A 144,179-nucleotide genomic window follows, 5' to 3' on the forward strand; every position below is an offset into this window, starting at 1 on the left:
AATATGAAGTTTTAGTTGTTGCTGTCCTGCCTAAAACAGTGGCTTCAAGTAATTACATATACATTTTCCATCTAATTCTGTTAAGTTCAATGTAAAGGGTCAAATTTAATGTTAAGTTTTTCTATCATGTTGAGTTAATGTGTATAATTTGAATAACTAGATTTGTGATCTATTAATGCATTTGAAAAATATTAACTTTATGTGTAATACTAGAATAACAAACACATTACGTTTGTGTTCCCCTTATATGTAAAAACTGAAAACACACATAAGGTTTATGTATAAGTCTGCATTAGTTTCATTTAATGAGTGTAAGTTATTTAATTTATTCACATTGACTCAACACGGTAGAAAAAGAGTTGTGACACTTTACATTTGTATAATAATATTAATCACTGTTTTAGGCAAATGTTTTTAGCTTATAGCTTATGCTGATGTTTTTGCTCTTTTGTTTTATGTTATTTCTGTTTTAATTCTTGTTGTTGAACTTATGTCTTTCTGTTTTGTTTTTATGCTATAATGCCCTTATTTGCCTTTTTTTCTTTAAGGGCCACATAAAGAAAACTTTCCTATAATTTTAACCTGAAACTTGTAACAATTTGTACTGCTTCACTACTTGCTGTCCATGTTGTAATTACTGTAATATTATATATAGTTTTAAGTGGCAGCTTGTGTATCCTGGCCAAGTTGTTTGTGATCCTTTTTGGCATGTTATCTTTAACACACAATTGTGTTACCTTTCAGCACAACATGACACTGTGCATGTGGTTGAATTGACTGTTATGTATTAGTATTTATATTTTATTTTACTTCCTGTTACATGTATAGGGTTGCAACGGTATGAGATGTTTACAGTACGATAACCTTCTCAGAAAATATCACCGATCACAATATTACAAAGTTACAGTGACCCCTAAAGGAGTGAAAACAGAAGGGTTATAACACTTTGTTATGATTTCACAAAATATTATGTCCTGACAGAAATTAAACTTGATATAAACTTAAATATATATAGATATTTTTAATAGCACATATGGTAAAATAAAATTGCAAATACACAGGGTATCTGATAACCGTCAGTTTTCATTCCACGTTATACCTTCAAGCTGATATTATGTAGTCAAATTAGTCAAATTGTAAATGTATTTACTAGTTTTAATTTACCAGGCAAAAGCATTAAAACACTTTTATTTGCAGTGATGGGCGAAGAGGGGAAATTAGAAACAAGAGACTGTTCCTTTAATCAAAAGATATCTACAAGAATACTGTTTCCAAGAAAAAGACACAACAATGTCTATTTTTGGTCTTTAATAATAAAAAAAAGCTCCTCATTTCTCCCAGGGAAACATCCTTCTCTCCATCTTTGATCTGCTTTTAAATAGATGTTTTAAGTGTGTTTGACCACCAGGTGGCGTTCAGGTGCAAACCAGCACTTGAACAGACCAGAAAAGTTCTTGCAGCCATTCGTCAGCATTTACAAGGTTCTCTCCATCCGTCATTCTTTCCAACGAATGCCCTTTACTTTCAGTGTTTCTCTCAACTTTTTACATTTTCCTGCTCTCCTGTCGTCTCCCGGTGCCGCTGGCATGCTGCCAGTGCGTCTCAGCTCAGCCTGCAGGTTTCATAAGCTGCTTGGCACAGCTGTTCCTCCACATGTGTCTGCTTATGTCACTGTGATGCTGTGGATGTCAAGTCTCAAGTTGAAGGAAGACAATAAGGATAGTGTACGTCACAGTTGCTGACGCTAAACCTGATTCAAAATGTGACCAAATAAATGGAATATTCCACTAGACTACGAATAAAACTCATTCACAATAACGCCAATTGTCTCATTTCTGACTGCAGGACAATTATTTTGTTGTCATGCCTTTATAAGCATGTCTAAGGAGGAGTCTTAAACAACTTGGAGACAGACTTCATGTTCTGACGTTGAAGGATTGTTTGTGGAGATCTAAATGTAAGCTTCACTACCAAAAATGCAAACCCTGTAGAGACACAGAAGACATAATTTCCTTCTCCTGATACTAACTTGACACCACTCTGTCCTCTCCCACAGACATGCTTGGATGTTTCCTTGTAACCACAGGCCTCTCGCTGGACCGCCGGGTTCTGCTTCAGATTCTTGTTTTGGAATCGAAATGAGGTTACTTAATGCAGGACACCCCTTTTATAAGCATTTGGCCTGTTAAGAAAGAATGAGCCGCTGATTGGCGGATTTATTCCGACATTAGTTTGACTCCTCCTTTCTCCCAAAAGACCAGAAGGAATGAAAACACACAAAGCAGGGAGGAGGAAGCATTTCTGAGATACTGTGAAGATAATCGCTTGAACTCTTAAACTGTGATTGTTTTGTTTTGTATTAAACTGCTTTGAAAGTTGAAGATACAGAGCCAACAAAGATTGCCAGAATCACAAAATATGTCAGTGTGTTTGCCTAAAAGATACCAAATCTGACAGATGTTTGACCTCATCTGTCATAAACTTATTTTACAAGCAAGGCATCGGGGCAATTAAGTCTGCATTATTTCCAGCCTCAGAACATCAGTTTGCTTGTTAACCTTCAATATCAGTCTGAGCTGCGTTGTGTTGACATTGGCTTCAGCTCTTAAAGACAGGCTCAGAGTCAGCCTCGGTGGAGGAGACGTGCCTGTTTGTTTTCGACTTAGCTCTGCTACATTATCTACAGACTCCATCAGCTCTCGACATGCAGTAAGTGGCATGCAAAGGGACAAGCCTCCAAAGGTAGATGTGTTTCGGTTCATGCTGTTCCCAACTTCCCCTCACATCTCTCATGTCGGTGCAGAAGTCACGGCCTGAAAATAAAACCACCTCTGATTGGTGCTGTCGGACTGAATCCTCCGCTGTGTCAACTTCTCTCTAATTGATGTGGCGCTCCGCAAGTTCCTGTTTGTTCTTATTTTGGCAACATGGCTGGCATTAAGCTGTGGAGTTGTTGCACCGCAGTTCTCAGGCATCACATGTCAATCAAACAGCGTGGGCAGTGCTGTGATGTCTTATTATTTGGATTTTCAGCTAATGGGTTGCTGTGGGATGTATTCATTTATTTATTCCAATAAAAGCGCTGTCTCTGCTATAAAACAAGTCACTTTGGCAAGCAGAGCTGCAAAAGTAAAAGCTTTCATGGCACTCAGTGACTGCTGACATCAACTTGCACTGGGTGACCTGGTTATACAGCTTTTAACCTGCATTTCAATGTAAACTGATATTGTGTATTCCATGAGAAAACCAGGTTAGCCAGAAGTTTGGACTCTCTTCTGAGTTATACTTTACATCCATAGCTTACCTGTCATAAAGATCTAAAGAAGAACTAAAGGTATAATTTGTAGAATATAGTCAGAATGTGAAGGGAGCTCCAAAAACATAGGTATGTATATAACATAGCTATCCTTGACTGTAGCTAGATACAGTTAGCTCATGGCTCAGTTAGCCATGGAGCCACTGGCCCTAGAGTTTGTCTAGACCAGGACTTCGTATCCCAGAGGGAGTCTGATCCAATGTCCCAGGTCACATCAGTGTGTAAGAGCCAGAATATTTTCTCATCTTACCCAATGAATTGAGGAAAGACAAACCAAGACTTTGTTATTGAGTTTGAATTTATGTCGAGTTTGAATGAAGCGTGTTGATGATGAGTTAGCAAGGCAGGTAAGCTCGTCTTAGTTCAGTTATAGAGAGAAATTTGAATTCAGAAGGTGTACGGATGTGTTTTTCTGTTTAGTGAGGAGGAAGCAAATGTGAGTTTCAAATATCTTATGCTGATATTTGGCATATGTCTGCTAGCTGAAAATACGGGGGCTCTTGCCTCTTGCTGGTACAAAGTGGTATTACGAGACAGGACGGGCCGGGGCTAGCTGGTTAGCGTGCTAACTTCAGCAACTATTCTCTGCAACACAGTACATAGACGTCTCTGACATAACGTCAGTGCTGTAGTTTCTTCACATTGTGTTGACAATGTTGCTTAACTTTTTAAAATTAAAATTCAGGCCATATTTTACAAATTGCTCCGTTAAATACCTCATATGTGCAGGCCTACCATCACTGTTGACTTTATGGGCAAATAAACTTTTTCGGGATCCATCAAAATGTATGTTGTGAACAAAGAACAATAAGATAGAGGAGTAAAATGTTTGATGTAACAAACAGGTGGAGATACCATATTAAAAGTTTTGTTTTTGAGTTTTTGTTTTTGTTTTTTTGTTGTTGTTTTTAGATTTTTTGTGCCTGTCCTGTAAAACTACCCTCTGACATTCATACTAACCACATGTAACACATGCAGCTGTCAGAGAAGGTTGGAGGTGGGTCCCCGGGGCCATATGTTGGGGTCAGGAGAGCAGTGTAATGTGTTGGGCCGGGGCCAGAGTGAGAGTCAAACACGGCCCTGCTGCTGCTGCAGTCGCTCCTGGAGAAAGAAAGGCCTTTCAGTCAGAAGGACACACACAGACAGCTGCATGAGGGATGCATGATTGAGGTTTTTGTTGTTTTGTGAACACCCTGTTGCCCGCTGTACTGCAGTGCATCTGGGTGTGTTTTTTAGGCTTTTCCTTGTAAATGTTAAGTTCACAGGAAAGACAGTGAGTCACATTGGCCCTCTTTTGCATCACTGAGATTAAGCGTTGTTGTTTTGCAGAGCGCGTCCCAGCCAAGAGAACCAGTGTTTGTAAACTCATAGATAAAATAAAGATTTTAAAGAGCTATATAAAATCCCAGAAACAACTCAAGACAAAACCAGTGCTGAAAATCTTGTTTTTTGCCGATGTCCTCCAGGGTGTGTAACTACAAGGTGACATCATCGTTAGGTACGCAGGTGCAGCAGAGCACACAGCTGCCAACAGCCTGCTACAACCATCTGTGCTGCTGGGTGTGGTCACATCTACCTATCACATCTATCTATCTCTTTTTACATTTTGGACTAAATGCTTTGTAAAAAAATGTAATTAATTGAAGCATTTGAAGTTGTTGTCACCCTCCTATTACTCAAGGCCCGTGAGCCGGCCATGACAGAACATACAAAGAGTGAACAGCAGAGAAGTGATATATGCCATTTGAGTTTCAGCGGATGTTTTGGCGAAAACTTGAATAAATGTTGGCAAATCTCTTGGTTACGGTTAGGAAAAGATCATGCTTTGGCTTAAAATACCTGTTTTGGTCACCACAAGCATGGCTGGAGATGTCCCAAGTATTGGGGTGTTTGTTGCCACATGGCTGGAAATTGTCCCGAGGAGGTGCAATATGTAAGAAGTGGACACCTGTTGAACTCATACTCCAAACAAATAAGGGCAGTATATCACAAGAGTAGCTAACTGCTGCTAACCATATTCTGTTTATAACTGTAGCCACTGTTTAGCTCAATTAGCCGTGCAGCTAGCCGAAGAGTTGGCGTTTACACCGCTAGCACAGGACCTTGTCTGCTGAGAGAAAAAGGTTTTCAGACCAGGGGCTAGCTGGTTAGCATGCTAACTTCTGTAGACAATCCACCACACAATACATAGACGTCTTTGACATAATGCCAAAACTGTTATTTTTTTACATTCTGTTGATGTCTTACTGTCTTGAGCTGCAATCACCGGCTTGGCAGCCTTCTTGCTTTCCACGTTTTGATATGACAGTCAGGTCATAAACATGTAATGAGAACGTTATATGACACGTTTTGCAGAAACATCATTATGTTACATAGGGCGATGACATGTATAAATGTGAACATATCAAACGTTGACTGCAAGCATAATATCCTGGCAACTGGGCTGAGGATTTAGAGGCCTTACATATTTCTGAATTGCCACAGCTGCTCTTTGTCTGCTTCGTCGAGAACAAAATCCACTTACAGCACACACAGTTCATTTACAGCCAAAACACTTACAGCCACCTATCGAACCTGCTGGGAAGTAATTTGGCACTCAAAATACAGATTTTATCATTTTTAAAAGTCGGTGTGGGACTGGAATATGTCACGCCCGACGCCAGATGCAGCTGCACCCTGTTGAGTATTTCAGGAAGCAGGATTAGCAGTGATCTAGTTCATTATCCTGACGACTGACTAATTCCGATTAATCATGCACGTTGCTTGATAAATGCCTTGTAGCAGTATTGATGTCTCACCCTTCAGAATTTCTTCCAAGTAACTTTCAGTCACATCGTTTTGCAGTCTTTGAAAACAGCCCACTGATTGTGTGTTACCTGCAGACACATCTCTGGAAGAAATGTCAACTTTTCTTTAATAACACATAAAGAATAGAAAGAGATAACACAAAAAATATATTAGCAAGCTAATGAGACACCGTAAAGGCTTTAGGTTGTGTTGTGTTATTACTGTGAAAACCCTGGATACAGTAGCTTGAATGCCTCCCTGAACCATTAACGACATCTCCAAGCTACATTCCACTCACAGCAGGCAACTTATACCATGTAATTACATTATACATTAACTCTTTGTAGGATGGCTCCTACACACCAAACCCTACCATCAAGGAAACATGTGCATTGTTCAGCCCTAATGATGTCCCGATTTAATTGATCTCAGATTTTGAGTTAGCTTAGCTCTCTCCTCAGAGGTGTGCTGATTAACCTTCCTTTAAAAAGTCTCTGCAAGAAAACATGCTGACAATTCATTTTGGATTGTTCAATGGAAAGGTTTTTGGAAATATTTCCTTATTGGCTCTTTGAAGTTTTGTTGGAAGGTCTGCGATCCCACATTTCTTTGCATAAACAGACAAAATTAACCTCATACCTTCAGCTGTACAAAGCTTTAGTGTCTTTCGGGTCCTTGTTTTTTTTTTTTCAGCTCGCCTCGCCTTTTTTTTCTCCTCATGTTTCATTGTCTTATACTTCCTATTTATATGTTGATACTAACCTCTTGTCTCCTTTCAGGTCCTGCACTTCCTGCCTGTGTGTGTTTCCCCTACTGTGTGATTACCTGCCCCGCCCTAATGTGTTGCACCTGTGTCTAATCGTCACCTTCCCTCTGTGCCAGTTCCTCTTGCTCCTCAGTGACAGCATCCTAGCATTATCCGTGTGTTACTTTACTGGCGGGCCTTAGTTACCGACTGTTTCTGCCTTTTTTGAGCCTGCGTTTGCCTACTGATTTTTGTACCTCTGCCCTGTTTATAAACCCTCTGTGTACCAACCTGCTTTTCATTAATGGAATGATTGTTGAACTTTTTACCACCATGTCGAAGTCTTTACGTCAGTGTTTGATAGCTTTTTTAGCCTGCAGCATCTCTGTTTTGTTTATGTCTTTACGCAGAAAGGCACAAAGTTAGTGTAACTAGTAACTAGCTGGTGAACATGCAGTGCAGCATTAAGCAGCATTGGTTTTACTTTTGGGTGGACACACACACGACTCAGAATATATGATGACGATGCTCCATATCAGCTAATTGTTTAAATACAATTATTAGTTTGCTATATTTATTTAAAAGGTGATAATATGTCAGTGGGGTGTCTACAGTTTGTGTCTGCTGCCCCCAAGAGGAAGAAATTAGTAACTGCAGGTTCGATTAAAATGGCCATACTGTTAAAGTCAATAGTTAACATCTTCTTTGTTTAATTAGTACCAAAACACAAATGTGAAAACAACATGTAGTGGTTTTAGACTGTGTGGGAACTATTTCTTGGGCGGCTGCAGTGAGTTAATTGAGTCCAGCTACAAGATTCCAGGAAGCATGTCACTAACGATCTCCTAATTGCACAGAATGTATGGTCAAAGTTGAAGGTTTGTCTGTAAGCTGTGATGGATGTTTGGGTGATTATTTTACCATTTACTCATTTTCATTTTCTATACCAAAGAAGTGTTGCTGCTCGTGTCCACAGACCTTAGTGAAGAACTGTGTGAGCATCATGCGATCATTAGGCTACAGCTAGGAAAGATGGCCAATAAGATCCAAGTTGTTATAAACTGGAATTATCCTTAAAACAACAAAATCGAACTTCCTGGAAAAATATAGTCAATTGGAGAGTCTCATCATCCCCAGATCGTCAAATACTGACTCTTTGGGTTAGCTCGGGTCAGACGCCAATCCAAAGCATCAGTATTTGACGAGATGAGACCCTACAATTTTGTTGCTTTCAGGGGTCAAGATAAGGGTTCCCAACCCAACATCATAAATATCAAGAGTCATAATTAACCTCTAGTCCAGTTCAGCCTTGTGTGCTCCACTCTCTGTCTTGGTAACTGATAGTTTCTCGTGGATGATATGGTTTAGAGCAAAATTACGTAACTACAGCCTTTTGCCACTAAGACACTACACCAACTGATTTCTCCTGATTTTCTGATTGTTAGTCAATTAACCTGACACAACTCATTCCTCAGCTCGCCACAGACCCCCACTCGCGAGCTGCCTAGACGCCAGCTTGCCTCTAAAGTCACCGTGCGGCTTATTTGGTTTTGTGGCCTGACCAGCGGAGCAGATGATTCCTCGGGTCCAGCGCTGAGAGAGACGCAGACTCAAAACTCTCCTCCTCTGTGAGAAATGCACTGCGGTCACCCTGCTTTGTTACTCCCACTGGCTGGAACACTATTGTCATGGAAATCTCTGTTGTGTTTTGCTTGTGTGTGTGTGTGTGTGTGTGTGTGTGTGTGTGTGTGTGTGTGTGTGTGTGTGTGTGTGAGTGAGTGTAATACCCTGCAGTGGGGTGGGACAGACTACAGAGTGAGCCAAGAACAACACAGCGCTGGTTTAATATTGCCTCCCGCCCTCCTTTCATCCCTCCCTCCATTGCACCTCATCTCTCTCCCCTCCTTCGCCACCCGACCTCCATCCTTGCCAACCCCTCGTCCGTCCTAATGCCCTCTACAACAGTGAACAGAGGCCAAGAGTCTGGACTGGGCAGGAAATCACCAGGGTGGACCCAGTCATCCCTCCCTTGGAGCTGGGGGGTCATGCCTTCAGATCTGGTTTTCGTCCTGGCTCCGTCCAGCTGATTGGGTGGAGCACTCCCTCCGGGGCTTATTGTGTCACTACATGAAGCAGGGGAACGAATTGCATCAGTTTGAATGCACACATGTGTGAAAAATGCAAAACAGGTTTTGATTCCTTTCTTTTCTTTGGAGAATATGACAAATACTCCACACAGCGATGATGTTCTGCCTGTTGGCAGGCAGTTGTTTTTACAATTTGACAAAGGTTCGGTCCTTGTTATTTTTATAAGGCAGGTCTGTGATTAAGGCGAAAAGTTGTGCGAGTCCTCCCTGTTGATTTTGGAGAATGAAGGCACCAAACTGTAACATGACCAGAGGAAGTGTGGCCCTGAGGTGGTCCTGAAGGTGTATGTGCCGGGTGAGGGGGTGGTCAGATCAGGGCGGGACGGGGTTCAGCACACAGAGACGTGGTATGCAGGACCTGATGGGGAAGTTATTTTAAGGAAGAGCCCTTCTGGAAATTCACTCAGAGCTGTCTGCCACTGCTGCTTTTCATCACCAACGTTGTTATACGGGCCACCACATAACAATTTGAGTCATACAGTGGATGGAAAAGAACAGAGTTCTTCAATAACACTCAAAAGCACTTTGCAATGTGTGCAGCATGTCGATTTACCAAATAAAATGTGCTTCAAAGAGGCTATAATTGATATAATCTTCTACATTCCTTACACATGATGTACTTTGAAGTAGCCATAATTGATTTTTTTTGGCTATCACAACACGGATGAAGCTGACATGGACACATATTTGTATATCTTTAGTTGAGTTTCTGGCAAACTTACAAATGTAAGTCAGTCATTTCAACCCAATCACCAGTATAAATGTTAGTTAAGTACATTTCTGCTAAACAACAGATATGTTAAACTTTGTTTGTTTAGGTTCACTTTTTAATTTGTCCCTTGTGACAACATTGTGCTTATGCTCTGCTTGGTTTAGAAAAACACTTGGTTAGGTTTAGGAAAACATCGGTCGCCACAAACATAAGCTCGCTCTTTTTCACACCCATCCAGATCTCAGCCATTCTCTTCATCCACCCAATGAGCGCCACCAGTGTCTGGACTCCATCAGGGGAGTATCCTATGACATGCAATGCAATGACGTCACAACGGGGTTGAATCGCCAAAGATAATTCACCTCTCTCTTCTTAATTGTGCACATGTCAATAAATATGTCTCTGCTGATTTAAATCTAATAAGAAGGGAAAGATGTTATATAAGAAAAGGTCAAGCTTTTGAGTAAATAAACCAAATTTGAAGGAAAGAAGAGAAAGTGAAAGTGAGGGAAAAAATAAAACTGTTACTAGCTTAACTGTTAGCTGAAGAATGTTAAAAAAAAGTGGGTGGACAAAATGAGACATTACTGACTACATTGTCACCCATGTTTTCAACACTAGCAAACTGTTACCATATGTTCTTCAGATTCAGACTCGCAGCTGTTTTGACACATTAGTGCATCAAAGGAAACGTTGGGTCTTCAGTTCAGTTCGTCATTATGTGTATTAACACGACTGTAAGAACCACCAGGGACTCAGCCACCGGGAATGTGACTTGTTTACAAAGTGGGTGGATGTTTTCTCTGCTCTTCTCTGGAACATTCACTGGGATCGGTCTAATTGCTGGTAATATCTGTTCACAGTTTAGTCTCTAACCAGCCGGGAATGCTTGAGGGAGTGTGGGGAAGAAAGAATCACCGAGCTGCAGCCTATAGGGGAAAAACGTTGGCACGCCTCCACAGCCGAACAATCAGGGCAGAACTTCTTTTTTTTCTTATCTCCTTCCCCTTGCTCTGTGTTTGAGCTCTGACATTTGCACAGGGCGTGATGGAAGCAGATTAACCACGTCCGCACGTACACTTCTGCATTGTGGGTCACATTCTTACTCGCGCACTGTGTGATAATGTTATCTGGGACTGGTATTTTAAATTTCACCTTTGAAGTGTCATTGGCCTACTTATTAATCTGTCATGGAAATTACAAAGAGGCATTATGTAGTTCTGGGCTGGGTTTTCTTCAAGTTTCTGGGTGTAAATCCCGATAACATTAACCAATGGAATATTTGACGTCTTGTAACTTTTCCATCTTTTAAGAAGATGACCCCTAAATGAGCACAAAGCCTGATAGCTCTCAGATGCTCAAAATCAGGGCTCTGCATTTTTCTCTTTCATCATCAATAACAACACAAAAAGGAAGAGCGTCTCATGTAATGTTCGTGCCAAAGTCTTCCTTATGATGCATTTGGACCAACTGGCTGCCTGAAGGAAGCTGACTTGCCGTGTCTGACTTTGTGTTCAGTGATGGATGATTTTTCTTTGAGGGGATAAGCTTCCAACATTAAATATCCTCCATTTTAAAACTGAGTCACGCTCCTACTTTAACACCGCAGCTAGTTAAAGTAAAGCTCACTAAACATGAGTGATGTCGTACTGTATGAAATCATCTGAACCAAAACGTACTGTACATCAGGGAGTCGTGAATCACAGCAGTGCATGGACGTCTGTGTTGTTGGAATAAAAACCTTTTAATCACGCTTGGCTGTATACTTTCTACAGTCTGATGTTAGTTTTCCAGTGTTGACGTTTGCTCTGTCCATTTCACGGACAGATTAGACCGTCCCAGGGGCGATGGGGGCGGGTGGAGTTTGGTTTGAGACAGCCTGACCAAACTGGATGGCTGGGACTGTCATAATTATCACGGTCATTCCTGTGTCTGTTAAATACAAGCATTTTTCCTTTTCCTCCTAAATTGAAGGCGAATGTTCGAGATTTTATTGGCTTGTGCAACCAAAACATATCTGCAGGCGTTCACTGATCAATGACAGAGACCTGATGACTGCCTTTGGCAGGTTGCCTGAATCTTTGAATTTCGTAACTCTTTTTTTTTTTTGGCCTGTTTGAAAAGCAAAACATTCTTCCCACTTAGTGCTCGAATACGTTGCAGAACAAAACGTTACAAGTAAACAATCTCATGCTTTTCGTTACAGTTGTAAAAAGATTTGATACTGCAATAGCTTCTGCACAACATTGCTGTGTTTTTTCTGTCCACTTCCTGTCATTACTGATACTGCCTGTCCAACGGTATTGTGACCAACTTCCCTCTAAGCTGTAAGCACTGAACCTTCACAATGTCTGCAGAGCTGCAGGGCTAAAAAGTCAACCATAAAGTTCAAACGCTTTGCTGATTTCACAGTGAGTTATCCCCCGAACCCAAAAATGACTAACTCTGTGAGTGCATACAGGGAGATATTGGAACTGGGCCCATCGCTTGGATCCCACTGTAGACCTGTTTAACAGCAGATACTGAACAGGGACAGTTCACCCCGAAACCATACCCACCTACTTTATCATCGCACAGAAGGAAACGGGTATCTTATGATGGACGAGAGGCCCTTGCTCATGACAGCGGGGGATGTCAGCTGTAACATTAGCTAACAATGCTGGGCGAGCTAGCAATATTGGTTAGCCATAAACTCTTTTTGTCAAAAAAGTGCATGGTCACGCCAATGGTGCATATTCAGCTTCACTTCCATTCTATGCAAGCAAAGGGGATCTTTGGTGGTGAAGAAAAAATCAATTGTTAGCGTCACGTGGAGTTTCACATTGGGAAACTTTGACCAACGTAGTCGACCCCACAAACAGATTACAAACCAGCAAACTGACATCCTACACTGCCCACATTCAGCTACAGCAGGCGAAAGTCATTCGCCTGTATTCAAGTATGTGTGTTCGTGACACAATTCTGCACGGTGAAAAGATTGGTGGGTGTAGTCTGCTTGAAAGAAAATAGTTTGTACATGAAACTGCTCAAAACAAGGTCTCTGGATTATCTTGAGTAACCAGGTCATGGTTTAAGGACGGAGACATTTCTGTTCAGTTTATTAAATCCATTGTTTCGGCGCTTTGAGCTCCACAAGCTAAGTGCCATCTACTTCCATTATATTTGAGAGAAGACAGACAACCCTGCAGCAACAATCTAGATGGATCAATACTATCTCTGATTTTGAGGCGAACCGGCCGTTTATGTGAACCAGAGCCATTATTAATGTTGTGAGCTACACATGTGCTTTTCCTTCTATGACAAGCCAAAACTTCTGCTGTGTTGAAGGTCTGTTCTCCAGTCACGTGATCATCTCTGTCCTCCTGACAAGCTACTTAACACACACACCGCCCCAAAAACACTACCTCTCTACCAAATCATCCATTGTGCCACCATACCCATAGCAGTCCAGTCTTTGTACTTGTTTTCTTGCCGGCTAGACAATTAATGAGCTCTTCCTGTTATTGGCTGTCTGCTCCCTTTTTGAATGTATTTACTTTCACTGACTGCTTGCTTGTCAGCTGTTTCAGCCTTGAACCAGAACCAAGATACATAAGAGGGAAATTCTGGAAGTCGTCGACCTTGGTCACTGCAGATGATAAACTGCATAGCAAACAGTTAAATGTTACTTTAAGGAGCGTTCGGATAGAAGAAAAAACCTTTATTTGCATGAATTTGCCAGCTGGAGTTTGTGCTTTCAGTTTTATTTGCCACAAAAAGCCAGAGAACCAGCTGTGCAGACACTGGTTGTGGCTGGTTAGCAACGTGTGCAATGACTGACTGAGATTTGAGACAGTTCAAACTTAACTCCTTCGGATCACTCTCCATTTTCCTCGTCTCTATGTTCATTAGGCAGTGTCACCAAGCCCAAGGATTAGCCCAGGTGTTTCTGTAAACTTTAAAAGTCTCAACTTGCTTCAGTGTTGCACTTGTCACTGTTAACATTCACTCGTCTTTTTACCAAACTTGTACGTCATCACTGTGTCTTTATAGGTTACCAATTTTACATTTTAAAAGTAGTATAAAGGCTTTTTTGGCTCTAGAGGAAAGTGCAAATAATCTGATAAAGTTGCATTGTGGGTTTTGTAGGCGCTAGGTTTTGAAATGGAATTAAAAAAAGTATGTATTTCTGGTTCTGCTGTATCGATTTTGATCATTTGTTTTTAAACTGTTCATAATGAGTCCAACACTGTTTTAGGAGTGCAATGTTAGACCAGTGGAGTGATCTGCAAAACCTGGCTCCTACATTACCCATAACACAACTTAGCCAATGACTGACATTACTGGAGTCACTTTATCAGATTACATGCAGCTTCCTCTGGGAGCCACAACTTTTGCACATATGCAGTAGCACTCCCCAAGACCTGTAAACACACTTTGATGTGTACATTTGGTGGAGTTACCCTTTATATATACTTTTGACCCATTTTCAACAGAATTTGGATAAGGTGGTGGCTCACTCTCCATTAAGCTTGTGTGTAAGCTAGATAAGTAGAAGCACAAAAAGTGATTTGTGTCTGTATCTTTCAGAATTCATAAAAATAAAATGCCGGGATGCACAGTGTTGTTTACCTCACCTGTCACTGTGCAATAAACAGACACTCTGGCTGTGACTAATCAGTCGATAACAGCCACAGGGATTTCTCCATAACAGAGCTAATGAGCAAAATATCGTGACTTATAGTCACGCTGAACGGATAAGACTTTTAAAATGACCTTGTAAGCTACTTGTCTCTGTTGAGATAAAGTGGTCTTGTGTCTTTATGAGGCTCTTGGACACTGACAGGATTGAGTCTTGATGTGAAACAGAGGATGAACAGGATGCAAATACATCTTAAGTTGTCTACAGTGAAGTTCAATCATTGTCATGAAACTCATCTGAGAGTTTCCAATAAAACGGTAGGAACGCCAAGACAGAGAACAAATGTCGCTTATTAATGTACGAGAGGAAAAGATCTCAGAGAGGAGGCTTTTGGATTGGACAGTGAGATAATGGTTTTCTGCGGCTTTTGTTTCCCAAAGCAGGAATGTTGTTTACAGGGGTTGGACAGAGTCTCAGGAATGCAGACTGTGTTCTGAGGAAATGGCTGTTGTCTCTAGAGGGAACTTCTCTAGACCCAGACCCAGAGGGGAGAGGTGGACAGGGACGCAACTCCATGTGTAGAACAGGGAGCAACTATTCCTTTCACATGAGTGGATAATGTGATGATACAGTAATCATACCTGTTTACGCACGGCCAGAACACACTCAGTTTCCATTAGAGTATTTACGTCTGGGAATCGTTTGAGCTCGGTCTGACGTGCAAGCAATCTGTGAGATCATCCGGCTTATTTGAGAAAGGTTTGTGTTTATTTTCAAGTGAAGAACTGTCAATCGTGTGTTGCTCAGCCGACTTGATGTTGAGCACGTCTCGGTCAGAGTCCTCCGTGATGAGTTGTGTGACGGCTTTAACAGCTTCTGCGATAGAAACAAGTGGTTCTTGTTTCAACAGCGCTCGATGTCCTGTTGAGGATCCTGTCGACGTAGTTGGTGGATGGATGAGGAGGTGCTCTTTGCCCCTGCGTGTCATTCTTGGGGATCACACAGAATAAGAGGTGGTTAGAAAATATGTTGTTAATGAGCGTTTAATCTGAATTATCTGTAATCCAGCTGGTATAGAGAAGTATTCACACACAAAACTCTTGACGTTGGTGCCTTTTATTGAGCTATATTTAATCAGGATGCTTTAATTTCTTCCAGATTTAAAGTCTGGGTGGTTTTCTTGTGCTTTTTGTATCTCAGTAGCCGCTGAAACACACTTGCAGCAATCTTGAAATTATATTTTCAGCACTGTGACTTTGACATCTTGACTTTATTTGGAAAACTGCTCACTGAAGCATCTTTATTCGACTCATTTTACTCCAGCGTTGCTCGTTAGAAAAATGGTTAAAATGACCCATCATCTCCCTCTAGTTCTGTGTTTTATTCTCATCATATCTGTCATAAGTGAACAACCAGGGTCACAGGAGTATCATCTCAGTCCTGTGGCATTTTATGACATTTTACCGGCACCTTTCAAGCCTATACAGGATGTTTTTCACATTCAAAACATGAATTTTGGATTGAACATCACTTCGACAGTCACATTGGATCCTGCAACGCTTCATCACTTCAGCAGCTCATTAGATTGCAATCTCAGGCAGCTGTTCAGAGGCCTTCAGGTTGCAGGATGTGATTTTAAATTTCCACAGAAGTTGACAAGAAGCCCCACAAATGTCAAAACCACATCTTTAGTTCTTCTTCTGCTCCTATTTGTTGAAACCTTTTACTACATGAACCATTCCGACTCAGCACGATTGTACTTTGATATGCTTGTACCAAATCCAGTCCTCTTTGGATGAATTTTGGTAGGGAAGTCAAGCCCAAGACAGGTCCAGGTCTGCACTCTTTAAAGGTGCACTATGCAGTTTTGGGGAAGAGATTTTAATCAGAAGAGAAAGATCTTTATTGACTGTTCAGGAAGGCAGCTGCGAATCGACTGCAATGGCTGTAATGTAATTCTTTGGGGCAACTCTGACCATCGAAGTTACATCACCTAAAAGGGCCTGTTTTGCCACTGACAGGCTGAGGTTGGTATTTTAAGTCTTTGGCAACAACTCACCTCCCCGAAGATTTCGGAGCGAGCCTTCGAGCGAGAGTGAGGCTTTTGTTTCTTCAACGAAAGGGTACATTTCCCCAAACTTTAGGCAAGGATGAATCATTTAAACACCAAAATATCTAAACCTAGGGCCCAGGTTTAACAATAGGGGGATTCTCCTTTGAAGAATTTTGCATTGTAATAGGGAATTGACACTGACAACAGCTCTCTCAAGTCAAGCCAACTGGACTCAATCAGTCCAAAGACTGTAATAGGCGACACCAGTCAAACACAAGTCAACACAACCACAAGACCGCGTCATGTCCAAGATAAAAGACAAACTTTCTCCAGGCCGGACTCGAGTACTTCACCCCTGACACTTTGCCTCAGAAGTTCCAGTGGTAGACTGTTTTAATGAGCATGTAATGCTGGAAAAAACACTGTTGCCACTCATGCTCTCAAGTTGTAAACTTATTTTATGTGCATTTCACAAATGGAGATATTTTTTGTAAGGAGTCATTTTGCTCTCTGAAATACACCAAATACAGCAAGCGTGCCTTGAATAGAAATGCAGTTTTAAAGGACCAAAGGTGAAAGGTCGATGACAGGTTCATAAACACAGAAGTGTTCGGATTAGAACTACCGCCGCTGCAGTTTCCATGTGATGACACAGCAGTGCTGAGGCTATACTTAGTTAATTCTTAGTCTTACTCAATTAGAGGCTGTGGTCTGAATGTAACAGCAACAGCATAGTTTACAGGACTCGTATTTGTCTGATCTAAGCCGGAGCCTGTTTCTCTTTATTCCTCCAGCAGCCCCTGCAATTTCCACGGCTACCTCATATGCAACTCGCTCGCTATCTTAAGATCTTTGGATTTCACAATCTCTTCACTTCTGGAGAAACGAGTCCTCACCATGTGACGTCCTGAAAACGCTCTGCAGAGGCTTTACTCACACGAAACAATTGCATTACCTGTCCAGGCCTGTGGCAAGGAAAACATCCCATCATTTTAAAGCAAAACACACCCACACACACGTATACAGCCCAATTAGACATGTGTAAGTATGAGGATGAATGAATCACACGTTCTCCTCCCAGCTAAGTGTGAGAGATTGCAGTGTAGATAAAGTTTATTCTCACCACTTGAAATGCAATGAGACACACAAGGTGTCTGTCATCGCCAAAAACCAGTCAGAGGAGTTTGTCACACCCTGTATTGTGATACTACATTAACATGCGGGAACTGATGTGTGGTTTAGGACCATTAGCGGAAATAAAATGTGTTGCCGGCTCATGAATCTGCTAGATAAGTCCATAAAATGAGTTTCCTATCCATTTTCTGTGCAGCCGCTCCAAGTTGTACATCAGTCTGACTTCTTGGCTCTCCCGGTTTCTCATTTTGCCAAAGAATTGTTCATGCTGATTAATGCTGAGTGGACGATCCTGGGAGCAAACTGATGAGTCAGTATTGAAATGCTTGTTTTTTAATCCTGCAGCAGAGAGAAAATAAAATAGGTTTTTTGGATAAATCCTGTCCCCTGTTGACACCCTGCTCAGGCTGCTGTGACCTGATTAACTTCTCAGGAGACCCACTTGAAAAAAACAGCCAAACATTTTATGGGACTTTCCGGAAGAATGTGGAAGCATTTGGGGTCCAACCCACTGGAATGTCCTCTCTCGTAGCCAGGCGAAGTGTTAGAGGCCTGCCTGGCTTTGGATCGGTGCATCTGAGGTTTTTGGCATCTGTACAAGGTGTGTTGAAAAAAGTGTTAATACGAACCTGAGATCAAACACTGGCGCCGGTGGAGATGTGACCTTTAACCTCAGAGTGTTGGCCCTTTTAAAAACAAAGGGATACTGATTGTGTGTGTGAATCTGAGTTTTAATTAAACAAAGACCAAAAGCCACTTTTTTAAGAGCTCCGAGCAGTTTAACGGCACTGACACTGCTGAGGTGAATAGCCCCATTTCCAGAGCCCTCTCCGAAACATTTATTGTCCAAGCCTGTTTTCACTTGTAGGGCAGGCAACACAGAACATATGTTACAGGAGGCATGACTCCTATGTGGAATCCCTACCAGGTCGAAAAACGCCCTTCAGCCACCTGATGTGCACATTTCTGATGGGTCTGGGTAGTAAGATGCATCTGGAACCAGTCAGTCTGAAGTCTGGGTCACCCCTCCTCCCCCTTATCGATGTGTGAGTGGAGGGCGATACGACAGGGAGGTGAAGGAGGGCAGACAGAGAGACAGAAAGACAGACACAGGATTGGAAAGACAGAAAAGTGTAGTCAGGGCAGCCGACAGGAGGGCAACACCAGGTCAGTTGTTTCGGGCTCTGGGTCATTTTGAACCAAAAGGGCACTCTAACCCTGAAAACAATCTGCTGTGGGGGGCTTCGGAGATCACCTTGTTTTATTGAGATTGACTGACACCTAGCACATTTATTAGCTTTCCTTTTTGCTGGAAAGCATTTTGTAAGACTGTTGGCGAACCCCTGACTTTTTAGCTTGCACCATCAGCAGGTTAAACTAAACTACACACCTCAGCTTTGTGTTCAGCAAGAGGCTACCGCCATTCCGACATAATGCCATTCCGAAATTAGGCCCTAATTGTCGGAATGGCAAGACTTAAACCTTTTATGAAACATCCCATCATTCCGACATTTTTTGCCTCCTAAGGTCGGAATGGTGGTATTTATTTCTTCTTTAAATGTCTTGCCATTGACATGTCGGAATGGCGGTATGTTGGACTTTTGGGATGTCAGAATTTTGGGATGTCGGAATGCCAGCATGTAACCGTGTTCAGCGCTAATAGGCAAATGCTAGCATGCTACATGCTACACAGTAAACTAAGACAGCGAACAGCAGCGTTGGGAGTAACGCACTACAAAATGAATGCGGGAGTAATATAACACATGGTCATATTATAACAATTACTATGTCCAGTAACCTGTAACCACCTGTAAATAAGTGCTCATTGATGTTTTTTAAAGAATTTATTGACAACATGCCACTTTTGTCAGTGTGTCACCGTATAAAATATCCCCCGAAGAAGAATCATGTTGGTGAAATGCTGAAATAGCTGCGTACTTTGATTAACCACGATGAAACAAAATTACGTTTTAAACTGTTTCTTTCTTGCCATTTCTCTTTAAAGGGGTTCTGTGGAACTTTTGTGTTGATCCGGAAGCCGCTTGTTAGTTTACGTTAGCAGACTCCTTTTCTAAATGAACGTTAGCTACTGTTGCTCTCTGTTTGCAGAGCGGACGGAGGCTCTGAGATGAAGCACTCGAGACTTGGGACTGTTGCAGAAAATCCGACCTGAGTTCTTAGCAAGGAAATCCACAGTCCAGCAGCATTAAACAACTTAAACAAACAGTCCTCAGGCCGAGAGACGAGGCAGGTCTCATGCTTCATCTCATGTTACAATCGCACACTCACATAAGGCCAATAAAAGTGATTAATACATGTAAATTGCTACACATTGTTACATAGAGTCCCTTTAATTGAAAATGGGTTAGTTAACTCTTTCATTGGTTTCCTTCCCAAATTCCTTTCCCCTCAGTCTACTTGTTGTTTGTCATCTACAAATTAAACTATTAGCTGACAAGTCAAACACTGACTGGATTTAGGAAAACAAGACTGACACTGAAAACATCTGTATACTGTGAACTGTTTATCCCCCGAGGATCTTCACACAGGATGAAGAATGGCTGTTCTAGCTACGAACAAATATGACTCATGATGTGCTGAGAGACATGGTTCCCACCCCCCACCCCCCAACACCAACACACGTCTGTTTATAACAGTTTATCGATAAATATTAGCATTTTCTTTGCTTCACACAGTGACAAGTTAGCATTTTTCAGAAGTTTCTACATGAGTGCATAGTCACTGTAAACTAGTGGTTTCCAATATAGGGGTCTGGATCTCCAACGGGTCCCAATACACATTAGGGGTCACAACATGATTAAAGGAAAAAAGGAGAAAATCAGGTTTTTACGTTACACAAATCATGTTTTTTCCTTACATTTTTTCGGTTACATGCTGGCATTCCGACATCCCAAAAGTCTGACATACCGCCATTCCGACATGTCACCATTCCAACATACCACTATTCCAACATGCGAACGTCCCGGCATTCCGACAAAGTTTCACCATAATCCGCAACCCATAACCCTAACCCTAACCATAACCCTTTTAAAAGATGTGTCGGAATGGCAAGATATTTAAAAAAGTAATAAATACCACCATTCCGACCTTAGGAGGCAAAAAATGTCGGAATGATGGGATGTTTCATTAAAGGTTTAAGTGTTGCCATTCGTTGGTATGGCGTTATGTCGGAATGGCAGTTGCCTCCCCATTTTTTCTCATTTCTGTTTTTGTATTTTCCTTGTGAAGTCTACCTCTTCAGGCCTTCAGAAATCCTTCAAAGGAATCAGTTTGAGAGGGAAACAATAGGTCTTGATTGAGCTCGTGTCCAAACGAAAAGGCCACATAACCTGAATTAAATGGTCACAAAAATGTTACTATAGGGTCAAAAGTTAAGAAAGTATCCGGATAATCCCATGTGTTTCTGCATAAAAGTGAATAAGAAACACACATTGTGACTTCTGTTAAATCGCCAGGATAACTCTTGACGATTATAGATCGCTCATATGGGTAATTAAGTGAAAGGACAATAATTACCCCAATTGACTTGCAGTGCCAGGATTTCTCTCTCAAACTAAATCAATGGAGCCACAAATCTGCTTTGAAAGTTGGCTTTTGGCCCCGCTGTCACATTGGCCCCAGCAGCAGTCAGCGGGAGCAGGCGGAGGAGTAGGAGGAGGGATTACCAAACCCACCATGTGTGTTCATTCGACCATCTGTTGCCTTTGTTTCTCTCAGATGCTCGGGGAGGAGGACGCTGTAATCCTCTGCGCCGCTGAGGTCAAGTCCATGTCACTCAAGTCGTTCCAGGATCGAGACAACAATCCTGTCTGCTAAACCATGAAAGCGAAACAAAAAAAAATCAGGCATCACTTTGCTGCACATACAGACTTCATATTTCGAGGAAGCTTACTTACGAACGACTGAGAAATGTGAGATTTAAAACTTGGAAGCTTGGCATGTTTGAAAAAGTGGTGTGTGATTCATGTGTGCAGTCAAACTGCTACCGGGATGTAAACACATTTGCTGCTGTGCTCCGGAGCTCAGACTGATTTTTCATTAAGGGAAACAAATGAGGACTCGTGTCCTCTGAGGAATCCTGTCGAGGGGCTGGAGGGGCAGTTTTCCTCCCCAGACTAAGCAGACATGAAACTGCTCCTTTCCTTCACTCAGCATCTTGTTTCTTTTTTTTTTTTTTTTTTTTTTTCTTTTATAGACATCTGCTGGCACTTTGGGCCATAACGCTTTTACCATGTGCCTCTACGGCAGCACTGCAGACCTGAAAGAAATCCACGCTTTCCCCTTCAGACGAGCCAAGTGAGTTGCTTTGGAAGTTTCAAGCATGGAAATAAATGAAGAATGTGCTCAGTGATGTAAATGTGATTTGCAACATGACACTCGAGCGCGAGCGGACCAGTAGCAACAGGTACATTACAATGCGATAGCTGTAACGCCGTCTGCCTCCAGACATTTTCGTGATACAGCTTCCATTTTCACACCACGCTGGACAGGTTTCAATAGCTGTGCTTTTCTCCTGGAAAGAAGGTGGTTAGCTCATCCAGCCTTCAGCTGTGTCTGATGGAAAAAGCCGAGAAGACGGCAAAGTTGACCGGTTTTCATCTCCCTCACTTCCTCCCTCACACAAACTGGGGTCGCTTGCAGAGAAGTGCTCTGTTAGCATTACTTTGGCGATACCTCAACGTTTTGGAACTTTTTCCGAGGTGTCATTTTACAGCCATTGAGTCCTTTTCGCCCCGCTAATACTCTGTGGTGCACATCACTGAAGTGTGTAGCAGACAAGCTTAATTAGCCTGAAAATACCCCCCATTTTAAATTAGCTTTCATCACTGTGAACAGTGTGGTGATTTATCCTTCAAATTTCCTCTATCAGTCTTTGGTTTCTAAGTGAACTTGATGATGTCTCGTCCTGGCACATATCACAAAGGTGACATCATCTGGCCTCTCCAGTTGCATACCAAAACCTGAGAGGGCCTGAAACATTACCATCAGGCCCAGTCACTGGGTTCAATCTGAAACATCTGGATTTTCTTTTTAAAGATTTCAAATCATCAACTGCAACTGTACACTTTGCTCCTGGAGCAGTTGTGATCCTTTAGCATCACTATACATGTCAACACAGTGCTAACTGCCACTATAAAGGTACAGAATAGTAATGAGACACGTGTCGTCAGGGTTAAAACAGACCCATTCAAAAGGTTTACGGCAGCACTTCATTCATTTTAACAACAGAGCCGTTGATTTGAGCTTTCACATGAAATGTTTGCTTCCGAAACATCTGGAACGCATCGAAGAGAAACGCCTGGGTTTCGCTTTAACATATTGTTCTCGGCTATAGTTTGGCATTCATCAGCTGTCTCAAAGAATGAACTCAGCGGGAGAGCGTCACTCAGATCAGGAAACTTTCAATAAAATGTTCTTAGACTAAAAAAAAGCACTCTGTAGAGCAATTGTTTCTTGAAGGGTTTTCTTCAAATCCATTTGAAGAAGAGGTCTCAAAAGTAAAAAAAAATTATAATTTAACAATAATAAATATTTAAAAAAGACTAAGAGTCTACAGCCATGCGGCTCTATGAGTGTGATGGTTACATAGACACAGTGGTGAGCTAAATGCTAATGTCAGCATGCTAATATGTTGAAAGTATTTTGCCTGTTGCCATGCCTATTTTGCTAACTAGCACTTAACACAAATTGGTAACAGGTGATATGAAAGGGCCATAGTCAAAAGGCTCAGTCATTCACAAGCAAGGAGGAGGCTGTCATGGTTAGGGTTTCTGGACATTTCCTGTTTTATTTTGTAGATGACATCCTCATGTGTCATGTTTTCCAATTCCTGTTCCTTCCTTGCCCTTTTTCCTGCTCACCTGTGTTCCTGTGCTCCTCCCCTGCCTGCTTTTCCCTCCACACCTGGCCTGTATTGGCCTCATTAGCCTGTCCCTGTTCTCAGTGTTCCTCCAGCCTATCAGTTTCATCCGCTCATTCCCCTCATCTGTGTTTCTCCACCTCTCTCCACCCACACCTCATCCCCTCGTTAGTTTATTTTGTTTATAAGTCCGGTCATTAGTTTAGTCTTTGTCGAGTCGTCTGTTCTGTTAAACTGTTCCTGTGATTTATTTTGGAATAAAGTTCTGCATTGCTGTCTGCGGCCTCTTGCATTTGGGTTCAGCATGACAGAGGCAAGAAACACATGGTTGTATAAAAGATATAACGTCATGAGCTCGGGACCACTTCACTACACCGTCTTAAAAAAAGTTTACTTGCAATTGATTGCATTGTTTTGATTTAAGCTGACACGGTGCCCCGACCTTTTGGAGTCATGGTTGTAGAATCCATTCTCTTGGGACCTGAAATATCTGCAGCAAACTTCCCTGAAATAAATGTCTAGATACAAAACAAAACTGTCAACCTCTCTGGTGGCATTGGAGGAACAGACAGGCGACCACAAACCTCAGTAGGATTCATCTTGTGGGGGACAAGAATGTCTGTACAAAATGTGATGGCAACCCATCCAATCAGCACTGAGACAGACCAACGCCAGCTACAGTGTTACCATGGCTAAAAACGCAGTAAAATGTGCTTTCTGGTCAAAACATTTAGATAATAGACCTAACAGATTGCCTACTTCAACCCAGACCTTAAATCTGAACTGTTGTGTTCCAGTGAGACTTCTGGCAGCATGTCCACATTTTTCTGTCTCTTTTATTTTGTTATAACGTCACCGTGTCAGTATGTTTACACGTAAACGGACATTTCGATAACAGCTCCTGGCTGTGGCTGTTTTGGTTTTTTATTCAGGACAAACTGTTTGTATATGTCATCACATCCTGCTCACAAATATCCTGGAAATAGTCTGGAATATGGAAAAACACAGTAGGAATATGACAACAAAGGCTCATGGGATGACGTGGACACGTTTCAGTGTCCCAGTTTTTCATCAGTGTTTCCTTGGTAAATATTGTTTGTGTTTTTTTGTTCTTGAGTACAAATACCTGTACTTTCTACTCCTTACATTTTCAAAACAGGCTCGTTACTTTAGTTTTAATGCCTTCCTTTCCAACATCGCAAGACGACACCATGTAAAAGACTTTTTTTTAGACTTTTCTTATTTTAATCAATTGTTTGCTGCAATCAACTATCTTTCTGGAGTGTTTAGGAACAGCTCGGACAAATCCTTTTGATTACACCTTCAATAGTCTCTGAATTATATTAATATGACTTGAGCTTCAGTAAGTTTGCACATGAACGGCAGGTAGAAATGTCCTTCAGAGGGAGCTTTTGAGTACATTTCAGAGCCTGTACTTTCTTACCTCTACTTAAGTAAAGAAGTTGAATCAGTGCTTCTTTTTTACACAAGTATCTGCACTTTTACTTGAGTAAAGAATGTGTGTACTTTTGCCACCTCTGTCGAATAGTCTAGATTTAGTGTGCATGGAAAGAAACCCACAAGTCTGCCTCAGTATCAAATGCTACTTCAAACGATTGCTGATTGATATTCCAGTTATACAAATCCACAAAAAAGACAGTAAGCGATCACCATCATTACTTTTATTAAGATTTTTAAGTCCCCTTCCCTTAAATCAAGTGACAAATTACTTCCTGAAAATCACCATCCGTTACTTCAGGGACTGAAACTAAAGCATAGAGTTCCTGCAAACTCACCAGGTCACACATCCATGTTGGGTAACAGTCACTTGTGTGAAATGTCTGGTGTTTAACTTATCGTGCAGCTTTGGAACAAGAGAGGGAAGCGTCGTTATCAAACCTGATTGGAGGTTCTTTAACTGGTTTCTCTCTCTTTCTTTTGCACCTTGCATGTTTTTCTTTTGCCCCAAATCTGTCTTTGCCTTTGGTGTCCTTTGTGGAATGTGTCTTTACTTTTTTTTCCAAATGCTCTCTTCACATTTTCCTTAGAGTATAACAGATAAAAGTACAAAACCAGGGAGCACATTTCACTACAACCAAAGAGAGTAAAAAAAAAAAAAAAAGAGGAAGCCCAGTGGAAAACATCTGACTTCTTTGGTCTTGGAGAAAAGGCGATGAGTGCAAATGCTGACAGATTAAAAAAAAAATGCAAAAAAAGCAAAAAAAGGTTTGTTCAACATAAACAACAGCACATGCAGACAGTGAAGAGTTAAAGGCTGCAGATGTGGACTGAACAGTACCAGTAACTGACACTCACATCTGAGTCACGCACAAACACACAGGGACCATTTGTTTGAGAAACCTGCGCTCTGAATCAGCACTTCTGTGTTATCGCAGAACCATAACAAGGCTCCAACTTCAAATTCTGAAACTCGCAAACACCAGGCGGAGACGTCACAGCAACATTTTTCATTTTCACTTTTCATCCACACACAAACACGCCGCTGACAGATCAGACCCTCTTCCGTCAAAACAAAGAGAAAGAATCGCAGCTGACAAATGAACACTGGCAACTGCTCGAGGAGAAGCTCACAAAAACGTTCCCTGCATGTCTTGAGGTAATGCTTATAACTGCAAACGCAGACGTCACTCCACATAAACCTCGAGGGTTGACACGACGTTAAAAGATAGTCTCGCAGACCGCAGGTTGCCATGAAATTTCTCTCTTGTTAAACAGAATGAGTGACGTTACTGCAACACCCCTTTTTTAGTAACAAACACTCGACAGTCAGTCAAATCTCATTCAGTGTGGAGAAATGATTTCATTAAAAGTGAAAAACAAAGTATAAAACATGACACCGCACTGTGATCGCAGCTGGAATAAGAGCAATAAGGTACATGTATTATTATTCAAGGAACAGTTAAACATTTTGGGAAATATGCACATTCACTTTCCTGGCGAGCGTTAGATGAGAAGTTTGATATGACTCTCATGTCTGCAGGACAAATCTGGCTCTAGCTGCTTAGCTTAGCTTAGCCTACAGGGTAAAATAGCTAGTCTGGCTCTGTCAAAAGCTAGCAAAATTTACCTTACAGCACCTAGCACGTCCTATTTAGTTTGTTTAATCCATGCAAAAGCCGAAGTGTAACACCGTGTCCTAACTGCATGCAACACGAGCAACAAGAGTAGTACAGGAACATCTAAATATCACGGTGTAAAATGTGTGTTTTCTGATTAAAAACTTACAAACGTAGGACGATGGGCTATTTTAGTAAGCTCTCACATCTTTTACGTGAGCGGTTAAGCCTCCAATCTGATCTCCAGCGCACAGCTGATGTACGTGGTTTGTTTACTTGAACTAACAATGCATACTTAATACATTCAGTGTGGACGATGCTTGCGTGCAGTTGGAACACAGTCTAAGCATGACAAATATTGGTTTTACAGAATCAGAATCGAAAATACTTCATTGATCCCCACGCGGGAAATTGTGTACGTTACAGCGGGATCAATAAAGTTCTAACTCCGGGTGTTAGAGCCTGATTATTTCATGATTGGCCAGTGTCGTAAACCCTGTAAGAGCGTGAATTGATGTTTTTACACTTTGTTTTCTTTACAGTTTAAACAAATTAAAAATAACATGTTCAATTAGTGAGCATTAGACGAGCCAGATTTTATTTTAAAACCTTCACACAGAGGCAGGCTAGCTGTTTCTCCCTGTTTCCAGGCTTTATGCTAAGCTAAGCTAAACCATCTACTGGCTGTAGCTTCACATTAAACAAACAAACATGAGATTGGAGATAATATCATCATCTAACTCATGGCAAGAAAGTGAATGAGCAGATTTTAAATGTCAAACTCTATCTGTAAGTCGTTATGTGCACAGTAAAGAGAAAATCTGTACGATATAATGTGGTTTTATGCAGTAGATGTTGTTCTAAAACACTTGATATGAACCGCAAATTGAACAGTTTTTGACCCAAACTACATCAAACACAAAACTGTGGTGAGAGGTAGAGTTTGGTCTTGCGTCAACAAAATGATTTAATCTTAAAGTATTGAAGCAGTGAAATGCCATGTTGATGTTCTGCCTCACTAGACCACTGCTATGCAACTAGCTGACTAGATAAACCTGCTGCTACATGATAGGACTTCATTTCTTGTCTTCCACAGTGGAAAGGGGAATTGATCAGCGCAGTAGTCGACTCGTTCCACTCATTCACCCACACACACCAACACACTCTGACCCAATAGTGTATAAAAACATGTGCAAACTCGTTTCTAAATACAATTCATTCCAGAAAACACCAGCCACGCTACAGACAAACGGTCCATGTAAAAATATGTTCATTCCATCAGAATGCCTCAGATCCTTAAAAGGCACTTGCTGCATGAAGAAAGTAGGAAAATTACTTAAATCACTTAACTGAATTACTCGGTTTCAGTGAGTCTTCCACATGGTGCAAAGTTAAGACAGGCTTTTTGTGCGAAGAGACACCAGAGAAACTGATGTGAAACTTGAGGCAGTGAGCACCTGAGCAAGATGAGCACTCAACAAAGATGGTGGTGAAATTTCAATTCAGTATTCAGTGAGTTCAAAAAAATCCTAAAATGCTGCATTAAAGTATCTGGAATGTTTATCAGATGTTGGTAAAAAAAAAAACAACAACAAAAAACACAGAATATTTGGGGTTTTTCTCTCCGTGTTAGAAGCCACTTGAATCAGTCCCAGGAGGAGCCAAAGTGCATGATGATGGAGAGAAGGGGACAATTTCAAAACAGAACCCGTTTCATGGCGTGTTACACTAAAAGACAATCAACTATAGATCCACTATGAATTTGAAACCTATATTCTTATTTTAATGTTACACCTTAAATTATGTAAAATAAACAATATGCTGTGACATTGCCTATGTGATGTGTATTTCAGAAATTAAAAAGGTACAGTAGGTCTTTAAAAAGACAAAAAAACGTGACTTTGAATCCATCTAAACGAAAGACTGGCTTAGTACGTCTTTCCAGTAACTTCCACTTCACTTATCTGCAAGTCTTTTCAAACATGACTGAAACCAAACACTTAGATAACAGAGTCAAGACTTCTTTTCTTTCCCCTCTGTGTTTTTTGGCATCTTGAACAGGACAGCAGTTCTGTGTCTTTACAGACAGTCGTACATGCGCAGGGTGCGCTCCAGTTGCTGGACAACACGTTGGTAAAAGGCTATCTGCTCCTTGAGGTAGGCCTGCATCATGTCTTTGAAGTCCACCTCTCGCCGCTGATGGAAGTGGCTCATCTCTGCCTGGAGGGCGAACCCCACCGTCCGGCAGCGTTTCCTAATGCCGTCGGCCTCGTCCTGGTCCATCTTCCCTTCGTCACTCATCCGCTGGCTCTCCTTCACCTTGGCAAAGGCACCTGGGTTGAGATAGAAAGATATATAACTTTAAAAACAGAAGGCTGTTTAGAAGGCAAACAGAATACTATGGTCAGTTCACCCAAATGCCAAATAAAATAATTTACCTCTAATGGTGCATGGTCATGTAAACAGTTTCAGTTTTACTTGCCCAGTTTTAGAGATATCCATCTGTGATGAATATCTCAAACAGACATATTTTATCGCTTACACATAGTGGTGTCTAGTCATGCAGATAGCTTATGGTTTCACTTCTTAGATTTTGGTATGAGTATTCTCTCATAGGATTCCTGCAGCCCATCCTCACAACCTTTATTCACATTTACACCATTAATATAGCAGCGAAGCAGGAAGTCAAGCAGGGTAGTATAAAGAGCAACAACTCTGCATAGGGAGGTCAGGGATGGATTATCGGGTCATACAAGTGCAGGACACAGTCCAGGAGACAGCTTTTAGTCTCCACTGTTATTTAACTGAGGTTAGGTCTGTAAAAACGGCACATTGGTAACTTAAGAGTTATATAATACCAAACCAAAATGTTTCCTAAACCTAACCAAGTAGCTTTCTTGTCCAAACTCAATGAGAGTTAGACGACGAAGGCTCGCTGTCGCTGGTATGCTGCCAGGATCTGGCTGTTTTGGGAGTCAATGGCAATTGGCCTATTCAGTTGGCTTGGGCGATATCCAACATTTGCGATAGATGATCTTATCATCGCTCGAACTGCGCTGGGGGATAAACTCTGAGGTGAGACCGCAAATTGGTGGTGTTCCCCTGTTTAGTTAACACCTGCTAACAGCAAAGTCCACATGTAGCGTCACTCAAATCCTTTGGCTTGTTGTTAAAGGTACGTTAAAGCGTTGCATGCATGCATGCCACTACATCAGGCCAGTTAACCTGTAGTAACCTCCCAGAAACATAATGTACTTGCTGTTCTGGCTAATCCACTGAACCCACTGTCAACCTTCCTCATATTGGGACGAGTTTCTACTAAAATGGAGTAGCTAAGAAATCTGCTGAATGAATTAACACTGATTCCTGCTGCTGATTGCTGTTTAAATTATTCAAATGTCACTTTTAGACAACGACAACCACAAAATAGTTTCCAGGTATCCCCATTATATTGGGTTGAAGACAGACAGACTGGGTAAATGCAACCAAAACTATGTGAATAGCTAAATTTCATAAGAGGTAAGTGTTATATATTTAGTGGGACTGATCTTTTAATGTCACTATCAGCTTAATAATCACCATCTTTCAGTCAATGTAAAAACTCAAAGAGTAAGTCAGAAGTCACTGAGGGGCTGTAAAAATGTGTTTCTGATAAAAGGATAAAAATAAAACCCCAAAACAACAAAAAAGGTTTAATAAAAGTTAAATGCAGTCTCAGATTTTTATTGCTCTTTGGGTGGGTCTGTGTTGCTTACTTACTATACGTTGTGATATATGAAATGAACGGCTACAGCAATATGTCAGCAGCAGTAAAGACCAGCATCGTAACTTTTCCTTCAGAAATTAACGACTGCAAAGCTGAACACTTTATAGGTAAAGCAGGGAACAAACCACACAATTACTTTTTGTTTCACTGCATACCAAACGTCTAGTTTCAGATGATGCGGACAAGTTTCAACCACATTCACCCAGACTGCCATGACGTCACTTTCCGAGTAAAGAACATGGCAGCCTGATGGCATGTCGCCACGCTGCATTTCCCAGCAGATTAGTGCGTCTGCCTCGATCTCAAGCTGAGCTCGAAACTGGGAAGAAGATTGATCTTAGGCATTCGTCGTGCAGATAAAGTTGCTTGCAGGACTAGTTTGGACAAGCTCGCAAGTCGTTGTGTCTTTAAGGTGTCCAACGCAGCGTTCAGGTTTTATCCATTAACTCTATCTGTGAGTTCATGCCGCCCTGGATTTTGTATGGAATTCCTGGCAGAAGTCTGGGAAAGCATGAACAGCACTTCCAGTCTGTTCCAGCAAGGAGGCGTGTGGACTACAGTCTGTAGCACTGACCTACATTCATGTATTCTGTTTTCCACATGAGAGGAGAATGTGCATCACCAGATCTGTGGGACATAAAGGAACGCCACTCGTGCTTGTGTGTATGTGTGCGGAGCGGGGAAATAATGGGGGGTTGAATCAACATTTTTGGATCAGCTTAATGCAAAAATCTCATCACAAAGGAAGCTTTGATGTGCTCTTCCTCGCAGAGAAATCTCCTCCCTAAACTGATGCTATGTTATTCTATGACAACCGCAAAACACAAGCGACCAAAAGAAGAAAATGTGAAAGAATGAAAAACAGGAGTGTTTAGGTTTCCTTCTATTAGATCCCCTTTCAACATGCTCGACTCTGCTAATGCAAAATCTCATCAGAATGAAGTTAGATCTGCTCTCTAACGTGATGCAAACCATTCTGTTAAAAATGCAAAATACAAGAAAAACCGTAGCAGAATAAAAGGCAATGTTGTGTATGTATATGTCTGTTTTTCCACAGTTAAAGGCTCTATGATACAAGGCCAGCGGTGTGGAAAGTCACCAGATTTGTTTATCTTGCCCAACCAGACTGGCTACCTCATGTTTTATGGCTGTGGCCAAAGAAAGAACTGAACTATTTCACATGTGACAGCTTCATGGGTTTGTGCTGGGTAGATATTAGTACTCTGTAGGGGATTAAGAAGGGCTGGGAGGAGAGGGAGCAAGAAAAGAAAAAGGACAACATTGTACAGGGGAGGGGAAAATACAAATAAGGCTTTCTCACAGAGTTTCTGAAGCTTTCCCCAAGGTAAATTTCAGACTTTACAATCATGTTGGGGATTCTGCATGAAAACTGTTTTTTCTTATTATTTTTTTTAAAACATCCGCTTCTTATCCTGACAACAGACCTTATTCCCTTTTTCGCCTTTTTCCTCCAACGTCACTCTCAGGCTGGGAAACTGAAATGCTGGGATAATGTAATGTGGCTGTGTTCCAGGTTGCGAGTCGTATCGGCGTAAATAACTTCACAAATTGTTGTCATTTTACAGCTTCCAAATTGATCAGTAACTAAACAGATGATGGACAGTAAAAATCTGGAGGCACATTCGTCCGTATTTCAAGGTAAAACAACATGTGATGGCTCGTTAGCTGATGTTAGCATTCAGCAACTTCCTGACTAACATTACTGTTTAATTACATCATGTGTGTTTCACTTCCAGGTTTAGATAAATGTCTCCAATATGTGTGTTGATACTTATTAATTAATTAAGCCTTTTCCTAATCGTATCATATCAAAACACTGTCGTATCAGTACCGTATCAGCTGTTGTCTAATGGAAGTTAATTGGGTATAAAAACCTGTTGTTTTACCTTGAATTATGGTCCAACGTCCATCCAGATTAAACTATCCATTGTCTAGAATTATTTCTTATTACATCTGTTTATTTGAGTACTTGCCAGTTCCTAATGATATAATTAATCAAATGTGACCTTCACCTGCATTAGTGACAGAAAAATGGTGGGTGGATTAACCAATTAAAAACATGATTAATGCATTCAAGTCATTTTAAGTTTTTGCCAGAATCGAGCAGGACATAATGACAGTGCTAGCTTGCGTTAGTTACAGGCAACAGCCTCGTGCATATATATCCCGCTGTTAAAACAAGTCCATTTTTAAACGTAAGGTCTCCTGACAAGGCCTTTCTGTCTTAAGAGGGAAAAGAATCCAATGCTTTTGAAGACTTTTCCAGACCTGCAGTTACCCTGTCTTGCTTAATAAGTCGTACAGTATGAGTGTGTGCAACTGGGAGAAAAAGAATGAGGACGGTCAAGATTAACTCTGACCTCAACCCTCTGGCTGACTGAACTCAAGCATCTGCTAAATTCCTCATTCCCACAGGCCTCCCTGGGCGCAGGGTCACTGCAGGATGAATTCAGGAAGTGCAGCACTTCTTCTCTACATCTACATCAATCTTCTTCCATGAAATCTGAGAACGGAAGTCCCTCTTTAAGATTCGTACTTGTTTACAGCATGGGGTGCTTCTATTTATATAATACTGATGATGACATTTCCCTATTCCCCATGACTTAGGTCCTTTTTTGGCAGAGCCAGCATTATTTTTCTCCGCAGACTGCAGATTCTTTCAAGATCCAAACATTAGCACGCAGCATTTTTGAGACGAGTGGGTCTAATTTTAACTCATTCTCAGCTGGGGCCGACCACAGCTAATTAAATCAATCTTCCCGTTTATAGAAAGAGGCACGAACTGAAGTGGAGCCTCTTCAGTTGACGCCAGTTTCAGCTGTACCCTGCCATGTGTTTATAACCAATCAACATAACATAACATGGGCTGATAAGTGGTGCGCGAACGTCAACTGTTTGAAAAGAGATTTTACTGTAATGTTGTCAAATAACATTTCTGCAAACCACTGATATGTTGAGATAATAATCTAATACGTGTCATATCATGTTCACATTATTTGTTTATGAGCAGACTTTCATGTGGGGCGACGGAGGGGCTGCCAAGCCAGTGATATTTTGAAGGAGACTGCGGGACAATTTCCAGCCGCGGTGACAAAAAAATTATATTTTTGACTGGAATGACAAAACTGGACATCTTCAGCTGTGGTTGTGGCGACTAAATCGTTTTTTGATTGGAGACATATTACGCTAAATTTCAGGTTCATGGGAACTACAACAGGTTTACATGCTTTAGTGCTCAAAAAACACATTACTTTTCTCATACTGTCCAGTGCTGCAGCTCTGTATTCCTCCTCTGTCTGTAACGCTCAAGTCTGCTCTGATTGGTCAGCTCGCACACGTCTGAGCCAGCACCGCTAACAACAACAGAGCAGCTGCTCTAAATCAATTCTTACGTGCCAAACATGCCACTGGCGTTAATTATGCAAATGTGCGACTCTGTGGCGCAGTGTGATGTCGCAGATTCTGGGACTACTGACGAGGCGTTTCAGGAGCAGTGTTTTCTGTGGGAGAGAGGAGATTCTGTTTGTGCAGACTTAACTTTCAAAATCTTTCACATGCACAAGAACCAATAGCAAACACCAAAGGACAGGGAAAAAATGTAAAAGCATAATCTGATACTTTGAGCCAAAACCCAACTTGTCCAAACCCTAACCAAGTGGTTTGTGTATGTATACCTAACCAGGGCATAAACACAGTGTTGTCAGAAGATAAAATCAAAAACTTTACATTGGAAAACGTAAAGTTGCAACAAAAAGAAATGTAGGTTTCAACATATCTGTAGTTTGCAGATACGTACGTTGCCAGAATTTTTTCTGACGATTGGGTTGATGTGGCATGACATTCGTCGGATTCTCTAGTTAGCTGAAAAAATAGTTTAAATCAGAACAGACAAACACTGTTTATTTTCCTTACAATGCAATTAGCCTTTTAACTCCCTTTAGCTACAGTGATTATGTTCCTAAAACAAATTCATTAAGGACATGTTATTTGGGATGAACTGAATGACCCCATCATTACAAATCAGGACATACTCCTTCAAAAGTTGTACTTTCCCTTCAGAGGTTAAGTTTGATACAATCTTCAATTATGAAACACATTGCTTCACAATCCTCTCGAGGTGTAGGAGTTTGTGCTTGTGTGTGGGGGTGTGAGGAGAGAGACTGTATTGGGCTAATATGTGAAAGCATAGCCCCTAGTATGTAATGACTCCACTGCTGCAATGCAAACCACAAAACACACAACACCCACACTTTTCCTGTAAGACTTGGACTTGGGCTAAATTTCTCTTTTGCAAAGAAAAAGGAAAAAAATATCTGGCAGGTAACGGCCTGATGTTTTCCATTCCGAGATAATGGGCTATGGTTTGGTGAACAGAGTTAGTGAAGCAGCCATTACTTAATATTAGACTACAATTAAGTTAGAATACTGTAAATCTGAAAACCCTTAAACTGTTTTAATGTCCAAATACTGACAAGAAAGCGCAGTGTGGTCTTCCTTTCCAAATCTGCTTAATCAGAATGACTCATCAGTGCACTATAAAATAAACAAATCTGGGTATTTGGTCCAAAGACTTCAAACACAGGAAGAACTAACGTGACTGAGTAAGATTAGTGGATGTTATTCACAGTGAAAGACAAGTAAACAGAAACATTTTTCAACTGGGGACAAATGAGGCCTGTCACCACGAAACACTGAATCTTACTAAGGGAGTCTGCGTGTGTGTGACTGTGTGTGGAGGGGTTGACGTCTGTGTCAAGCACCACAGTGAACTGATGAGATGTTTGTTCTCGGTTGACCTTTCAAAAGTAATTACAACAAAAAAAGGACCAGAAAGTGGCACAAAATGTATATAAGCCTATGTGAAGTAGAACTTGCAGGGTTAATAGAGGCTTGGTTGGTGAGCTGTAACAAGTCAAATACATGCTATTGTTATTCAGACACAAAAGCTGGCTGGGCTCCTTCCCACAATGCAGTGACATTAGTTTTTGCAATGGTCTCATTGACAAAAAAAAAAGGATTTTGCTGGAGAATCTTGCCACTTTAAATGCTGCTATGAGCAGGCCTTTAGTCCATGATGACGAGACAGATCAAGATAAATAGCCTACTGATAGTAAGTCTTGATGGACGAGGGGAGGGGAGAAAAGGAAAGGAAAGGAACAACATGTGCTATGGAACTGAAAATAAAGAGGAAAAGGAGATTTGAGAAGAGAAGAGAAGAGAAGAGAAGAGAAGAGAAGAGAAGAGAGAGCTTAAAGAATGCATGACAGGGTCAAAAGGACTCTGCCATATCTGCCAGTGTTTAAAGTGGGTCTTAAAAGCCTTGAGGACACGCAAACATGAAAAAGCCCACTGCTGAGTAAGCTAACCGTAATAGTGTTTACAGCAGCATCGGATAAAACCCGACCTGGAGTTTATGTCCTGAGCTGGAATGTGCTGATTAAATATCCTTTGTCCATTTATTTTTATGGCAAAATTTTCACTCTGAAGAGGGGCAATGGCAGGCCGGAACAAATATTTCCCCGTTGGCACAGAATCAGTTAACAGAAACAGGCTCTGCTCGCTCGGTATTACTTCACTACTTTTTCTACCATGACTGTGACAGAAACAGACATGAAGCTTCGACCAGGTTCAAAGCTCGAACTGAAGCCGTGCAAAAATGTGTTCAACAGATGACGCTCTTTTAATAAGAATGAATCTGATATAAATTATGATATACTTTTACAACACCATCTGTGTTGTAAATCCACACATCTTGTCAGACATGCTCCAAAACAGATGTATTTGTTTATTAAAAGAGGATATACTCAGCACTGATCTTGAAGGGAAGTATTATGAATCACCACTTGATAGCCCTGTGTTTATCTCACAACATTCCTCTGCAAGGGGATTTAATTCACCCCTTTTCAGCTCAGGTTTCCTACTTTTTGTAAGAGAAAAGGGTGTTGTCAAAGTTGAATCGAAAGTTGGATTGGATGTGGACAGAAGAATTTGGGATTTCCAGCCACCATTTGGAACAAAATGTCTCGCTTTGTTATGAGTTGAGTGTTTTAAACTCAGCCAGCCTGACAAAGTTCAGACACTCAAAAAAATGTGTTATATCATCACACATCATTTAAAATAAATGACCAGCATGAACATTACTGTGACTCATAATTCCTTTGTATAGCATACTACTATTACTTTAAGCATTGTGAGACAAGAGCTGTGATGTATTGAAAGCCCTCCGGGTCTTGAGGCTTTCTGCTGCGTTTCTGACTGTGACATTAAAATTAATTTAGAACAGCTCCAGCTCTTTTGTTAAGGAACAGATGTATCATTTGCTCCGTGTGTTTGCTCTGTAATTTTTGTCTATTGCGAAGTGTTGCAATTGCCGGAGAGAGGCAGCGCGTATAAAAAATGCAAGATGTTCCTGCGATTAAAGACATTTGGCTGATCCGAATGTTAGTTGTCCTTGACGACACAATAAAGCAAAGTGGATATCTGACCTCGACTGACACATCCTTCCAAATGAAAGACTTTCCAATGCCCTGACTCTGACGATCGCTTGCTTGCACAACAACATCATGACACAAGAAAAAGACCAGAGAATGCACAGCGAACAATGCTCTCCTCTGAGGGATGGCATCTCTATGCCAACCACAAGCATCGTGTCAGCGTTACCACGACTACAGCTACATTGGCGGACACCCAGAGCCTTTGACAGTTGAAGCTTCGTTCATCTTAAAGAGAGAAAGAAGATTATGTCTTGGTTCAGGGTTACATTAGCTGTGCTGGAGATGGACGGAGCCAGAAAAGCCATCAATCTGTGAGCTAACTGGTGAATGTGATGCCAAAGGAGATGATCAAACGTGAACAAATACAGATGGCAATGACTTGTAGTTTCCATTTATTCATGATAATGCAAGGCACGCAGTAGGAGATTCAACCTCCAGAACCACTTTTGTTGTTAAAGGTCGACTGGAAGTGAGGCCTATCCTAGCTGGTACACCCTGGACAGATCGCCACAAGGCTAAAACATATAGAAAGAAACACATTCATATCTGCAGGCATCTTCAGGTTTTCCAGTAAACCCAATCTGCATTTTTTTTTGGGCCAGAGTGATCATGCAAACTGCAGACAGAAAGCTGCCAGCTGTCCCGGTCAACTCCAGCTGTGAGGCAATAATGCGACTAAGCAATCATGTCATTCTTAGCAGGCGTTCGGACTAAAAATAGCACTGCGTTTAAGCGGCATTAATGAATTTTTTGGCCACTTATTGGGCTGAAAAACACATTGGTCAAATACCAGCTTATGAAACTGTTGTAGCAAACATGTTAGCCAACAGCTGTCAATTCACATATCTAGCAGACAGAGAGAGCATCCTCCTTTGGAGTCATGTTTTAACTCTATCGTGGTTTCCATCAACTTCTAAGAAAGGCACTGAGTTTATCACCGTCTCTCTTTTTCAGGCAACCAATCATATCTTAGATCAGGCAGGACTCGTTCCCCGTCACCCCAGTAACCAAGAAAAAGGAGGAGGAGCTTGTTCTGACTGTCTTTCTATCCTGAGCTTTATCAGAAACTATCATTACAGAGACAGAAAAGTCTTGTTGGAGCAGATCTACCTTACACTGAATGTTGCTCGCAAGTGTTGTGCTTGTATCAACCCTACACGTGTAGTCAGCCCTCTGTTGCCATAGCATTCGCTAATGTCAATCAGCACCAACATGCAGCGATTTTTTTTGCCCTCACTGCACAAACAGCGCCAGAGAGAGACGCGATGTTTCCTATATGCCATCAATCAGCCTACCATTAAAAGATGGAGGCTACAGTTAGAGACCAATATCATAAGCACGCCTGTTACATTATTTAGTATAAACATGTCCACAATCAAGCAAATTGATGGCCCTGTAAATCTGTAAACCGGTTAATCAAATCTTTATGAATGTGATCCCAAAGATATGATTCACTACTGTCACTGTCGTTATAGCTGTGGTGTGGGCTCCACTTATCTACTTAACATTCTTGGTGAGGAGGGCCCTTTGGAGGGGTGTTGTAACTGAGGTCAGTCAGTGTTGGTATTAAGATGTGCCTCTTATATTTTGTCTTACTCAGGAGTGGGAGCGGAGTATAAAAAACTGAGGAGGGGTCTTTTCAATGTAAGCTAACGCCTCTCTTACCTAAAGCCTTTTCGGGTCCAGTGCCACTTAGACATAACATCTGTGGTTCTTTGCGAGGAGGAGGGAGGCGACGGTGGTAAAGACCAAGTTCTTGGAGACATCTGTAATCTCCTTCAGTGTGAAACTACAGTGCACTGGGCCAACGCAGACAGGAATGCAGAGGCGTGAGGATAGACAGTGTGTGCGAAGACGAGGGCCTAGCCTTTGTCAAGATTTATGAGAAAGCAAACAGGGGAGAGAAAACATTTGCTCTCCGTAGTCACCGCAGTCAGCCGATGGTACTGTAGCCGGCAAAATAACATGCAATCAACACTCAAAAGTGCCCTTACTGGGCCACTGCACGCTCCTGAAACCCAAGCCATGGTTTCGCAGATTGAGGTTAATCTACCAGCTGACAGTGTGATATTTCCTTGTGGGTTGTAACCAGTGAAAGGAATGTTCATCTGTAACATGTTTGTTAACTAAAACAAACACGCAATGAGCTCCCGATTAGCACTAAGAAAAATTAAACAACAGAGAACTGTTCAGACAAAACACACAAAAGACGTTCATGTGTGCACGCAGGCACAATCCCAAAACTCGATGCGAGACGACCCTCCCTTATCAGCGGGCATTTGGCTCACACGTTCTCTCAGAGCTGGCAACAAAATGTCTTTTCCTTCGAACTGATAAAGCCTGCATGTGTTTTTTTAGTGTGTTGCCATATGGAGGACAACTAACCTCTTGTCCAGATTAAAAGCCTGGCGTGCTGGAGACGTCCCAGGGGAGTAAGCTCATTCTCAAACTGAATAATGCCCTGCTCTGGTGTGGATCACAGAGGGTTTTATCCCACAATCAGTAATAACTGAAGGGGAAAAAGACAGCCCTCTTTTAAAGTTATCGAGATGTCAAAAAGGAGTCAAGATAAAAGGAAACAGCACAAGTCTGGTTCTTTTAATTCTGAAAAACGCACTGCAGATTCCCACAGCTCATTAGTCAGGACTTTTGCTTTGGTTTTAGGTCATTTAAAATCTTGTACTTAAAGCATTTATTCCACTGTGGCCCTCTACAGCCAACCCACAACTTCAAGATCAATTTAAGTGTTTCGGTTTGTCCACAAGAATTTAACAGAAACTGTTCCTGTACTTTCCACAACATGTCACTCTGGGGAAACAGGTGATGCTGAGCCAGAGTTCATTCAGAGCCAACGCCTCAGATATCATCTTACACAACATGTGATCAGATCAGATTGGACAGATACCCACACAGCGGGGCAGGTCGGTTTCCCTCCATTGTGCACCCTTTTGTGTTAATTCAAAGCTTCAACAGGTGGTTGTATCTAGGGCTGTAACGATTCATCGAGTTACTCGAGTTACTCGATTACAAAAATTGGTCGAGGCAAAAACTCTGCCTCGAAGCGTCGTTAAATTCCTATGACGCGCAGGGATCTTGAATGTTCCACACGGACCGTTGTTAATACTACTGCGTAAAGTGCCGTACACGGACACGGAGAGCCCTCTCCGTCGCCGGAGAGCCGGAGAGCCTCTCCGTACTCTCCGGGCGCGGAGTGTCCGGCACTCCGTCGCGGGGAAACGGAGACGGCAAGGGCTGTGATTGGTCCTCTAAACTCACGTCCTCACGCTGGTTCTCCAGCAGCCCGGGGGAGATTGCATTGCGTATCCGCCACCACGACGGAGAACTGCGAAGGCTCGAGATGACATGCCAGAGCAGAATCAGTTTGTGCGCGTTTAAAAAACCTAGATATGATATCTGCTTTACAGACAGTTGAGACCGACGTGACATGTTCTCTCTCTCTGTCTGTCTGTAAGTGTGTGTGCACGCGTGTTTGTTTACGTCGGTCCGGAGCTCCTCCCTTCGTAAAACAAAGCGGTGGAGAATTGTAGATGCGCGACGATGAAGAAATTATTAATTAAATGAACACGGTCCGGACCGGTTCTATAGGAAAAGTGACCTTAAATGACTTCTGTTGTGATTTGGTGCTGTGTATAACATAAAGTTATATATAACACAGCATGCGTGCACACACATAGGTTGCTAGGTTACCATAGCAAATAGGCCTATCCCAGAGATTATATATTATTTGTTAGTAGGTGGTTAGAAGGTGCAATCCCTTTTTGTAATGTTGTATAAGACAACACTAAGGCAAAATGGCCGTTACTATTTAAGTTTGTATTGATTCATAGTGTTACATGTTATACATGTTTTACAGTAAGTTGAAACTGTATTGTTATTTAATTGTTTGCACTTGCACTAAATGAGTAAATTGCAATAAAGTTTTGGAGCCAAATGTTGGAGTTGTAAGAAATACCTCTGTTATTTAAAGAAATAAAAGCCAAATGGTTGATCATTTTACAGCCACATCATTTTCGTCATGCATTATTTGTTTCGGTTGTTTAAAAATGCAAAAAATATATATATACGATTAATCGATTAATCGATCGATAAAGTGCTAGATTAATCGATTCCAAAAAGAATCGATAGCTACAGCCCTAGTTGTATCTCAGATCAGTGGTTGTCAGGTACAAAATCTACAGAACATGATATCTGCTTTACTCTCACGAATACCTGTTGCAGTAGGATCAATGCAATTTTCCAGTTTTACTCCTACCCCTCATTTTCGAGTGGTTGAAATCTTCCCCTGTGAGCTGGGACCCCCTTACGTCATCAATAGCCTTTACCTGAACAGATACAACCAGACATTTCCAATATGCCGTCTGCAGCTACAGTGATTTCTCTTGTGTTAGTCAATCATTGTATTATGACAAGGTCAGTGCTTCATTACCTGGCCACCAAAGGTGCTTTATAGGCTAACATCAGCAACCCGTGCTCCTACCCTGCCAGTCTGCACTGATGTTAGAGGAGCAATACCAAGTGCAGCATCTTTACAAACCTGTTTGTTATAAGACCTTAGACTGAACTGGTACACCAAATTTCACACCAAGATGTTGCACAAGACTCAGCTACTCCCATGAATGAGAGTGTAGCAGCACTACAGTCCATCAGGGCAACTGCAACACATTGTGTTTTCATTTGTCACATAACAAAACATAAGCCTGTGGAGTTGAACTAATGGGCTAACCCCAGGCTTCTGCTAACTAGCCACATGCTGCTGGTTGTCCTCACCTCAGCTTGAAGAGAACGTTATACAAATGCCAGTTCAGTTGGTTGGCAAAAAAAATGGTGATTGAAGCTCGTACACCGGACCTGCAAAACCGGAAACCTACCCAACCCTGTAATGTTAGCTAGCTAGCTAGTTATCTTCCAAGACACCAGCAAACTAGTAGTGAGTATTTGTTTATGCTTACTATAAAGAAATGGACCAAAATACATTGGAATGATAGAGAAACTAATAACCCTTAGTTTGGAGGTCATGTAGCCCTAACACTTGGTAATGAACATAGTAGTAGGGGCAAAGGGTGTATTGGGATTGGGCCTTAATGTTACTATGCATCCATAGATTACACATTTAATATTCAAGATCAAATTGATACCAGACCTGCATTGCTCACTTTATGATTATGCACAATAATTCAAAATATGTGCTACCCATTCAACAGGACACAGTACAATGAATTTGAGAGACCAGGATCACCAACAAACAAGTAATTGTATCCAGCAGTGGTCACATCTGCCTTTCACACAAAAGCCACAGAGGCCCTTTATTCTATAGAAATACAATGCGATTAACCCTTCAGATCAGGATTTTTATTCAAATGAGATCAAGGTCTAACGATGGGATTAGTTTGGCAGAGGTTCAAAGTACAGCAGTTAGAGGTCCAAGCTGTTGGACCAACTATAGATTTACTTTCTCCAATATATAAACTAGGACAGCTGTTTCCCAGACAATTCTGATCTAGGTGTCTTTCGAAGGATACAAGGGGGAAAGAGGATGAAAAGAAAAAGACAGATGTGAAGAGGAGAACGAAACGAGGTAAAGCTTTTGAGACGGACCGACTCGCTGATTGAACAACAACAGAGACAAATAGGGAAGAGGCTTAGAGATCTGTTGACTAAAACCCAAAACAGGAGAGAGAAAATGGGAAAAAGACATGTAGGGAGCACACCCTGACAGTTTTCTGACATAACCCACAACCTTTCTCCTTCCTCGATCCATTTTATCAAGGCCATATGCAGTTGCTGCCCAACACCACATCTCAAAGACAGTTAACATTCCTGCAGTTCACATGCTCACCAGGATCACAGTTGCAAAATAAAAAGACCTCAGTGAAGGGCAAAGTCAGGCAGGAAAAGAAGCAATGAGCAGATGAAGAGGAGGAGGACTGCACCGGAAAGGGTCGACCTCAGTTCTGTGTGTTCTGAGTGTTGCCACAGCTGTATCTGGTTCAGCAGAACACAAGTCACATCAAGGGGCGTTATCTGGACCGGCGGGGAAGACTCAGCAGAGGGAAAGGTTCTCTGCCTGAATAAAAACACTGCTGCACAACCTCCTCCTGTACAGTGTTTGTTGTTTTTTGGCTATGAAATTCTACTGCTTAAGTGGGTTTTGGTTACAGTTACCAAAATTATCCTATATACCTTGCCAGTGGTTACCTGGCAACCTGACAATGACAACAAGAGTTCAGGAAGTGCATGCAGCCTAAAAACAATGTACAATTCTTATAAAGCCATTGTGTGGGATAGGATTGGTGCATAAACTTGTGTACTCACTGATAACTGATCCAAATTTTAGATAGGATCAGAGGCGTTTCCAATACTTGTATCGGAATTAGAACAATCCCATATGTAACGTACTAAGTGAGCTTTAGAGGTGTTGCGAGGCAGAATTTGTTACCTTTGAACAGAGCCAGGCTCGCCGTTTCCCCCTGCTCCCAGTCATTGTGCTAAGCTAAGCTAACAGTCTCCTGGCCCCAGGTTCATATTTACCGTACAAACATGAAAGCGGTCTCAATCATCTCATCTAATTCATCTAAGGAAGCAAATAAAACGGACTACCCAAAATGTTGAACAGAAGAAAAACTTCTCAAAATTTAAATCTTGTTTAAACACAATCAGCTTTATAAAAACTGTGCCTGAATAAAATAACCTAAAACTTGCAAAAATATTATCTAAATGAGGAATAATTATACCACGATTTTCAATCCTCTTCACTGAAGACACTTTTAGGTCAGAACCAAACACAAAAGTTGGCCTCAGATTCTAACTTTTAAGCAAAACAAAGAATCTGATATAGTCCTGCTGTTGGCAAGAATATGAAAAGGCCAAAATAGAGTACAGCTGCAAAGATGAAAATATGTGGAGTAACACACTGCATGGTCACAAGTATTTTGACAGCATTTGCCAAAAGATAGCGATGGCTATTCAACTTAAGGTCAGCTGGAAACCCTCAGAAATATTAGATCATCCCTCTGAACATAATACATCATTTGGGCTGCACACGTTTGGCCTGTGCAAATATACCCGCTCGTCTGCTCTACGATAATTCTTTAAAGCTGACTCAGCAGCCTCCTAAAGTTTACGTGTTAGCCAATTGACCAGCAGTTAATTAAATTACATGTAACAGCCAGATATCTTGGCCTGACCTGACACCACCAGGGTTTAATACTGATATTCATTTTTGTTATTTGGGTGGACTGACCCTTTAATATCATTCAATCATTCAGATGGCTTTGTTTTTCTCATTCATTCCTGGGTGGAGTGACCACATGTAACTATATGAATTGTATCACAAATGACCTCTGTGATAATGATAACCAGCTGTTTGAAGGAGATGATAACTCTCTGGTAGCAGCCCAGACTCCAGTCTACTGATACAGTTATTTGTTTGAGAGCTTACACGCTGATATGACAGAGATCTGACTGTCCTGTAAAACTAGGTTTGAGCAGAATTAATATTTCACCGAGAGGTTTATGAAAATCAGCCATCACAAACACAACTGTGAAAGAGTATTCAAATCGGGAATGCTACCGTTGTAGGACAACGGTGTGCTTCATGATTTCAGGCCAATGAGGTTACTGATTAAACACCATTATGCTAATAACATGAGAGCTAAATAAGCCATTGACTGCAGTGGTGGCACAGTATTTTTCAACAAACATAAGTAGTGAGTCTCTGACATCAGCTGCTGCGAGCATCACTTGTCACTGTGGACATTCCTGCTGTCACTGACAACTATGAGTACTGATAACTGCAAACAAGCTGAACCACTTCTTACCACAGTAACTCCTTAAAGAAACATCACCTGACTCAGATATTAATGTGTGAGAGGCACGATAAGTAAAATAAGTATTCAAAAAGAAGCGATTAGGGACGGACCGATAACCTCCGGGCCGATTATTGGATCTAATATTCATCATTTTTCAGATTTCCAGTATCGGCCTGTTTATTGTCTGATTGCCAATTAAATTAAAGAATTTAAAAAAGGGCTACTTTGGCTCTGACGCAGTCATCTGTAGTCACCAGTCTACGTTCTCACTCAATGTCCCGCCCACAAAACAATCTGATTGGTAACATGTCACGAGTAATAGCCTACCAACACTAAGTAATCTAGATCTGAAGAGTAATTACAGTTATCAAAGTGGACTGCATGTATAATGTAGCAGAAAATGAAATTGTACCTACATTACTTGAGTAAATTAGTTACATTACACATTCTATATTTTGACATTAAGATCAGGTTTAAATAAAAAAAGGGATTTCAAGGGTTTCTACCGTACTCACTGTTTACTAAAAGCTGAGCTCTGAGAGGGCGGCCGAGGTCATATAACATATCACTAATTCTGACCGCCCGGACCAACTCAGGTGTCCTTGTCACATGATGGCTGTTGGTTGTAATATCACACCTCAACAAAACTGCTCCCTATTTGTCTCATCAAACTTTGAACAGAACCCAGAGGGATCTTAGGTGAACCACAACAAAAACACCCCATTTTAAACACAATGCTGAGATCACTACTCAGGTAAATAACTGGATAACTTTCTGTCTCCAGTGACAGTTATTGTAGACACACTTAACATAACATAACGTCAGTAATATCAAGAGCTTTTATTAAAGTAACATCTACTCTTAAAAAGGTAAGCTCTTTGATGCATACACAGTTTGGATTGTATATCCTTAGGAGATATTGACTATTACACTTCTGGTGTGATTTTCTACTGGGGTATGTGTTCTCTCCAACCCGCTGTAATGTTTTTACTTTATGCTTTATGTGACCAATCCAGGGTAACACCTAAGGATATTCAACTTACTGTCATAAAACGAAGAAAAGCAGTAACTCTTGATATTTAAAAAGCTAAAACAGTAGTACAGAACAGAATCTTTGGCCTTTTTGTTTGAAAAATAACTGAATAATCTAATCAGTATATACTGTAAACACCAGCAAGTGATGAATACATTATTACCCAAATACTTCTCTACCACCTTCTCTTCAAATACTTGTCTGCTCAGGTTGTCAAAGTCCATCTTTTTTATGACAGTATTTGTTTAAGTGGGACAGCGTAGTAGTACGTGGGTGTGTGCATCGGCAGGCAAACACTCTGACCTCATATTCATCCCAGACTGACACATTAAACAAACTATGTTTCACTCTTGGGTTCATATGGTGTTTCTGCATGTGTGTGTCTGTGATGAGGGGAGGGGAGAAGCTGGAGGCACAACCTGACCTAATCTGTCATCTAGAAGGAAATAAATAGCACAGACTGAGAAACAAAACGTGATCACAGGGTGTCAGTTTAGTTTGTTACCATTAGCAGACACTTTGTGTATTATTCTTCACTGTTACTGATGCTCTGGCAACACTTTCCCAGCGTAGCTGCTGCTGGCAACCGGAATTCCACTTGTTACAAAGGTATTATCCATGGTTCAGTATTTAGGTTCAATAACAATCAGCTAGAGGACACCTGCTCAACTTCACAGACTTCACAGGCTTATTACAGAAATGTATTAGGACGATTTTGATTTCAAACCAAAGCTGCATGTACTTGGTGATAATCTGCAACCTCCTTATTGCATCATGGTGGTTAGACAGGTTTTAATGAGGAAGGGAAGACACCAGGGATTCTGTCCTTTCGGGAGCAGCTTACCGAAATCAGTGAAGTAGCCTCTTATGAACAACCGGTAGGTGGGACAAATATATTGAAAAGTGCTGCTTGTAGTGTCGGCACAATAGTCTAATATGTCAACTGGAATGTATTTCTTAGAAATGTTGGCTTAATAAAGATTTGGAATCAAAGCTGAGTTTGAACACCGAGTTAAAACATGACTGAAGCTGCAGGAATAAAAATCAGATGGGAGGCTGCGGATACGTCCGAACATCTGTTTTGATTATGGATGCGATCATTATTAACATTCTTCACTATTACATTTGTAATTTCCCTTTAATAGAGTTTGCATGCGTGAGAAAATAAAATAAATCTCTCACATGTTGAAACGACTCATTGATGATTTTACCTTTCTGTAGATGAATAATGTCGGGGAAGTTGGCGAGCAGGCCTTGGTAGAGCGACAGCTTGTCCAGCATATGGAAGAGGTCATACTTAGGTTGCTCTGCGAACATCTCTCCAATGTTCTCGTAGGTGCGGCCTGTATGGGAGATGGCGTTGTTGAAGGTCTCTGAGCTGTGCGGAGGGTCCAGCATGAACGCCTGGCTGATGGACTGGAAGGCATTTCCCAGTCGCTGGAACTCCTTCCTGAACCCACCCAGGTGCTTACGCACCAGCTCCGAGGCAACATGTGTAAGCTGCATCACACTGTCATCCATCTTTTTAGCAAAGGCCTTGAAGGTGTCGATCCGCTCCTCTACATCCTGAAGGTCCTGGTGTTCGTTAGGGATCTGGAGGGTCAGCATGAAATGGGCACCCACCATCTCGTCCTTCTCCGCCCGCCTCTTGCCCAGCTTCCACTGCTTGTCGTCAGCACACATCAGGAAGTGCTCGAAGCCTTCATACTGGGAGAGGACTGGGTGACTGGTCATGTGGTTCATCCACAGGATCAGTCGCCTTTTGCGCTTCTCAATGAAGTCTTCCTCAAATCGCCCCGTGGCCTGCTTCTCAGGCAGGTGAGGCACGGAGATCACAGTGAACTTGTGCAGCAAACGGTTGTACAACCAGTCAAAGTGTTTGTAGCGCCTGTAGACAGGATGTGATGTGTGGCTCGGCATGACCCGGTACGAAATATACGTCTTGATGCCCTTGAACTTTGTCTGTTTTGTTGGGTCTTCAATAGAGCAGGAGAAAGGCCGTGGATTCTCCTTCCATCCGGGCCCCAAGGGACCCATGTCGATGGTGTACGACTCAGCTATCTTTGCCATCATGGGCACATCGCCCAACACAAATGCTTCGACCCCTGAGCGGACAAAGCTGGAAAATCTGTTCAAGTTCCTGCCCACCATACTGCCTTTCCTCGAGCTGGAGATGCTGTCCTGTCTCTCCATGTGTGGTTTGGACCGGTAGTGCACATTGGGGTTGTTGGACAGGGGGCTCTGATGGGCATGCCCATTGGCCCCAGGGCTCCTAGTGTGGTCACCATCGTCCACCACAGTCGATCTGTCATCCCAGTCGTCCCAGTCGTCGTCGTCGTCATCATAGTAACTCTGCTGCGAATGCAGCGTGGTGTTTGGGGTTGAGGGGAAATAGGAGGAGTCATTTCCTAAAGATCCTGCCGGGCTGATGGAGCAGTCGGTCAAGTTAGAGTTGGAGCGGGTGCGAATAATTTCCACATAGGAGGCAGGGAAGAGACCCCTCTCCCCTCGGCTGTTCTCGCCCCGAAACCAACCGTCCACTGATTTCTCGTCAAAGATAACCAGTTCCTCATTCTCCTGGATACTGATCTCCTCTTTGTTTTCACTTAGAAAAGTGTAGATTGCTTTGGCTTTCACTGACATCTTGATACTCCAGTGGGTCCTAAAGCAACAACTTCTACATGCACATAGTGCCTAGATGATACTGATGCTACTGTGCTGCTGCATGCTGTGCTGGAAACATCTGACACTAGCTCACTGTAATATTTAAACTCATCTCAAATTACATGGCAGCTGTGGGCTCGGGTGTGTGACAGCACAGGATGTAAATTAATGATATGACAGTAAGTAAACACAGGAGAGGTGAACAGTTGCTAAAGCTGTGACTTCTATCTGCCACTAAATTAAAATGTTCCTCCTGTGACCACTAGCATCCTCAGCCCATGGAGGCTCTCACTCTATTGTCTTATTATCCACTCTGCCTAAAAGTCTTCACAATAACTTCAGGCTTTAAAGGCTCTGTAACACACAAGCTCTCTCATAACAGACTCTCTGCCTCTTTCCACATCACAAACACAACAGGTTCCCAAAAAAAGCAGAACTGGCTTCACCAAAGAGCTCCTCCAAAAGCACAGGCGGTGGTTTTAATCCTCAGAGATTGGACTGCGACCTCGCGTTGTTCACTTCGGGGACACTTTGATTCTTCATTGCAGAAGCTCAACACGAACCTTGATGAAAACACCTCCAAGACAAAGTGCCATGGCGTGAGGAGGACCGGAGGGATGAGTAATGGTATCCCTGTGCAGTTCGAGCCCGGTTCGCATTCCCTCAGACTGAAACTTGCTGCGTTTTCCTTGTAAACAGGTTCCTGCGCATCTCCAGTCGATCCTTTAAAGAAAACAAAGAAGCACAATGAGCATCCGAGAAAAGTTTCCTCCTCCAGAGCATCAGCTCACATCACGGCTCGGTGTTGTTTCTTTGGGTTTGTTCCTGTGCGCGCTGCAACAAAGTAACTCTTTCCATGACGTGAGGCTCGGACAATTGAAGGCAACATCGCCTCTTTTTTTTTTCATCAGCTCCTTTATAGTCTGTGAGAGAGGAGAAGCTCGACACCGCCCCCAGCAGGAGGAACAGAGTACTGCCTGCAACACAGATTACAACATCAAGGGGCCACTTTATGTAATCAGGATTTAGATGAAGATGATGTCATGGCACTTGGTAATAATCTACTATATTACAGAGGGACATTGAGCTTTTCACTGCAGTATATCTATGTATATCTATCTATGTGTTGGTGAGTGTTGGTTGGACAAAACAAGCACTGTGAAGGATGTCACTTTTGGTTCTGGGTAATTGAAATCATTAAAGCGTTAAAGTATTGATTGATTAATGGAAAAATAATCAGCAGATTAAATTCAGAATGTAAATAATCGGTTCAACTCAACCAACTCTATAATTTAAATGTTGCAAACACGTGAATGCATAAGTAATAATAATCTAATGGTATAATGTATAATGTGTAACAGTTATAAGTTCAGTTTTCTATGTTCAGTGCTTTTACTTTTAATACTTTCAGTACATTTCCTAATACTTTTACCAACGCAACATTTTCAGGGCTCGACTTTTACTGGTAGTGGAGTATATTTTACAGGTAGACGATTATCGGCCCTGGCTGATTGTCGGGGCCGATATTCAGCATTTTTTCAATTATCAGTGATTTTTCTATCAGATTACTAATTTAAAAATGTGCTACTTTGGCTCTGATGCAGCATCCTCTCACACTATGTCTCGTCCACAACACTGATCTGATTGGTAACACGTCACAGTAGCCTGTATACACTAAAATAATGTGAATCTGCAAAGTAAGTAGTAACTTAATTTATCAAATAAATGTAGTGGAAAGGAAGTATAAAGCAGCAGAAAATTAAACCACTCAAGTAAAGTACCTCAAAATTGTACTTAAGAACAGTACTTTGTAAATTGTTCTTAGGTTTATTTCATCACTGGTTGTTCGAAATATCAACACAGAGTTTCATTTTTACTAGAAATGTTTTTCAGGTTCGTGTTTTCAGTTTCCTTGATTTTGAATAATCGGTATCTGTATCAGCCCTGAAAAAGCCATATCGGTCGACCCCTAGTGTAATTACAGTGTAGTATAAGTATTTTTACTCAAGTAAAGCATCTAAATACTTCATCCACCACTGAGTAATACCAGCAGTTGAGTAGTAGTAGTAGTAGTAGTAGTAGTAGTAGTAGTCTGTGTATTACTTTGATATATTTGCATATTATAGTTTTGACAACTTGATTTAAACAGAATAAATGTGTGGCATCTTTAGTGAAAGCCACCACTGATCCCATTATAAAGCTGTAGTTCATTTTTTAACATAAAATGTTTAAATCCAATCCTCAAATTGTGTTTGCATTGCACCATTTCATATAAAAACAGTTCAAAGTGCTCTACAGATTATTAAAACAAATGGGGAAAAAAACATAATCAGAGTGAAATTATAGAGGCTATGCATTAAGTACAATAGCCTACAGAACAGTAATCTGAGATACTGAGGAACCTAACACCTTCAGGGAGTATTTCAAGTGTATACTGCTTTACTTACTCCACTACAAATGTTGCTGGTTACTTTTAACTCCACTAAAGTTTCAGTTTAAGTTTTAACACATCATGTGATCAGGCAGTAATAAATATCATTACAATTAATAATTGTTATGGCTCTAATTTTGAGCTCAAACTCAACCAAGTATACATGAAAGTATGTCCACTAGTGACTTTCAGGGGCCATCCCACATAATGAGTACTTTTACTCATCATACTACCAGAACTTTTCGTTGAAAATAATAATGTAGTTTAAAGGCAGGACTTGTAGGGTTTACAGTGAGGTATTGCATGTTTTACTTGAATATATGAATACTTGTTCCACTATTGCAACTAGGCATTCATACACATACATAGAGACGTGGTCTGCTGTGTTAACTCCGGGATAGTTTGCTGTCTTTACTGGCCAACTACAAATGGCAGGCCTTCACAACACGCCCACTTGACTTCACGACACGCCCCCTGAGATAACTTCCTGCATTAACATACTTATTTTACCTTAAACATTGATATTTTCCTAAACCTTACTGATAAGTCTTTGTGCCTAAATCAAACTAACCAGTTTTGGTGCGTTAACCGAGCCAAACTGTGCCGGTGTCGAGGCTGTATCATGCAGTAGGCGTGTCCTGCAGTCCTGTGAGTCCGCAGATAGTCACCCACTTCGGAGGGAAACATGACAGCGTGACGTTTCAACATCAGCGTCCCCGAATGTCCAAGGTATGTTTTTAGTAATGTTTCCATTTATTATGTTACCAAACGTCCTGTCCAGTAGTTTAGCTTATACCTGATAATTATGTGTATCGAGTAGGAAATTAAAGCTGTAACGTCCCGTTCTTGAATCAGAGTTTCTAACGGTTGGTCGGCCCACATGATGCTAGCAGGTTTAGCGCAATGCTAACCGCTAACATGCTAATATAAATGACTAGCTAACTAAGCTTGGTGAAGCAGTGTGACGTTGTCCCCGGGCTTTTTCCATGTCCTGGAATCCAGTCAGACCCACCAGTTAAGGGTTCATCACCAGTAATAGAAGATGTTTGTCCCAGTGATGTGGGTGAAACGTCCAGTCAGTCACAGTCGACATTACATTTAGTCATACTTTTAGCTTAATGCTGTTATTTATGTATGTTAGCATTGAAATTAGCTAACAAAGTGAAGCCCTGTCTTCTTCTTCTTCTGTGGTGTCTGGACTCCATTTGGGGAACCGGTGGTGTAGGGTTCAGACAGAGGCGAAGGAGTTTTGATGAGCACAACATCTAATGTTGACAGTCACCAGTAAATATGTGTTTACATGGTGACTGGCTGGGTTATGATACTATCAGGAGATAATGATGGTATCCCAATACAGCCTGCAACAGACAAACAGTCATCTGTACTGATGCTGGAAGGATAAGTCTAATTACTGATTTGTAAAGTCAAAGTAAAGACACTGCCACCAGTTTTATTATCAACTTATTATTTTACTTTGAGGGATTTATGTGTATATTATCTGTATATAAGAATATCCCTAATATCCTAATACTGATATCAGCATCACCCCCAAAAATCCAGTATCGGCCGGGTTGGAAATGTAGTATTTGTGTGTGTTAAACTGTTAAACTAAAAAATGTAAGCAGTCTGTAGGGATCACCTTTAGGGCTGCAACTAACATTTACTTTACATTATGATTAATCCTTTGATCATTTTATTGATAAGTTGGTTCGTTGTTTGCCCAAGCCCAAGGTGACCTCCTTACATATCTTGTTTTGTCCACAGATAATGTATGCATATACATCAAGACATCGATGTAAACATGCACCTAAAATGGCAAAATGGTCTTTCAATAATCCATTTACAATTATATTCTGTAACACTGCACCTTTAAAGGCTTCCTGTTTCACAGAGGTTTACAGGTGGCACACAAATACACACACAGCAACACGAACACATGCGCCATCATGAAAATGTCAAGCGGATGCAAAAATGGCTATGAACTGCCAGAATACACAAAATGTCTGCTGTAAATGATGGCAAAACCTTTGCCTGGGAATACGAAACACAGCGTCATTTTTACAGTGCACTACCTCACTTGCTTTGTGTATTAATTTTGCATGCCATTCTTCATGAGTTTATGTTACGTTCCCGTAAGGCCAGGGGATGAGGAGAGTAACACAGTTAAATAACACTGGGAGTAAACGAACAAAGAGAAACAGGATGTAGGAGTTTAAACAGAAAGGTTTTATTTACAAATTAAAATTAAAGTAATCCTATCAACAAAAAAATGGCGTTTTTTTAAAAGGAAGAGGCCAGTCAGCCTACAACAGAAGAAAAGACTAACAATGATACTGAAGCTCAGAACAAACTCTGGCGCTACATGTTTTATCACTAATTTAATAGATGAAATTACCTTACCAATCAAGATTCTGGCTCATGCAGAACACTGCAGCTGCTTGGCCCACTGTCCCCAATGTGATTTTCCACAAGGCTTATAAATCCCCAAGGCCTAATGGTGAGGGAGATCAGGAATTAGTCGTCCTTAGATCATCCCCTCATAGGCAAAGAGGCAAGGAGAGGTTGGCACCTGGAGGAAAAACAACACAAAACACACACACACACACACAGACCTGCAACGCTAGGGCCGTAACAGTAACAAGTGTTGTAGCAAACAGAAATGGAGCCAATCCTGCAAGATGTTCATAAAGATTCTGAATGTTCTGCTCCATGAATTTTGCCATTATTTTCATTTTCAGGCTTGCATTTTATGATTATTCATGAATTCATCAAACACATCTCCTTACAATATGAAAAGCACCAGTTGTCTCAGGGAAGGGCATGATGAATCCAAGAGGAAAGGGGGCGGGGGGGAAGAACGTATATAACCATATTTGTATTGATTGAACAGAGTCCCCATGGATGACCTGACCAAAGCCCTCTCGGCCAGCTTCGCTGTGTCCAAAGAGCCCAACAGTACGGCCGCCCCCCACCCTCGGCTGGCGCAGTACAAGAGTAAATACAGCGTGCTGGAGCAGAGCGAGCGACGCCGGCGCTTTCTTGACCTGCAGAAAAGGTAAATGTCCTTAAACTTCAGTATTTGAACCTGCAGTTTTTAACTGAAGAAGGGACGTTAGCTTAATAAACAGCTTCTTCAATGTGAATATTTTCTGGTTTCTCTACTCCTCTATGACCGTAAACTCAGTAACTTTGGGTTGGGGACAAAACAAGACATTTGAGAACATCGTCTTGGCCTTTGGGGAATCTCTGATCAACATTTCCTGACATTTTATAGACCAAACAACTAATAGATTAATTGAGAAAATATTCAACAGATAATCATAAATTGCAGCTCTAGTTCAGTTCAAGTATCTGAATGTGCCTTTTCTCCATCACTTATCTCAGTAAAAGGTTAAACTACGTCAACCATGCGCGGCGTCTGGCTGATGGGGACTGGACCGGGGCAGACAGCGATGGAGAGGACGACATGGAGAAACAAGAGGAGGGGGAACGGGGGCAAGACGGCACCACAGAGGAGGAAGAGGGGATGGAGGTTGAGAGGAGGAAGCTGCCAAAACATTACGCAAACCAGGTCAGTGCTTGATGTGTTATTACCCAGAGCATCTTATTCATGTGTGAATGACAGCGCATTAACCTACAGTATGTGCTGTCTTAATGCGTTCTTCATCTTGGCCAGCAGAGGGCGCATGAGTTTCTCAAATGACAGCCCAACAACAAGCTTGTTGAATTCCAACATTTTAACATTTTTGGACTCTTGAATCAAGCGTTGATGAAGATGTAAAGAAAGTTTTTCTTCCTCCGTAGCTCATGCTGTCAGAGTGGCTGGTGGATGTGCCATCAGAACTGGACACGGATTGGTTGATGGTGGTCTGTCCTGTGGGGAAAAGATCTCTCATTGTTGCCTCCAAGGTAAGAACCTGTCCCTGCTCTTCTACACTCTCTCGCTGCAGTCCATGAATTTTAGAAGTCATGAAGGAAAACGATAATTATTTCAAAGCACCACATAAAGACCTGTCTGGTTGCGTGAGCTGCTTTTTTCTGGATTTTGAACTAGTTTCCACCTCTGCTGTTGTTGATGTGTCATTTCAAGCACTGATAGAAATTTCGATTTTCGAAATTGAATTAAGATGAACAGTAGTCAGAATCTTCTCTAATCTGAATGCAGCCTCACGGCTTTACTGAGTCAATATTTTGAGAGGATTGTTGTGCTTGGCTCATAAATCTAAAACTGTTGTAGGATGAGCCACCTTGTCTGGTAAACACTACAAAGTAAAGTAGTAGTAGTAAAGTAGTAAGCCAGAAATGATTTCATTACAATACTGAAAAGATGTCGATTTGTGTATCTAAGACGCAAAATAACTCCCATATCGAGTCTGAGCTTCAGTGTGAAGTGGTATTATCAATAAAGGATACGCAGCTGCATAAATTATCGTCATGCTGATGTAACAATAAACTAGGGCTGAACGATATGGACAAAATTTCATATCTCGATATTCATGCCAGATATCTCGATGGTGGACGTCGACTCATACAGTGTAATGCTACTGAACGCATCAGCAATCAAACTTTGCTTGGGCTTCATTTGGGATGACTGAGAAGTCCCCGGTGTTTCTCTCATTGCAATACACTCTTCGTGCAGCACGCGAAGGTGTTGTTTCAGGTGGTGCATGTTTGTTGTGCTACCTTGCTTCGTCGCAATTTTCGCCATGCACGACCTGCGCAACACCTCGAATTAGATTCTGCAGCGCCACCGGCCGCATCATCTTCCGCACTCAAATCACTTTTCTTTCTTTCGTTTTAATTTCCCCGCTGTGTATGGAGTGTGTGTGTGCATCTCAGTCTCCGTCTCCCTCACTCCCGCCCTCGTATGTTTGTCATTGGTTGGCTTCAGCTGTCCATCCACAGCAAGCATGAAATAAGGTTTGTGGTTGGCTGGCCTTAGCGGTGCATTCAAGGGCAATCGTAAAAATTATGTTTGTTGTGACTGCCAGAGCTGTACATGCAGGGCGAGCGCGGGGGGAAATCTATATCGTTTCTTTTTAGATATTAATATCTTGAATGTTCATATCTAGATATAGACACGATAACGATATATCGTTCAGCCCTACAATAAACATGTCGTTAGATTATAACATGGGAACAAAAAGATCATCAGAAAAGATGGATTGTCTTCCAGGTGCCTGGTGAAAAAAGAGACACGAGGGTTGTAAATTGTGTAATGTTTTCCCAATTTTCTCCCACTCTGCATGCTCTCATATTGCCAAACCACCAAAGGTTTTTGTGTGTCATTTCTAAAGCAGTAGTATCATGATCAGATCTAGGGTTGTGGACTGGTAATATCTACAATATGCTTGTTTTGCCTGATCATCACATTTCAAAAACGTTTGACCTTTAATATATTAGTCGAGGCCCGTGAACCAACACTTTTTATTTGTGAATCTGAAGATTTGGAGCCTCTTATCTACAGATCAAATGTTGGGTGCCTGGAGATTAAACTTACACTTACCACAGTCTCTTGAGTTGTTGGTGTTGATAGTCAATTCTGAATATTAAGAATGGCTTCAGTACTGATTTTCTGCAGTATCGATACACAGGAGCCAGCTGCACTTTCTTTTCTCTCTGACACACACACACATTATTTTTAAAGGCCTATTCTAAAGAGGAAAAAACAAATGTTTCTTAATTTCAAAAAAGTTATTTATGTCTACCACAGTCCTTCTGTTTCTTGCTATCAACCAAGTAAAGACAAAAGTTTGTCATGTTTAGGCCTTGTTAAATCTTTTCACAAAACTCTTTTTGCTCTTTATTTAAAACCCTCAATTTTTGCACGTGGGATTGAAAATGTGATAGAATATCAATAGTTTTCAAGGTATTGTATAGAAGTTAGAAATTCCAGTATCATGACAACACAACAAAAGAAAATATCTAAATTTGATAGGCGGTTGGATCCAGCGTGACACTGAGTGTCAGTCCTCAGAGTTTTGTGTTGATTCATGACCTGTCAGTCAAATTAAACAGACACTTAAACAATCCCACCTTTAAGCCTCATATCTTCTAAATATCAAGTGAAGTCAAATTTGCTGTCAAAAACTTCTTATGAAGAAAAATCATCTCCGTCATTACTCTGGGGATTTTCCAATTTACTCTCTTACAACATCATGTATGTTATTCTCTGGTAGTGTTGAACGGAAGGCAGCTGCCTCATTTACCCCGTACTGTGTCAGTTTTGTGGTTATTGAGTAATAAAATGGCTTATCAGCGTGAGCTGCAGATTACTGGTAACTCTGGTAAAACATGCCTGTCCTGTCATTCTGGCACTAAGACTACAGTTTTCCTCTATTGCCAAACACAAATATTTATTGTACGAGTGTCACATACACTCCACACCCTGTGATGCAACCACCTGCCTCATCATACTGACAGTCATCTGGTTCCTCAGTCATTATTCCAGACTTTGACCTCACTGACGACAAAACTGAAGATTGAAAGCATGAACTGAAGACGCTTTGAAAAACAGAAACAGCAGATGGTTTCTGGTGCTTGAGGAAAACTGAATGCGACATGTTTCATCTCCTTGCGAGCATTCACATTTATTTTTCAGAGTTACGTAATGTGACACTTTTAGCTTTTTATCTCTCTGAAGTTCCTGTGCAGCTCTGTGGGAACTCTGTGGCACTAATTCTATCAAGAAGTCTATCAAGTTAGAAGTTCGATGTCTGCTGGGATCGACTAATACAAAACAACTCCAAACTTTGTAACTGAGGGAGTCGTGAGAGTAATGGGAGCTATAAATGGGGTCATTAATCAGACAATCATCAAGTTGTCCTGTGAATTTAAGTATGTTAAACTTTTCTATTTTAGGTGCATATAGGGCAAACAAAATAGAAAATGCACATATTTCAACCAGGGCTGGGCAATAACTCAGAAGTTGCTCTCATATTTCCAGTGAAATCGTGTTGTGAGGATTGTCTGATCATCGGATAATCATTTCAGCGAGGATATGATCTGATATGCATTATATATATCATATTACCAAATTATGTTGTTGTTGTAATGATTCTAAGTAAATTCTAATCTAAAAGTGAGTTTTGTATCATGTATCATAACAGTGAACCGCTGTCAATTGCTTTGAACATCATTTTGATTATTTTATGTGATTTTTGCCAATAATTCTCATAGTGTAATAGATAGCAGCCCTACTGTTTTTGAAAGATTCATCCAATCCAATCATAGTGTCACGATGCTATTATGCACAACTGCCTTCGTAAGTAAGTAGAAGATAAGGATCGCTAGAAGAAACCAAATTATCCAATGTCCTGAACCTTTTCTCTTTCTTACAGCCAACAACTTTGCAAAAGAAATTTCCGTGTGAGTTTAACAGTTACAATGACAGCGAGGAGAGTAGCTGCCACTGTGGTAACATCTCCCTCATGTATCGACTGTGTTTGTGACTTTTTGTTTCTGTAGGGTTCCACTGCAGCGTACACTAAAAGCGGCTACTGTGTGAACCGTTTCCCCTCCCTGCTGCCCGGTGGGAACCGACACAACTCAGCCATGGGAAAAGGTAGGTGGGTCTGTTGTATGTGGAGCGCAGTGGTCTATTATAGGGGGGAGCTCGGGCGATTTAGCATCACAGGAAAGTTATGCACCAACAGTAGGTTCTACCACTGGCTCCCATTCACCTGTTCATCTTATTTTCCTGGAAAGTCAAGCTTAGGTTTTATTATAACAATCACAGATAGTTATTTATCGTCTTACACCCATCTACCTGCTGGTGGGACAGTCGGTACAAAGTCATACCATGGAGTGAAGCTTTGTTCAGACTCACAGAACTTTGTTTTGAATTCTAGGTCAGATCCCAGATGTTACAAAGCTACCAAATATGATGTAATTATAGGTAGATGTTTATAAAATGATGATAAAACCTAGACTTAGATCCTTGACTTCCACTTGGGAAGAGATTTTTACAATCTTAAAGCTAGTACTGGGGAAATAAAAGGAAAAAATGGACATCAAGGAGGTCAAAAATCACAGGCTTTTTTTTTCACAGCCGTGTTTGTTGCCAAAATGTCTTGCAGCACTGTTTGTGGTGGTGGGCGGGGGTTGGTCAGAGTATTTTGGAAATCTCCTGGCTACTTCTTGTTCCAAAATATCATACAGGAGCAAAAAAGTTATTTGCACAACAGAATATCAGAACTTGTAACTTTTGTGCCGCTTGTATCAATCAATAATCTCATCAAACCCCTTGAAGATGCAGTATGTTGAGGGTACTTTCTAAAAGTCTTTTTATGGCTTTCTATTCAGTAAATGATGGCTAATACATGATTATGAATGAGTTTTCCACTGGTGTATGCTGTAAATCTATAAATAGCCCTGTGTATGTTTTTCTTTCAGACTACACGATCCTGGACTGCATTTACAGCGAGGTGGACAGAACGTACTATATCCTGGATGTCATGTGCTGGAGAGGCCACCCGGTCTACGACTGCCCGGTAAAACTGACTTCTAATCCTCCAGCAATCCAGGAATGCTTGTCTAATTGCTTAAGTAGCAAAGTCTGGGCCACAGATGTGCTTTTTTGCCACGTTGCCCATCTCATTGGCTCTGGATTCGCAAAAAAGTTTTCTTGTTTACGTCGCTTGTTCTCTCATCAACAGACCGAGTTCCGTTTCTACTGGCTCCAGTCCAAAGTTCAGGAGGCGGACGGCCTGTCAGAAATCGCCAAACGCAACCCTGTGAGTAACAGCAGGAATAGAGCCTCTTCATGTCCTAATTTTCCTTCCTAGTTTTCAGTTCTCAGAATTGTTACGTAAGACGCTGTAAAATGTTTATTCAATCTTTGGTTTTCTGCATTTTGTGTTTGTTGTGCTTTGTGCCTCACTGCACCTTGTTTCCACATGTGGGATGAATAAAGACCTCTACTTGAACTTAAACCTCCTCAGGGGGGAATGAGACAAAGGAAAGGCAAACTCCATCCTCAGTCGTTCAGTCTAATTGGGCTTTTAAGTGATTATTACACACAAATGTGGAAGATTATGGAAGTGAATGGAGTGAACTTTGAGTTCAAGTTCCACCTTTTAATCTTCTGCGTTCACGCGGCAGAGCCCAGTGAGGCTAAATCAGGCTTAGTCCTTGTAGAGTAAACTCGCAATTGGAAAGCAATTTCTCACATTTGACAAGAAGACAAATTGTGTTTGGAACTAACAAGGTGGTGCTCTGGTTTTGTTTGGTCCACCAGTTCCGGTTTGTGAGCCTCCAAAGCACTGACTGCACAGCGGAGGCGATTCAGAAAGCCCTGGCAGCTGAGTACAGCTTCGGCGTAAGAAAAGTTCTCTTGTCCTTCAGCTGTTTTCTGCAAACAACTTAGTGTTGCACACTGCAAGTAGCGTTTGAAAATGTGCTAAAAATGCTGAGATAATTCATTATCTTTTATGAAACGCAAACAGAAACACATTGTGTTTGCATCTCATCTGGCTGTAGGTGGATGGACTTCTCTTCTACCACAAGCAGACCCACTACACCCCGGGCAGCACCCCTCTTGTGGGCTGGCTTCGCCCCTACATGGTCACCGACATCCTGGGCATAGAGGTTCCCGTAGGAGCCCTCACCACCAAGCCTGAGTACGCTAGCCACCAGCTGCAGCAGATCCTGGAACACAAGAAACCATCCAACGAAGTCCGGCCGGCCAACAGAAGCGGAGGCTACGAGCTAGAGTACCTGTCCACCCCGAGCCAGGACAGCGGGGACACTGTGAACTTTTTGAATCAAAAGCCAATAAGGGAAGCACACATGGAGCTCTGAGTGGGAGGCTTAACGAGATGCAAATTGCTAACTCAGGGCTTCTGAGTGGTGGCGGCCCACATATGGCTCTTTAGAATGTCTGCTGAATGGTTTTGCAGATCTGACCAATTGCAGAGCATGGCTAATTCTAATCCGGCACTGCACAGGACGCCCTCAGAGTGCAGATTAGTAGAGCTATGCTACTAACGTATGTGTTTTATAAGGCTAAAAAAAAAAAAATCAAGTCTTGACATCTTTACCTATACCTGCTGCAGAACTCTGAAACCGATTAGTTTCCTTGAGAATAACTGCACAGTATTTAGCCACTATAATTACTTAGTCATGGTCTTTTCTGCAAATCCCTGTCATCACACCGCAGACAGTCATATAAGATCAAAAAAGAGGATGAGAGGTTTCTTATATGAGATCTGCTGCAAATTGCTGCGCAGTAAATGTTGTGGTCAGGTTGTTACTCTGCTGCTCTGCACATCTTGCACTTGAAACAGATCTCACATAAGAAACATTGAGTGTTGTCTTCAACTATCACTGATGCTTACTGATTTTTTTGAGCAGATCATTAGCTTGAGCAACAGTAATGGAGAGTTTGTAGGATGTCCTCTGTGTTTCTGAAGTTAAGGTGTTGCCGACCGCCCTGTGGGTTGCGATCATCCTGATCAGCAGCAGTGACATAGACTTTTACAATTTAATGTTAAATTTAGAATTGCTTAGAGATGTTTTTTAAAGTGTATGTTTCTAAATAAATGTTTTTTTTAATTGGCTGACACTGTCTGCATTGCGTTCCCACTGGTTGTTGGATTAATGCCATTATTTTAAAGGTCTGTTTGAATTGAAGCAGGATGTGTCATGAATTTCTGTAGCTCACAGTGATCAAGTCACAATGACATTATAGTCTAATCACGCAAGTGTGATTAGTTCACACCTAATAGATCATCAGTTACTGGATTATTAATCCACAGTTACTTCATGCCGTGTGATCAGGTTATCTTAGTTTCTGTTAAAGTAATGCTCATAATTATGTGTTACCAAATTTCTTTATTAGACTTGATGAAGTCGAACAGAAATTCATGAAATTTGTAACATGTTCATTTAATTAAATTCTGCCACCATTCACAAATATACCGAAGCCAAGAAGAGCCATGCTTGCAATTATTTTCTAAATGCCGTTATCTTGAGATCTGAAAAATAATTATTGCAAGCAGGACTGTACTTCTGTTATAAGGCAATGACTGTATATAAAAGCTAGAAAAAAGCTCAAAGTTTTATATAATTTACATTATTTATAAAAGTTAACTGGAGGTAAAGAAACTCCTTTAAATGTCATCTTAAAAACTGCGCAGCTCAGACTTGACTTTACATGTTGTGTCAATATAAGTGCATGTAGCTGATGTTCCAGTGGTGGTAAGACATGAGTCATTCTGCTGCTGATCAGCAGAATTCATGAGTATCTCTTTCCCTCTGCGCTGTGCTTACTGTGCCATTTGCGTAACTGTGAAGAGCTGGGCGGAAATTGACAACAGGAAAAGACGTGAAAGCGTCTGGCAGGGCTGTGAATTTGGTTTCAGCGACCTGTACCAACACATCCGAGAGAGAACACCCAAGATCATTTCCCTTACCAGATCGTGGCTGTGGAGTAGTTTACAGTATCTTAGCAGAGTTTCCTTTGGTGAGAGTAGTTTTTTAATTAAGTCTACAGTTGCTACTGAAAGTCTACTGATTTTAAAGTCCTTGGATCTGTGTCCACTTTGACATACTCAGGCCTGTTTTTCTGGAATCAGTTGGTAATATGACTTTAAAGGTATCTGAAGTGGTAGTAGAGGCTTTAAAGGAACTATCCACCCAAAAACACTGTAATTATTTTTAGCCACTGTATTGACTTGGCTATAAAGAAAGCAATGTTCGTTGGCCAGTCCACCACATTGGTCCAAGCTGAGACTGGTCTCAAGGATAAATCCCCTGGCTTCTCCTCTAATTCATTCAGCACATCAAAGTTTTTACTAACTCAAAGTTTCCTGTGAAATATTTCTCTAGATCAACTAAATGGTATTGGCACATATTTTTGTTGATGTTTATGGTCCCAAGATGATGAATCCAGATGACTTTGGTGAAATCCTGACTTTTCTTGTAGCGCCACCATGAGGTATTTTACAGCTCTGAGTGAAATATCTCGACAGCTATTGGATGGATTGCCATGAAATTTACAAAAGACGGTCATGTTCACCTCAGAGGAGTTAATCACATTTAAGTGATCTCTTATCTTGTTATCTTGCACCACCATCAAATACTCAAGTCAAGTTTTTGTTTATGACTAAACACCTGTTAAACCAACACTCCCTCCCAAGTCAGCTGTACTTTTCATTTGATGCTAATTAGCAAATGACGGCATGCTAACACTGGATTTTGGGGCTTAAAACCACGAGCATTAATCTCCTTTGTTAATAAAACAGCACCTTCCTTCGGAAAGACTCTCCCACAAGAAATGTGTGTGAGTACAGGGATCGATGTTGGAAGAGAGGGCCTGGCCTGTTTGGTGGGGTTGAGGTCGGGGCTCCATGCAGGCCAGTCAAGTTCATCCACACCAGATTCATGTAAGCATGTGTTTATGGGGCACATTAAAAGGGCCGTAACTCCATGTCCTCCACTCTGTGAGTTCGCACAGTCAACCATTTTGTGTCTAATCTGTTGTGGCTCCTAGGTGCTTTCCCTTCACAGTAATAGCACTTACAGTTGAGGTGCAGGAGCAGATCGCGGGGTAGAAATTTCATAAACTGGCTTTTGATTTGATGACAGTGTTGTTTAAAGTCACTGAGGTCTTCACAACCCAGTCTAAGTCTTTCAGATTTCATGCACTACAGGTGCCATATATTGTATATATTGTGTCCCAATTACAGATAACAAGACAGAACCACATTTCAGTATACACTGCTATCAATCAACAAAAACTCACACTGTTAGAAAGACCGAGCAGCCTCACTAGACCAGCATGCACTGCAGCCAAAAGACATGTTGTGTCTTGTGTGTGTGCCACTGCTCACTTTTTCTACAATGGAAAAAAAAATCTTGTTTTCTCCTGTTCTTGCTCTTTTGATGATGGTATCACTATTGCTCTCACCACCTACACGGAACATCGACAGGTGAAAACAACACGTTCACAACCCCTCCGTGGGGATTGCTTAACTTATTCCTGGAAACATGACTGAGGTGGAGGAAGGTGCACAATGCAGGCGAAGGAAAATCTATAGCACAAATACAATATCTCATCACGCGATGACTCCTGGAAAGCATCAAACATCACACACTGACAAATGTGAGAATAAGTGTAGATAAATGTAGTTAATAGTATCTGACTATGATATTATTTTCTGCTTTTTGGTGAGATTTCCTCTCTCCCTAAATGTAAACGAGGAAAAAAAGGTGATTTGATTTTTAAGTTTAATGATGCTTCAGCTTGATCTGCGGTCAAATGTGCAAATGCAGTATTTCTGCAAAAATGTCCACAGTATTGGACTCTTCCACACCTGTAGTATTTCAGAAGAAGATGTTTGTTCATCGAGTACAGTCGGATGTTTTTTATTTCACATTGAGTCACCCCTAAACCGAGAGCCCTGTCACAGAGAGCAAAGTCAGGCATGTGGTTTCTGCAGGAAATCCAGCTATTAGTCAGCAACACCGATCACTTTCCAGGAACTGAGCACCTGTGAGTCCACAGTTAGACTTCTCAGAGCGCTGCGTCTCCCACACACGCACAAGTTTGGTTACTTTAAGCCTCTCTGATCTCTATGAAAACCATGTCACCAGACTTCTGGGGAGGGGAGCTGAGTTTTGTCTCTGCAGCACCTCTGCAGCACCTGTCAGACATATCATGTTTAGCTTACATGGTTGGTAAACACCTCTGGTGTTAATGTCTGAAATGACATTATGTTGATTAAAATTACACCACTTTCGGTAAAAAATAAGCTACACAGCCAGCATCCTGTGAGCAGTTTAGCACAAAGACAGTAACCAGAGGGAAACAGCTAACATGGCGAGTAGCAAAATCTACTCACAGGCACCTAAAGTTGAATAATTAGCATATTGATTGACTGTAGCTGTAGATGTAGCGAGTACATGAAGACTTTTGTGTCTGTTTGTGCAGCCAACAACAGAGCAACATGGGCTCTTCACATATTGGGTATTTTGCATAATATGGGACCTTTAAAATCATAGTATGGAGGATTTAGCGATATCCAGAGGTAAGATACCCCTCGCCTCACCCTTCCTTATGGTTGCCACTAAAAATGCTAAAGGCCCTCAAAAGTTATATTTTCTTTAACTAGCCAGTGTTTGGTTTGTCCGTTTTGGGCTGCTGTACACGCAAACATGGCAGTGCTCCGTGGAAGAGGGCCGCTCCCTCTGCAGATATAAAAGACAAAAACACAATGATTCTTAGTTTCAGGTGATTATACACTAATGAAAACAGAATTATGAACATCATATCATATTTCTGCCAAAAGATCCATCTAAATCCTCCACACTGGACTTTTGATTCCTTTTCTTACGTTTTATTTGAACTTCAATGAGTGTGAGCAGAAGTGCTCAGTGTAAGAGGACGTGACCTCCTCGTCCTCATTAGTAACAGCATGGCTGAGTCCAACATGTGTTTCAAATCCAGTAAAATCTGATTTTCATGCAGCCTTTTCGTCACTTTTACGTCACTTTAGAATAATTATATGAGGCCTAGACTTGCTGATGTTGAACCAGAGGTATCTGCCCACTGTGTTTTACAAAATCTTGAAGAAAACTGTTTTTGTTTTCTTTTTTTTTTTTTTTGGAAACTGTGAATAACTTTATCTTCCTCTCCAGCTTTTACCAACCGGTCTGAAGGGTTAAATCATCCATCTCTTAAACATTTGATGCACTCGATTTTTTTTCTTCTTCTCTGAGTTGACATGACGTAGGCAGTCCTCTGGCTTTACCAATCACATTTTCCCAAATGACATGATGTCAGCTGGTTTGACAGGAAGTCTATTGTTGTCCACTCCCTTTTCCCTTTGGTTTTCAAGTCAGACTTTCTCACGCCTCATTATTTACAGTTCGCCTATTGTGGGGTCTGGTTATTTGTGGGAAAAGAAATAGACACAGCATGTGAACGTACCTTTAATTTCCGACCTTTCCTTACCAAAACACTTGAAGTCAGAGAAAGGGATAGCCTAAGTGTCTTTATCTCCAGGTATAATAAGAAATCTATGATGTGAAAGTTAACACAGCCTTGAGAAATTCAATGCGGTCCATGTTATACATAAGAATACTTTTAAAGCCTCATTAAAAACGCATCAAGGTATGAATTAAAGGCCATCAATAGTCTGGCAGGAAATGCAATCTCCTGCCTGCACTTGAACTAACCTCCCTGCTGAAAGATATCTGCAGGCTATAATATTCCTGTCGAGACCTGCCTTGTGTTTGTGGGTCATATTACAGTGACTTTATCGTGCTGTCGGGTATTTTCTGTTTCCTATGATGTCATGCAATTCCTGTAAACTGTACCGGGTAAGAATGTAGCCAGGGGGATGCATGAGTCGAGAGTTTCACTAATTAAATTGCTATTCTTGCAACAGACTATTACGGGAGGACCTATTAGTTATTTCCTCTCACTTTATTTCATGCATCAGTAATGTGCAGTGATACTGTAGTTTGGAGATTGCTGTTGTGATGAAGACTAATAGCGAACACAAAGATGTACACAGATAAGAATGTTTCAGATATAGGCTACAGTGACATATAAGCAATATATTAAAGGAATGGTTCACACAGAAAAGAAAATTCAGTCATTATCAACTCGATTCCCCCATGCCGATGAAAAGTCGGGTTGAAAAGTTTTGTAGTTTGTAGTTTGTAGTGTTGCAGCATTCTCCTACACAACTAAAGTGGATGGGGACTTGTTTTAAAAAGTTATAAAACAACTGAAAAAAAGATCATTGGCTCCGTACAGCTCATCCGGTGTAAGCCAAGTCCCTGGAAGCCCCGAGATCCCAAATTGATTTTAAAAGATATTATTATTATTTACACCGTCTTCACTGTAGCTGCTGAGCTAAAAGCGTTAGCATGCACAATGTCTGGAGTGGGTGCACGAACACTTTATTATAGCAAAGTATAAATACTGTGAAAGTATCAATACACAAGCCACAGAGAAAGGCACACACAGCATGTTTTCAGAAACTGTGCCTTTAAACGAATCATCAGGACTTCCATAGAGTTGTGATGTCACAACTATACAGTCACCGCCCCCAGCAGCGCTGTGGTTGCATAAATACTGTCAGAGCTGATGCATAGATTTATACAGAAGAGCTAGGAACCAGATGGAAAGTTGGCATCCATTCAAACTGCTGAGAATTGCTAACCTAGCGCATACGCCCAAGAAGTTTTCAAGCTTCTGCATTTACTTCTTGGTTATGTGGCCCACTAAATAGAGCAGTAGAGTTTACCCTGCTGGCCCGGCCCACGAGGTCCTGCACAGCCTCAGCCAGACTTTATAATGTGATGACATCACAGGGACGTTTTACAAATGTTAAAACTCCATGGATCAAAAATTCATAATAGAAAGAGTCATAATGAACCTCGCTTACAGTTCTTGGTTTTCTGGCCGCATGGGGAATTTTTTCGCTGCAATGCCGTGAGTGGCCACCAGGCCAGATCGGAAGCAAAGCTGAGCAGATGCAGCAAAATGGTGGGTGGTGCCTGCTCAGGCCTGTGAGAGCTGACCAATCAGAGCAGACTGGGGCGTTTCTAGAGGGGAGCCTTAAAGAGACATGCACTAAAACAGAGCGCTCACAGGGGGTGAATGGAGGTGCACAGTGGAGATTATGAGAAAAACAATGTGCTTTTTGAACATTAAAGCACGTAAACATTTTCTAGTCGACGTCCAAAATAAAAAGTACGAACCTGAAAACGAGCATAATATGGGACCTTTAAATTAAAATGACAAACATCCCAGTGAAAAAGCAAAACACATTTTGAGTAAAAGGAGAGTTGAGTTTAATAAGAGTGAGTTATTATGTTGGTCAGGCTCACACTGAGTCTAGTTTTCCTCCTCGTGCCTCAAGACGCAAACTGACACTCAAAATGGTGATTTTCCTGTTTGGTTTCCTATTTTTATGAATGAAGGCGGAGGTCGTGGGCTCCTGTCATGTTCCGCTCTCAACCACCAGGGGGTAGAGCGACATGCAGAAAGAATAGCCTCCAATCTCTCTCACTGTTCAGGGCTGTGTGTGTGTGTGTGTGTGTATGTGTGTGTATGTGTGTCTCCACAACATAAAGGCGACGTTCAGGGCGAAAAACTTGCAATTCATGGCATGGAGGAGTCCGCGGGCAGCCGCAGCCCTGCGATCTGTGCTCGCTGAGGTGGATGAGGAGCAGATCATGGTCTGAAGACACTTCTCATCGAGCCTTCCGAAGCACAGCCTCGTCTAGCTGCTCGAGCCGAGAGCTGTCCTCATTTTTCCCCCCTCCTGCTCCCCTGTCTTCTTTTTCGCGTGAAATCTGACCCAACATCCGCGGGTTTTCTCGTCTAGCTCGGATGGCAGATTGAAGCGACTCAAACATTATCCAGAGAGAGAGAGGGGGGGACCAGAAAGGAAAAGAAAGAGACATTCAGGCTCATACTGCAGCGTTTCAGATGCCTTCAACTTTGAGCCACAGGGACAACCCCTAACCTCTGTTTTTACACGAGGGACAGACGCACAGACATCTCCGTCATCTTCCACTTCATGAGAAGGACTCGTCTCGGTTACAAGCTGATCGGAGACTACGCGGGGACCATGGCAGCTACTTTATCGGCGGATGAAGAACAGGTAGGCCTAACGAGCTTTTACTGCTTCTTCCTTTCTGTGTCACATCGCCCTGAACGCTCCAGCCTCGGCCCCACCTGGAGGTACTTTGGCCCTGTGCGTTGCGTGTGAGCGCACCGAGGCGAGCGGCGGCGGCGGCGCTGCGCAATGGATCCGTTGCGAAATGGTCTCGAAAAGCGGAGCGGAAATATTGTATCGATTTCTGGCGCTTTATTGCTCCGGTTGCATCACTGCCAGTTCCTCTCCAGCGGCTCGGCTCAAGTGTTGCGAAACAGGCCGAGTTCGCCTCCATCAGCCCCCCCAGCAGATGTAAAATACCCATGTCGGCTTTTTTGGAGTTGATTCGTGGGTACAGACCGTGATATGACACCGGGGGAAGAGCCGGAGACGCTGTCTGGCTTCCACATTTGGCCCATTCAGGAATGTATACAGTAGAAACTTGGCTTGCTGGTGATGTGGCTGTGAAAAACTTAACATCCAAGTATGTTTATGAGGCATTCGTTCACACGTTTACGCCAATATCAAGGATAGGGAGTGCATTTTAAAGGAGCACTATGTAGTTTTGGAGGAATTTTGATATGTACAATTTTAATGAGGTGAGGCTGAAAACATGATTTTTGCATTAAAAAAAAATCTATAAGTAGATTAATCGTTGCAGCTCCGATCATTAAATATTCTATATTTGTCGATAGGCTTTACAAAGTCGCTTGTTAGTTCGGTACATCTTGCTTAAACTAAATACTGCTTTAGTTTCAGCTGGGTGTACCTATTAAAATGGCAAACAAGGCTGCAACTAACCATTACTTTCATTGTCGATTAATCTGTCGATCATTTTCTCAATTAATCAATTGGTTGCTGGGTAAATGGCTTAAAAATGTCGATCAGTCCTGTATTGTTCTGTCCACCACCCAGAGACCTTCAGTTCACTGCGACAGACGAGCACAGAAACCAGAAAACATTCACATTGTAGAAGCTGGAATCAGAACTATGACTTGAACAATTACTCAAACCGATTTAAAAGGTTGTCAAAGTAGTCAATAGCTGACAACTGGTCGATTTAATCATGGCACCACTACAGGCAACCAAGTGTAAATGATAGCATTTATCTTGGTTTGAAGTTTAAATGTTGCCAGTCAAACCTATCGTGGCATAAACGTTACCAGACCGTAAGAAAATCTAACCTGAGCAGAGCAGATAGACTTTTACACATTGTTCATTTTGCTCTGTACACAGAACAAGTTACTGTGGGAGAAAAACAGGCAGTTTTCACTGGTTAGATTCTGAATCCATGTATGATTTAGTTTCTAGTCTTCTTCTTCAGTGCAGGTCAGGCTCGTGCCTTCTCTTCCCGCTGACTCCTCTCATCATCTGGCCAGCAGAAAGCCTTATCTGGCTACTCCATTTCCTGTGTGAGCCAGGGCCCCCGCTAGGGTACCGGACGCCCTCATTACATCCACAGCCTTGTGGGGGGTGTTTGGGTGGATTGTGTGTTTTGTTTGTGTGTGTGCGTGTGTGTGTGTGTGTGTGTGTGTGTGTGTGTGTGTGTGTGTGGCAGGGTGGCTCTCTCGGGAGCGTACACGGGTGTAGTGGAACTTCATTCTAAAGGCAGCTGTTAAAAGCATTTCCACTAGACTCGGGGGAAGGGGGAGTTTATGAGTTACAGAGAGTGTGTGTGTGTGTGTGTGTGTGTGTGTGTGTGTGTGTCTATCATGTGCTTTAGAGAAAATGTGTGTGTGTGTTGAGTCTACTCCCAGGAAGCAGTGTAGTGAGAGAAATTGGGGAATAAAGAGAGTGACGTTATTGACTTCCTGTTTTGGTATCGACCCGTGCCAAATGGAACTCGCTGAAGTGAAGTGAAGCCGCTTGGCAACAACAGTCCTATATTTGTAAATAGATTAGCATCGCATCTGTAATCAAGTAGATACTGGAAAAGACAATGTCTGGGGCAGCCATGACTCGTCTTAAAACATCATAATGAAGAAATGCATCGGCCCTGTCTGTGGGATCATGGCGTAATTATAATGCGCAGTCACCCTCCACGACTTCCCATAACCCTTCAAATGAATGTCTTTTAGCTGAGACATTAATACAGTCACCATGTACAGCGTGACTCCGTATGGCTGGAATGTGAATATAATAGACAGCATGTCAATCCTGAGACATTAATGACCAATTCTTGTAACAAAGCATCATGATGGTAGTTGGTAACTAATAAAAACACATCAAGTGGTATGCCAGTAAGCCAGCATGTGAAAAAAAACATCACCCTGACATTGATGCATCCAAATGAAATGCAGTTATGAACCAGAATGGCACTCAGTAGAGTGCATACCTCCACCAAGGCCCAACAGTCCTCTTTTATAGTCACTCACAGATTCCAGATACTTCAATACGTCTGATATTTTTCATCAAGATACATGCATTATTCTCTCAGAAATTAAAGAGAGTAAAGAAAAACGGCCTATCTCGCAGTGTTAAAAAAAGTGAGAAAAAATTCCGGGACCCTTTATCCGGAGCAGAACCAAAAGTTAATGGGGTCTATTCTGGGCCGAGACCCATCCTCCATCCAGGTTTTGTTGAAATCTGTTCAGTAGTTTTTGTGTAATCCAGTTGACAAACCAACCGACCAACAAATGGACACAGGTGAAAACATAACTTCTTTGGACGGTCTATAGAGTTGTATCAGTGGTCGGAAATACGGATAAAATTTGTGAATTTCCCCGGGAAGTGATCAATTAGATCTTACCATAAAAGCATCTATTACAGTAAAGGTAGTTTTTTTAAAACTGTTTGTGGCTAATTCATTGATAAAAATATTCATATTCAGTCATGTTCAGCTGACACAGCTGTTACTGTATTAGGCTTTGGTTTTTGCATTTAACTCCTGAAACACTTTGCATTTTTGTATATTTGCAACGAAAACACATTCTGCAGTGTGCAACATTGCACAGTGAACAAAATAATAAAAACCATCATCAACATGTGTGGTCATGGTTAGCAGCATGAAGCTGGAAGGATTCAACAGTGTGGGCAGCTGTTGCATAAAAAGCCTGAATAGAAGATGGTGGGATGAGGCTCAGCACGAAGGTTGTAGGTGGAACAGTTTCTGAAATGGAAATGGATGAAAGCACAAATATGATTAAGAAAGATGACCCTTTGATTAGCCAGGGTTAACATTTGTAATTGAGTTATCATTCTCCTGAAATATTGAATAAGTGAGGGTGAACAGCCCACAAGACTGTAGTCGACTAAAGTAGTCTAAAATACTGCCTGTGATGGTAAAATTAATCCTGTTCAGCTGTTGCCTTCAAGCAAAAGTGCTGAACGTTGATGGTTCCAGCTTCTCAAATGTGAAGATTTGTGGCTTTTTCTTGTCGTCTATTTCATTAGATTTAACATCTTTGGGTTCTGGACTTTTGATTGTACAGAAAAAAGGCCTTATGAAGTCATCACTTTGATCCTTTCCTCTATTTTCTGATGTTTTATTTGAGAAAGTAGAGGCTGGTTATACACACATCTCATACAGTAGGTGCAAAACTGGGTCCAAACTGCCCTGAATAATAAACATCCAGAACATTCAAAAACACCTTCATATATACAAATACACAAGGCACCACAGAAATACAAAGCCTTTATATCAAAACATCAAATGTAAATGTTTGAATGTTTGAAGCTGGAAAGGTGGCAGAGTCCGCCAAATATAAACATAGTAAAACAGTGTGAAATTGTGTTGTCCTTAAAGGTCAGTTTGTTCATTCAGTCATGAAAACAATGAGAGTTTGTTTATTTACTTTGTTTAAGCATAAAAAAACTCAAATTAATGAAGATCTTTCCTTTCTGATAAAAATGTCTGCACAAAACTACATAGTGCACCTTTAAACGATGATCTCACTTTCGTTAACGAGTAAATAAATGAATACGGGAATGATTTCAGATGCAGCCCCCGTATCCCTGTTGGAGCAATTTTTCTCCAATTCAATAGTTTTTCCTTGTAGTAGCAAGTTTTCTGGGACAGGGTCAACATATTTGGACCTGTGGACTTGATTTAAGAAGTATTTGGCAAAGAACCAAGCACAACTTCATCCACTAACTCTCTGCAAAGCAGGTTCCAGCCACAGTGAACCTAATCAATTAGTTATCGACGGTCCCTGTCAACACCACCGATGAAAAACCCCTGACAGCAAACAGGATTACATAATGTCAGAAACCATTTGTTTACAGTGTCCGCACCAGTATTTCAGAACAAACCGAGGATGTAAAGTCAACAGAACCAGTAAAGAATAAAAAAAAAGAATAGTTGCGATCAGAGATGGCCTCTTTCTGACCTCTGTCTATTTAGATTCTTGTCAGGCAGTATGACCCAGAATGAAGCGTTTTAAAATCTGTTATCAAGAACTTTAAGGAAAAACTCTTCCTCCATATCAGAGCTGGAGCGAGCCAAGCAAATATTTATGCATCCTCCAGGAATTGAATAAGTCACTCCTCCACAGTGAGTCTTCCAATGCAGTCTGGTGTGCTATCATGAAAACAAACCGGTTCATCCTCAAATTCCACTCTGGCGGATATGGCCCCTAGTGCAGAAAAACCAAACAAGACCGGCTTCTCCAGGAACAGAGGGTCACTGCCTGGAGTTGGCAGGCTCTCCTTAAAAGGCTAAGAGAGAAAGAGCAGCTGTCAGAACAGTGAAATCTTGGAAACCCGAGTGTACCTGACAGCAATCTGACAGGAAGTTGTCTTTGGCCAACAGCGAAGGATTAAGGCTTCGCAGTGCAACAACAAAGAGCAGACGGCTCACGTTCAGTGGGACTGGTGGACTTTTTATTAGAAAGCAGGACCAGAAAAGTTGATTATTCTTTCGGTAAAGTCCAAAATTACTTATAATATTATGATATATTCTCAAAATATGCATTTTTACCCCCAGAAGTAATCCTTGGTAATCTTTTCACTCAAAACATTTTCTGTCCATCTGGTTTAGTAAGCTGACAGTTTGATTCTGCAGCAGTTAAGCTTGAACCAACTTGAACTGAACCCACATTTAGAGGACAGAAGATTTAAGTCAGCCACTCATCAATCTTCTCAGGCCCTGAGCCATCATCTTCTTTGTGATTCCCAACCAGATCAATGGCTCCATTAACTGCACACCCACCTAGCTCCGAAGACTTGAAAAGAACGACAGTGAGTTCACCCAGTGACCCAATGGAAGTCAGATGAAAGGGAGAGAAGAAACTACCCAAAAACATGTTTAAATAACACTTCTCATTTGTCTTCTTCGGTGAATGGCGCTGGCTCAGCTGCAGGGCCATCATGGAACATTTAGGTCATGTGGTCAGAGGTTGCCTGGGTCCAGACCTTTCAAGTCATATGTTCAATGGTATTCTCTGCCGGGGGATGTGGATGACCTCCCTTGATCTTTCTCTTGCCGTCTACAACGATTTAGACCCTCTCCGAGTCAATGCTGTGACTAGTTCTGGTCTGGTGTTCACATACAGATGATGTCAGAATGCTGTATCTGCTGAAGACCATGACGTGGTTAAAAACACTGGAAAGCTTACAAATACTGTTCCCTAAAGTAAATAATGACCTTCCTTCCTTCCTTTAAACTAAGCATAGTTGTAGCCTACTTGACTAAAAATAGACACCTAGTTAGATATTAAAGTACTGCGAGCTTTCTCGTTGGGCCATTGAAACGCCCTGTAGATTAAATACCAGACTTAGAATAGCCTATGAATTTCTCCATTGGCACCTTTTTAAAACACAATATTGCATTAAAGACAGAGTTGTTTCTTGGCACAAGCTCATCATCCACCATGCTGGAAGTTCGGAAACAAGTGCCAGGACATTAAATACCCACAACTCAAATATGTCATTGTAGGAGCAAAGCGTGTAGATCATAGGTCTGAAATATTCACGAGTCAACTGAAAAAGGCAATATTTTATGCCAGTATTGTTAAATCAGCTCAGAATGATCAGAGATCCGTTCTCTACTTCGCTGAAAAGCTCAGAAGTCTGAAGAACGCCCCTCCACATTTCTCCCCATGAGAATCGGATATGAAACGACGTCAGCCCTGTCAGGTGCAATCATCCCTCATCCCTTGCATGTTAAGGCATCTGAACAGAGCAGAAGCTGCAGGCCCTCCTGTCTGTGAAAGCACTGGCTTTCCTGAGGGGAGACAGTGGCATCCTGTCTTTAGGCTCAGCGCTCGTCAGTGATCGTTTTGTATTCCTAAAGAGCCGTGGACTCCCAGAACTTGACTTCCTGTCTCCCTCGCCTGCCCCTCCGCTGCTGTGGCTCGGCAGAGAAGCGGAACCCTGTGTTTAAAGTGTGAGCTTTCACTGCCTCCTCTGTCGCCTTTTGACGATTCACTGGGTGCTGACTCGCTAACTCTGCGGGTGCGGAGGGTGGTGGGGGTGGGTTCCTGAGGGAGAGTATAATAAGAGCAGAGGGGACAGGAAGCCTCTGAAAGACTGCTGGCTACATGCATAAGTTATTCACAGCATGGGGACAAGGCCTTTATGGTCAACACAATTTCCAAATTACAAGTGCAGTGTATGATATGAATTTGATCAGTAACATTATGTTCGATTTAAAAAGTGTCAGCTAGCAAACTTTTCTTTAATTAACTTAACTTTACCCTTACAGTTTCTAATTTTGGCCACCGCAGGTAGCTGTTTTCATAGTGAAAGCTATATAAACTGAGTGTATGCTTACTTTACGCTACGAAATGGCAGACACAGTTAGCTACTTGCTGGTGAACAAAGAGGTATATTTAGTGGCTGAAGAGCCCGATTTGGTGAGTTGGTGGAGACCAAAACAGAGCTTAAAGAAGAGTGAAAATTGGATTATGTTCACCAGGTGGCCAGAAACGGAGCCTAAATGAATGCTAATGTTGTTTTATATCTGCAGGAAACTTCACCAACACTGGTATTTTTTTTTACTTACAAATATTAGGTTTCTGCTGCCTCCATATTGCAAAAAATCTGCTAGACTTAAAGCTGGTGTTTGTAGAAACATTGTAGAAACTAGCAAGGAAAAGCTAAATTGTGAAAGCTTACTGCCCTGTAGCTCTCACTAGCCAACTGGGAGATGTGTCAGGCTCAGACGCTAACTGTATCCAACTATCTCGTAATCATAATGAACGTAAACAATGAACATGGCTATTGTTAGCACTCACCACTGTCCAGTTATTGCCACACAGTCATCAGTAATGTTTTGCTCTCCTGAGGCTGCAGCCAGATTTCACAAGAAACTCATTAGCATCTTCATCCTGACACGTGAAAGCTTTACCATCACAGGGTTTAATGGCCAATTAATCATCGTCGTCCAGGTGAAGAGGAACAGAAAGCCAGCATTGTGTTCTGAAAACAAATCAAACCTACAACCCCATTAATTTCATTGCCACCTGTGTCATCCTTTCAGCAAACATAATTGATGTTGTTGCCAATGAAGAACTGCTTTATTAGCTGATGCCTCAGCACTTGATAGCTGCATGCTACTTGCTTTACTGCCAACTACGATTAACAGTCTCAGGATGATGCCCTGTCATTACTGCAGCTTCAAGTCATAACCACCAGTCCAGCAGGATTCCATCTTCTCCCCCTCTCTCGATCTTTCACTCACTTTGTTCACTCTAAACTGGAAGTTTTCTCTTATTGAACAAAACTTCCATTTACATGTGTCACTCCTTGTTCATTTCAGCTCAACCATTCACTGGATATTTTTTTTTTTTGTCCCTTCATGGCTTCCAGAAAGTGCCCAAACTTTCCCCAAGATAGCTGCGGTTAACACACGAGATGAACCAGCAAAACTGGGAAATAACTTGTGTGAAACCCATCGTTATGGATGGCTGCACAAATTACAGTTCACACATTGTGAGCGAGGCTCCGCTCATCCTTCAGACTATACAACAGCATATGAAACGCCATCATAGACGTCTCACCAGGCCATAAAATTATCAAATATTCTGCGAGGCTTTAGATAGCACTTCCTCTGAGGATGTATCGAGTTTAAAGCCCAGTTTCACTTCCTTCCTGTTTGACCCTTTCGATTATGTGAGTACAAAGTTTGTGACCACATCTGTGTCGGTTTCAGGCTACCAGGCAGTTTCTGGAGGAAATCAACAAGTGGACCAGTCAGCATGGAGTGTCGCCATTGTCCAGGGAATTGGCCGTCAAGTTCCTCATGGCTCGCAAGTTTGACGTCCTCCGGGCCATCGAGCTCTTCCACAGCTACAGGGTAAAAAGACTTAAGACGCATGGAGTTTGTGCACTACGCATGTGGGTGTTGGATTTTGCTACTGATATTTCATTTTTAATGTCAGCATAGTCATTAGCTGACCAAGTGGGCAGCTCGCACTATTATCACTTTATAAACCCCTACGGACTGCACACTAGGTCACAATATTTAGTCGAGCAAATTTTGGTAATTATAAATATGCAAATGTGTCCATCTTTGAGAACATTAGGCCTCGTTCTCAAACTCTAAATCATTCCCACCGGGTCGACACTGGAAGTTGGAGCTTTTAATGAGACAGTTCAAATTAATAACCGAGTAAAATCTGCTTCTTGTGAAGCCTGGGTATCTTTAGCATTTTGACAACAATGCAGTACTTGAGTGCAAAACACTTTTTTTTAGCACCTTAGTTTCGGATATATAAACATTTTAAATCTGTTTTTGTCATTTGATAAAATGTGCAGAAATCAGTGCATCATTGTTAAAAGCTTGTGAGAGAAGTGTTCAGATAGTGTAGTTGTTTGAGGTAATATTAACCTCTTTATATACTGTTGGGTTGTTTAATCTACAGCAATGAATCATATTCTATAAAATAATCCGATGTTTGGAGGACACAGTCCTTGTGAGAGCCACATATCTCTAAAAGGTCAACTCTGCACCAGCTCAGAAAAACAGCCTGTTTTCAGTTAGGTGACGATGCATTTTCCAGCTAATCCAAGAAGGTTTTTAAATAGTTTATCTAGCTCAAGAAGTAGGAGAATTTTCTCAACCCATAAAAAACACTTCAAAATCACCAAATTTGGAGGTTCATGGTCTCAACTGGACAAAGAGTGAATGGAAAATTCCCGTAACTAAAGCTAGGGTCAAGTAAGCAGTATCTCAAATTTGTACTGCACTTGAGTCAAAGTACTTAGTTACGTTCCACCACTGAAGAACTTGATGCAAGAAAAGTGAACTTGATCAAAGAGTAAGTAAACAAGCCTAAACATTCACAATAGTCGATGTTACCAACACTTTTCTGGTTGTACTCTTTGTTTATGTTAAGATTTGATACTCAGCTCTGTAAGACTAAAATAGTGAATATTACAAAGCCAGAATACATAACTGTGTCACTGTGCAAAAAGGTGTTGTTTATCTAAGACTTCTACCTTTTTTCTTTTTCATAAGTGGGTCAAGGCAGGGAGGCCTCAGGGACAGTGATGCTCGAGGCAGAAGCTCTGGTTTCTGTCCACAGATTCCACCAAAGCTAACAAGCACCCAAAACCTGCTTGCTTTGATATCTTTGACCTATCAGAGAGCCAGAAGAGGCAAACTCATCTCAGCTATAACTCGGGTTATTTTGGTGAAAACATAGTTTCCAGTTTTCTGGAAACACATAACTCATCAGTGTACACATTTTCTGTTTCAATGTTATCAAACTAATCTACACCCACAGTGGAACAGTCTCTCTGCTTTGTTTTTCTTGCTTATCACACTAAAAGTTAGTCATTATTTCCACAACTTGTTGTAAAATAGGAGCCTCTTGTTTGGACGATTGTGACACGTAACTGCAGTCTACTATCTTTCAAATTATTTCAGATGAACAGAGATAGCTGGTGACATATTACAAAGGACAATGACTAAAATCAAGACGGCATATGATGTTACATCCTACAATCCTCATTATATCCGCTGCATTTGGCATTTAAAATCTATTTGCACCAAAAGAATAGCAGTCGAACGACACAGAGGCCGACCCAGAGGTAGAAAGGTAGATGTCATGGAGACACACTTCACTACACCCACAGCACAGTAACACGAGGCCTTTTCATTGAATACATGTCTTCAGAAGCCAAGTAAGAGATTGCTGGAACAGATGCACCAAAACCCTGGAGCCAGACACACACACACACACACACACACACACACACTGAATTAAACACTGGGAGGGGATGTCTCAAGAAGCAGCATGCAGGCTTATTCAGCCTCCCAGAGAGCTCAGAGCTTATCACGAAATAAGTGTTCATTGGTTGGTACAGCTGAGGTTATGAGTTATGAGGTCAGACTAAATGAGGAACATGAAGTTTCACAGCCTTCTTACAAAACAAAATTAAACAATGATAGATTCAATTATTTCTAATATATGGCTGATAAGAGTTGAGATGTGGATGCTCTGTACATTAGCTACATTAGTTTTGGCATCTTGATGCTTTCTTTGAAGAACTGGAGCTGCTCAAACATTAAGCAACATTCTTGAACATTGTTCTTCTCCTTTTTTGTTTCCTGTTTGTTTGTTTGATTGTTTGTTAGGCTTTCAGCCACCTCCCTTTGGAGAACAGAGAATTGAAACCATTTTTAAAACGTGCATTAGAGTTTATCTATAGCAGCCAGCTGTACATCTGCAGTAGAGTCCAAAAGTCTGAGGCCGTTAGTTGAAATACTTGTATTTTGCGTTACTTTTTTCATTACAAATGATAATATAAGCCTAATAATTTGATTGAACAGTTTAATTTAATTTCGGTATATCATAGTATTTGGTACGTCCCACTTTTGCTTTAATGACAGCATGTACTCGAGCTGGCATGGACTCCACAAGATTGTACTAATTGAACCACATTGAACATTTATGGGAGCACTTGAAGACTGAGAAAGCAAAGCATTTTGTGACATAACAAGAAGCTTTATGGAGCACTGTCGAATCATGCTGGGATAACATGAGTCATCAAGTTTCACAGATACTTGCGGAGTCCATGCCAGCTTGAGTACATACTGTCATTTAACAAAAGGGGAACAAACAAAATAGATATTCTGAAATGTATGGACATTTTTTGAAGTTGTTAAGCTTATATCATAATTTGTAATAAAATAAATAGTATTATATTTGAAACAAATGCAAAATAGAAGCATTTTGACTTGTGGTGTGGTATTTTGTAATTTCCTCCTTTTGCTTTAATGACAGCATGCACTCGAGCTGGCATGGACTCCACAAGACTGTGTAACTCTGTCATGTCATGCTGGGATAACATGAGTCACGGCAAAGCCTCTCGTGATGTCACAGACAGCCTGGCTTTCTCAGTCATCAAGTGCCCCCATTAACGTTCACTTGGGTTGAGGTCAAGTGACTGTGGAGTCAGCGAGTTCTGTACAAGCTTGTGGAGTCCATGCCAGCTCGAGTGTATGCTGTCATTAAAGCAAAAGGGGAACATGCGGACTACTTAGATACTCTGAAATTCATGGACATTTTTCAAAGATTCGACTTTTCACTCAACCTCTACGATAATTTGTAATGGAGAAACTAGTATTACAAAGTATTTTGACTATTTTGTGGTCTCAGACTTTTGGACCCTACTGGACCTTGAGAGGCCACCTGATTGTGCACCACAGCTGAGACCCAGATAGGTGCAGTCTGAGGACTCACTGAGGACAGATTATAATCAAATGTAGCAGAAAAAAGATGTCTGTTCCCTAAATATCACAGAAATAGCAGTCGGTGACCTTGGTGATATTATTACCATCAAACCGGAAAACGATGATCAAGATGAAGCCTCGAGGGCAGGGCCTGCAGGTCTCATTTACTTTATGATCTCAAAATAACATCTAGATAATAACATAATCAAGACCTTCTCCTGCGAGTCATTTCATAACTACCCGGGAGTTGAGGATAATGTCTCATTTTCTCCCTAAATGGTCTACGCTGCTCTAAATTGCAAAATGGGATTTATCTGCTCAGATCTGCTCCGGTTTATCCACTGCAGCTAACGGAAAGTTCCCAGACGTCTCGCACAGACTCTATAATGACCTGAATAGCTTCAAGACGTGGCAGGATTTTACCACCTACCTTTAGAGCAAAGTCGCTTCAATCACCAAGGTGGGTTCTTATTTCTCCAATGAATAGTTGGCCTGCATAAACGCGACTCATTTATGAAAGCCTTGAATTTGACTTTGAAAAGGATTAGTCTCCCCTGCCACGCCACAGTTCATTTAACTCGGTTTAGTGCTGTGTCAGCACCAAGAACAGAGGCTGGGTACAAGTAATTTGTCAGAACAAACTAAGGAGGAAAGTTTCCAGTGAGGTGCTTGTTTGGTGGTGGGGGACCTGCAAACAGGCCAAGCTGGCATTCAAAGTGAGGTGGTTAGTCGTGTAAGCAGGGCCTGGCATGAAAAATCTGTGTTTTGTTTTGTAGTTAGCATTAGCCCTGGGGTAGCCGATTAGCTCAATGCCACAGTCAAGTGCAAAAGTCTTTATGAAAACCAAGCCCTCACCTGTTTTGGGTTTCATGACACCTCCAGGGAGGTCAGGGTCATCCTATATTTAGGGTGAGGTTTGTTTAATCACAGTTAAGAGCTCATATTGTTTTAAAGAAAGAAATAGTAAATCCAACAACATCCTCCTCCCCATGTTTGGCCCTGAAAATGAGTTCAAGAAACTCCCACACAGCCTCAAGGGGGGGAGAAGAGGAATGGAAACCTTGCAGAGAGGGGATCCTCCTGGCAGGAAAGGGGGGCGTGTAACTCTCCATTGTTCACAGAGAGGAATTCACCTCAGAGTTGACAGCCTGTTATAGTCACTCCACAGCCCGACTTCACCTGCTGTGATCTGTTTTCTGCAGGAAACACGTCTTAAAGAAGGAATCGTCAGACTTCAGCCTCAGGAAGAACCTCTGCGCTCGGAGCTGCTCAGTGGGAAGTTCACTGTGTTGGTAAGAGTCTCCTATAAATCTACTTAACATTTGGCGGCCCCTAAAGATATAACATGTAACACTTTCACAATAGATGTCCAGACCAGGGGAGGCCAAAATGGGGTCTGGTGGCCGGCCTGATGAGCGAAAATCTTTGAAATAACTATAATATAAGTCGGTTTATGCCATTTGATTTGTTTTAGGTAAATATGTAGGATCCTTTTAAATGTATTAATTATTTTTCATAATCTGAGCATGGCGGGCAGAGTGACCCTTTAGTTTTAGTTTGTGCCCTAAAAGGCACAGTGTTTGGGCATTCATCGCATATTTCGTTGAGTAGTGTTCTTAAAATGTCCCAAACGTTTCCATCAATGTTCAAACCCAGAAAAATCAGTAGCTGTGCGTTTAATTTGGTCGTCTGCAGTTATAACTTGCGACATATGACAGATGATACGTCGGAAGGTGAGGAAGGAAGCTGGCAGTGTGACTGAACATAATGTGAATAAAACTTTCCTCGTCCGAGAAGCTTTCTGTCTGAGTTATGTCAGATAGCTTTTCATCAGCGGCGGCGGTTGTTTGACAATGAAGAAAATAACTCCCATGATCCCACACTACTCCACGACATCATCGAACTGTGTCTTTTTGTTATCATTGTTTTGATGGGGGAGACCACAAGCAGAAATGACATGCTATGCTTTTTAAAAGTCTAGTCTGATGTCATATTACAGAGCAATTACAGAATAAGGAAGGCAAATAATAAACAAATGAGATTAAAAGACCAAAGTCAACTGAATTAATCCTATTAATCTGTGTATCCAAAGCCTGATATACTTCCTTTGTTCTCCGTTGCTGTCCAGAATCTTCAGAAAACACAACAAACATGACAGATTATATGCCAACTAGAGAGCCAGAATGCACTATTTACTCCTGTTTGAGTAACATTTGCTACAAACTACAGTGCCCAGCTCTTTTAGGAACCCACTGAGCCTTTCTTAAAACTGACACTGTACACTTGTGACCTGTTTTAAAGATTTACGCCGCAGGCATGGTGGGACAGGCATTGTTGGTTTTGGTATTTCTACCGTTTCAGCTTACTATCCCTTATTCAGCTGTTGATCCTCAGCTTTTATGTGAAATGTTTGTTGTAAAACGCTGCTTCTGTGATTGTGGATTTAGTACAATTCAGTCTTTTCTGAGCGATGGACGATGTAGTTCTGTGCTGATAAACGTTCCCTGTTTAACATGTTGCAGTCGTCTTGCTTTGGATGCGTTTCCTTTTCCCCTCGAGTTAAATATAGCTTCTTCTGGACCTGTCAGGGAAGCAGCCTGCTTTGTGGATCAATAAATTACACTTCAGAGAACTTGTTAATGTAATGAGCTCATCGTTTATTCACAAAAAGTTTTAGGGAACAAAGTCTAAAAGCAAGCTCTCTTAATGAAGAGTTAAAGGTCCTTTTTGGGTGCAAGTTATTGACAGACTGATGTGCCATGTGGATATCCTGTGCCAGATAAATTTAGCCTTTTGTCAGCCAAATCACAACCGTAAATGATGCCCCCCCCCCCACTTTCAGCACACACCCACACAAACACACTCTCCTGCGCTTCCCCTCTTCCTTCCCCATTGACGTGCCACAGTGGCATTGATGCTGCACATCCTCTTGTCTGACGTCGGAGTTCTCCAGCCTCAGCAGCGGGCTTCATATCCTGTCTGAGGTATTTTTAGCCCCTTTGCCCGAGAACACAGGCTTATTTGCTTACAAAGGGCTGTGTCGTTGTGTGTTTGGTCTGTGGCTTCATTCAAGTGAAGAGCCTGCAGTTGCTTTGACACCAGCAGCCTTCAAACTGATCAGGTTTGACATGAAATATATGTTCCCTGCCCGTCTCAGGAAGCAAAAAAGAGCCGTAAGACCCGCAGCATCATTTTTTGACAAGAATTGTTCCTCCTGTTGAATTGTCGACAGCCCTTTTTGGCACCGTGCCAGCAAACCAGCACATGAACTGAAGTGCCCCCCTGTGGTCATTGTTCATCCTTCATTTTTTATTTTCCTGAACAGCTTCCATTTGGCTGCCTCGTTGTCACACTTTAAACTCAAGTCAAGTGGTTAAAAGTACCACATGACTTCTTCGAAAAACACGTCTCCTTCTGGTAACATTTTCTTCATAGAATTCATGCATTTAAAGAGAAATTGGGTCATAGTTACTGGGAAAGGAGAAACGGTGAAGAAAGATTAAACCTTCAGAATACAAAGAAAACATTTTTTTTCCCCCCGTTTTACCAGAAATGTGATGCATTGCACAAGAGCTGCAATGATTAGCAGATGAGTCGATTAATTTCCTATTGTTTCTATAATTGATTAAATCGTTTCAATTTTAAAGCAAAAATGTTAATACATTTTCTGGGTCCAGCCTCTTAAATATAAGGAATTGCTGCTTTCTTTGTCAGTTATGATGGTAAATGAAAAGTCTTTGAGTTTTTTGAGACTGTTGGCTGGACAAAAGAAGCAATTTGAAGACGTGACTGAAGCTCTGGGAAATTGTGATGAGCATTTTTCGAGTTTTTTTGACATTTTATTGACGAAACGATTAATCGATTATGAAAATAATTGTTAGTCGCAGCCCTAACAGCCTCCTTTCTCAGGGATTTAACCCACTGCTGATATTGTCAGCAGTTCTGTACAGGGAGTTTGAGCTGGAAGTGAAAAGCATGTCAATTTGTAACACCAACTTGAATGCTGGTATAACCGGTTAGTTTTGTGTATTTCAGAGTGTACGGGACCCATCAGGGGCCTCCATCGCCTTGTATACTGCCAAGCTTCATCACCCAAACAAGACAGGCAACCACGTGGTGCTGCAGGCCCTCTTCTACCTCCTGGATCGGGCGGTGGAAAGGTGAGGACAGAGGGTTTTTGTAGCCTGAATATAAAAGAAATTGAAATAAAATAGCTATCTGTTATCTGATCGATACTTGGCAGCCATGTCTTTCTAGAATATTAAATCCTCCTTTAGCATTGGAGTCAGAAACTTGCTTAAAATATTCTCCAAGTAGTTTTTAATGAGGGAGTCCTAAACATCCGTGGCAAGTTGGCAACTATGCTGTATTTGAAGTGTTCCTGTATTTCAAAATGTTGTCTATATCCTGTGTTGCTGCATACGTTAGCTGTAACCTGACCTGTTTGTTAAGAATAACCAAAACATTAACACACAGGCCTTAACTTCTGTTCGCCCACAGCTTTGAGACCCAGAGGAATGGCTTGGTGTTCATCTATGACATGGCGGGCTCCAACTACACAAACTTTGAGCTGGACCTGAGCAAGAAGATCCTGAACCTGCTCAAGGTTGGAATTACAGACACGTTAAATGTTTTTACACATGCACAGTTAATGCCAAACAAAGAAAACAAGATTAATGCTGCTGAGAAACGGTGTAGTATTCACAGGGTTTGACCTACCTACTTATTAACTCCTCTCCAGGACCAGGTTAATACATAACTGTGGAGTTATGTCCTTATATCCTGAGGAAGCAGATTGATTAAAACTATCTATGTTTGTTTTCAAGGACTAATTAACTAAAAGGGGGTGAGCTTACGTGAAACCACTGGCCACGTTGTATTTTGAGGATCCCCTTTTACCTCAAACCAAACAAACTGGCACATGATTGTCTAAATCTTGACTTTCAAAGAAGAGTGAAACAAATTATAGGACCTGCAATTACCAAGGGAGGTTCTGTGAAGTCTGGTCTGCTTTTTTGAAGCACATGAACAAAAAGAAACTGTTCTGTTTGCTTCGTCAACTGTTCCTCACTCGATGTGATGTGTTGATCTGCAGCGCATTTGTCTGTTTCTGTGGTAGAAAACTTGAATTACGAAAAAGGATGAAACATATTCTGTTGATGTGTAATGAAAATTGTGGTCTGTTCTAAGTTGTGCTGTCCTCTCTCCACCAGGGGGCGTTCCCTGCCAGGCTGAAGAAGGTGCTGATTGTCGGGGCTCCTGTTTGGTTTCGAGTGCCCTACAATCTGCTCAGCCTCCTTCTCAAGGAGAAGCTCAGAGAGAGGGTAAATCCAGGAGCTTGTTGCTCATCTTCTAACACTTGCACTTATCAAGAGTTCTGAAAAAGTCTGTCTAGTTTATCTGGAGTGGTATACAATGAGTGAGAAGGCAATTCAGAGCCATTGATTGTTGTAAGTGATCATTTGATAGGGTGAGTGTCTCTAACCGCTAATCTACGCTGCTGCCTCATGTGTCCCCCGGATGTTCACTGAGGTCAATCACACTTCCACATTACTGTCCCTGAAGAATTTCATTAGTATGGATTTCTGTAGAGACAAAGTCACCTGTTTGCTTTCTGTAAATTTTTACAAGAGTATTAATGCAATCAAGAATAAACTAACAAATACTCTTTGACATAAAAATATTAGTAAGTATTCACATCTTAGATACGTGTTGAGCACAGGTATTCACCTGAAATTTACCCATATTGGCTCCTGTCGTCCCCTTTCTCTTCCAATTCCAGGTCCAGATGGTGAAAATGGCCGAGCTGCGCCAACACCTCCCCAGAGACTGTCTCCCCCAGCACCTCGGAGGCCTGCTGCCACTGGAAACGTACAGCTGGAACCAGCAGCTACTGGCGGGCCAGAACGGCCGTGTGGACCCAGTGGACGAGCTGGTGGGCATCCCAGTGGAAGATGCTTCCATTCATGTCCCCGGACCCGAGTCGATGCGCCCACAGGAGCTGCTGACACACCTCGGGAGGCTCCAGCGCACAGGCATCCATCTAGAGTATGAGGAGCTCCGCAAAGAACCGCCGCCTGGAACCTTTCACTGTGCACAGTGAGTTTACAGCAGCAGACATGCAGTATATATCAGAAATGATTCAAATCTGGGACATCAGGCTTAATACTAGTAGATTGTCATTTTGAAGTATTGGATACAAGAGTCGAGTGTCATCGGTAATTTTTTCTCTTATGTGTCTACAGATCAGTCTACAATCAGGAGAAGAATCGCTATGGAGATGTGCTGTGCCTTGATCAAACAAGAGTTCGTTTGAAAGCCAGAAGGAACGAGGTTGGTGCTTTTTAAAATATTACATGTGTCATTAATATCAAAAGAAAAAGACGGCCAGTTCCATTCATGGTCACTCTCAGCTGCCAAGGCTGCACACTGCCAGTACTCCAGCTTCACAAGCGAGCTGGTAAATGTCCAGCCAGGGAGAGTTTAATCAAAGGATTTTCAACCTGTTGTTTTTTATTATTTAACACCCCGTCAGCCCCATGTAGACAACTGAGACAATCTCATTCATATCTTAGCACGCTTCACTTTGAGTGATTTCTTGAACTGGCATGATGATACACTTCAGATTTTGAAAGGGTTCCTGCCATCTTTATGACAAAGTTTCATTGTTCCCACAGAGATCAGACTACATCAATGCGAGCTTCATGGACGGCTACAAACAGAGGAATGCATACATTGGTACTCAAGGTACGACAACTGCCAGATATCTTTAGATAATGCTCTTTGGATGGTTCTCTGGAAACCTCAATATTCATTTGTGTGTATAGATGGATACACAGATGGTTACGTGAATAGTTTGGCAAGAAAATCAGTAATTTAGGAAATGTATCCAATTTAATTTGTAATCATAAGGCTCAAAAGGTAAACACAGGTGTGGGTTTGGGTTTCCTGAAACCTGTCGATCCGCACGATATTCAAAGAAGGACTATTTAATGGTCATAAGTAATGGACCAAGTACCGAACCTTGTGGTACACCATCATTTATGAACATTCGGAGATTATCTGTGAAACATAGCAGAACATAAACCATGAGTGTGGGTCCATAAATGCCAGTATCTTCTAAGTACTGTTTTTACTGAAGATATCAAGGGTGAACTTTTCAGTCTGACAGAAGAAGCTGGTGGATGTACAAGTGCTTGAAGGTACATACTACAATATTGACTGATGTCTCTTGTTGAACTGTGTAGGACCACTGGAAAAGACCTACAGTGACTTCTGGAGAATGGTGTGGGAACAAAACGTGCTCGTTATCGTCATGACAACCAGGTAATTTCAGTAATTTTTTGTGAAAATCATTCATTCTTGTTTGTTGAGTGAAAAAGGGCGCCTTCATGTGATTGGTAAGGATTGGAACTGTGACCTAAATATATTGAATCGTCTCTGTGCTGCAGGACAGATGAGGGCAGCCGGAGGAAGTGTGGACAGTACTGGCCTCTGGAGGAAGGGGGGCAGGAGGTCTATGGCCATATGGCAGTGGTTAACCAAAGGGTTGATCACCACACCCACTACAACCACACCACCCTCGAACTGCACAACACTGAGGTACAGAGATGGACCACTGAGAGAATATGTGGGGAGGTTTTTCATACAGCAGCAATATTCAGTTTGTCAACAAACAACGTGGGGAAAATAGTCAAAGATAGTTTCAGTGGAAGTTGCTCCAGTGAGATCTGTTTTCCTCTCTTTATCTGGGTCAGATGGAAGCAGGATAAGTAATGTAGCCCAGACGTCCTTCTCCTCCAGGAACCCTGCTGGAACTACTTCTTGACTTCATGGTGTCTTGTCATCACCATGAAGTTGCCAGGAATCCAGCAAAGACGTCAGGAAGTCCTCGCTTAAAGCCAAGAAATAGTTCTAGCACATAACTCTCTATGAAACTACAATGTTTACCTTTCTGCGTACAGCGTTAATTAGTACAAGTTAGAGGTGCCATTTGGTGTGATTTCTTTAAATTAGCACAGAGCCAAGCTAGCCGATTCCCCTTGTTTCCAGTTTTTACCTTATGCTTAGCTAAGTTAAGTTAATGGTGCGTTCATGTGTTGTCGGAATTATCAAAAAAACATCTTTCTGACGGGAAAATCACTATCAAGCTGACTTTTTAAGGACAAAGCAACTAAAAGTGGCAACCAATGTAAAACAAGCTTGAAACTAAACTAAATATTTTTGTATCCATTCAGACATGTGAACAGAGACAAGTGAGTCACTTCCAGTACCTCAGCTGGCCTGACTACGGCGTTCCCACCTCAGCAGTGACTCTCATTGACTTCCTGGGAGCTGTGAAGAGGCAACAGAGGAAAATGGTGAAGGCTTTGGGACCTCAGTGGACAGGCCACCCACTGGGACCCCCAATGGTGGTCCACTGCAGTGCAGGGATCGGGAGAACAGGTGAGGTCCTGAGATTGTATTTTTCCACAAGCTTGACGTATGATTATTGGCATTATGTCTTCATCTACGGATTGTTTTGAGACTTTTAAAAAAAAAGCTGCATATTTCACTTTAAAAAGTTTAACACCTAGTTTTGAAATCCTACCATGAGCTTCGATGACTAGGGAATATGGTAAACACAGAGATGAGGAGATCATAAAGCCTTACACAAAAAGCCTTCATTTTAAGATGAACATTTGTGCTTCATTGTAAAAAATCCTTTCTTTTTTAAGTATCACTGCTAACGAGCCCTGTTGTCGGCAGGTACCTTCTGTGCCCTGGACATCTGTCTGTCCCAGCTACAGGACGTAGGCTCACTAAATGTGTGCCAGACGGTGCGACGCATGAGGACACAGAGGGCCTTCAGCATTCAAACCCCGGACCAGTACTACTTCTGCTACAATGCCATTTTGGAGCACGCCCAACGGCAGGGCCTGCTCCCGACCAATCAGTGAGCTTCAGCCCTGACTTCCCAAACCAGTCCATGAACCCTGAGATCTCCGCAGTCAATCTGTAAACCCCGAGCTGTGTTGTGTGACCAATTAGTGAGCCCAGGAAAGTTAAACTTCCTCACAGAAGTGGTCTTTCGAAACTATGCCATTCTCCATGTGCAAGACAGGACAGTGACAAGAAAAGCCTTGAGTGTTGACATTAAGATGTTTCAACGTGATAACATTCTAGCTTCCAACAATGTGACATTTAGTTTCTGTCGCTGAACATATCTCGTAAAGTATGCAGCAGCGAGAACAAACTGCTCTTGTGTTGTGCAGTTTTGTGGCTCTGTGGTCAGGCACATTGGGCGAAGTGATTGAGATCATTTTCATTTACCTTTTTTTTTTGTTTATCTGCCACTTTAAATTAATTGTTAAGGGGAACTTAAAGGAGTATTTCACCCCAAAATAAAAGTTCTGTCAGTATCTACTCATCCCTTATTGGTTAAAACTCCACTTAAAGGTGCAATATGGAAGAATTTTGGAATTTTTAGCATGCTAACCAGCTAGCCCTGGCCCACTCGGGTTCAAAGCTCGTGTTAGCTGTGTTAACACCAACATGCCTGGACGGCTAGCCGCACGGCTAACTGAGCTAACTAGCTAACGGCAGCTACAGTTGGCAGTAATTAACAGTTACTCAGGCGATATGCTGCCCAGTATTTGTTATGAGTATGAATTCAACGAGTGGCCATTTCATTGATATTGCACCATTAAGCTTGTAATACTGCATAACAACTAATTTAATTTTAAACTGCATTTCAGTCAAATCTAATCAGTCTAATCAAATCCTGTGCACGTACGGACGGATATCTAGGTCAGATGCACGAAGTAAGCATTAAGTTAATTTTGAAAAGAGCTGAAATGGAAGTACAATGGTAAACTTTTATGCTTTTTTGCATTTATTGGAGTTTCAAGTAACATTATGAAAGAAACTGACTCAATTTTAGTTTTGGGGTGAAATGATCCTTTTAACTACTTGAAACAATTTTTATTCCAAACAGCAAGCTTGATCTCCACATTCACGCAACAGTAATAGGTTGAACTTTACTGGTAATTTTTTTAGGTAAGTTGGGTAAGTTTTTACACCTCCTGTGTGCAGGAAATACTGTGGTCACTGTAGTGCGTTTTCAGCATACGGTATGGGTCACGCGTAGATGGTACGAGCTAGTTCTGCATAGTCTCAGGAGTGTCGTACTGAACACAAAGAGGTGAAACTTTCCAAACATATCGCCAAAAAAAACAAATCAGTGAAGAAGTGTTTTGCCAGGAGGTTGCATGATTCGTTCTCCTCTGCCCCAGTAAATACCCCTGAACGGCAGGAAAGAGGAAGCAAAGCACATCCAAAATGATCAGGTTGTACACTCCCCTCTCTGTGATCACTCATTAAATCGCTGTCCATGTGAATTCATTTTTAGTTTTTTAGTTTTATTTTGTTTTCCTAAATGTATTCACTGAACCCCAGACCTTCCATCTCTCCTGAATATTTTAGATTTCCTGACTCACAGTACAGATAGTGATCGGTGTCTGGCCGCCTTTGCTCACTAGCAGTGCCATCATGCTTTAGCGAATGTGGGAATGTATTGCTCAGTGCCCACACACATGCACACGCACACATTTAGAGCAGTCTAAAGTGACTATGCCAACTGAAACGTACGTCTGTGTACATCTGTGGAAGTCATCAGTTAAGACCTCATGAGTAGTGCAATACTTTTGTTTCTTTTTTTAATTTTTTTTTTTTTACATAAATCATGTCTTAGCACTTTTAAATAATTATTCCCGTTGTGATCTGAGATAAGACTTCATTGCGATATGATGGGATGACATAAAAACTTAATAGTAATTCTGTAGGTCTACATGTGATGCTGGGATAACTCGATTGTTAAATTTAGTAATGCTTAAATATAAAACATTTAGCAACGTTTTGGACTTACTGTAAACATCTGCATAGAGCTTTACTGAGACAAATCGAGAGGATTTTACGGGGGAACCACAAATTAAAGACAGAGTAGCTGAAGAAGCATGCACAAATCTGTGCCTACACCCAATTAAGTCCTTCTTGGGCACTTGAGAGTCAGAAATTTTGTCTGAATTATATTTTCATTATTGTTGTTTCTTTAAGTTCTACAGACTGTGGTTGTAATCCGTGCTTTCATCTGGTCCCAGTATCTTGCCATTATTATAGAGTACATGTACAAAAACTGAGTGTCTGTGTCATACGTTGCATTATGTTGTTGCTGGGTGAAAAAAAAAAGTGTTCTTTACTACAGAATTCATATTGAATTTGCTTGTAGTGAAGCATTTTTAAGTCTGCCATCCTCATGCACTCTCATTTTTTCATTAGAATTATTTTTCCTTTCAATGATGGACGCAAAATGTGCCCTATTTTATTTTTCTATTGTATTCAACAACTGTTTTCATACGATTACCCAGGATATACAGTTATCTACATTAATTTTATATTTGTTTTATTATAACCTATTACTTTATCATTCGTATGACTATTGAATCAAGCTATACTGTATTAAATACAAACTGTCAACATAAACATTTGTTAAGTGTTTGCGTGTTTTTAATGACATACTGCCCTGATTTTAATTGTAATGTTTCCAATCAAGAGTTTGTTGATCGCGGTATTTTTAGTTAGTCTTTGGTCGTACACTTAAAGGTGCAGTATGTAATAACTGGCCATCTGGCAATTCATACTCCAAACAAATATACTACTACAGTGACCGCTGTAGCTGCCGCTAATCAGCTCAGTTAGCCACGCAGCTAGTGTTACAGACTGGTTGGTCTTGTTTACATCACTAGCTAAGAAGTTTTGGCAGGGGCTAGCTGGTTAGCATGCTAGCTTCTGTTGATATCTCTGCAACACAATACACTGACGTCTTTGGCCCAGTAGCCAGGATAAAATGTGACATTTTACATTTCTCCAAAACACAGATACATTTGAGTTTGTTTGTGCCATGCTATATGTGTCACATACATTTCTATAATACGTTCACATTACATGTATATGAGATGACTTTCATGTAGGTAGGTGGGGCATTACAGCAAGGTGAAAGAAGCTGCCAAACCAGAGAGCACTGTTTGAGCTGTCATATCGACATTTGTAAACATGAAACCATGGACATTTTTGACGAGGCGTTTAGACAGTTTCCAGCCATCCAGTGGGGGCAGACCCAGGTAAGCCAAAATATAGTTGTTTCTCAAACAAATCCAAGTGGGGTTTTTTGCCTAACCAGGTCATAATCACAGTGTTGTCACAACATAAAATTGAACATTGAACCTGAAGAAACGTAAAGTAAAACGTAAAGTTCAACTCATCTGTGGCCTGCAGGAACATACATTCCCAACATTTATTCTGGTGATTCGGTTCATTATCCATATCAGCCAGATCAGCATAGCGTATATGAGACAATGGATTTCAACCTTTCAACACATCCTACACCGAATGTTTCCTAAACCAATTTTAACTCTCATTACAAGGCTAGGAAATGGTTACCAGTCATTTCAGCTGACAGCTAAAGGTCATAAACATCATTTTTCTCCTAAAATACAGATTTGGTGGTTGCAGTCCCACTCCTTAAACTGCTACAAATACAGTGAACTTAGCGAGACTGTGGGGTTCACCGCCACATCAAACGGTGTGAACAGTAAGCAGCAGCGATGAGAAGGGAATACCCACAAAATGATGTGTACTCCCAGTGTGTTGAAACACTGCACCCGTGAAGCATGCTGGGAGTGTGGGTATCTCTCTCTCTCTCTCAACAATGCTTATTTTTGGGTGTGGTATGACGTCCTCAGGGCAAATTATTGCTCTCTATATTGCAGCAGTAAAGCTGACTGAGAGAAAGATTCAGTGTGTGCATATTTCTTCCATTTAATATTGCTCTCCCTTTACCCTGAAGCTGAGTAAATGTTTTTTTGGCAAGTAGACACTTTTTCTTCTCCCTCTTTAGCAACTCGCTTTTATGTTTTTATCTAAAGGTATCATCTCAGTTGAGACTACCGTTTATCATCAGCCTTGTTAGACTGTTAGTGTCCCACTTGGAGCTCAATGGAGCTCCTTTAAAAAGGACCGTTTTCAAAAGGTAGTTGTCGTTAAAGACATGCCAACATTCCTGTATTACACGTGTCACTGCATCAAAAGCCCTGAATCCTGCACCTGCTGATATGGTGACAGACTAAACAGTAACAAGAACGATTCATTTGAGATCTGAGACCGCTAATCCTCCTCCTTACGGCATCAAACTAGAATGATGAAACCAAGAAAACAAACAATTTTTTATTTTTTTTTGCTGCTGTCTTTGACATCAATGTAGGAACGAGTACACAGAAAAAGGCTGAAAATTATCGAAACGATACATTTTAACCATCATAAGACTTAATTTCGTAGTTTTTAGCGTTTAACAACCTAATAAAAAAAGCCTCACAGTCGCCTTGTGAATTCCTCAACTTCAGAATTTCTAATTAGACAGAAACGTCTAAAGGTCGAGCCAAAACTGAATACACCAAGTATTTCTTTGTGCGAGCCTCCCTTCTATAAAGGACTGGGGGCAGGTTTACGACAGAATGAAGCACTCTGGAGTGTGAATGCAGCCTCATGAATGAAGCTGCTCCATCAAGTATAAAATCCTGGGGATGAATTTACTAACTTTACTTATGAATTGTGCGTTTTTCACACAAGTTTAGTCTTTAGTTATAGAAAGTCAACCCATTCATAGAAATAGGCAACTTTAAAATACGTTTTTAACATGATTGTCTTAATGCATTTATCCAATTTACCATAACTTTGTTAAGTTTATTTAGTGACTGTCACGTTGTCAGTAGGAAGAATTGACAAACAAACCTGTAGGAAGAGGGAAAAGCATCATTTTGAGGACTCATTAACAGTATAACTAAGCAACAATTGTTCCAGACCATTGTCATTTAATTACACTACAGCTGCATGTATGGACCCAGTGCCTGAAAGGCCCCAGCTGTGACGTGTATTAAGATGTGTGTATGAAACTCAAATAAAAAAGGTTAGGATTATAATACAGTAACGTCAAAAGTAAAGCCACAACATGCACAATTACTTGAGTCAGACCAAAATCAAATAACAAGCCATTTTATATTTATAACAAGAAGGAAGGTATAACTCTATTAGACATAACAATACACGACCATAATGTTTATTATGGAGATTTCCTGGGGAGGAGCAGAGGAGCAATATTCTCTCAGGGGTCCCTCATTTTCTCCTCACGTCTTTGATGATGATCAGATAAATACACAAAAAACAAAACAAATGCCTATTATTAATACAGAATGACCCCTTTCAAAATCATTGTATACTATATTTTAATATATTTCTATATTAATAAAGACACTAAGAATCATTACTTAATGATATATGTTATTACATACACTAGACTTACTGACTACCCTGCTAAGGATCATACTCATGTAATTTTGTCCTTAATCGCTCTTGTTTCTATTTTTACTTGTTCTTATTCCAGTTTTATACAATCACTTATTGTTAATTTGTCACTTGTTTGTTTATCTGTTTTTATTTCTGTCCCTGTGCTGCTGCAACAACTGATGTTCACATCTGGAAAGTAAACAGACTCATTCTGTCTATCCCATTCACTGCTCTTGGTCTAATTATGTTTTTAATTCCTCTCATGTGACGCCTGTTTTCTTTTGTCCTTAACTGCTTTTGTTTATTTTTAATCTTTATTCTTTTTTTTTGCTCTTAGTCTATTTATGTTTTTATTTCTCTCGTGATGTTTTTCTTTTGTCCTTAATTGCTTTTATTTATCTATTTATTATAGATTCTTTTCACTGCTCTTAATCGCTTTGTTTGTAATTCCTCTGATGTGATGTCGTCTTCTAGTCTTTTATCTCTATTTCGCATGACTTTTCCTCTCTCGTTCTTTGTTTTATGGCTTTTATTACTTTAACTTGTAATGACTCACATTGTCTTTTTGTGTTTTTTACATTCTCTGCTCTGCTTCCTGTTTTAACTCACCGTAGACTCGGCTTCCTTGTGTTTGGCTCGTCTGTTGAGTGTCTATTTCTGTAATATTGCTTGTCTGTTTGTAAACTCTGCTTTTGAAATAAACTCTATTATTATTTTAATGACGGTCTAGGTAGAGCCAACTGAACTACTTATACAAGCTTACATTGCTGAGAGGTTTAATCATTACAATGCATCATATTTTATCTGCTGATCACACTGTTTGTGTGTTAAATCTGAGTGTGCCGAGTCTCCTGCAGCTGCCAGAAGGAGCAGAATAAGTATTTAAATACAGAACTTGAGTAAATGTACTTAACTTATCTCCAGCTCACTCCCCAGCCACTGTAAAGAGCCTGAGTTCAGATGATATTCACGCCTGCACAGTTTTGATGAAATGGAGACAGACAGTGCTGCTGCTCAGCTGAAGCCTCCTCTGGTTTTAGCGCGTTATATTCAAAATAAAATGACGCGTACTGTAGTATGCGCCAATGCCAACGGAGGGGGGCGTCTCCAACTATTTTGTTACAAACACGAATCCGGAGTAAGGAGTCTTTTTCCTGGGTATGTAACAGCTGCTTAAACTAAATTATATTAACAGGATTGCTGCTTTAACAAGCGAACGCTGTTTGTACTGAATCTGAAAGCGTTTAGTGGCCAGCGGCGCCTTTTTGTGCGCGTAAATGAATCGGAGGGGGCTTTTTAATGGTCGTAAACGTCTACAGAATAGGCAGAAACATAACGTGGTAGATGGCCAAATCTGCAGGACGTCATTTTGTCGGCTAGTAAACAATCTCCCTCAGGGCTGTGTGCTGGTAATCGGAGGCATCCCGCTGTCTGGAAGTCGAAACATTTCGTCTGCAGCGTTGTGTGAGCATGTAACGCCAGCGGATCTGTAGGGGGGAGGGAGTTGTTGTGGTGAGGACAGGTTAGACATTTTACTCGCGACTGTTGAAGTAAACAAAGAATATGATTTGTAAAGGAGCGCGGTCGTCCTCTCTGCGGGGAAAATGGGGCTGCGTGTTTGGAGACGAGGAGGGGGGGACGCGGGGAATGGCGAGGCTCCGATGTTTCCATGAAGCGACGCCGTAGTTCCCGTTTCGTTTGACTTTGGCATTGTTTAGTAAGGGCAACCCGATCAGCTCCCGCCGCCTACTAAATAAAAAAAATAAAATAAAAAAGATGCAGCGTTCAGCCGTCTAGGCCCGACTTCTTCACCGTGCCCCGCCAGCGCTCATGCAACGCGTCAATTACCAGATGATGCGTTTTAGTGCCGTGAACCTTTTGTTTGGAGAGTGCAGCCCTGCACACGTCGACCGACGCTGGCTGCACGGGGCCGGCTGATCCTCTCCACAGCCCGCACTGCGTTGTCTTTGCATGCTTTTGCACAAAACTTGGGGAAAAAAACATACTTAAGCTGTCGAAAAACACCCGTGTATTGTTGGTGTAAAAGCGTCACAAGCAGCTGGGTTCAGTCTGGATGGTGTGTTTTGCAAAAGAGGCACGCGATTACGTGGGGAAAACAGTCGGGGTAGTGGAGTACTGTGTGTGTGTGTGCGTATGTGTGTGTGCTGCAGCCTACGTCCGCTGCTGAATCCTCCACCCGGGCTGGAAGGAGGAATCCCGGGCTGGTGTAGCAGCTCCGCCTGTCGTGGGCGATGGTTTATTTTGGAAGTTCCACCTTTTTGGGATTTGTAATGATGGTTGCACGCAACGATTGGCTGGTGTGTCCACAAAGAGGAGGGACCCGAGCGCACAGGCAGACTCCCTCCCACAAAGTCACGTGTCTGCAAACTCCAGGAAGTAGATAGTTCAAGTAGATCTGATGCATGTGATAGGAAGGGCGCTCAAACTGTGAACAACCATTTGGTATTTTGCATTGATAAAGGTGCGCGATGTAGTGTTGTGGAAGGAATCTTCCATCTGCCCCCTATTCAGTTTCATATAAACCCCACAGTGTTGGAAGGAAATGAACAAGTTGATTTCATAAGTTGTTCAAAATAGTGGAGATAAGATGCAACTTAAAAAGGAGCACTATGTAACTCTGGGGACGAAATCTTAACCAGAAGTCAAAGATCTTCATTGACTGATTTTTTTAAATGCTTAAACAACCTAAATAAACAAACTCTCTTCGCTTCCATGACTGAATAAACTGACCTTAAAGGAGAACTCAACTTTGTTTTACTTTGTTTATATGTGGCGGACCCTGCCACCTTTCTACTTTCAAAAAGTGTTCTTGGGACCTTATTTTCCTCTGAGAACAGCTTGTTTATTCACTAATGGAATAAATAAATATTTCTGAGTTTGTATTATTACCTCATTAATATTGTAAATATTCAACCTGTGAGTTTGAATTTCTCCTCCAGAATGTAATAGTGCTCCTTTAATGCAAGTCAAGTCGATATTGTGTATTATGTTGTATTCATATGGCAAAATGTTTTGTTGGACTGTTGGAAGTAACTAGAAAGTGAATTTCTCTCTATATACAGTAAGCTATATACATGTATTTAATATACACAAAGCTGGATCACCAACTGGACAAAGTTGGCAGCAGGGCCCCAAACGTCCCCGGAGCTCAATGTGTGCATTCATTCTTTTTAAAATAGATTCCCTGAAAATGTCTTTGACTTGTAGAGAAACACTGTGTTAAAATATAGTTGTAATATCTGCATTAGCATTTTTCCTAAATTAAATTGTGTTTCCTGAAATTGTCAAAGAACAGCACACATGCAGAAAACTCAGGGCCATGAGATATTTCAGTTTAAGAGTAATTGTTTTGGGGGTCTTTGTGCAGAATATTATGAAGCTGGCAAGTAATGTGCACGTTGTACTTGTACTTGGAAACTTGAAGGGAACGGAGCCCAGCAGTACGTTTTTGTCGAAAGCTCCCCCATAAAGTTAGTTCAGACATGAAAATACACACACACACACAAAAAACACAGTTGTGGCTATGGTTTTGCAAGTAGACAGTATTTATTCAGTATTCATTATTGAGTGAACAGAGATAAACAGATAATTAAAATCACAGAATGTACATGTATGTTAACAGCTTCTCTGTTAAAGTGGGGTATATAAATAAAACTGACCTTGTTGCTTCACCGTCAGAGGAAAGATCTTCTCACTAAAGCCAAACACAATGATAGCAGATGCATGACTACAATTATTAACTGCACCGCTGTCATTATTACATGGAAAGGCAGGGGGAGGAGGCACAAAGTGTACTTTTCAAATACAGTTTTGATAAATAAATGTTTCATACACTGTTGCTCACCATACATAACCCAACAATTTTCTATTGTTATTACAGAAACACAAAACAAAGTCTCTCTGGAATATGTTTCAGTTGTGAAGGAGTGTTGTTATGCAGGTATTACCGTCCTGGAATGTCAAAAAGGAAGTATAACTTAAAGACAGGACGCATTCACATTACACCACAAACACAGTTAACTAGTGTCCACACATACCGCGTTACAAGCGGGACTCCTCTCTGCTGGCATTGTCGCGCTTCAAGTCAAAATGGGCGTGCTTGGTTGCTGCGCGATGAAGCCTTGATTGACAGCTCGAAGTCACAATCCAGATCCGTCGCCCCGCCCTTCTGTGGACCCTCTGAACTAACTGGCCAATAGCACCTATGGGGGGCGGGGCTATCTCTGAAAACCCCGCCTCCCTCCACAGCTAACCGAACGGAGATTGTTTTCCTCGCTCGGGGGGAGATTTTCACTTTGCAGCCAACAGCTTGAATTGTTTATTTTAATTCGCACGCCACTGATAAGTTGCTTTTAGCACATACGTTACTTTGGTACCTTTCCCAGTCAGAGGTGTAGCGGTTTACCCACAGATAACGGATTATCAAAGCATCACTGGGATCTTCTGCTTGGTCTTTAGGAGAGGGGTGAGTTCAGCTGAATTCATTCAGCAAGCTAACACAGCTAGCTACCTACCTGCCGTTAGCAGACGTTTTAAGTAAACCAAACGGGGAATCGACGTGTCTTTGCATGTCAGTCACTCGTAACTAGACCTGATACGGGCACTCTAATAAATCGATAGCTAATGCTTGCTTCATAAAGCCTGTTTCAGCTACAGCGGACCAGATCGCTAATGGTTAGCTGCATGTGCTTCCCTGCTAGCCCCGGACGGTGCTCGGTGTCGGGCTACTCATGTTGTTTACATTAGCTAGCAGCTAACTGGCAGCTCACAGCCAGTGACGACAAAACAAGTTCTCGGCGTGGATAATAGAAAAAAAACCGCATTGTTATACTTTAAAGAGAGGTGGCCATTCAGACGGCTGGCAAGTCAGCTACTTTTCGTGCTTACCTGCTTGAAATGGAGTGTAATTTGCTGCACTCCTGCGCCACGCTCTAAATGGCGGGCGTGGGGGAAAGCGTCGTGCTGTAACTCGAGGTCGGTGCTTGTGTTGCCAGGCCATAAAGGGGATGGTGAATCGCTGTTGTCGGCTAACGGCTGTTAGCATGTAGCAGACATAACCGTATTTGCCTCTACAGCGTGAGCATAACGTTACTACACCAAGTGAAGTTGAGCTATCTATAGATACTGCAGCCTCGCTTGCTTTGGCGGAGGGTTTTTGTTGGTGAGCGGCTCAGTAGAGCTCCGCTGTCGGAACACGGAGCGATACTAGCACACGGGCACTTCAGTTTGACAGCCGTCGTGCTACTTTTTGCTCGATATTTTGGTTTGAAACGTCATTTATTGTCCCTCTCGACGAGTTTCGAGCTTTGTCTTTCCATTCATTCAGATGATTAGGAGTTGTTGCTGTCTTGAGGAAGTTGTGAATGGCAGACCGACTCCCACGTTCCCACAGCACCTGTTTGTTGCATCGGTGACGTAGGCTGTCTGTATTTCATTGGCTACGGAGACTGCGAGTTTTACATTCAGTACATGTTAACATTGAGATGCATCAAGACGAGCCTCGCATTGACTCCTCGCCTCAACTCAGCGACGTAATAAGAAAGGCGTTGACACACATAAATGCAGCATTTTCATAATAGTGCAGAGCAGCATTGTGCAGGATGTTCCCATTCTGTTTCATGTAAACTCAAACTTTTAGAGGGATATGCACAAGAGATTTCACAAGTTATGTTGTTCAAAATAGTCGAGATCAGATTAAACTTTAAAGGTGCACTATGTAGTTTTGGGGAAGAAATCTTAATCAGAAGACATATATTCATTGACTGATTTTTTTTTTTTTAACCTTATATTCCTCAGAGGAAAGCTTGTTTATTCAGTTGAGTTCATATTATTACCTAAATATTCAAATTTGAGTTTGAATTCCCTTTGTTGTTTATAACCAGGTAGGGTTGCAGCTATATCGGTTTCGATATGTAGTGTCATATAGATGGTATGGAAATTGATAATTATCATACTTTGTACGTTTTTTTATTCCTTTAAGAACTATTGTATCTGATGATGATAATAATGATAATGATAATGATAATGATGATAATAATTATTGTGTGAAATTGTGATATTTTCTGAGATGTTTATTCTTCAACTTAATCTCATACCGTTGCAATCCTATAACCAGCAGGGTGAAATGTATGAAAGGCAACAATCCCATCTCTGTTTGTCTGTCTTACTTTTGAGCAAATCAAATTTAATTGTATTTCCCAGAAAAAAGACATTAGTCACACAAAAATTATCAAAATAAAACTGCAGAGACTGTACTCATAAAAACAAATATTTACATAGTTGTGTTCTGTCTTGTATATTGCCTCTCCAATCTGTTTGTACACACAAGTGTCTTCATTTCACACAAGAGCCCGACTGATATGTCATCAGATGATGCTGACCTATCCCAGATATATCGGTATTGGCCTATATTTTATCAGATATGCAGATATGAAAACTTTTTACAGTGCATAATGCAGAAAAAGATGCTTGGAGTAACATTAAATTCTTAAATTCCCAGCAAAGGTTCCTGGTTCAGTGCACTGATGTCATTTTGGACAATAAACTTTATTGTTAAACTAAATTGTTAAAAGTATCCTTTCTTCATCACATATCTGTATCAGAAGTTAGCAAGATAACCACATTATAGGGACAATGCAAAACGTGTGTATATCGGCCCATTTATTGACAAATGGGAATATTTTGATATTTAGTTTAAGTATTGACAGCAGCCCCAAAAATGTTAAATCGGTCAGGCTCTGTTCCACACTGTTCTCCACCATTTCTGTGTTTGTGCTGATCACAACGTCTGCAAGTTCGAATAAAATTGTGATCAGACGTCTTCCGTCAGTATAACTTTGGCATACTTCCCCAAAGAGAAAAAACATACATATGTATAGCACAGACTGAAACTGACATGCGCTATCAGAGGTTAGTAAATCAATACAAGCAGTTGACCTCTGTAGACCCTCAGGCACTTCTGTGCCGCTAAAAGCATTAGATGTTTCATCGGCTATATGGTCAGAACCCATGTTATAATTCACCTCCTACGCCAAACAACAGAAGTGGATAGCTGGCACTGTGTGTATCCATAAATTCACAGCTGAGGGGAAAAAAATGATTGCCATATGTTCCCCAGCAAATTATTGAATGAAATCTGGAGGCTGATTTAATGTTTTCTGATAACTTGACAGAGATCTGCCAGTGTGAAATAAGGTCCATATGCTCTTTATCCCCAGGTCTCTCAGCTCTTACAAGTATGAGTTCATAATGAAGCGGCGACTGGAGGATCAGGAAACGTTTTTTGCGTCCCAGCAGCGGCGCCTCGCTGGCAACGCCGAGGCTTTCCAGCATCGTGTCCTGGCCCCTGCTCCAGCCCCAGCTGTATATGAGGCCGTGTCTGACAACATGCAGCCCACAGCAGGCGTCCAGTACTCCGTCCCCCAGGGATACCAGGTATGCTCTGCGTGTCCTCTGCAGATTTGTTTGAAGCCCGCTGTGTTTTGGTGTCAAAACTAGACCAAAAACAGCAGTTTAAAATTGCCTGTCACTCGTAACTCAGGCTGTCATTTTGGCTTTTCCTTTTATGACACGGTCATACTGCGAGCCATCAGATTTCTTTCTTTTAAAGTATTATTCATCACACCATTGTGTCTGCTTTCTCAGGTTCCCACCGTGGCCCAGAACAGTGGCGGTCATGGGCACACTCCGAGCCCAGCCGTCCATGGCGGATCCCACCACCACAGCCCGGCAGTCCAGTCCCATGGGCCCTCAGTGATGTCAGGGCACAGCCATACAGCTGCTCCTCAAGCCTCTGCACAGGGCCAGCAGTTCCAGAGGCTCAAGGTTAGTCAGCCCATTTTATTTTGGCAGGTTCTTACTGTTGTTCCATCCCTCGTAAAAACCTGCAAAGTCAGGCAGTTTTCATGCCAAAGAAAAATATACAGATATTATTAGAGGTTTTAGGCAAATTTATGTATTTTTAGACACTTGGATGTTTAGTTGATTGATTGGTTGCTGTTAGTTTGAACACATTTTCTGGTTAGTTTATCCTCATCACAAAAAAATCTGCCTCAGTACTATCTATCCATGCAAGGTCTTTAATATCAGAATCAGGGCTCTGCTGCCAAATATGTTGAAGGAAAACAGATTAACGGATTGATGAAATTGACTTTCCCCTTCTCTGTCCCAAAGGTGGAAGATGCTTTGTCCTACTTGGACCAAGTGAAACTGCAGTTTGGCAACCAGCCTCAGGTCTACAATGACTTTCTGGATATAATGAAAGAGTTCAAGTCTCAGAGGTGAGGCCGCTGTTTGATTTTCCTTTAAAATACTGGGAGCAATTAGAGTGCACACCCAAAGTCATTTCTAGTTCAAAATGTGCATTTTATGAGTTCATGCCCTTTCAGTCATACTTTGGACAATGATCAGGTCATGGCACAACTAACTTGCACAATGCAGCACTAATTATAATAATACTAAAAATGAACTTATCTGAAACTTGCAGTCAGATTCTTTTTTTTACAAGATACAATATTGTTTTAACCGGAATGATTCCTAAGTCCTAAGGCTTTAGAGCAGTCCTTCAATGGTGGAAAAAGAGTAATAATTATATTTTCCCTGTCCCTGTTTGCCGAGACTGAATGTCTGTTATCCCTGTCACAGATGGCAGCTGAAAGCTGGCATTTGTTCAGAACAATATGAAGTTCAAAGGGGGCGAGCTGCTCTTGCTTTGGTAAAACTTTTAATGCCACACAATGTCGGCAGCTTTTGAATGCACTCTGAGTCACATCCCAGGTATAGCAGAATGACAGTTCAGACGAGACAGATGCCGTCGCAGATTGGGAAATACTTCACACAAGGAGAAAATCATGACTAAATTATAGACATATCTATTTTTTTCATACATTTATTTATTTATTTTGTTAAGAATCTCACCTGAAATATATGCATCCATAATCCATAATCCATTACACATGACAATTCCAGAGTCTAAAAGTTTAGCTGCATAAATGGTCCCTCAATAACTAACATGCGCATCCTGATTAACAAACTTACATTTTTGGAGTCAGGGTGATGGTAATCATTCATGTTGTTGCAGCAGTAATGATGTTTTGTTTTTATGCAAATTACCAATTTGATTTACAGGAGGACAGCATAGAGGATTTAAATTCACTCCGTTTCTGTTTTTCCAGTATTGACACCCCGGGGGTCATCAGCAGAGTGTCACAGCTCTTCAAAGGTCACCCCGACCTCATCATGGGCTTCAACACTTTCCTGCCGCCTGGCTACAAGATCGAGGTCCAGACCAACGACCTGGTCAACGTGACCACGCCTGGTCAGATCCACCACATCACCCCGCATGGCATTTCAGTCCAGAATATCCCCCTAACAGGAACAGCTACCCAACATCCGGCCCAGCTCCCACCTGCTGCAATCACCACTGCTCCGCCCCTCCTGACGCAGCCCACGCCTGCCAAGATGAGCAAGGTGAGTAATCAGAGTGAGAATTCGCCGATAGATGCCAGCAGAGTTATACAAACAAACAAACAAATCTAATGTTTTGTGGTGCGTCATCTGGTTTAGAACCCAATTAAACCTTCAATGTTGTGGTCTTTCACAGCCTCCTCAGCCCCAGGCACTGACACCGAGCAGTCAGAGCAATCCGTCCATCCCTCCGTACACCTCTCCTCGCTCCCCGCCCATGCAGCTCCACCCGCCACTCAGCGGGACCCCCACTGGGCCACCCATTCAGAATAACCAGCCTGTGGAGTTCAACCACGCCATCAACTACGTCAACAAGATCAAGAACCGCTTCCAGGGCCAGCCCGACATCTACAAAGCCTTCCTTGAGATCCTCCACACGTACCAGGTCAGTAGCTGCAGCTGAATAAAGTATCATTGTGGCTTAAAACAATTTGTTTGTGTCCGTGTATGAGCAAACACATCACACTTAAAGGCTAATTACCCTCACAGGAGGCATGGTCTCGGCTGTTTAGTGTGTGATGTGGAGGTGTCAGGGGACATGGTGGAGACTACCTGACTGCTGCTCAGTGTAGCATTGACAGAACTGGCAGTCAAAGTTACTGAAGCCACTGAAGAGGAATAAGTGTTGTTTTTCCACCACTGTCTATCAGGCGTTCTAATGCTAACACCAAGGCAAAGACCGGTCAGCCAGTTTTCTGCTAATCATATTTGGCGCGGCAGCTGATGCACAAAACAGACGTCACAGTTAGAGAGGGGCGACAGAATTCGGCTGAAATTAACTTTCAAATACGAGCACAGATATACAAGCTTTTATTCATGGAAAAATCTCCCGTATTAACACATACACAGAACACACAGAATGTATGTGATTATGTGTACAATGCAAAATAAATGTATTTTATGTGGAGTTCCTGTTTATGGCCTCTACTTGACCTCCTGTTTGTAATGAAGGTGTTGACCTTCAGTAATGTAACCGTGGCCAAATTCACTTTAAGTACTTTATAACCTCTGATATTCATTCAAGGTTTCAGCCCTGACTTGACAATAAAATGTGTTCTTCCACTACAGAAGGAGCAGCGTAACGCTAAAGAGGCAGGTGGGAACTACACACCCGCTCTAACGGAACAGGAGGTGTACGCTCAGGTGGCGAGACTCTTCAAGAACCAAGAGGACCTCCTGTCAGAGTTTGGACAATTTCTCCCTGATGCCAACAGTTCAGTGGTAAGTCATGATATAAAGTAGATCCTTCTTCGCTTTAGTGCAAGTATGGAATAATAGAGTTGCTTTTATTGCGCGTTTCTTCATAAAATTCTCTTAACTTCTCAAGACCTGTTAGAATAATCCCACTGTATCTGTAGTTCTTGTGATCCGAAGTTGACTATAGTACGTACATGTACGTTGTCTTGATCAATGTTGTCTATTCCCCATAGCTGTTAAGTAAGACCACCGCCGAGAAGGCAGAGTCTGTACGAAATGACCACGGCGGCACCGCCAAAAAGCTGCAGCTCAACAACAAACAGAGGCCCAATCAGAACGGCTGCCAGATCCGTCGTCATCCAACTCCAGGGTCCACACCACCTGTCAAGGTATATACATGCATCTGTTTCCTTCATATTTCTTTGTTTTGTGACTTCCACTGTTGGGTTGTTTTTTAAGTTTTTCTACCCGTGTCTTGTCTTTTCTGTCTTGGTAATGCTACAGAAGAAGCCCAAGTTACTGAATTTGAAAGACTCCTCTGTGGCAGAGGCCAGCAAGCATGGAGTTGGGACAGAATCACTGTTCTTTGAGAAGGTGAGGTTATAGTTGTCTGAGTTTCATCTTTATGTTTATGTGAAAAGAAAACAGTCAGTAAATAAAAGGATGTGAGCAAGCTGGAGACTCAGGCTTTAAGGTATTTTATCAAGAATGCCCCAGTAATGACAGTAATACTGTTTTAATATTGTTTTATCTAATATGTGCTCTTTAAAGTACATACGAAGTAGACTACCTAGTCAAATATAATTTTAACGTGAAAATATTGAAAAAGTTAAGTTAGACCTTTAATTTGACTAAAGATAACTTAGAAATGCTGAACTACTTTGGTCATTTTATGTAGCTCCAGATTCTCCACTCAGCTCCATCACCTACTGTCCTGTTAACCTTTATTTCTCACCACAGGTGCGCAAAGCCTTGCGAAGTGCGGAGGCCTACGACAACTTCTTGCGATGTCTGGTCATCTTTAATCAGGAGGTGATCTCCAGGGCTGAACTCGTGCAGCTGGTGCTGCCCTTTTTAGGGTGAGTGCTCAGTCATCACACCTGGCAAATGACCTAAGTGTTGTTTTTCTTCTCTACAGTGCAGGGTATATATCCTACATATGACAATCACTTAATTATGTTATACAGAAAATTCCCTGAGCTGTTCAACTGGTTAAAAAACTTCCTGGGATATCGGGAAATGTCCCACATCGAAACATACCCTAAGGAACGGGCCACCGAAGGCATCGCCATGGAGATTGATTATGCTTCCTGTAAGAGGCTCGGCTCCAGTTACAGAGCTCTGCCCAAAAGCTACCAACAACCCAAGTGTACTGGCAGAACTCCACTTTGTAAAGAGGTAAGAGTTGGAATGATGCCAGAGAAACTAAACTTAAGAGAAGATACAAAAGTATTTAAAATCATTTGTGTGTAATCAGTGATACTTGTTGAAGCTTTTTATTCAATCAATAAGTGCTTAAAACTACCAGCCATCATTTCTCACATTGATAAGCGTGTGGAACTTAACGATGACAGTGTTTTTTTCCTGCGATGTCCAGGTCTTAAATGACACCTGGGTCTCCTTCCCCTCCTGGTCTGAGGACTCCACATTTGTCAGCTCCAAGAAGACTCAGTACGAGGAACATATCTACAGATGTGAGGATGAACGCTTTGAGGTGAGAAGGAAGATTAAAGATTTACAAATTGTCTGTTGAAATTAATTTATTTCAATAGATTTGGCATTTTCCTCTTCTCCTGCTCTTTGTAATGAAGTTACTGAGTGGTGAGCTGCGAACTGTAGATGAGGATATTTAAAAATCAGACACATTATGAGCTTTTTGATTATAATTATAGGCTGTGCACACACAGCAGTGGAAATTAAAACAGCTGTGTTTTTTCTTGCCCACAGTTGGATGTAGTGCTGGAGACCAACCTGGCTACCATCAGAGTGCTGGAGACGGTACAGCGGAAGTTGTCCCGCATGTCTGCGGAGGAGCAGGCCAAGTTCCGTTTGGACAACACGCTGGGCGGCTCCTCGGAAGTTGTGCACCGCAAGGCAATCCAGAGGATATACGGAGACAAGGCGCCCGACATCATCGATGGCATGAAGAAAAACCCTGCTATTTCTGTCCCCATCGTGTTAAAGAGGTCCGTCGTGATGTCACGTGTTACCTCTCATGTGTTTTTTTCCTTTAAAATTTGCCGATATATGTATTCAGAGGGTTTCAGGTTCGATCATGCAGTTTCAATAGCATGGCAAAGAATCAGTAAGGTGCACACACGCTAACACACAAATGTGTGGCATTCACAAGCTCTCTGTTTACAGAGTGCAGTTAATGTGTGCACACCAGCTTCTTTTCGCCCAGGCTGAGGTTATGAACCACAGCTTATAAACCCGATAATCCACACAGGGGAGGAGAAGCCAATATCATGTTGGAGTGGTGGTTTTAAAAATGGCTCCTGAGATTTAATAGTGCTTTTATAGACTACATTCTCCATCTCTGCAAAAGGATTTGTAAAGAAGCCAGTTTTTCAATTTGGTTCTTCTGCCTCAAGTGCATCAAATTTCAGCAGATGTTTGTGTTTTGTTTTCCTGTGTTTGTGCACGTAACTTGATTTTGTCTTGTTTTCTAACCAGGTTAAAGACCAAGGAGGAAGAGTGGCGGGAAGCCCAACGAGGCTTCAACAAGATCTGGAGAGAGCAGAACGAGAAGTATTACCTCAAGTCTCTTGACCATCAAGGCATCAACTTCAAACAGAACGACACCAAAGTGCTTCGATCCAAGTCGCTGCTGAACGAAATCGAAAGCATTTATGATGAGGTACGTGTCTTTCTTCTATACTTCAGTAAACTGCCAGTACTAACATGAAATATGGAATAAACAGGAGACTGTAGAACCACACCCTCCATTGCTTCCAAAATGCTGACTTTGAATTGTTCTTGCTCTGCAGCGCCAGGAGCAGGCCTCCGAGGAGAATGCCACTCCACCCACAGGCCCCCACCTAACGCTTTCATATGAGGACAGCCAGATCCTGGAGGACGCTGCAGCGCTCATCATCCACCACGTCAAGCGGCAGACCAGCATTCAGAAGGAGGACAAATATAAGATCAAGCAGATCATCTACCACTTCATCCCCGACATGTTGTTCTCTCAGCGGGGCGAACTCTCCGACGTAGAAGAGGAGGAGGAGGAAGAGGAGATGGATCTGGAGGAAGGCGCTTCCAAAAAGCACAACGGCGTCCCCGGCAGCGGGAGCCCCTCCAAGTCCAAGCTTCTGTTCAGCAACACGGCGGCGCAGAAGCTGCGCGGCTGCGACGACGCGTACAACCTCTTCTACGTCAACAACAACTGGTACATCTTCCTGCGGCTGCACCAGACGTTGTGCTCGCGTCTGCTGCGGCTGTACGGCCAGGCGGAGCGGCAGATCGAGGAGGAGGTCAGAGAACGAGACTGGGAGAGGGAAGTTCTGGGACTGAAGAAGGAGAAGAACGATAATCCAGCCATCCAGCTGAGACTGAAGGAGCCCAGTGAGTAAAAACAGATCAGCCCGCACACGTTTTCTATGTTGTTAATTAACCAAACTGCATTGTGCTTTGTTTCTCATTGAGGACGGAGCATTAAACCTCTGTTTCCATTGACTGTTGGGCCAAATTCCTGCTCTCTGAAAGATGAATTAACATCCCTTTTTTTCTTAGAAGTGTTTCAAAAAAAATTTGCAGCAGAGTTCGTACAAAGTCTTTAAAGTTTAGAAGATGCTTAATTTAAGCGTTATGCTTTCAAGGTCAGAAATAAACTTGAATTTGAGGACAGAGCATAAAACTTTTTTCCATTGAGTTTTGGTCCATATTCCTGCGTCCTCACAGATGATTCAAATTACGCTTTTTTTCTCGAGAGAACTATTAAAAAATGTTCGTAGCAGGGTCCGTACAACGTCTTGAAAGTTTGGAAGACGGTTAATTTTGACGGGTATGCTTTCAAAGTTAGGAATATACTTGAATTTGAAAACACACATTTAATACACTTAATATATACAACTTAATATGAGCTGCTGGTTAAAAAACAAAGTTACAATATACATTGATTGTTTTGAATGGACAGTATTACAGGACATCTACAGTTTTAAATGTGAATTAACAAAAGTTGACAAAAAAGTGAGTAAAGAAATATAAAAGTGGATGAAAGCATGAAATCTCCTCTGTGAAATAAACCTGGGAATCACTCTGTTTGGGAAATATAATTGCTGCCAAAATGAGCACCACTTGCCAAAGATTCATTCAGAATGCTGCCAGTGCTTATTTTATGTGCCGATCCACTCATCTGTCTGATGTTTGATCATATTTCCTCTCTAGTGGACATTGAGGTGGAAGATTACTACTCAGCCTTCTTGGAGATGGTGAGGAATCTGCTGGATGGAAACATGGAGGCCTCTCAGTACGAGGACTCGCTGAGGGAAATGTTCACCATTCACGCTTACACCGCCTTCACCATGGACAAACTCATCCAAAGCATCGTACGGCAGGTGAGCATCTGTTTGTTCACTCACCTTCAGTTTTCTAGCAGTCGTATTAAGCCTTCGTTAGCACAGTGATTCAGTAATTCTGACACTTTTAAATAATCGTTTTCCACTCTGTCACACTGCCTTCTCTCCATCCAGCTTCAGCACATTGTGAGTGACGAGATCTGCGTCCAGGTAACGGACCTCTACCTCTCAGAGAGCGCTAACAGCGCCAGCGGAGGAACCATGTCCACCCAGTCTTCACGGAGCTCTGCAGAGGCCATTTACCAGCGGAAAGCCGAGCAGCTCATGTCTGATGAGAACTGCTTCAAGGTAGGGCCAGGCGATACGGGCAAAAAATAAAATCTTTATTTATTTATTTATTTTTCCCCAAAACATTTCACTGAACAAACTTAAAAAAGACCCAGGCATAATTAAATTAAGTGTCTTCCATATCCAAAAAATGAATGAGCCTGTATCAGCAAGTTTGTATGCTGCAGAGAGAAACATCCCATCCTTACCAACTGAGACCATGAGGGTTTCTCACATGATTTTTTTATTTAAATTCTGTTCTCGGGTGTGTTGACAACCAATAAATCTTCTCAGCGCTTCACCACTTTCTAACAAATGATGAGTGAAATGGAAGCAGTGCTGCGAATAGGAGAGAAAGCTGCACTCACCAGTGTCGGATCCTTTTCCTCGTCCATAAAAAGATTAAAATGAGGTCTAAAAGGTGTTCAAATCAGCCTCGTAATGTGCTGTCTGCTATGTGTAGAGCAGCCACCTGTCAGCCTCTAGCACATTTCTCTTTTGTACAGTTAAACACCTGATCGCGTCGTTCAATAATATCCAGTTTTGTGGGGAAAAAATACAGATTTAATTTTGAAAATGACTTTAAACTAAATTACAGTTAAAAAAAAAGAATTATCTGTTGTTGTCAAAGTGAAAGTAAGAGATGTTCCACAAAATACATGTTGCATATTTGCCATGCTTTATTGTTTTTATCTTATCTTTACATTTGGAAGAAGAATGACTATAATAACTGGTAAAAGATGGCAACAAAGATTCTGGATTCAAAAGGGATTTTCACCTTCTGAACCCTGAGGATGTCCTTGCTTTTTAAATCTTTCTCACACTGAATCATTTCACACTTGTTATCTGTCTGTCACTTTGTCAGGTGATGTTCTTGAGGAACAGAGGGCAGGTCCAGCTCACAGTGGAGCTGCTCGACACAGAGGAGGAGAACTCAGATGAGCCGATGGAGGCAGAGGTAAGGAAAAGCATGTCGGTGTGAACGTTTTGGTTGTGGGCAAAGAGTTCGGATAAACGCCGGAAAATAGCTTTAATTCACAAGTCACACAAATATATACACGACATAGGCCCTTTTCAGTGACTTCAGTCATCGGTTAGAATTTTTAAATTCTGTGATGGTTGAAAACTGCAAAAAATTGTGCAAATTCCCACACTGAGGTTTAGTGGAAGTGTGTGATGTCATGGCCACTACAGCTATCAACACGTTTAATCACACATTTCCTTTGTTGCTGTTTCCACATTCCAACTTAAAAGCTCATGAACGCACCAAAGTCGAGAAAAAACTTTCAAACGTGTATCAAGAATCTGTCATAATTTTTGCTTCTGTACTTGTTTTCTTTGTTCACAGCGTTGGTCTGATTACGTCGGACGCTACTTAAACCCAGATTCCACCACACCTGAGCTGAGAGAGCATCTCGCTCAGAAGCCAGTTTTTCTTCCCAGGTGAGCTGTCAAATTAGTTTTTTTTAATTGTGAATGTAATTCATTTCCTTTTACTCATAAATAAATAGAGTGACGTTAATGGGCACGATTTCTTTTAAGAGTATCTTGTTCAGTAAGCCGTCCGACACATTTCTTCCCATGAAAGTCAAATGCAAAAGTCGAACACGAGTCCTTTGATTAAATTAACTGCAATCGATTTGCTGCGACATGCTCCCGCTGCGTCTCATTAGTATCTGTCATCATGTCCGTCTTTGCTCTTGTAACCAGGAATCTGAGACGGATCAGGAAGTACCAGAAGGGCCGAGAGCAGCTGGACAAGGAGGCCTGTGAGGGAGGCAAGAAATCCCTGGAAAAGGAGAAAATGGAGTGCATGTTCAAACTCAACTCGTACAAGATGGTCTACGTCTTTAAGTCTGAGGATTACATGTACCGACGCACTGCCCTGCTGCGAGCTCACCAGGTATTCACCGTCTTTTCCTGCTACTGTTATTACCTGGCCTCCAAATTGACATACCTCAGGACTTTGCCAAAAAGATTTCTTGGATGATGAGGTTATATCTCTGAGTTTATTATGTGACTGAGTATGAGATGGCCTTTGTTAAAACCTTCCCAGCGTATTTTCTTCTGCAGATTTAAAGATAAGGGGAAGTAATTTTATATTTTTCGAACATGTCGGAAACCCTGTCAGACAGATACTCTGACTCAATAAATCAAAATCCAGTATTTGAATATAATTGTTGGCAGTTCAGCAAGTTGTTCCACAGTTCTCTATAAGGTGGGTTCAACTCAAGATATGCATTACGTCAAATCTTCTTGTCTTCTTGTCAAAGCAGATACATTAACAAGGGTAAGGGGTTTGTGTTGGAGGCAAATTAACAAAGACTGACAGTCTTCAGTTCAGCCTGTTAGGTTTACTTAAAGTTTGACATGTGGGAAACACATGTATTTGCTTTTTTCCAAGAGACAGATGAGAAGATTGATAACACTTACATATCTGTTTGGTAAATATGTAGCTGCTGGGACATTTTGCTGCTTAGCTTCATCCAAAGGTGGCTGTTAACCAAACAGATGAGCAAGTGACAGCAGAAGTTTGATCTGATTTTCAACAAGTAAACGATTTAGGCATATTTTTCCTCTTTTAAGTTCAGTACAAACTGTTTATAGTGCCAGTAGCCTCGTGGAGGGACCTAAAATACTGTCAGTTGAATGTTGTTGCTCCAAGTTACCACTGAGGGGAGCTCTAATGCAAAAAACTTAGAAAGCTGCTCAGTCAGTAAGGGCTGGGGTTCACATATAGATAGATACTATATCATTATTGTTATATGAGACTACGATAAATCATCTTAGGTACTTTAGTACCTTGGGTACTATTGTATCTCAACGCGGCATAAGTGTTGTCTTTTCCTGGTTGTAAAGGCTGTATTACAGTAAAGCGATGTCATTTTCAGAACTTACCAGACTTGTTCTAACACTTAGTCATTATAGCCGTATTACTTAGGATTATTTATTAAAGCTCTAAGTATAAACCCATATCTTGTCTGCAGTTCAGCCTTTTCAAACTTAGTTTAAGTTGGACATTCTGTGAACAACATTTATTTGCTTCCTTGGCAAGAGTTAGATTCAGACAACTTAATTAAAGTTTGAATAGCTTGCCATGCACACATACTAAAACATACAGTAACATGTAAACACAGAAATAGATGAGTAAAAAAAAAAGTTTGATCATTAATTAATAATATAAAAATATAAAACAGTAAAATCAATAAAAACATTGCTATCATATCTGTCTGGAGCCAGCAGCCAGTTAGCTTAGCTTAGCATGAAGACATAAAACAGGGAGAAACATTTTCAGCTCTGTTAAAGATGTACAGAAATGAGAGAAACAAAATTCTTTTCATCTAATTTTAAACAAAAAAGTGGTTTAAGTGTATTTCCCAAAATGTGCAAACTATTCCTTTAAGTTCAGGACAAACCAGGTCTATTTAAGCACTTTTTATGACGCTAATAGCCATAAAGAGGGAAAGAACATAATGTTTGGGCTTTCAAGTGATGAGAGCTCTGATGCAAGAAGCTCAGACATTAGTCAGTGTCACTAATGATTCATTACACTCGTTTAGTTTGTGGATTCAGTGCTAAAGATTTGTTCTCTCATGTATTTATCATCTCTAGTCAATTGAGAGTCATATCCCCTCATGGTGTTTTTGGTTTTTTTAAGCACCTTAATAACGGGAGATGCCCATGTGTTTTTCCTCAGTCACATGAGAGAGTGAGCACACGACTGCACAAACGCTTCCAGGCCTGGGTGGATGCGTGGGTCAAGGAGCACGTCACTCGCGACATGAATGCCGAGACCAACAAGTGGCTGATGGGCGAAGGGCGAGACGGCCTATTACCCTGCACCACCAGCCGCCAGCCAGAAATCCTTCACTTCATGAACATCAACAAGTACCGAGTCAAATACGGCTCGCCCAGCAAGGCGCCATAGCCGCAGAGAAACAAGAGAGAGACTGAATTCTGGGGGTGTTTGGTCTGAAGTCAAACAGGTCTAGAGGTAGGGACGAGGGCTTATTAATTTGTTTTTAAGGCCGACGTGGGAGCACAATTAAGCTAGCTACCGTGTCTGTTGCACCCGGGGCGGCAGGATTACTGATTTTACCAGCGTTTTTAGCTGGGCCCATTTTTTTCACAGGGCCTTCGGTGCCAAAACTTAGGAATGGTCATGATCCAGTCGTCGCAGACCTGAGCTCTTACCAGCACTCAGAGCCACTTCTCAAACTTCCCCGAGCCTTTTTCGACAGAGCTTAGCGACGTAAACAGTGAGCCTGAAAGAGATAGAGTGGTGCTTTTTGTACTTTATCAATGACTGAGCTTCAGTTTAGCTTTTTGACTGACCATTTCGCCTGAAGCCATCAGAGTCAGAGCTCCATCAAGCGTACAGGGATTTCTTAACGATAGTGTTATTCTACAGAATCCATGGAGAACAATATGGTGGACAAGTGCACTTATTTAGGAAGAGGAAAATGTCGTTTCAGAAGTTTTGTTTCCCAGATTTGAAGGTTTGGAGGGAGCACAACAAAGTGAGAGATCTGGTTCAGACATTCCTGCGTTGAGGCCAAATCACAATTACTTACCTGTCACTAGACGGAAAGAGGGTCACATTTCCTTTTTCAAAACACATGGCAGCATTATTAGAAACTGTGCCTGAGCCCCAAACAGTATTGTCGGGTTAACATCAAAAAGCACTGTTGCATTTATGTAAAAAAAAAAAGACAAAAAAACTAGCCTCACAACACTGTTTGGTCTCAGACTGTAAAATTGTATAGCTTGTGAATGTCAGATACTGACATGTATTCCAGTGTATGTGTTGTGTATATATATTATATATAGTTCTATTAACACAAATGATCCTCGCCGCCCTGGAAGTCAACCTTTTTAAAACTGCCCTCTGCCAATACACCAGCTTGTACACACACACAAACACACACACACTCGTCTCATTCTGGGAGGACTGTCCACATGCCGCTCACGTTGTAAATACACTGTATATAGTCTCAGACTTTTTATGACAGATCTGTGTTGTTGTGCTAGTAATACTTTCCAAGCTTACTGTGGACTTTAGTGATAAATGGCTAAAGTTAGTATGTATATGAAATAGACAAATGCAAGACCATTTATTACAGTTTTTACCAAAGGGAGTTGATTATAAAAATAGCTGTTTTCCCCCCTTTGTGTGTTCCTTTATGTCTTTTCTTTTTAATTTCTGTAGTAAAAACATGTGGAAAAGTAGAAATGTATCCAGGTCTTTCAGTTTTTATATATGAAAAATAACATTTTTCTTTTCTTCTGAATGTGACATTTGGTCGGTAAAAAAAATCACTGCCCCCCCTTTTGACAGCCGACACCGTCCGTGGTGATGGTGGGACTCATTTCAAAGTTCAGTCTTCAACGGTCTCACCTCGTGATGCACGCTTCCCTCCCTGGATAGATTTCTGCTGCAAACATCACCCCACACACCATATTTTTGATAATGGAAAAAGTCACTCGAGCATGTCTTTAGTCCCTTTATTTAGACATTATTTAAAGTAATAATAAAAACGACATTTGTAGCCTACAGAGCCCTTTGTGGAGTTGTTTCATTTTTTATATCTGTCTCCTTCAGTCACTTCTGTTCTGTTCACCTGGCCGGAAAGAACATTTTCTGTTCACCGCTTCTCAAACTCACACAAAATACACAAAGATTAGCCTTGGTTTTCGTGTCAGATGTAGTTCTTAAATTGTATTTCATGGTCCTCAAGACTACAAGAAGCAAATACACCTTATTCACATTCATTAGATCAGTCCAATTAGTAGTATAGTATGGAATATGTAGGGTGTCTGCAGGTCCTTAAAACATTTTTATTTTATAAATATTAGCCATTAAAAGTCATTAAAGGTCCAACTTTTGAGATAGCCGATGGACACTTTGGGTTGGTAGGTCAGACCACCTTCAGTATTTGAAGAGTTGAGAATGAGACTCAACAATCAACAAGTTTAAAATTAGACCTTTAAATAGTCAAAATCATGACAAATCATTCTGCATTTCTGATTTTACAAATCTTTGAACCTGCCACTGAACCAAACACTGTATTGTAACTTAACACTGATTAACTCTACTTACTCTAATAACCACATCCCTACATAAAACATGGGACCATATACAGTGTATACATGTACCTTTAGACACCCTGATATGTTCCAGTCATAATCTGCCCATGCTGTTTAAGAAGTTACAGCATTCAGAAAGATTCTCACAAGAAAAGTTTGTAACACAATTCTTGATTTTTAACCACCATAACACCAAGCCAACAGCAGCCCCAGTGTCTGGTCTGTACATGCACATTTAATTCATTTTATTTTGAGCTGTTTTTGTGCAAAATCTTAAGAGCATTTTCCTTTTTATGAAAACCTCACAGCTGTGATTCTGCTGTTTCTTTGTCAGTTTTTTCAAACAGGCTATAGAAGGTATTTGAAAGTCTCAATTAAAGATCTTAAGTATCCAATTTTGGATTTATAGATTTCAAAAATCTTTTAAGATTTAAGAAAAAGATTTTGGACTTTGGATTTTAAAGGTCTTAAATATCCAGGAGATGTTACACACCCATAAACTAAAAAGCTACAGTCACTAGAGAGCTCATCTTCTCAAGTGTCAATTTTGGCCAAAATTTAAATGGATTAATTTTTTTAACTGGTTAATTCATCCATCTATTCTCTGCCTCTTCTCCAGATCTGGGTCACAGTAATTCAATTAATTAAATCATTAGGAATTAATGTTGTATACTTCTGGGAAGTACTGAAAAAAATTAGATTTAATCATGAATAATTCTATGATGTACTGTTTTCCATGATACTTTCGCCCATATGACTATGAACATAGTATTAAACTGCATTCTGTGTAGTATTAGTGTCTTAAACTTTTTTGAGCACTCACCTCCATGGATGTGCCTCCATCAAACGGTCTAATCCCTTTAAATCCAGCAGAGGGAGCCCTCTGACTGTCCACCAACATGAAGCATCTTGAACACACGGGATTTTACCGGATATTAAACCTGCTTAAAGATGAATTAAAGGCACTCAGAGACTTGTCTCCATTACAGCTTCACAGGTTATTAATTAGCTGATTAACAACATTATGACTGAAGATTAACTGCTTTCTTGCCTCCAAGATTATTGGACCAGTGCCAGTTTATATCGCAGCAGAAGCAGTAAGCATCAGGACTTTTGCTTGTGTGGATGTGTGTGCCTTGTCTGTGTTTTTCTGTTCTAGGTGCAGCAGCACTGATGATTGACTGAAGACACCTGTGAAGTTGTGGGCTGGGTCTATTTAAAGGTAATTTTCTAAATAAATGTTTTATTCCTTTGCATCCAACCCAGTGTCGTGTCCCTCTTTATGTTGTGGCGCTCGAGCCGGTATACAAATATGATGGCTGATCAATGACAAAATATCGTCTAGTTTAAAGACTTAAGAGTTTATTTAGTTAATCATACTTGAGTCAAAAAGGTTCTGCCACTGATCTGGTGCAGCTGTTTGAGTCTACTTGAGGCTGGTGGTCCTCCAGATATTAGGAGGGCTTCGATGAAATCTTAGTGAAAGTCAAGGAAATGTGTATAATGTACCACCCTCTTACTCCTTAAACAGTCAAAGTTATTTTCAAGTTCTTCTCAACTTTTACAGAGGAGCAATAGAGAGCATCGTGACTGGAGACATTTTAATCTGACATGGTTCGTGCACGGCACAGAACAGGAAGGCTCGACAGCGGGTGATTAAAACTGCCAACGAAAATATTGGTGAAATGAGATGTCTGCACAGATCCTGACGGATACTAAAAGACAACACCCACCTCAGCCACAGTCTGTTCACCCTGCTGCCGTCTGGCAGAAGATACCAAAGTATCCGCTGCCAAACCACCAGACTACAGAGCAGCTTCTTTCTTCAGGCTGTGAGACTCCTCAATTTATTCTCTGCATCCCACGTGAAATAATCAATTAATTTAATTGTTATTTTTTATAAGTAAGGGACTACAACGATCATTTCGTTGTACAACCCTGGTTGTGTAATGATTATTAAATGTATAATACATGTAGATATATTTTTTCAGGTTTTAATGGATCGCAGAGATTGAAGTCATTCAATCTGAGAGCTACAGGGCAGGAATCTCTTTGGCAGAGTTGCGTGAGATTCCCATCTGATGGAGTACAATCCCTCTATGATGCAAACACTGAATTCCACAGGAAAACTGGCCAGGCTCCAGCGAGCCTCTCTGGGTGGTCACACATACTGTACAATGAGGACAGAGAGGAGACTGAACATGTGCCAAACCCAAACTCCACCTGACTTACAGGACCTGCAGCTCTCAGCCCCTTAACAAAACACATCTACTCAGGGACACACACCCTTTACCCACTTGGCCGTCGTGGTGCTGAGGCCCTGACGAGGAGTGAGGCCGACACATGCCAGCAGAGCCCTCCATGCCTCCCACTGGCAGCGCCAACAATGAGGTCCTCAAAGGCAGCACCGGCCGAGGGGGAGCAGAGGGGTTTTTTTTTTCTCCCCAAAGCTCTTCTGCGTGATTTCTTCCTTGGAGTGCACACTCCTGAACTTTCAACAGCTTTCAGCTCCCTAATGTCGGCGCTTCCGCAACTTCTGACTCAGAGAGCAGAGCTATTGTCACAGCCACAGAGCTCGTATTGTCCTTCAAGCTTGGAGGCCTTGGCACTCACAATGCAGAGCAATTAACTCACCGAGAGTGACCACGTAGATTTCTCTTCTTTATTCTTGTATGTGGGGAGGCAGGGAGGGTTTTTACAGTGTTTGCTTTATTTAAAAATTCAACAGGCACTTTCACTCTTTTACAGGCTACAGTGCTTTGACAAAGGATAATACATCTGAATACTTGTTATGTACAGACAAACCTGGCAACCATGAGAAGAAGAAATCTGCATTTGGATGATGGCAGGTTCTCACTCACAAGACACCAATAGCGTCTCTGAATAAGAGCAGATTATCCAAAACTATGATGTATTTTTGGGAAGGGTTATAAGGTTTGAAGACCGGCGGATTAAAAGAATAAGAAGCATGAATCAGAGCAGCTATTAATAACACAAAGCACTCATCATTTTTCCACCTGTCTCCCGCTTTCTGGGTGATTTCTACCCGCTGCATTTTTTTGCTATGTGAGAGGATTTTTCTGTATGCTGGTGGATGCACAGCCTGGCTGAGATGTCTGCTTTAAAGGCTGAATTGTCTTGATGATGAGAAAGCGCTACCCTGCAGGCTCCTCTCCTCTATAAAAGGATTAGTGAAGTCTGGCACTCTTACATAACCGCTGCAAGCTCCGGTGCTGAACAGTTGAGTTTACATGCTCAGCTCCAGCAACAAAATCTCTTCAACTCTTTTAACCTTTTGTGGACCTGTCAGTCCAACACTTTGGTCCACGCTACGATAGCTCGACAAATATCCAACGGTTTCCCATTAAATTATGCGCAAACATTCTTGGTTCCCTGAGGATAAACCCCAATGAGTTTGGTTATCCTCTTACTCTCATAGCAGCACCATGAGGTTCACAGTTTACGGTTATGAATATCATTTTTAATAGATTGCCAATACATTTTGCATAGATATTCATGGTTCCCAGAGGATAAAACCTAATGCCTTTGGTTATTCAACACATCATTTAACACAAAACAACAGGCATATTGTACATATTGTAATATACCAACTGAAGGTTTAGGCTTTCAGGCTATGTGACAATACCCATACTCTCATACTATTTACATGCCAGAAAAAGATTTTGTGTGCCCCAATAGTATAATAAATGCCAAAAATATCCTGCATTTAGTTGCATTTTCCAGTGTCTAAGCCAGCAAGCTGTTCTGGCTTTTTGGACCCATAATCCTCATGCAACAGAAGATGCAACCCAGACTTTTAGTCTAGACTTTTAATCTCATCCTTGCATTATTAACACAACATCAATGTCTGCTTGTCAAATGAGTGCATCAGAAATGCTCCATTAAGTTCTATAAAAGATCTACTGGCCTTTACATCCATCACAGTGGACTAATGGACACTAACAATCTTGTCTGCAAGTCTGCACTCGCTTTCAAAATCTAAGAACTTTTCTGTTGATGATGTTTGACTCAGACATGATGCCGGTCATGTGTGATTTTTTTTAAATGACTGTCAACTTTGTTTTCTTCTCACATTCTGAACTCATTGTCCCTTGAACATTACCAAAGGGAAATGTGTTTTGAATCACAGTAACTAGTGACTCATGATTAGATTTATGAACAGAGCTGTTTTACTGTGACTCTACCCAAAACTGAACAAAGTTCACCAAAAGGCTAACAGCAACACAGAGCAGATCACACATGTAGACCAAATTACATGTGTTTTGTATAACAATGTCTGAAAAACAACAGAAAAGTGTTTAAACCTCTGTTGACCTCGACACGCGTTGTTACATTTTGTGCCAGGTTTAGTGGAAATCAATGTTTTTCCAGTCTGCCATTACTTCTTACTGCATATGATCTGCAGTAATCTTTAGTATGGGAAAACAAAACATATGTAACACCTATCATAAACTTGTGTTTGCCCTGATATACACAAAAAAGTTGCTTTAAGTCAGGTGCCTGAAATGTAAATGTTTTTCTTTGTCATCATCATCATGTTCATTCCCGTCTTCTTCTTCTCTGAGCAGACATTCGTGCAGAGTTGCGACTGCCAGAGTCTGAATGTGTGCGTGTTCCCTCCTGAGAAGGCCATTTATTGAGACTTAGGTGTGACTAAATATATCGCAAGATGAAAGTCACTGGGGACGTCAGGGGCACAAAGCATGCTGGGTAATTTAATGTGACAGCAACACACGCACGCACACACACACTTGGCTGAACTTGACCTTTTCCATCGTCCCTTGGTGTTCATATCCAGTACATGTCAGTTAATGTGCTGCATGTTGCACCTTCTACGGGGTTAGTCAGCACCATCTGCCAGGGATAAATACAAGCGCACTGATTAGCATTTTCTGACATTTTTCACACCTGTGCTGTATAAGTTTAAGTTTAGCAGCATCATGACAGGCCGAAGTCACCATTTTGTTACCTCTTTCTGATAAGGCATCCTTTATAATGGATTTATAAGCTGCAACTAATGGATTAATGTTCAATAAATCATTTACTAATGGTTTTCAGATAAGCATAAGCATATTTTGACATTTGCCCTTTGTGGGGACAAGCTTTCTTTTAACTAACTTGAGTGAACACAGTCCAACTACCTTTTTGCACAGTGCTTGACTATCTAGATAAGCACTATATAAGCTTAATGTATTATTATGATTATGATTATGATTATTGTTACTGGTATTGTTTTTGTTATTATTATTATTATTATTATTATTATTATTATTATTATTATTATTGCTGCGTGGCATGTTAAATATAGGCTACAGTAACAGAGAGACAGTAGTAGCCTACCAAGCTTAGCCATTAATTACACTCTTTTAGCCACTTCTTAGCAACTGCCGTTTTTTAAGACACCCTAAGCACATTATTATTAAATTGTGGGACATTTAACTATGTATTTTATGTTGTAGAATTAAATGTGTAAATCTCTTAAGCCTGTGGTAACCACAGACCTTATTTCAGTCATTTAACCTAAAACAATAACAACAACAACAAAAAAATAGTCTTAGACTTTGAGACGAGGGAACCGGGAGGGAAAAATGCAAACTGATTTCCGGGTTTTAGGACTACACACTATACCACTCTATGCAGACAATGTTCTTCTTATTTTTCGAATGCTTAATTGCAGCTTAAGGAAATATTCAGGTTATTAGAACTTCTTTGCAAGCCAAATGTGTGAGCTCACGGCTATGCTAAATTACTGTAGCTCAAAGTTTAATCAAGGAGTCTTTCTGTGAACTGTGATGAATAGTGATGATGCTGGTGATAATTTGCAACTAAAGTTTGGGTAGTCTCACCCCATCTGACCTCCTTTTAATGTTTTTACAAGTTCCCACACCTCGGCACCTAATATGGTGCATAAAATTACCCACAGGAATGCTGGCCAAACTAAGTAAATTAAGATTCTGGTTGCCTATATAATGGAACTGCCCTCAAAATTTGCACTAATTAGTCTAAGTTGTTATTGTGCTGGACACCCAGTTGGCCTTTATAAGCAGTGTCCCAAACTCCAAAACCCACTTAAGCTTTAGTAGGAGCTAACTGGCACACCAAGCGGAGAAGAGGAGGGAAACTTTTGTTTGTTTTATTCTTTAGGAAGTGGCGTTATACTCCACTGTCCCCACAGACGCTCCACTGTTTGGTAACCAGAAGAGAGGAGTAAGACAGGCGGAGGGGCCCCTTCCCTACAAAGTGGAGCAAAAACACAACAATCCCTTTATTCGGCTGTTTGGACCTGCCATCTGAACAGCGGCTTGTCATTAAATTAACATCACAGCAGGCGCGGCCCTGGCCCTTGCTTCCCGTAGCATTGTGGTGCACTGAGGAGGAAACTCATTCTTTCAGGGGATATCAGGTCAAAAAGCAGGGGTGGTATAGGCTCGTCCCAGCAGCCTTGGCATTGAGGAATGGGAACAGTCGCTGTGCCACTGTGTTAGTCCTCGCAAGACCAAGTGTTGAAAGGACAACCTTTTAATCCCTGGCAGCCGTGAAAGACAGAGACAGATTTGCTTTTTGTTTTTGATGTTGTGCCATTTTCTCGCCACATCCACCCCGAGGACGGGACTGCACGCCAAGGCTTCTGACCACTGGTGTGGCTGCAATGAGGCTGTGTTGGCCCAGATCATAGACTCATGTTTTGTGCACCTGCTCTGGGGATGTGTCTTGAATAAGTTCCCCAATGGTTTTCCAACAGAAAGATTTGTATGGCAGCAGTGCACTGGCAGGCTCATACACCAAAACAGTAAATTATCTCCTGAGCAGCACTGAAACAGTGTTTAAGTCAGAAAAAAGCTAATTTATTTGTCATGACAGAAAAGTCCAAACCCAAATTTGTAAGAAAACGGAATACACACACTTAATTGTCTTCATACTTCAAAATAAATAGATTTAGTCATCCAATTGAAACATTTGGACCATGGACTTAACCTGTGTGAATGGGTTCATTTATTCAGTCAGCCAATTCTCTTGGAAGAAGAAGAAGAAGAAGAAAAAATCTTCCTGGCAAATGAGGAAGAAAGAGGGCGACTACTTGTACAAGCAAATACAGAGAACAGTTTGCCTGTAGTTTATAACAATATTAACAGAAGGAAAAGGAATTGTGCATCAGCACTATGCTGGCTAACATTACAACTCAGTCACAAGGACGAGCCTCTCCTCAGTGAGTCCAGAGCATCAGGGCACCACAGTCCACAACCTTCCCCCCCATGAATACCTTCAGCTCTTCCCGAGGGATTCCCTCACACTTCCAGGTCAGCTTGCATCATGAGCCCTGGGCCTGATCATACACAGACCACCTTCAGATGTGCTGCATCTTTGCCAGGTGCCTGAATCAGTTCAACTGGCCTCACAAAGTAAAGCTTCACACAAAGGTCATTATGGTTGACTGAAATCTTCCCAGTGTGGATGTTCACTGTTCCGACGAAGCTGAGCAGTTTGGTTCGTTCATAAAATCAGCTTTATGCTACAAAGCATGAATATCTTGTATGGCGTCTAACACCTACCTTAAATGACAGGTGCACATACATTTCTATGTGTCACTCACTCTCACATGATGTCCCTCTCTCGCTTTCCCCATGTTTCATATCATTCTCCACAGTCAGCTGTAGAATCTGAGCTTTGCATTGCATTGTATGACGCTTCATTAATGTGATACCGTAAGCTGTTACTAAGGTAAACAGATTGCAGATGGAGTCAAGTTATTAATTAAATATACAAGCATCAAACATGCATTTCAGACACAGTACAGTTTGTAATAACATCCTGAAAAAACAGAATTAGGGTGGTTTTCTACCCAGAAGTTATAATCAAACATTGTGATTGGTTCTAAATCACGAGTCATATGATGTAACACTGTCCCCGCTGTTATTCTTTGATTCTTTATTGAAATTAATCTGCCTTTGTTATGGCTTACTGCCTTCCTGTTCACTGGACTTTGACGTTCTAATCTATCTGACCACCTTGTTGGTAAAACAAGTGGCAGCATAGATCATTGGGCAATCAGGTTAGAAAGGCCAGTGAAGCGAAAGAGGTCAGATAAATGAACTGACCACAACTCTACTGTGTCTGTTCACTCCAATAATGTTGCCTCCGCATGACAGGCCCTGAAGGGAAAGCCACATGAGGACAACTTTCCTCATTTCTCACTTCTACTTCTGTTTGAATTCCAAAATACATCACATAAAAATAACAAACATCTCCACGTGTTATTCTTAATTTTAAAGCCCACTGCAAAGAACGAAAGCTCTTATGCTGTCTGTCACCCTGAATAGACGACTCATGTTAATGTGCAACCGTGGCATTAGTCACACTGAAGCGACAGGGCCCTGCTTGGAAGCTTTTGACTGTATTTGCTCCAGTCTGTCTGGTCTTATCTTGCCGCCCCGCGTCTTTAATCTTGTTGTTCTCAGAACTGCATCAGACACAAAGACGTGTCTCTCGGGAGTGTCTGGGAAGAAGCAGAGCAAGTGACGAATGGCAGCAGGGAGTGGGAGGCTGGAGCATGACGGGATGTGGGGTTTTCAACCCAAGGCTCTTTTAAAGGGGCAGTTTAGGATTTTTAAAAAAATTTTCTCTCACTTGATGTACACCCATCAGCCACAATATTAAAAGGACTGACAGGTTAAGTGAATAACATGGATCATCTAGTTACAGTGCAATGTTCTGCTAGGAAACCTTGGGTCCTGGCATTCATGTGGATGCCATTTGACATGTACCACACACCAAAACCTTGCTGCAGACCAAGTACAGCCTCAGCTAGCGTGAACCGCTATGAAATGGCCCAAGGAACGTGACAAAGAGCTCACAGTGAATAACATTGATCATTTTGTTACAATGCAATGTTCTTCTGGCAAATCTTGGGTTCTGGGGATCATGTGGATGCCACTTGACATGCACTACCCACCCAAACACAAATGCAGATGGCAGTCCCAAATGACAGCAGCAGCACTACCAGGAAAATGTGCTCAGACACACTGGAAAAACTGCTCAGAGACCTCATGGCCTACAAATCCACCAAATCGAGCAACCGTGGGATGTGCTGGAACAAGTCAGATCCAGGGAGGCTCCGACTCGCAAACCACAGTATTCAACGATCTGGTGCCAGACACCACAGGACAACCCCAGAGGTCCTATGTTCAAGCATTGGCCGGTCAGAGCCAAGTCTGATTCATGGTGGGGCCTCCATGGATCAGACTTGGGATTTGTGCAGTTTGGTCAGGTCAGGTTGAGCTCTTCATCTCATTCTTAGGGCCATTCCTGAGCAGTTTGGCCGGTGTGGCGAGGCACATTGTCCTGCTGGGTGTGGCCACTGCCATGAGGGGTGTACTTTCTGCAGTGGTGTTTGGGTGGGTAATGTCAAATGGCATCCACATGAATACCAGGACCCAAGGTTTTCCAGAAGAACATTGCACTGTAACAAAATGATCCATGTTGTTCACTTCACCTGTTCTTTAAAAGTGTTGACTGATCGGTGTATGCCCACAAACATAACTGCTTACGGCCTGATCTATAATTGCTAACATTTATGTTCCCAAGGCCAGAAACCTGTGAAGATCTTAGCCAATGTAGCACAGCCAGCCCAAGACTTCTTTGGACACAAAGACCTGCCACTTAAGAAGGAACGGGTAATATTGGATTGCTTCTACATCAACACTTTAATGTCAAATAGTTTGAAAATCAACTGTCTGTGTTTTTTTTTCATTACATGAAAACCTGCCTCTGGAATTGTCTCTTGCATGACATGACACAACCAGTCATCTTGTCGTCGTCGTCACTTTTCCTGAACTCTCCTGGTATTTTTTCCTGCAGCCCTTTCTGAAACAATGTTGTGTTGTGTTGAAGATGATGTCATTGCAGTTTCACGCAGTCACTGTGACAATCAGCCAAGAATCCCGCCTACATCGAGGGGTCATATTAGATAGACGAAATCGAGAAAAGTGGCTGTTACCAAAAGTGAGTAAAGTTGGGTCGAGCTGAGCCATACCATGTGGAAATTAGGCTTAGGTCCGTTGAACTTAAAATGACAGCTTGGCATAGTCTGGTACAATCTGTTGTACTTGTGACTGCGCCCTACGCAGGATGTGGAAGAAGCATATTGTCACCACTAGTTGTCAGAGCAAACCAAATCATTAGACTGGGTGCAGTAAAAGTGCTTTGAAAAAATGGAAAATCTTTTTCATGACAACTGGGGAAACCCTATGTGCTGATGAAGACCACTTGATCAAAGTCCCATTGCCAACATTTGTTTCAACGGTCAAGAATGACTTTTTAACCTCAGTACCTTTTCGATGTTCATTGAAACAGGCTCTGTATATATATAATGAATGTCATCAAGAAAGAGGCTCTGATACTGTTTGTTCCATTTTTTTATTGTTTCCTGTTATTGGATATTGATACTGAATCAATGCAATTGATGACTAAATCCTACATTAACAGCTGACACCAGGGTTGCAGATATGGACACTGAGATATCCAGCTACTGTAACTGCAGGCACAATACTCACTACAGATCATTACAGAAACATTGCTACTGTTTGTGGGCGACTATGCAGACTGATGCTGAGCGATTACACAGGATACTTCGCAAATGCGTTAGCGTGTTAGCATGTGGAGTGTTGTTGGGTTTACGTTGTGGTCCAACCAGGTTTCTGCTTTGTCCTGATGGAGGTTGCAGAGCTTCATTCCCGGCAGTAAATTCGTGTACACACTACGTCATCTGCCCCAAAAATCTGGAGGAAACAAAAAGATAATTCAGCATTTTAGTAGGCTTTTAGTAGCCCACACATCCACAAACTTGCAAACTTCAACACCAACATATTATAGATCAAAGCAGCCTCATCAACTACAGTCAACAGTAGCAGGGAGATGAAGAGGGAGAGAAAGTCCCAAGACTCCCTTAAAAATATCGCTCAATTTTGTGAGTTGTTGAGTAAGGAGAAACTTAAAAACTTCGTGACACGCTGTCAATGACAAATTCTTAATTATTTGGGCCTTCTTGTAATTTGGCATACGATACAGCCTCGTTTTAGGGGGTGCTGCAGCTCCCTCAGCACCCGTAGTTACTGCATCCATGTGGTATGAGCGAACAGAACAGTATCCACGAGTGGGAGAGCACCCTCACGCATTTCTGCTATGTGGTTCGGCGAGCTCGTACAGTAGACACTGGGTGACTGAAACTTCAAGGCCTCAAAAATGGTATTAGACAGCTCTATGACCAGGTAACCTAGTGTAGCCCTTATCCCCAGCTGCACTTATTATGACGTGAAGACTACAAACAGACATAAAAACACTCACTTTGACGTAGCCTGGACGACATATCGAACAAACTAGTCTGTTTTCTACTCTTTTCTGTTCCCCACAAAAGTGTCTGCATTCAGTATTGGAATCAAAGATCACAACTTGCTTACAGATTGTTGAGTTATGTTAGTTTAACCGTATTGTTTGCAAAGTGAGGAAAGCGAAATTAGTAGGCCTAAAGCTAAATCTCAAAATATCAAAGAAATCCTATTAAACTATGATGCATGGGTCGCGACACCACAATCAAAATGATGCTCATCAATCTCGACCACAACGTCAACTGCTGCTGATGAAACCAAAGGAAACTGCTCAATAGCTGATTTAAGCATCTTTTGAATGCATGAGCTCAAACTGAGTGAGTCCAATCCTCTGATGTGGCATCATTTTTAGATTTTATTTCAGGCTGATAAAGCTGCAGAAAATCCACACGACTTTGCCCTTAAAATGGTTTCAGACTAAACCAATTTAACGGATCATGCAAATCGTATGGAAATGTGCCCCACTTACAGTGTGAACTGCCACAGACAATCAGACCATTGCTTTATGATCTCTGGTGCTCCTTTGAGTCCCGAGCTAAAGCTCTGCAATTGTTTGGTTGTCTCTGTGTCTGGTGGCTTTTTTGGAAACAGATATGGTTCAGTGTTTGTTTTGTTATTTTCAAGTTGCCTGTCCCAAAAGAAAAAGGTTGTCTGGGTGCACAGATGACTCACTTGTCATTCTCTAGTGATATGGTATTTATTTACACATACTGAAGCATTTGAAGAGATGTTTTGCATTTGCTGTATTTTCATTCTCTAATAGGCATTTATATTTACGAGCAAGTGTTTGTAAGTTAGCCCTGATAATTGATCAGGGCCGATAATCAGTCTACTCTTACATATAAGTGTATAATAGTTCCTTTCACAGTCATAAATCAGTACTGAACTCATGTCTGTGCAGGAAACCTGAGAGAAGGACGTTTTTAAAAGTCAGTGTGCTCAGCTCGCAGTACTTTTGTAGCCTGAATCTCTTTAATTTCTCTTGTCCTGTTTGTACTTTCTAACATTTGCTGTGTTTTACTGTTATGTCTTGTTCACTCGCAGCTGTTTCGGGAGTCGTGTTTAGTTACTGCTGGTGAAAACACAACATTTCCTGTAATGCTGCTTTAAAATAAAAGCTTTTTAAATGACTAAATAACTGTGTGCTTTTATTGTGAAGAAGTTATAGTAAATGAAACGAATGAAACTGCATTAGAGGAGCTGATTCTTTGATAGCAATGCAGGGATTGAGACAAGGGTGTCATTGGTTTAAGATACACCTTCAAGCAGGTCGACCAAATGGCATTTTTTGAGCCATGACAATGCCCAAAATGTGGCCTGCAACAGGTTGGATAAGCCGAGCTTTTACCCAGGCTTCATGCCATAAATGCGTTAACTCCTTTAGGGCCTGTGTCCATATAGCTTTTTTTTCTGAAGGCCTGCATCTTTTTTCAAGTGTTGCCAATGAGGAGAGAGCGTCTGCGGAAAAATGCTATGTTGACACGGGCCCTTACATCGTGAAAATATATACAGTGCAGCCCGAGTGGTCATTTCACATTTCACTTTCTTTCTACACTTGTTTCTTATCATCCTTCACGCTCACATCAACAGGAGCCGCTGCTGCGGCACCAAAACTAGGGCAGTTGTCTCAGGTGAATGACGACAAGATTAACTTATTAATGTTGTCACGGCAACATATACAACCTAGATGCAACCAGTTACATTGCCATTCACCTCTCTGTAAACTACACTTCACGATGGAGGAACATGGCTCCAGGTAGCTTTTTGCTGCTGATGCTGGTTAGAAAATGTCAGACCTGGGGCTGTAAACACGGCCTGTTTGCAGGTTGGATGATGGTGTGACAGGAGGGAGGACGGAGGTGAGAAGAGCAGCAGAGAAGCACAGAGACTCGGCTGTTGTCGCAGCTCGGCCAGATCAATCTCCATTAGTACATGAGTGCTCCAGCTCCTCCAGGGCAGCCGGGCCACAGTGGCACCAGAGGGGCAGGCGCTGTAACACATTCTGCTTTTATCACCCAACACTAGAAAAGATTTCACCTTCTGAACGAAGAGGAGCTTCCAGTGGAATATTGAGATTACATATTAGCACTGAAGGCATCGTTGAACCTGTTCTTTCCTGTATTTGCTTACGGCTCATAATATAAAGCTGTGCAAACATCTTGAGATTATTTTTTCAACATCTAAACTTTCTACATTGTTGTTTCAAGCTTTTGCCTTTTGGACCTTCTTCTAACAAGCACTCGAGGAACAACAAAGCAGAGCGTGGGAGCGTTGACAGAGCAAAGCTGTTGATTCCCTGAGAAATGTTCGCCCCGTCCATTGGTCTTGGACTGCTCCCCTGCACATCTTTTCGAGGGGCTTTGGACCCATTGACTTCTGCCCGTATTAATCTGGTTAAATACAGGGGTATTACTGCAATGTCAGCCTAGCAGCTCCCCTTGTTCTCCTTTCACATCTCTCCACAGGGTGGATGAAAGCTCGGCTCCTTGGGAAACGGCCTCTCTCATTTCCTTTACGGATGAATCTCCAGGGTGACTTCATACACTCCCTGCCTCATTTCATTAACCATTTCTCAAACAGAGTACACCGGCTGCTTGACAAAAAATCCCATCTTAATGCATCTGATGTCTTTCGAGTTTCCATGAGAACCACGTAACGGACAAACCATACAGATCAGCTACCCATCGGATCCTACTCTCTCTGTACTCAGAAATCATTCTGCAAATTATTTTTTGTCTTCTCTTTGTTGAGCTAAGCAAAGACCTCAGGCTGAAATGAGAGTTCATTAATCCACTAAACTTCAGAGCTTTTGTCCTTTTAAAGAGGGATTTTTTTCTCTTTTCCTAAGCAGCAATCCATTAAGGGGCTTTCATTGAGATGATGAGTCATTTGCTGTGCGCTCACCAGTGTGAGCTCATCGCCGTTCAGCTCTCGGGTCCAGTAGGTTTTAGGGCCATCGCCATCCACCAGAGTTTGCTTACAGTGGATCTTGTTCTCCGACTCCCAGGTGGCGAGGCTCTGCAGGGGGGAGGAACACAAGACGGGAAGGTCAGTATGATGGTAGGGCACATTAGTAAGATGTATCGTTTAAGGGTCACTTAATACCAGTCCTAATACCAGCATTACTGATCAGTGTAGTGAAAAATGTTCTCTGTTGCACTCGTAACCAACACAGCTTTAATCTTTGTGGGATTAATTTGAGGAATGTTCCTGTTTCAACATTACACCTGAGGTGAGGTCCAGGAACAAATGTTATCCCTTGCACATACCTCTGACTTCAAACCATAGATTTAAAATAGAACCAGATAGTGAACCCAAAGATGGGGCCCATTCAGTCCAATGAGAATTGCTTGCTAGGCGCATACACCCAAAAAGCTTTCTAGCTTCCTGGTTTACTTCCTGGTTATGTGCAAGGGTCATTACATCACTGAATCTTGCTTTGGTGCCAGACTGTGCTGTCAGCTGTATTGAAGTCTATGGGAGATGCATGGAGGAACACACTAAAATCCAACATATGACTTCTGATGAAGAAATGCCTCCAGAAAATGGAAGAACACATTTCAGAGTGTAGGTCTGAATCGTCCCTCAATTTCATTTGGGTAAGGCTTGTTCGCGGTGTAATTGCAGTAGTGTCAGCGATCTTCCTGTCTGAAAGGGGTACAATGCTCTTGTCGCTAAATGGGAAAACATTTCTGCATTCAGAATCTAAACTCTGGCAGAAAACCCTCGCAGATGAACGTCGGATGTTCCAGCAGCAAATTAATGCTCCTGGTTTTTGATTGAGATGTTCAACAATCATAGACGTGTGTAATGTCCACATACACTTGGCCATATTTTTCACAGCCTGCTTAAAATAACATCTGTCCTGTGCTAATTCACCCATACCCTGACCTCAGTGAACATATGATATTATAAATCAATGTCCTGAGCCATTAGCCTGAGTTTTGAAAAAAAGAAAAAACCTCTTTGGTCAGCCAGGGTCCCCGTCTGCTAATTCACTCCAATCATATTTCAAATGACTTCAACAGGATTAGTCAGTCTTTGACTTCTGGACTAATTTCTCCTGAAGTAATTGGCTCAAATTGCCTATCAGAGAGTTCAGTATTCATAAAAGATCGGGACCAACGTGACCCTGTGGTGTTAATTTGTGGTAATGGAGAGAATTTATCTTTCTGGTCAGCTTAGGGTCCATTAACTGCACTCGTATTTCATTACCTAAACTGTGCGCTGTTCTGTTAGAAGAACAGTTTGACATTTTGGGAAATTATTAACTTTCTCACTAAAAGTTAGACGACATTGATACAATCCTCATATTTGTGCGATAAATATGAAACTGAAACCAGGAGACTAGCTTAGCATACAGAGCAGCAACAGGGGGAATCAGCCTTGCTTTGGCCACCACTCCTAAAGCTAACACATTATCCTGTTTGTATAATCCATATTACAACCCAAGTTAATCAAAACAGATTGGTGAGCTTTAGAGGTGCTGGTAGGCTGAAATTATTGTTGGACGAGGCCGAGCTAGCTGTTTGCCCATTTCAAGCGTTTATGCTAAGATAGCAAACCAATCTGCAGCTTCAAGGATTAATTACGGTAGATATTTTGGGAGATGCACTTATTTGCTTTCTTGCCAAAAGTTTGAAAAAATGACCACATTTACCGACATTTAGAGTTGGTGACGCTGAGGTTACGCAACTGCAGTGTAGTTTGTTCAAACCCTCGTGTTTTTAACCTCTGGCGATTTAGTTTACGCTTCAAAAGTCATAAAATTGAAGACTATCTTGCAAAATGTGTAAGTATTATACACCAAAATCCAATTCAAACATTTTTATTTGAAAAGCTTTTTGCTGAGGGAACCAGGGCGACGCTAACTTCAGGAATAGCCTACAAAAATACGCCATCCCTGCAGCACCCTATTTCCTCAATTTTCAAATCTTTATGCTAAGCTATGCTAACTCTCCCTACTGTAGCTTCATACTCAATAGGCAGATCATCTCAGCAAAAACTACTTTAATAACCGTTTAGGAGCTAAATTTACTTAAGTCTTTAATCCAGAGATTACAAGGCGTATTAACACATCATTTTCTCTTTAGTGTTGGCTTCATGTTGCTGTCTGACTCTGATTATAATTTCCCACACTGCTGAAATTAGTTTCAATAAAGCCAGCTGCATTTTCCTTTTCAACATAGCATCTAAAGCTAATGATCCCGCTCCAAAGCCTCGAACTGATCAAAGCTGCCACTGCTTCGTCCAACTACAGCACAACATCTCCATCCAACATATTAAAAATCTGGACGTGCACGTTATGAAAATGTTTCTTCTAGCAGGGTGGTATGTTTGTAGAGTTGCTCAAAGACAATTTGTCTGTCAATTTGCACAATTTTGTATTTTATAAAGCAGCACTGCCCGGGGTTGGACGAAGCAGCAGAAGCAGCCTTGGTTTCTCAGAGGCAAATGTTAATCACCATATCAAAGGTAAGGAAAGCCATCATTTGTTCCCTGCGGGCTGCCGTCCACAGACTGCGCCAAGCTGAACAACAGCAGGGTTTTTCTACAGCTTTCTGCTGCTCTCCCTCTGATTTTTTTTTTTCATCTAATAAAGCCAGAGCGCAGAGAGTCGATTAGCTACGGCTCCATTTTAACGTTAGCATCAGTCTCAGCCTCTGACTTGGATGGATTTTCTCTCATTCTCTCTCTTGCACATTAACTCGCAGACAAATCCTCACACATGGTCTTTCTCCTCGAAATAACACTCCAGAGCTTGGGCCCACACACTTGAGACCAAGACAAATTCATCCTGCTTTTGCTCTCAGGCTTTAACTTATAACAACGTCTGCCACCATTGGCTTTGATTTAGTGTCTCTATTGCTTATCAGACAGCACCAGTGTGTCGAGAAGTGGGACAACATCTCATTTCCTGCTTGGTTAAAGTTTTTATGTTGGATTTTACAACGTTTCTTTCAAAGCCTGAAGTAACATCCTCACTCCCTCTTGGGTTCCTCTCTTTCCACAGTTTGATCACAGTATCTCATGTAAATGTTTGTTCATCACTGTCCACTCTCAATAACTCATGCCTTACCCTTATGACAACAAATGTGCAGGTGCTCAAATCAATTCATTTAAAGGTGTAATTTGTAAAATTCAAAGGTAGCTCTAAAAACATAGGGGGCAGCATATCATAACAGCTGCCCTTTGCTAGCTAATTAGCTCATGGCTCAGTTAACCATAGAGCCAGTGTCCCTAGAGTTTGTCTAGACCGGGGCCTCGTTATATAGATCACTGGGGTTTACCACAGGCGACGTGGCCCAACTCAACTGGATCTGGTGACCTTATGTGACCGTTAAGACAACTGGACACTGAACTGGGACTGAACACAGCCTCCAGGACTGTCAATTTGACAACAGGTGATACAGTATGGAGGTGATTTACAGGAGCTCTCATCAAGACAATGATTACGGGGATGACAAGACAGGGACGTGAGAGGCGTGCAACAATACCAAAGTGGTTTTAAGAGACAGGATGGACCTGGACAAGCAGGGTTACGAATGCTAACTTCAGTAGACTATCTGCAACACAATGCAAAGACCCCATTGACACGTTGGATAACTTTAACATGTTGTTTCTACGCACTCTTAATACAACTAATACATTTACTGTCACATTGCTCCTTTAACACTGACTGAAAGAAAAAGTCCCAACTTCTTAAACTATTGGTTTCCATAAGAAGCTATGATCCTAATTGATTTTCCACTTCTAATACTTTGTGTATTTTTTTGTGTTGTGTTATGAGACGCAATAATCAACTATCTCTCTCTAGAAGAAGAAGATATTTATACCAGAGCAATGTGAGGAGTAGACATTATAACAACATTTATTTTTTTCAGCCCAGCCTTGAGAGTAATGAGACGGAGTCTACCGATGGGGCTGAAAATCCCAAACTAAATATTTTGCCCTCAGTCCAAAAAAATCAGTCTTCCCTCTTGCTTCTCTTTCAACAGGGTTTTGATGTGCCTGTCATTTTGCAGCAGGCGTGTTCCTGCCTCTCCGTGCCAAATGACACGCTGTCAAGAAATCACGTCGAGTCTCAGCCACATGAGGTTCGATCTCTCCTGAAAATACATCCCTAGTTTTATCCATTTACCTCGAACCTGTGTGAGGCTGCTGAGACTCACAGATAAAAATGACCTTCATCAGCTGTCATTACTTGGAAATACATGTGCGATCTTGACTCCATGTGTCTCAGTCTTTTGACATGCTTTGTTGTACACTAGGAAATTATGCTCACGTGCTGTTTCACTTCTCAAAACTCAACTTATTACTCAGCAAAACTCAACCTCAGCTGCACAAGGCAGCTAAAAATGTTATGCCCATGTTTGTATTTTTCTGTGTAACACCTCCATCCATCAGAACCGGCACGTAATCGCCTCATAATGACTTCCAGTCTGCCAGTCTGGTGTCTGTGTCTGTGTCTCTGTTTCCTCTGAGACTGACAGGGAGCGCCTTATCACTTTCTCCTCCTGGAAGTGAGAAGAGGCCTTCTGATCCCACCGCGCTCACGCAGATTAACTGGAGCTTTTTAACCTTGTGGCGGTGTTAATCAGCCCTCTGCTCTTTGCCAGCCACAGTTCAGCATGTAATCCGTTTAACCACAGGGGCAGCCGGCCTCAGCCAAAACCCACTTAGGGCTCTCCTGCCAACCACCACCTGAGAGCCCGCCAACACCCGACGCTGCCCCCCTCGCCCCTCCGGCACATGTGCCAGCGTCAGTGGGCGCTGCCTCCTGCAGGTTGAGCTCCACTCTTGCATATAATTGCCACACAAAGTCTTCAAAAGCACAATGTGCTTGTTGCTGAGATGTTGAGAGATACCTCCTTGATGTTTATCTTGGTAAAAAGAGACTGAATGTATCGTCATGTCAAGTATTATCTGGAGATTCTTGACATTTGAATTGAAATGAGACAATAACTGTGTAGCTCTCAGCTTTAATATGAGGGTGTTCACATCCACAGTGTAAGGAATGTAGCTGGTCAAGATGCCTAATTGTAGGAGACAGAGCATGATAAAACGATAAAATTATCACCTAGCTCTGCGATTGCGCTAAGCCTATCTATGCTTTATGTAGTGTTTTAGCTTCTTTCATCTCATTGTTTTGGTTTTCCATCCCACAACTTTGCTTGTTTTCATTTAAACCTGCAATATATGTTTTGTTTTTGTTTTTGTTTTTTGTTTTTTTTAGCCATTTCAGAGTACTAGAATGTTTTGAGTCCAATTCAGTTGACAACGTGCACATTCAGGCAGCTTCGTAACAACAAAATAATGTTTTTTGAAGTCATGTTTGTGGCCACTTGGTGAATGTAAGTCCAATATTCATACCCTTTTAGCTCAGTTTCAGGTCTCTACTAAATCCTGAGTGAAATATCTGGCTCAGCCTATGTCCAGACACCAAATCTGATTTGTCTGCACTATTATTTGCAAATGATCAGATGCAACACATCTGCATGGGTTGCTGTGGTTAAGACACAGGCTCTTCTGCTCAGCCACGCTGACGCACTTCCGTCTCTCCGGATTTGACGTCGTCATTGTGTGTCGCACTGTGAGTGACACAAAAGACACTTTGAAATCCGAAATGAGGGGCCAGAGCGTCCGGACTGAGACGCCTCTGTAGAAATCTGATTGGAATCACATTTTAAACCCTCCAAATGGGTTTTGGATCCGATTTGCAATAATCACATTTCATGAGATGCCCTTTCATGCCCAGACTTATTAAAATCAATCTGGACAGAATCTGGATATGCCAGAAAGATGGATTTGGTCTGGCAGTCTGAATATAAATGCTTTACCACATATTTGCAGTGTGATTTTACTGAAACATTTTTTTTTTTTTTCTGTGTATTATAGATTGACAGGTGTGATGCAGAAGATGCAATCATACGTCATGATGAAAAACTACATACTGCAGGTGCATGAAAATATCCATCCAATATGGCTGCAAACAACTTCATAGCTCAGTACCCCTACGACCTTGTGCTAATTTTAAAATAATTAAATCCAGTGTGCTGCAGTTGAGAGACAAAACAATGAGAAACACAAAGCACTTCACCATTCACAAACTCGTTTTTGTAGGCGAGTGCTTTAATGCTGCTCCTCAAACCCAAACAAGTTGATGTGCCAAATGTGTGATGACAACTCGACTTGTCAGCCTCGTAGCAGAGAGGTGTCATGTGGCCAAAAGCCACACTGAGAGCCGTCTAGCCCTGCCCAGTACCCAGCATGCCTCAGGGCACAGACAGAAGGAGTGACGCTGTCTCCTGAGACTGAAATAGGTCATGTCTGCTCTCCCTGACTGCAACATGTAGTTCTTATAAAACGAAAGGTAAAAAAAATAATGGTGCTTCAGATTTTAGCTGTTTTTTTGCATCTATGAATTTTACAAGCATTATGTCAACAACCCTTAATGAATTCTGCTCATAACCCACAAGGACATTGCGGTTTCCAGAAAATACTTAAACACATGTCAGCCTCTGGACCATTAATGCAAGATACTTGTTACCTTACATGACTCAGTGGCAGCGTGTTTTTGCTGCGACATCTCGTCTCTGACTTGCTCAGCTTTGGAGCACTGACTCCATCATTGTGATGCTATAACTCAATTGTGAAGTGAACTGAGTACTTGTTCCAAAACACAAAATCAACAACACATACGACACATGGGAAAGCTTTAAGACTAGAGTCTTAAACATAAATCATCTCTTCTGGTAAATACTCATCATTTATTTATTCTCCCAAGACTCTGAGAATATCTTACCATGTCCTGTATGAAGAGATGGCAGATAAAGAAATTAATTTTATGAAATTTGAAAGAAAATAATAAAAGAATAAGTCAGAGGGGATTTTTTAAGCTTTGACACAAATTAAAAACAGAGATGGGTGTCAGCTTTGGGAGTGTGGCTGTAATGTGTTTCCACATTATCAGCCTCCACGATCATGCTGCCTCAACCACTTAATCTAATTTTAAAACCCACATATTCATTACACCGATGATGTAACTGTAACAGGGTTGAGATCAAGAAACGATAATTATTTGACTCGTATTACATGTGACAGGACAGAACCTTTACATCAGAGCTGGAAAACCTTTTCTTATTTTCAAATTCCTACTTTTTTAGCAGAATTTGTAGTGATAGCAAGTTCACGTGGTGTCAAAATAATTGGAAAAAGTCGGACTAACAACTCAGAAAGTCTGACAAAATATCGGTATGTGACTTTCCGAGTTAGATGTATACATGTGTGCAGAATTATATCAACCAAAAGTAAACGTCTACTTGATGGTAAGTAACTTTTTTATTAATTCATCTATGGCACATCTACAAAAGCTAAGAAAGCTGCAGGTGTATTTTTTTTTTTAAATAAAAGGTTAATTTATCTCCTTATCTTCAGAAAACTTTGCTATCTTGAGATAAAAATGTTTATAATTGCACCTACAGCCAGTATAAGGTTTGAACCGTTGCTGTCCATCTAGACTGAGATTAGAGACTCGATTCATTAAAAGAGTTATTTACATCTTATCGTTGTAGCGTCCATATTGTTTCCACATTATGACTAAAGGCTCACAAAAACACCTGAGTCAAAAGAACAACTTCCCAATTCTGAAAACGAAACCTTCAGATGAACACTTAAATGCAGTCTGGGCTCCCAGAGTTTAGAGGACTTTGATGTTCCTGAAAAATATCAAATGAAAAGGATGCGTGTCTGTGCCTCCTTTTCCAAACCTGTGCAGGAGCTCTGACAGCGTATCAGGATGTGAGAACTCCCCCGCGGGGACTGAAGAGGTTCAGAGAGAAACTCTCATCCATCCCAACTCAAGCAACCCTTAATCCTGCTGCACGGACGTGAGGGTGATACCAATGGATGAAAGTGCGAGCAGGTATTAATTTTTAATCCAACCCTCAACAACAATAGCATGGCGGTAGCTTTATAGACCTTGAATACACTCATACAAACATAGGGAATCCTTGAACATCCAAGTTTAGAGGATACATTCAATAAGATATCTGTAGATGTTAGGATTTAAGTGCTGTTCCCTTTGTTAACATTTAATCAAAGCAGTTCTCTTCAAGTTTATGTTGTTAAATCACTGCTTATTGTCTGGCTAGGCTTTGCCACAAAAACACTTGGTTATGGTTAGGAAAAGATCGTTTTTTTTACTTGAACTAATACATTTGGTCGCCACAAACGACTAGATGTTGTCCCGAGGTCACCTTAAAAATGTCCAGTGGTTTCACACTTACAAATGTTGGAACCTAGTCTCGAACAGTGGTCACTGGCTTGGCATCTTAACTCCACCACCGTCCCCTCCACCTCTCCATATGAAAGTCAGGTAGTAACCATTTAATGTTAACCCGATACGACACATTTTGTAGAAGTGTCATTATTGTACGTAGCCTACGATCGCACAAATGTGAATGTGTCTGTGGTTGGCAGAAAAATTAACTGGCAAAATGTTATCCTGGCAACTGGGCTGAGTTTCAGACAGTGGGGTATCCTCATCATAGATTTTGATAGCAGAAAAAAATGTAAAAAAAACAATAGCTGCCAGAACGACAGGAAACAAATAAGAAAATCTAAAAGAATTGTATTGTTCTATCCCATTCTACACATAACCTGCTCATATTCAGTATGAGGGTTCATATCTACCTTGCACTTTCGTCCGTCCACCGTCTCTTCATTGAATTCTTCACCGATGTGGAAGTTGATCTCGGTGGTGCGCACAGTGGTGGATGTTTTGATGTAGAACTGCTCCCCGTCCTGGCGGATCTCCACGTGGGGGTTGGAGGCCGCTGCCACCGCCACCTTCCTCAGCATGGTGTTCACTCCTGACCGTAACAAGACAGCCCAGAGCAACCAGAGGGAGAAACATGGGTCAGTTTCACCATCTTAACAAGATTCATTTAATTAGGGGTAATTCGCAGGATTTCTCACTGCCTCGTATGTTTGGTGTTGTTGATCATTTCCCGTGACTCGTGAATACAACCTGCTGACTTTTCTGGCACTTTGCAAATTTTTTTAAACCCAGTTTGCAGCTGAAAGTGAGCCAAGCATACACAATCCTCTTTAGTAATGAGGAAGGAAGAAAAGACGAGCAAACAAATTCAGATGTGTGTCTGATAGACAAAGTGAAAGACAGACACATACCAGGCCAGAAAGAAGAAAGAGAAAGATGAGACATTTGTCATTTGATGCCAAATGCCCTCGTTTTGTTCTGTCTGTCCTAACATTTTTATCGAAACACCTTCCAGCATGTTCTGTTGTCTTTCTTTCCTCCGACCCCACCCAGATTTAGACCTCTCCAGGCCCTCATGCCAGCTCCTATCAGTCTCTGGACCTTAAATATAGAAGCACATGCTCGCTGCATGTCTCCTCGTATTTGTGTGTGATGAACATTTCCAGGCCTAAATTTTAACTGAAAATGCCAAAAATGCAGATGTTTTATGGTAAAAAAAAATGCTCTGAACGAAACCTCAACTAATTTCACAAAAGCAAAGAGAAATCTGTGGAATTGTGGCACCGAAGTCTGCGTGACGGGTAAATCGGTCGTGTCCAGAGGAAAAGTGAACTATTGAGGATGTCAGGGCTTGTCAGCACTGCCTCTCCTTTTGTCTGGTGTTGATCCGGCGCGTGGCAGCGTCCAGGCTTGTGGCAACACTTTGGCACGCCCAGTTTGATGCTGCAAGGCCATCTGGCTTCATGTCCTGCCAAAGTCCTGAGTCTTTTTCTTTTTTTTTAAATCTTGCAAAGAAGATTTAATTTTATTTTCATGCATTTTCAAAACAAAAAATCCACCCCGATTACTTTTGAGAGATCCTCCTCACACCATAAAACTCTTTGAGGGTGACTTGGTCAACACCCAGACATAAAAACATTTTAACTTGACAGCTTACACTGGACCGCACCCATGATCTGAGGGATCACGCCATGTGTTTTATAGCATTAAATATGCATGAGTATCAGCGGGCCAAACAGTCTGTCCTCGTTTCTTAAAAATGGACTTCAGAATTCAATTTGCTTACATCTTAAATAGACATTATGCATCACATATGTCCAAAGCAAAGGTAAAAAGACAATAAGCTTCAGTTACAGGACCACCATGATTACAAGCAGCCAATAGGAGGGACTATATGTTCTGACTGGGTGGAGAAAGGTTACAAAAGTGTGAATGTTTATATCTAAATTCTAGTCTGCCAATGTTTTTGCATTTCTCGACTCCACGTGAACTCAGATCTTAAAAAAAAAAATCCACATTTTGTTTCCTCGGTGTTAAAATTGTACTTGAAGTGTGCAGTACTTTTACACGCTTTGATCAAATGCAGACACACATGCCTGCTCTCAATTAGCAAACTGTGAGTCTGATCACTTCGTACAGCTCTCCTGTTCACTCAGCATGTTCCTCTGCTATCTGCTCCCTCGATGTAACCGAAGGGAAACCTCAGGCTCAACAGATAATTATGAGGATGTTGATGGAAAGTGGCGGCCCTGCAGCACTGGAATCCACAGTGGTTGTCCATCGCGGCTTTCCATTGAGCGAACGCTTATGTGAGAGCGGACGAGTGATGTGCTCGGGCAGATGTGGTTTTAATGTGTTCATGAATGGATGAAGTGCTAAACTCGGAGACTGACTGATTTCTCCATGGACTTCTAGTGCGGTTGGAGGGATAGTTGCCTTATGGAGCTTGTTGAAGAGGTGTATTTTTGGTGCTTTTGAACATCAAAATAAATCAAAACTGAATGATTTTTGAAGTAAATGTGCTTCAGGATGATTTTAGAGCCGTAAAGAGAACTGCAGATTAAAGGAGGAGGATGACATTAATCTACATTTGTCATATTGTCAACAAAATCAACTTTTTGTCTCTCAATATTTTCCAACTTCTGTAGTCTGTCTGTACTACTGTGTCAGCCCCAAGTCCAATTATTCATACCCGACACATAAATCTTAAATAACAGGTCACAAATATAAACTTTAATTTCCAAAAAAATGTTTTTCAATCTCCTGAAGAAGCTGGGCATTGTAGTTTTGTAGTAAATGTTATTCAAACACAAGTAAATTGTTTACTTGCTTGGGACTATTTTCAGCTGCGGATTAATACACATTTGTTAATGACAGCAGCAGCACAGTGTGTTTGGGACAACTACAGTGCCCAGGTTCATCGTAAAGCTCTATAACACTGTGAAATAATCTATGTCAGGCTACAAATTCAAAACTTGTTGAATGAATTCATGTTTGTTTTTTCATTGCATTTGCTGACGAAAGAAAAAATGTAGAAAATTAGCCTCACTGTTTAAAGTAGGAAACAGTACAGTGCACTTTAGCAAGTGGAGGTATTCAAAGAAAGATTGAAACCACAAAGCAGAAGCTTTCAGAGCCAATTATGCGCTCCGATACTCCAGAAATCTTTCATGTTAGGTGCTGCAGCGATGCACAAACAACTAAACTGTCAGTGGTCTCAAAAGTTTTAATTGTAGTTCAGTTTTGTGTGAGCAGCTCCCTGCACTCCCTGAAGATTTCTGCATTATTCTAAAGACACACAGCCTTTCCGCTGTGTCCTGACTGTTTGAGCAGCCCCGGCGTGACGGAAAACGCTGCAACACAATTGAATGACCCAGTTAAACTGGTCCAAATCTAAACCATCACAATCATCAGTAAAGACTAAGACGGGTGAAAAAGAATGAAAAAAGATAGGACACAAGAGAATAGCAGTGGGCTCCAGAGACCTCCCCTGGCATTGCTAATGCATGCCCTACTTAAATGCTTAACATGAATAATGTTGTGCCCCCCCCCTCCTCTCTACATGTAACAATACCACGTCTGTTTAGGCTGGAATTCAGCATCCAGTGTTTCATATCTCCTGTAAAGCCGAGGGGTTTCCCTCCTGCAGCATCTCCCCGTGGATCTCTGCGTTCTTTTCCCAGGGAGCTTCTCCGAAAACAATGCGATGTTGTTGGAAGTCAGGCATGCCATTCTCAAAGAACAAGAAAAGCCTTTTTCTATATGGACATGATGGATAGTCAACCTCATGCAGGGATGAAGCGCTGCCTATGGAGGGGAGAGAGGAGAGGGAGGAGAAGAGAGGGCTTACCCAGGGCTTTGAGGAGATCATCAAAATTCTCACTCTTCTTCATCTTCCAGGTGCCGGCAAAGTTAGGCATGTCTGCTGAGGCTGAGTGCAAGGAGCTGCCGAGAGAACCTGTTCCACGCTCTGATGCCTCTCTTCCTCTCTTTCCTCTCTGACTCTTTCTCACCCTCCTCCTCCTTCCCTGTGCTCCTGTCTCCTCTGCTCTGGGCTCAGCCTCCCGCTCACACCGTTACACCCAAGTGTTTCTCTGGGCTTCCTTAATATTTGTTTTCTCTTCACACACTCTGCTTCGTCTGTGTGTGTGCGTCTCTGTGTGCTGGCTGCAATCTTGTCATTAGCTCCTTTATAGCTGCTGTCTTTAATGGGAGTCAGAGGAGGTCCCTCCCCCTGAAAGCTCTGTCCCATTAATACAGGGGAGCAAGACTGACGTGTCTGCTTTCTCTGGGGAGTAAAACTACTTAATTCACCCTTTTAGAGCGTAGATAATGTGCTTCACTTTGCCAAGAACTTGATTATGAATAGTCATTTTTTTGTTGACGTCGTTTGACAAGATGGTTTAAAAGGAAAAGCCTTCTTTGAAACAAGTATGTTACTTTCGCGGAATAAAGTTTGTTGAACTCTGATAAGTTATTCGAGAGAACATATCCCTGAAATATTAAATGCCATACTTAAACAGTTATCTTTGGATTTTCTAGTCTGGCTCTACTCTGTTTTCTTCTGCACTGATGACTTGATAAGATTAGATGTTAAAACATTGGGTAAACTGACCCAAAACTAATCTTGGAGCACACACATAGAACAAAGAGTTGTTTTATTGCACCAATAACGAGTCATCTCAGTGTTTCCTTGCTAATTCCTCTGGGACACTAACAAGGAAGTGTGTATTTATTACATACACATTGTACTGTATTGTATTAATTATGTATTGTTAAAGAATGTGTCTTCCTTTGGGGGATTTTGCCTTCTCTGAGCTTGCAGTAGTGTCCAACTACACTCAAGAGTTTCTGCTCTCTCTCTCTTGGTTCTCTGTGGTCATTCTGATGAGCCCTTCTTCTGATTGTTTCTGTGTTGTTGATGAAACAGTTGTGAGATATTACAGTAATATTAGCCTCTAAACGATCCTACAGCACAAACATGGATCTAAGAGATGGTTTGTTTCACTAATATTGAATCATCTGGATGTTTGGCTGTTGATGCCCCCCAGGCTTTAATGAGGGATTGTGTATTCATTATATTATGCATTTTCTTTTATTGTATTAATTATGTATTAGTCTGCATTATTATATAAAGTGGCTGCGACCCAATCTCATCAAGTTGAGTTAAGTTACCCTTTACAATCAAGTTTACGTTTGTCCGTGTTTAATTGTCAACTTTCTGTCATAACAACACTGTGCTCGTGCTCTGGTTGATTCGTTGTTGACATGCACTTTATTTAAATTATTTAAATTTGCCTTTTTTGGCTAACTGGCTCATTTACAGGGTGAATTTATTTGTCATTTGCAAATGAAATCTAGTTTAAGCTCCTTTGTGCTACTGAAGGGGGAAAAACAATGCAAAAAAAAAAATTTCACTTTTGTTGAGTGAATTGGAGGGTGGAACGATAAATTGTCTCACAGTCTGGGGGAAGAAGCTGCTCTGTAGTCTGGTGGTAATGCAGCAGATACTTGTGTCTCTTTTGCCGGATGTAGGCAGGGTGAACAGACTGCA

General features: G+C 41.5%; 5 protein-coding genes across 7 annotated transcripts; 3 read left to right on the forward strand and 2 right to left on the reverse strand.

Moving 5' to 3' along the window:
* Positions 1-25,058: 25,058 nt before the first annotated feature.
* On the reverse strand, positions 25,059-51,629 carry snx33 (sorting nexin 33). 3 transcript variants are annotated; one of them, XM_084364980.1, is made up of 3 exons: positions 51,508-51,629; positions 46,828-49,003; positions 25,059-28,806 (listed from the first exon to the last, which is right to left on the reverse strand). In XM_084364980.1, exons 2-3 carry the CDS (start codon positions 48,257-48,259, stop codon positions 28,553-28,555), a joined length of 1,686 nt encoding a protein of 561 aa, XP_084221106.1. In that variant the 5' UTR covers positions 48,260-49,003; positions 51,508-51,629; the 3' UTR covers positions 25,059-28,552. The 3 variants fall into 3 exon arrangements, with proteins under 3 accessions (XP_084221106.1, XP_084221105.1, XP_084221104.1); XM_084364979.1 differs by lacking the exon at positions 51,508-51,629 and adding an exon at positions 51,283-51,368; XM_084364978.1 differs by lacking the exon at positions 51,508-51,629 and adding an exon at positions 51,077-51,150.
* Positions 51,333-61,270, forward strand: snupn (snurportin 1). The gene is made up of 9 exons (XM_084364982.1): positions 51,333-51,440; positions 53,602-53,766; positions 54,096-54,282; positions 54,516-54,620; positions 58,179-58,275; positions 59,106-59,203; positions 59,369-59,446; positions 59,950-60,030; positions 60,192-61,270. The coding sequence occupies exons 2-9, from the start codon at positions 53,609-53,611 to the stop codon at positions 60,510-60,512; spliced, it is 1,125 nt and encodes a 374-aa protein (XP_084221108.1). The 5' UTR covers positions 51,333-51,440; positions 53,602-53,608; the 3' UTR covers positions 60,513-61,270.
* Positions 61,271-67,752: 6,482 nt separating this feature from the next.
* ptpn9a (protein tyrosine phosphatase non-receptor type 9a) lies at positions 67,753-91,467 on the forward strand. Its single transcript, XM_084365200.1, has 13 exons — positions 67,753-68,335; positions 76,422-76,565; positions 81,152-81,241; positions 83,985-84,109; positions 84,450-84,555; positions 85,163-85,273; positions 85,732-86,048; positions 86,195-86,282; positions 86,627-86,696; positions 87,197-87,275; positions 87,401-87,551; positions 88,187-88,394; positions 88,698-91,467. Exons 1-13 carry the CDS (start codon positions 68,252-68,254, stop codon positions 88,886-88,888), a joined length of 1,764 nt encoding a protein of 587 aa, XP_084221326.1. The 5' UTR covers positions 67,753-68,251; the 3' UTR covers positions 88,889-91,467.
* A 3,943-nt stretch (positions 91,468-95,410) lies between these two features.
* Positions 95,411-115,413, forward strand: sin3aa (SIN3 transcription regulator family member Aa; the record flags this gene model as incomplete). Its single annotated transcript, XM_084365296.1, is given in 22 exon segments — positions 95,411-95,435; positions 95,438-95,483; positions 101,564-101,780; positions 101,991-102,170; positions 102,519-102,625; positions 103,520-103,814; positions 103,948-104,196; positions 104,880-105,032; positions 105,242-105,397; positions 105,513-105,602; positions 105,969-106,087; positions 106,196-106,406; positions 106,606-106,722; positions 106,956-107,194; positions 107,685-107,868; positions 107,999-108,575; positions 109,398-109,567; positions 109,703-109,876; positions 110,721-110,813; positions 111,204-111,298; positions 111,566-111,758; positions 113,553-115,413. Coding segments are annotated over 22 exon segments (3,921 nt in total). The 3' UTR covers positions 113,784-115,413.
* A 10,944-nt stretch (positions 115,414-126,357) lies between these two features.
* crabp1a (cellular retinoic acid binding protein 1a) lies at positions 126,358-142,808 on the reverse strand. The gene is made up of 4 exons (XM_084363820.1): positions 142,476-142,808; positions 139,039-139,217; positions 130,249-130,362; positions 126,358-126,738 (listed from the first exon to the last, which is right to left on the reverse strand). The coding sequence occupies exons 1-4, from the start codon at positions 142,543-142,545 to the stop codon at positions 126,688-126,690; spliced, it is 414 nt and encodes a 137-aa protein (XP_084219946.1). The 5' UTR covers positions 142,546-142,808; the 3' UTR covers positions 126,358-126,687.
* Positions 142,809-144,179: the final 1,371 nt, after the last annotated feature.

Source organism: Pagrus pagrus (genome assembly GCF_965226575.1).
Source record: "Pagrus pagrus genome assembly, chromosome: 10".
Taxonomy (NCBI): domain Eukaryota; kingdom Metazoa; phylum Chordata; class Actinopteri; order Spariformes; family Sparidae; genus Pagrus; species Pagrus pagrus.

Excerpts from the sequence above, each read along its gene's own strand:
- ptpn9a (XM_084365200.1), top strand. The coding sequence starts at position 68,252 with ATGAGAAGGACTCGTCTCGGTTACAAGCTGATCGGAGACTACGCGGGG. Across the intron at positions 87,276-87,400 it reads GTTATCGTCATGACAACCAG|GACAGATGAGGGCAGCCGGA; the intron begins GTAATTTCAGTA and ends TCTGTGCTGCAG. Across the intron at positions 87,552-88,186 it reads TCGAACTGCACAACACTGAG|ACATGTGAACAGAGACAAGT; the intron begins GTACAGAGATGG and ends GTATCCATTCAG.
- snupn (XM_084364982.1), top strand. The coding sequence starts at position 53,609 with ATGGATGACCTGACCAAAGCCCTCTCGGCCAGCTTCGCTGTGTCCAAA. Across the intron at positions 53,767-54,095 it reads TTTCTTGACCTGCAGAAAAG|TAAAAGGTTAAACTACGTCA; the intron begins GTAAATGTCCTT and ends CACTTATCTCAG. Across the intron at positions 54,621-58,178 it reads CTCTCATTGTTGCCTCCAAG|GGTTCCACTGCAGCGTACAC; the intron begins GTAAGAACCTGT and ends TTGTTTCTGTAG.
- crabp1a (XM_084363820.1), bottom strand. The coding sequence starts at position 142,545 with ATGCCTAACTTTGCCGGCACCTGGAAGATGAAGAAGAGTGAGAATTTT. Across the intron at positions 139,218-142,475 it reads TGATCTCCTCAAAGCCCTGG|GAGTGAACACCATGCTGAGG; the intron begins GTAAGCCCTCTC and ends TGTTACGGTCAG. Across the intron at positions 126,739-130,248 it reads ACGGCGATGAGCTCACACTG|ATTTTTGGGGCAGATGACGT; the intron begins GTGAGCGCACAG and ends TGTTTCCTCCAG.
- snx33 (XM_084364980.1), bottom strand. The coding sequence starts at position 48,259 with ATGTCAGTGAAAGCCAAAGCAATCTACACTTTTCTAAGTGAAAACAAA. Across the intron at positions 28,807-46,827 it reads CATTATTCATCTACAGAAAG|GTGCCTTTGCCAAGGTGAAG; the intron begins GTAAAATCATCA and ends ATCTCAACCCAG.